The sequence below is a fragment of the Gigantopelta aegis genome, chromosome 10, assembly GCF_016097555.1.
Source record: "Gigantopelta aegis isolate Gae_Host chromosome 10, Gae_host_genome, whole genome shotgun sequence".
In the NCBI taxonomy this organism is placed as follows: domain Eukaryota; kingdom Metazoa; phylum Mollusca; class Gastropoda; order Neomphalida; family Peltospiridae; genus Gigantopelta; species Gigantopelta aegis.
Window position 1 is genome coordinate 84129999 of NC_054708.1, and position 123692 is coordinate 84253690.

Sequence of the window (123692 nt, forward strand, 5' to 3'; positions counted from 1 at the left end):
AACCCGCTGTCGCCACTTCATGGGCTACTCTTTCCGATAAGCAGCAAGGGACCTTTTATATGCACCATCCCACAGACAGGGTAGTACATACCACGGCCTTTTGATATACCAGTCGTGGTGCACTGGCTCGAACGAGAAATAGCCCAATTGGCCCACCAACGGGGATCGATCTCACACCGACGCGCATCGAGCGAACGCTGTACCACTTTATTTCCAATACAGAATGTGTCACATGACAATCTCCTCGAGATAATGATAGGGGTGTTTGCTTAATGACACCTCAGCACGTTTTAAACAGACCCTACATCTCATCAAGAAATCAAGACTATCATCAAGCGAAAGAAGAAGAATAAATGGAAAACACATGTAGTGACAAACCAAGACCCATGGGAGACACTTGAAATACGAGCCCAGACTACAATCTTCAGGCTTCGCACAGGCCACTGCCGCCTAAACGTCCATCTCCACAAGCTAAATATATGTCACACAAGCGATTGTCAATGTGGTACAGGCCTGCAAACACCAGAACATATCCTACAACAATGTCCAATACACAACTCTGAGAGAAGCCACTTCTGGCCGCATGGAACAGACCTACACCAGAAGCTCTAGGGATCCAGGGAGGACCTGCACACAACTGCCCAATTCATCACTCGGATCGGAATATCTGTATGAGACAATTTTCACAAATTTGAACGAAGAAGAAGAAGAAACTACAGCTATAGAGTGTCTAACGTGGTTATTTCGACATTTCGTCAAGAAAGAGGAAGAAGGAAATTCGCTGCCACCACATAGGCTACTCCTGCTGATAACGCAATAAGGGATTTGTTATAGGCATTCTCCCATGAACAAGAAGAAGTCTGTTTTGTTTAACGACACCACTAGAGCCCATTGATTAATTAATCATCGGCTATTGGATGTCAAACATTTCGAAATTCGAAACCCGCTACATTTTTCCTAATGTAGCAAGGGATCTTTTATATGCACTTCCCACAGACAAGAAAGCACATACCACGGCCTTTATCCAGTTGTGGTGCACTGGTTGGAACGAGAAAAACCCAATCAGCTAAATGGATCCATTGAGGTGGTTCGATCCTGCGACGCAAGCACCTCAACCGACTGAGCTAAATCCTGCCCCCTCTCTTCCATGAACAGGACAGTACGTAACACGACCTTTGATGTATCAACTGTGGGGCACGGGTTGGGATGGGAAACACTGGAGTCTATTCGGGGTAATGGACCGTGCAACTCATCGTTTCTCCGGTGGAAGGCAGGGGTTTCCCTAGAGCGATAAGCCGACACGGCCCGTGCTCCCTTAGCCAGCCAAGTAAGCGCCTTCGTGTCTGGTAAGCGCCTTAACTGCAGGACCGTGTCGGCTTAATTTGTAACATGTATACAAAACAATGGAGCTGTGATCCGTAACGTCATTTTCTATCTTCTGATGTGAACAAACAGTTACATAATCTATTCGACACCTCAAACATAATAATACCAAATATTCAATTAGCATAATAGCGATCTGGCGACCGGAAACGAGAAACGGTGTTATCCAGAATACAGCGTATGCCTTATGATGTTTGCTAATTTTAATAATCATGGTTATTAATTTTAACGCATGCATTCGACATGTATGACAGCAATGTGACGGCGATTCAATGTCTGGAAGATATGTAACTTGCTATTTTAATTTTGTAAAGTCTTTGAACCAAAGTAATAAAAACAAACCGACAATGCATGTCAATTTGAATACACATGCCAGTTCAGGGCCGAACGACATGTCGGCTATCCCAAGGGCTGAGTTCAGCCAGACCGAGCGGAAACAAAACGTTCGCTACACTGTTTTGTGCGCTTCACGTTAAACCAAATGGACACGACGGACACCAATCAAGTAGTTCGCGAACGTTAGGAAAAACGTTTGTTGGCTGAACTGAGGAAAGCTCTCGGCGTAATATACGTCACGCTTCAGTCAGCTGACACCCACGTGTCAAGAGATATCGTTGCGGACATGAACAATACGATTACACAGGAGTAAATCTTGATGTAAATGTGTAGAAAAACAATAGTTGTTTGCATCAATGAATACCTAACTGCAGTTTCGTTATTTCCTTTGTCTTTGTTAATTTTGTACCTGTGGTCGAGAGCACGTACTGAGATCGCGATCGCGGTAATTGTGCATGCAGTATTTATACAAATTGCAGTTAAACGTACACTGAATTAGTTTACAATAATCATATTTGTTAGATAATGCTAGATATATATTTGTTAAACTGTGAGATGACATTTAATAAGTTAGCTGGATTTTGTTTTTAAAGTAAAATTTTATTTTATTAACGTTTTGGGGTTTTTTTGGTAGTTTTTTTGATAAATGAAATATACTGTGAAGTCAGCATTCTTAGCTTAGGTATTTTACAAGCAGAAATCACAACAAGCATTTAACACGACGCTGAAATCAACAACAACATGACGCAAATTATGAAGTTGTTGGGGGTGGGGAATTGATGGGGTTTTTTTTAGAAAAAAGCCCCCCCCCCCCCCCCCCCCCCTCCCACACAAAAACAACCCCAACATGATTTGATGGATTGAAGACAAACACTTAACTGTTTTCAACTCACTACCCCACTTCTTTTGGCTTGATTTTTGTGTTATAATGATGCTAAATATGTAAGCGCCTTAAAAAAATCCTGGGGAAAGGCCTGGAAGGAATGTATTATTTAGCACTCAACACATTTTAATTAAGGTTATATTGCGTCAGATATATGGTTAAGATCCACACAGATGAAAGAAAAGAAAGAAATGTTTTATTTAACGACGCACTCAACACTCAACTTCATGGGCTACTCTTTCCGATTAGCAGCAAGGGATCTTTTATTTGCGCTTCCCACAGACAGGATAGCACAAACCATGGCCTTTGTTGAACCAGTTATGGATCACTGGTCGGTGCAAGTGGTTTACACCTACCCACTGAGCTTTGCGGAGTACTCACTCAGGGTTTGGAGTCGGTATCTGGTTTAAAAGTCCCATGCCTCGACTGGGATCCGAACCCAGTACCTACCAGCCTGTAGACCGATGGCCTAACCACTAAGCCACCGAGGCCGGTCTACACAGATGAGGGCAAACCCGCTGCCGCCAGGCAATAGGTTACTTAACTATTTTCTATTAGCAACAATGGATCTTTATATGCAGAATCCCACAGGCAGGATACTACATACCACGTCCTTTGTTACATCAGTTGTGAGGAAATTGTTGGAACGAGAAATAAGCCGACGGTGATCGATCCTAGACCGACTGCACATCAGGGAAACGCGTTACCACTGGGCTACGACCCGTCCCCTAACGTGACAAGAATCCGCGGTTTAATCCGTCCTTCATCAACTCGACTGTTTAGCCATTAATTGAAGTCTGAATTCGACTACAGATTGCCTCACCTTTCTAATATATATTCCGGATCTAGTTTAAACCTTCATACAGTTCGAATCAGTGTTGCGCTAAAGACACCATCCCGAGTACCGGCCTCGGTGGCGTCGTGGTTAGGCCATCGGTGTACAGGCTGGTAGGTACTGGGTTCGGATCCCAGTCGAGGTATAGGATTTTTAATCCAGATACTGACTCCAAACCTTGAGTGAGTGCTCCGCAAGGCTCAATGGGTAGGTGTAAACCACTTGCACCGACCGGTGATCGATAACTGGTTCAACAAAGGCCATGGTTTGTGCTATCCTGCCTGTCGGAAGCGCAAATAAAAGATCCCTTATTCCCTGTCGTAAAAGAGTAGCCTATGTGACGACAGTGGGTTTCCTCTAAAAGATATGTTTGACGTCCAATAGCCGATGATAAGATAAAAAATCAATGTGCTCTAGTAGCGTCGTTAAATAAAACAAACTTTACTTTTTTACCATCCTGAGTTTGCTGCCATTGTAAACTGTTTTTCAACAACAGAGCCTTTTAAACAATTACAATTACACGTTAAACTCATGTTCTTGTCTCGAGTACCAGTGTCTGTATATTCTATGTGTTTCTGTTCGTCCAAATGTTTGTAGCAGCTCAAACTTCCTTTTACTTCCTAATATATATTATATTATTTCGTACGTACGAAATTATTGGCAGGTAATATCTTGTCTCGGCATCCAGAAAGATCAAGGCGATAAGAAACACTTTGTATATACAAACCCTGTTCGGACGGACGACCCCCCCCCCCCCTCCCCCCCTGCTGAAGCAAATGGTCCGCTTTCAGATCAAGCTACACCCCTGCTGATATTGTAAACAGAAAATGCATTCCATTTGTAATGTTAGTTATTATAAAGGCTCTGTCGGTCGGAAACGCAAGACAGAATTAGGCTTTCTGCCAGAAAATAATTATAAGGTACGTAATGGAAACAAAACATATCGTAAGAACCCCTACTAACTGGTTATGTGTTTGAAATCTTCACAAATTATTTAACACTGCATTTCATGTATTTTGATAAAGAGTAAACAGCACTTCTCTTACTATAATCTTTTTAAAAAGTAGAAAAATGCATCCATTAATGTCCAAGATTTTAGGGTACCGTACGTAACTTTACCCTTCGTACCCACTCGCAGGAACCCCGAATCTGTTTAAACCATGTGGTGGCTCCATCCAGTTCACTCTTACCCTCATAATTATTATACATAGTCTGAACGTAATATATATATATATATATATATGTTTTGTTTAACGACACCACTAGAGCACACATATTTATTAATACTGGACTATTGGATGTCAAACATGTGGTCATTTTAACACAGCCATAGAGATGACATTTTTTCCATTAGTAGCAAGGAGTCTCTTATATACACTATCCAACATACATGATAGCACATACCACGGCCGTTGATATACCAGTTGTGGTGCACTGAATGGAACGAGAAATAACCCAAATGGACCTCCGACGGGGATAGATCCCAAACCAACCATGCATCAAGCAAGCGCTTTACCACTGGGCTACGTCTCTTCCGTCTGCTGTAGAAAGTCTTGACGTCTTCGTGAAAACCAGCAATGACATACCCTGCTGAACGTCTGTGTTAGCCTGACACTGCAGCACTTAATAGTGGCCAACTTGTCATAATTTACATTTGCAGACAATGAAAATTACTGAAGTGTAAATGGTCTTGTTTTACGGATTCCTAAACAAAGCTTTAAATCTCAGTAAAAAGTTCAAGTGCAAAGCTGATCATATACGTTCTGACATTTCTTTTATTTGTAAAACAAAATCATACATCAATGATACACCAATCAGTAATACATATAAACAGAGGTGTAGTTAAGACAATAATCTAATGAGTAATGAAATAAACAAACGTCGAGTGTTTCTGCCACATATGAATGGAAAGGAACATATGAATGTTCAGTGAACATCAGCACATTTAAAGAAAAAAGAAGAAATGTTTTATTTTACGACGCACTCAACACATTTTATTTACGGTTATATGGCGTCAGACATATGGTTACGGGCCACACAGATAAAGGAAACCCGTTGTCGCCACTTCATGGGCTACTCTTTTCGATTAGCAACAAGGGTTCTTTTATATGCACCATCCCACACAGATAGGGTAGTACATACGACGGCTTTTGATATGCCAGTCGAGGTGCACTGGCTGGAACGAGAAATAGCCCAATGGGCCGGCCACCGACGGGGATCGATCCCAGCAGCACAGTTAAATAACGCCCGTTTAGTAACATTATTTTAGAAAGATTCAGATTAGTCTATCGATTATAAACAGTTAAAATTTGTTTTGTTTAGCACAACTAGAGCATGTTGATTTATTAGTCATCGGATATTGGATGTCAAACATTTGGTAATTGTTAACATATAGTCTTAGAGAGGAAACCTGTTATATTTGTCCATTAGTAGCAAGGGATCTTTTATATGCACAATCCCACAGAAAGAACAGCATATACCACGGTCTTTGATATACCAGTCGTGGTGCATTGGCTGGAACAAGAAGTAGCCTAATGGGACCACCAACTGAGAACGATCTTATACCGACCACACATCAAGCGGGCTCTTTACCACTGGGCCACGTCCCTTCCCGATTATAGACAGAACCTGCTGCCACGAGACAAGTAACTCCTGCTTATACGGCCACGCAGGATCTTGTATATACATGTTCCACAGACAAGACAATGTATACAACAACATTTGATATATATGCCATGGGGCATTAAATGTGATAATGAGAAGAAAAAACCCCCAACTAACTGAATCCACAGTTAGTGTTCGATCCTGTGACCCTCAGGCAAGCAATCTACCACTGAGCTATATCCTGCCCCTCAGACTAAAGCTGTAAAGGATCTCTATATAGACCTCCTGTTCACTCTTATTACCAAAGTCTGCGTCACAAGGCTCCGTGTCTGGTAGTTCACAGATTAAAGGACCTCCAGATCTCCTGTTCACTCTTATTACCAAAGTCTGCGTCACAAGGCTCCGTGTCTGGTAGTTCACAGACTAAAGCTGTAAAGGATCTCTATGTAGACCTCCTGTTCACTCTTATTACCACAGTCTGCGTCACAAGGCTCCGTGTCTGGTAGTTCACAGATTAAAGGACCTCCATAATTCCTGTTCACTCTTATTACCAAAGTCTGCGTCACAAGGCTCCGTGTCTGGTAGTTCACAGACTAATGCTGTAAAGGATCTCTATATAGACCTCCTGTTCACTCTTATTACCAAAGTCTGCGTCACAAGGCTCCGTGTCTGGTAGTTCACAGATTAAAGGACCTCCAGATCTCCTGTTCCATTGTGTTACCAGAATCTTTGCCACAACGCTTGGTGTCTGGTAGACACTAAAACACGTTTAGACCTCCCGTTCACTCTTATTAACAGTCTGCGTCACAAAGCTGTGGTTGGTAGTTCACAGACTAGAGGTGTAAAGAACACCTAGACATCATCTTTACTCTTAGTACCAGAGTCAGCGTCACAAGGCTGTGTGCCTGGTAGTTCAGGGACTAAATGACATCTAGACATCATCTTCACTCTTAGTACCAGAGTCAGCATCACAAGGCTGTGTGCCTGATAGTTCAGGGACTAAATGACATCTAGGCATCATTTTCACTCTTAGTACCAGAGTCAGCACCACAAGGCTGTGTGCCTGGTAGTCCAGGGACTGTTCGCTCCTCACAAAAACGCCGGATCTCGCTATTCAAATGATCTCGTCTGCTCTGTGCCAGATTCGCTCGCGTTCGTTTGTGTACGTCCGTCACCTCAGGAGGCGATGGTGCTATAAGGGAATTGGATACTTTGAAGTAAGTTGTACTTGAATCCTTGTCGCAGATTGCCAGAGTAATGCTGAAAACAAATAGTTAAAATGTGAAGCACAGGGACTTACAATAACTCCTTTGTCACACCCCGTCCGCTTCCCTCCATCAACCTGACTACATTACACCAATGAGTTTTGGTCTGAGTTAGGTTTACGTAGTGTGATCTATATAGCCAGATTGACGGCGTAAAGGCAGGAAGGGGTGTTGCAAACCAGTTGTTCCATGTTCCTGTGGCTGAAACTGGAGAGGGAAGGTGGGTGACAGTTACCATTCAAAAAATACGAAACGTTTTATATTTCTAGGCTAACACCTCCCCCCAACACTGCATAACTTTGCCAGATGTTCGTTTAATGCCGCTCCCCACCACCCCTAATTATCTGAGGATAGGTAAACCTTCCATAAAGGTTGGTGTTGCAAAACAGTTTGTAGTTAATACATGTACCAAAACTTATCATTGTGTTAATATCAAAACTCCTATGTTAGAGTTAGGTCAAAACTCCTGTTTATGTTAATATCAAACCTCTTACGTCTAAGCTGTGGTCAAAACTCCGAGGTTGACGTCGACCTTCGTAAACATCTACCTTGATGTCTTGGATTGTGCAAAAAACACACAAAACCCCCCACCACCTGACATATTTTTCATAAAGACACACCAAGTTTTGATTTCCTCTGGACGCTGTAACTACCTGAACTAAATTTATTCTTATAAAAGTGTAAATACAAACGTGTATATACTGTTGTTTAGAGCTGTAGGACAATATTCCCGGTGCTCGTTATTTGTCACACCCAAACATTGCTAAAGGAAACGTGTATACTATTGTCTTAATTTTTAAATTTATTTTTTATTAATTAATATTGTTTTTTGTTTTGTTTTTTTTAGTTAGTTAGTTTTTCCTTTTGTTGATATGATCCAAAAAAATACAAACTATCAGCTGCAAAATTGTGTTTATCGTGCCGCCCCTACTATTTTTTTTATTATATTATTTTTTGTACTGTTTGTCAGTGCAAGCGTGTCTTCCCTTTCTGGTTTTACTACTATCACTATTATTATTTTAAATGGTAGTGGTAGTATTCCCAGCATCAGAATTATCAGTATTTTATGACTATTATTTTCCCCTCATTTCCTAATTATTGTTCTTGTCGTCGTCGTCGTCGTCGTCGTCGTCGTCGTCATCATCATCATCATCATCATCATCATCATCATCATCATCATCATCATCATCATCATCATCATCATCATCAATACTATTATCATTTGTACTATTATTTACCCCGTTTAATTTTCGACTAAAATTATTAGTAGTATAGTTAATAGTATTTATGGTTACTACTACTACTACTACTACTACTACTACTACTATTGTTCTTGCTGCTACTCACTGCTATTGCTATTATCACTGCAAAACTGAGTTTCATGCAGTATGAACATTGGATTTTTAAGTTATGAGATACGGATTGGACCAATACAAATGTTTATCATAAAAACATTGTTAGAGATTAGAAGCATAGCTGTGTGAAATAGAAACAGGTAGTAAGGTCCACGCCAAACGCTGTTAAAGCTTAAGCTGTAAAACTTGTTTTATAACTTTTAGCACAAGTTCAGTCGCCAGTGCATCAACCGTAACGGCTTGTCTATTAACTGCACACTGCGGCGTGTTAGGCTTCATGTTTTCAAACCTGCGTACGCCGTGCGCCTTTCTGCCTGTTTGGTTTCTTGTAATTTTACTTTTGAGCAAACTCCATTATGTACCTTTTTGTATTGCACTCATGTACATGTATGGTGCATGTTTGTTTGTTTATTATTTTTTTATTTTTTTATTTATTATTATTTTTTCCAGAAGACAGTATCAAATTTGTAGATATTTGACGGAATTTTAAAAACTGTTCACATGAATATACTTTTGAAATTATTTGGATTACAACACAGTTAATATTACTATATCTGTATACACGCAACATATTTACTTTTAATAATAAGATTCCGTGTGTGATAGGCTCCTGGTTGGTCACAGCTTTCTGCATATGAGTATTCATGTCCTTTACACTGTTATTCTCTGCATACATTTCTTGCTATCTTCCACTGTCATATTTGTCTTTATAAGCTCTGTCGCATCACTCTTCTATTCTTTGCCAAGTCGCATTTCAATATTTGTTTTTGAGCCGGTGAATTGTTACAAACTTATTATATTTACATTCGGGTAAAGCAAAGTAGTGGACAACAGTCCGTGTATACGGTGCCTGTATTTTGTACATACATGTATATTATTAAGTATGTATTACACATTTTGAAATGACTTCGATACAAATTATGACACTAAACTGTCAGGGACTGGGAGATCCAGCAAAAAGAAAAGATGTATTAAATTATCTAAAACAAAAGAAATATAATATATACTGTAATTTTAATATTTTCTCTGATAACGAAGCAGCAGAGTTGGAGGGGGAATTAACGTACGCTGAAGCTTTATTATTTCTTAAAAATATGAAGAATGAAAAAAGGTCCTGGTTCTGATGGATTTCCAGCAGAATTAAAAAAATTCTTTTGGTTGTTTTGGGGCACTTTGTAGTTAGATCCATCAATTATAGTTACAGTATTCAAGAAATGTCACATGTACCAAAACTAGGCATCATAACCTGCATACCAAAAGCAAACAAACCTAAGCAATTTTTAAAAAATTGGAGGCCACTCACCCTTTTAAATTGTACTTATAAAATAGCATCTGGTTGCATTGCAAATAGGATAAAAACCGTATTGGACAAAATTATTGAAAAAGATCAAACAGGATTTATAAAGGGGAGATACATAGGAGAAAATATAAGGTTGATATATGACATTATGCAATACACAGAAACATATAAAATACCAGGTCAGCTATTATTAGTAGATTTTGAAAAGACGTTTGATTCCTTATCCTGGAAATTTATTCAAAAAGCTCTAGACATTTTTAATTTTAGGTGTTCAATAAAAACTTGGATACAAACACTGTATAAAAATTCAGTTTCAGCTGTAATCCAAAATGGACATCTATCAGAAAGTTTTAAGTTATACAGAGGCTGCAGACAAGGCGATCCGTTATCGCCCTACATTTTTATAATATGTGCAGAAATACTGGCTATTTTAATACGCAATAACAAGAATATTAAGGGAATTTATATTGATGGAGAAGAATATCTTATTTCGCAGTATGCAGATGATACTACTTTTATTTTGGATGGATCTCCCGAGTCACTGAACGGCACACTTACTACTCTAGACTGCTTTGCAAAAATGTCAGGTTTGAAGCTAAATTATTCTAAATCAAAGACAATATGGATTGACAGAAAAATTTTCTCAAATGAAGTCTTTTATCATACTAGATGGAAATTACAATGGGGTTCAACTAAGTTTACTTTATTGGGAATTCGCTTCTCTTTAAATCTAAAAGATATAGTTAAAAGAAAATTTTGAACCAAAAGTATTAGAAATGGAAAGTACAATGAAAATCTGGAGTGCACGAAAATTGACGCTATTAGGCAGACTCACTGTTTTAAAAACATTAATAATACCCAAAATAATAAATTTACTAATCTCATTACCAACTCCTTCTGAACAATTAGTCCAAAAGTTAAACAACAGATTTTATAGTTTTATATGGGAAAATAAACCAGAAAAAATAAAACATGAAACTATAATTCAAGATTATCAAAACGGAAGATTAAGAATGATTAATATTTCAATTTATATAACAGCCTTAAAATCAACATGGATAAGAAGACTACTTACAAATGATTCAAAATGGATACATCTTTTTTCATCTATTACAAAGGTATCAATACATGATTTAATTATATATGGGAATCAATTTGTTAGCAAGAAAATGCAAAATACAAGTAATCCTTTTTGGAAGGATGTTCTTCAAAGCTGGAGAAAAATTCAATGTGAAGAAATCATTGAAAGTATAGACGACATAGTTGGTGTCAATATTTGGCACAACAGTACAATATTAAAAAATAAAAAACCTATTTTCTACAAAAAGTATGCCGAAAAGGGAATTATTTTTATAAATGATTTAATTGATGTACATGGTGGCTTTCTAACTGTTGACGAATTTATGGTGAAGTATAATATAATAACGAATTTTTTAGATTATACGTCTTTAATTAAAGCAGTAAAATGTTTCATTGAAAAATATGGAAAATTAAATTGTCAAACTCTGAATTTTTCCCCTAATTATAAACCAGTTTATCCACAAAAGTTAAAGCAGATTTTAAAAGAGAAACAAGGTTGCAAGGAACAATATAAACTGCTATGCAAAACATCACAAATACCAAAATCACAATTAAAATATCAGGAAAAAGGTTTTAACTATTCATTAAGGGAATGGAAAATATATTATAGCATACCCTTTAAATGTACTAGAGATACAACTTTGCGGTGATTTCAGTACAGAATATTGCATCGAATACTCGCAACTAACCATTTTTTAAATATACTATTCACTATATAGATACCAGTAAATGTACTTTCTGTAATCTGCTGCCAGAGACAATGGAACACTTATTCTATGATTGTTATTTTGTTAAAAAAAACTATGGAAATCTATTGCAAATTGGATAAAAAATACTATGGGTGAACATATTACTTTTGATAAACATATAGTTATCTTAGGTTTGCCTAATGAACAAAACAGCAGTGTAGTAAATTGGATGATTATTAATATAAAATATTATATTTATTCTATAAAAATGCAAAAACAAAAATTGAACTTACGATCATTACACCGGACAATTAAAAACAAATTAGAAATTCAAAGGTGTATTCTGCTTAAAAACTGAATACGAATATTTTGAAACATATTGGAAGAAATGGTATAATTTATTTATTGACAATTTTACATGAAAATTTTCAATTGTAGTTTAACATACTGGCTTAGAAACAAACATTAAAAGATAAAATTTGCAACCAGTTATTCTTTTCTTTCCCCATTCTTCTTTCTTGCTCCCAGAAATAATTAACACTAATTACCGACATGTATGAAAACTGATGTACATGGATATTTGTGTGTGTGTGTGTGTGTGTGGGGGGGGGGGGGGGGGGGGGGGGGGGGGGTGATGAGTAGGTGAGTGGATGTGAGAGTTTTTTTGAATGCAGTATATGTTTTAAACATGAACATTGTGTATATGTAAATAGTCTGTATATACAGTGTATATACAGTGTATATATATATATATATATATATATATATATATATATATATATATATATATATATGAAATATAATTAAAATATGTGTACGTCAGTGAGCTCAGGGCACCTCAACCCTGACACTGCCAAATATTTCTGGGGACAATAAAAAATAAAAAAAAGTTTTGTTTTCGTCTCACCCGTGCGTGGTATGTCCAGGCAGCGCAAGGTGTTCGCAAAAACTGTGTATCTGCTCGGGGCTGACTTCCTCGGTGACGTCGACCGGTACAAACAGCGTGTTGGGGTCGCGTCCACGAGCTCGCCCCGACACGAACATCAGCTGCAACCGTTCAGAGTGGTGCACGTCGACGTCCCACCAGCCTCTCGCTGCAACACAGTCAATGCTGTCTCAGTCTCAAAGGATGATAGTCCCATATCACACAGAAAAAACAACAATCCTTTTAGGTCCATCTTGGACAAAATGGACGGTAAAATCTACTTTTAGTAACGATCAAAAGGCAGTAGCAATTTCCCCTAGGTGTGAACTTTAACAGTAGGCCTATGGTTAAATTAATATAAATAAGGGATATGTATTAAGGATTATTTTGTTTCTGAAATTATTGGTTGGCAATCTAATTTTAAGATTAATATATTTCAAACAGTAAATGTAAACTGAATTTAACAGTTGACTTACTCATTGGTCCACAAAGTACTTGAAAGGCCGGCCATGGATCGACAACTGAGAAGGGAAGTAACCGATACTCGACTGTACTCAAGTTTCCAAATGGCTCAAGCAAATAATCAATGTACTGCACAATGAAGTCAGGTGATCGAAATTTTACTATTGACCATTCTCTCAACCTACCCATTGAGCTCGTTGTCTGGCGGTGGCAATAGAAATCATACATGTATACATCCCACCCCTACACATGAAAAGTACCTCGAACAAAGAAATGTTCACCAAACTGAAAATTACCTTCAATTAGATCAATGTAAACTTGAAATGCAAGTTTTATCTGTTCCTCATTTCCTGGAAATCTCTTCACAATCTCCTCAAACTACAAGTAGAAGAAAGGAATGTTTGTTTAACGACACCCCAGTACATTGCTTATTCAGCAGCTGTTAGTGGGGAAAGAAGAAACTCGCTAACTATTTCTCGTTCCAGCCAGTGCACCACGACTGGTATATCAAAGGCCAAGGTATGTACTACCCTGTCTGTGGGATGGTGCATATAAAATAACCCTTGCTGCTAATCGAAAAGAGTAGCCCATGAAGTGGCGACAAAGGTTTCCTCTCAATATATGTGTGCTCATTAACCATATCTCTGATGCTATATAACCGTAAATAAAATGTGTTGAGTGCGTCTTTAAATAAAACATTTCTTTCTCTTTAAATAAAGATAAACATATTGCTTGTGCCCCCCCCCCCCCCCCCCCGCCCTCAATAAAGACTACTGCCCTCCATTAGAGGTTGTGCCCCCCCCCCCCCCCCGCGCCTGTGAATAGCAACACAGGGTCTTTTTAATGCAGTTGCCTCCACATCTGCATAAAAAGGAGATATAGCCTAACCTATGGAATTTGATAGAAGTTTGTAAACAAAATAATAATAATAATAATAATAATAATTACTAATACCCCCGAACGTATGAACGTTTGCAAATTTACTCATGTAAGTAAATAGTGTCATGTGAATAGGCCTATATGTCACGCGAACGCATTTGCTTACTTGAGTAAAATTGCATGTGGTCCAGAGGTTATAAAAAAGTATATTTACTCGTGAGCAAGTGTTCTCCATATGCAACTTGATCATGCGAACGCTTAGTAAAAAAATATTCACGTAGGTATCACTGAGATTCTAAAGTTGTTTGTTGTTTTAAAATCATTTGACCAAGATATTTTTTTATATAAAAAACATTCTTTGCGAGTTGGTATATTGTCATGTTTTTATTATTTTTGGTATTTCCATTAAAAAGGAGAAGAAGAAGAAATGTATTTATTTATGAAATTATGGTGATACACACACGCACACAATATATACGCGCGTAGGCCTACCCACCACTTTTCTAAAGAACAGCCTCGATCTTTCAGCTAGTAGCATAATATAAAACGGAATCATTTGAGGTTGCTTGGTACCAAAGAAGAGAGTTCCATGTCAAAGTTCGAGGTGTACCGTGAAATATTTACGAGTAAAAACAGCTGTGTGTGTCATTGGTAGTAATATGTGACATCGATTATTTGTGCAAATACTATTATCCAATGACAGTAAATCAATACACTTTTATTTGTTATACAGCTGTTATGCAGTATATACCAGAGGCTGACACTAATGCGGGGTACCCCGAAAAAATGGAACTGCAATTTTCAGCAAAAATGGCGGTTGCTATTAAAAACATTTATAACATTTCTTAAATGGTATGTGCCCACCCCCCACCCACCCATTTTCTTGCAGGTAGATTAGATGTGAGGTGCCACACTTTTTTGTTTCTGTACTTCCTGGGTATGTTGATACGCTGCTTATATGAGTTTTATTACTAAACGTTAATATTATCGGCAATAAGAATTGATTTGGTCTATTAGAACCTTGACAGGCCTCGGTCCAATGAACGGAAATAACAGCGAGCCAGTTTAGCGACAGGCTGTCACAATCAGTCAATAATCGATGATGACACGTACCTTTGGATGCTGAAAATACGTTCTATATGCACTGGCCATTAACAAAGCCAATCAATGTTCAAACTGCACAAATAATAGCTAGCTCCATTTGCCACAGCTTATCCACGTGGGTACAGCAATGCAGTTGTTATAAAGAGTTCGACAATCTCCGACTATTAACGGAAAATGCCGAGCGACATTCTGAAAGATAATCATACTTACTAGACGGCAGTTTCTTACTATCTGTCATGACCACATTTTAATTTCAAATTTTAGTGTAAAATACAAACAAAATGTTATTATTACTATTACTATTACTATTATTATTATTATTATTATTATTATAGCTTTATTGGACATTTCTGAAATGCGTATTATGTTATTTCATTTGATGAATCTACCCTTTTATAAATATACCTTAAAACGATTGATTAAAAAATTACTCGTACGACCTGTTTAAAGTAACAGACCCTAGTTTTTAACCATTACAACGTATTTTTCTTTATTGATAATTGAAATCAGATATTAGAAATATTTTAGCTTCGAGATTATCGATTTCCGTACATCCGGGTGTTTCTGGTTATCCTTTTGTTTGTAATACCACGAAATACTTTTTTTCCACTATACTAAAATGCACGTACCTCTGAGAAGTAACGATTACGGAGACGAGCTATGTAGTCTATTTTTAGAGGGTATTGCCATGTTTCAGCGTCATAGAATTGTGTCACTCGTTTGTAACTATAGCCAGATATGGGACGGGACGTAGCCCGGTAAGTAGGCCTAAGCACTCGCCTGATGCGCGGTCGATCTGGGATCGATCCCCATGATGCATCGGTGGGCCCATTGGGCTATTTCTCGTTCGGGGGTGAACCACAACTGATGTAACAAAGGCCGTAGTGTGTACTATTCGGTCTGTGGGATGCTACATATAAAATATCCCTTGCTGCTAATTACTCGAAAAGAGTAGCCCATTGGGCTATTTCTCATTCCAGACAGTGCGAGCGCTTGCCTGAGGTGCCTGGGTCGAAGGCTCAAATCCCCTTGGTGGACCCATCCGTAGACTGTTTTTTCCCCGTCCCAACCAGTACCCCATCTCTGGTATATGAAATATCGTGGTATGTGCTATCCTGCCTGTGGGATGTTTCATATAAAATATCCCTTGCTACTAATACAAAAATGTAGCAGGTTTCCTCTCTAAGATTAGAATGTCAAAATTACCCAATGTTTGATATCCAGTTGCCGATGATTAATAAATTAATGTGCTCTAGTGGTGTCGTTAAACAAAGCAAACTTTAACTTTTAACTTTAAGCATATGTTCAACGTATAATTACAATGTGTTCAGTGTCGGTAAATAAAACATCTTTCTTTTCTTTATGCAGATATGTAACCGGTGTATAGATTAAAGAAACATTGTGACTATTTTCATAGGTTCAAAGTGGGATCTGTGACTTTAACGACACCACTAGAGCACATTGATTGATTAATAATCGACTATTGGAAGGAAAGAAGAAAGGAACATTGTGTTTAAAGACGTATTCAATACATTAATTACGGTTATCTGGCGCCTGACATATGCTTAAGGACTACCCAGGTAATAAGAGAAGAAACCCGTTGCCGCCACGCAGTTGGCTACTCTTTCCGATTAGCAACAAGAGATCTTTTATATGCAGCATTCCACAGACAGGTTGGCTATTGCATGTCAAACATTTGGTAATTATTACAAGTGGTCTTCAGAGGAAACTCACTAGAAAACATTTCTCCATTAGAAGCAAGAGATCCTTTATTTGCACTGTCCCACTGGCAGGATAGCACATACCACGATCGTTCATATACCAGAGATGGGGCACTGGTTGGGATGGGTCCACCAAGGGGATTTGAGCCTTCGACCCAGGCACCTCAGACGAGCGCTCAACCGACAAAGCTAAATTTAACTTTTGTTTTGTTAAACGACACCACTAGAGCACATTGATTTATTTATCAACGGCTAATGATGTCAAACATTTGGTAATTATGACATATAGTCTTAGAGAGGAAACCCGTTACATTGTTTCATTAATAGCAAGGGATCTTTTATATGCACCACACCACCGACAACATAGCACATATCACGGCTTTTAATATGTCAGCCGTGGTGCAGTAGCTGAGACTAGAAATAGCCCAATGGGCTCACCGACGGAGATCAATCCTAGACCGACTGCGCATTAGGCGAACACTTTACCACTGGGCTACGTCCCACCCCCTCCAAGCGTACTTTACCACTGAGCTATATTCCGCTTATATATATTCGCTTGATGACTACTTTGAAACGTATGAAACTATTTAGATAGTACTTCTACCGGTATAGAAATTCTAGCCAATAAAAGTTTAGGGTATATATTTGTCACATGACGTTTGTTTTGATGTTAAAAATAGATTCTGATAGTTGCTCTGGAGTTGTGCAAGCAGGTTCAATTATTCAATATCAGAAGCAGTGTAGCAAAGAGTTTAGTCACTTTTCGCCTCATGGCGGCGGCATTCGCATAGGAGTGATTTTGTTAATAATGGCATCTATTGCTAACCGTAACTGGTCGGTGTACAAAATGCCTAAGTTAGATTCGTATCGTAAAGTGGAGAGGTCAATTTCACTTCCTTGTGAATTTTGTGGAGTTACTCTACCCGTGAAGTCTGCCTCTTGTGAAACATCTGATGTTTACAAAGACACATCCATGCAGCAGAAACTAGATTGTGTAGATTTCATAATACCCAAGAAGGTAAAATTTCGCAGCAAAAAGAAAACTAAAATAAACCTGGGACTAACTTCGACACACATGGTTGAAACCAAAACTAACGTTGAATTGTGCGATCAAAAAAGTGAAATCCAGCCTGAAAGTAACAGTGAAAAGCCTTCAGATAAAACAAGTGAACAGACAGAAAAGGAAGAGACGAAGAAGAAGAAGAAGAATAAAAAGTGGAGAAATGTAGACCCAGCGGAGATGGGATTCAAAATGACATTGTTTCCTCGAGTTCCTACCTCGTCTACCTCCATGGACGAAGACGAAATCCACGCTATTTTAGAGCAAATTGACCTAGACTATCTTAAAATAGAAGAAAGAATATTTCCTTTCAGGCAGGTAGAAAAATACGAAGGTAACAACATTAGTGACAAATATCTACGTGTAGATCGACATAGAAAGATTCGAAAGGCACATAATCAAGTGAAGGACAAATATTGCAGGAACGTTAAAAACAACGACGGCAGACAAAAGCTGTACGTACACCACAGAGTGATCAAACTTGCCCGCTTGGCGGCCAAACGACAGTACCTGCATTATCCCTCTCCAAAAACCGTCAGTGTAGTAGACACACCTTCACTGATAAACGGGCGTAAGGCGACGGCGTCACGTGCTCGGGGCGCTCCAGCCCAGGATCTGTGCCACGCCCTGTGGAACGACAACGTGCCCACCGACATCCCCCTGGAGCTGGCCTCCCTCCTGATCACCCTTCAGCATCGCGACCTGACGCCGGAGGATTACGACACACTGCTGCGACTCGACGACGCCGTGGCGGTCAAGACGGTCCCCGTGTCCAAGCTGCAATCATTCAGAACCGATGTCGTCGACGACGGGTGCGCCGGTGACATCTGCTCCGTGTGTCTCGACCCCTACCTCCTGGGACAGACGCGGAAGTTCCTCCCTTGCGGCCACTGTTTCCACGCCAACTGCATAGACATGTGGCTGAGAAACTCGTCCATGAACTGCCCGCTCGACGGACTGGCGTTAGATGACTGACTAGACGATGGGGTCTTCGACGGACTGGCGTTAGATGACCGACTAGACGATGGGGTCTTCGTTGTGAACTTGTATCATGGCTCACAACCGTAATGCTTGCTAGGGTCTTCATCAATCTTGTTCTTTCGTGACTGGCAGGTAATGTTGGTTTGTGAGTTACCGATTACATGATTCGCGTGGCTCATACACGTAGTGTTTGCTGATGTCTATAAGTGTCTTTATCTACCTTACTCTTTCATGGCTTACAAGTGATGTACGTGTAAACATAGACACGTGGTGGTAACGTTGACTTCACTCTTCCATGACGTATGAAGATAATGTTTGACATTGTTATTTACCGATTGCCCATATCGATAACTACCGTGTTCTTTCATGGCTGACAAACGTAACACTAATAAATTTGTGTTTTACCGACTGCTGGTGTGTGCATCTACTTCGGTCTTTCACTCTCTTAAACTCGATCTCCATTTATGATTTACCAAATGTCGCTGGTTCGTTGATTAACATGGTGCATGTGTGTGTTTTTGTAAACAACTGGTAAAGTACTGCTGTTATATGGATTATCAATTTCACGTGTCTGTGTAAACGACATTGGTGTGTACATCTAGGACTATTAAATTATAAAATAATTGCTGCCTATAGACCATTGACCGAATATGTTTGGCATACGTCTCGTTTGTGTACTGAACATCAGTGTGGTGAACGCCCCGTGAAGATGGAGAGACTGAAATCTTCAGGTCAGGTCAGGTCAGGTCAGAGTGTTAAACGTGCACATGCAGAACAAGTTGTTGTAGCGCACGCCTGTCCTGGGCATACGTACAGGCCTCGGCCGGCCCCTTTGTCCAAGACTGGAAAGGGGTGGGTTGGAGGGGCGACCGCCTGCGCTGGCTGGTGCAAGGGAGTACCAGCAGTCCGACCGGGGCCGGTAACTGGCGGAGGGTTGAAATATTCATACACGTGCATCTCTTTAGCATCTGCTTCATAATGACCTGTCATTTTACAGAACTACCACACGCCATTGTTAATCAATTGTTAATTTTTTTGAGGTTGTAGGTTTACGCACGGTGAAGTCTTCAGTAACGGTTGACTAAGAACTCTTTGTCCAGGCCCGTCTCTCCCAACAGCTTTGTATAGTGACGCGAGTCACCCTGGATATCACTATCCAAAGTTCGGTGTATAAAACTGTTACCATGCTTTCAGTTGTTTCTGTTGTCTCCTTTAGCCAATAGATTTAGCTCAGTCAGTTGAGTGTTCGCTTGAGGTGCTTGCTTCGCAGGATCGAACCACCTCGGTGGACCCATTCAACTGATTGGGATTTGTTTTCGTTCCAAGCAGTTCACCACAACTGGGCAAAGGCCGTGGTATGTACTTTCCTGTCTTTAGCCAATGAAAGATTGTCAACACTCAATGTCACTCGGTGTGTTGTAGCATTCGATTACTAGAAGAAGGTTTTTACTATGCGCACAATGTAACTCAAACTCGTTATTGCATCTGTTGTCAAAACTAGCCCACTTGAAAAACGTCAAGTGGCGTGTTCAGGAAGTCGAGCGCAAGCTTGCGAACAATTTGACTGGTTTCATCGTCTTCTTTCACATCGCATTCATCTAACGTTAGGCGCATAAACCAGTCTAGTGAGGGAACGCGATCGCTCGCCCTCGTGAACATGATTCGGGTCTACAATTAAAAGCCTACACTTATCTTTAATACTAACATGCGCATACAAACGTCATGCGGTTAAAGTCCGGGATCGGGTCGTGTAACTTGCAAACACGGACCCAGAATCTGATAGACATGAAACCCATCAAGGTGTGTTTAGTGGAATTTTAAACTACAATTTTTTATTTTTTTATTTTTTTTTCGCTTATAGTAAATGAATCTACCATATCAAATATATTATTCTGTTAGTATATAGATCGACTGAATAGGTGACTTTATTATTAATTTTTTATTATTATTATTATTTAAAATAAATAAATAAATAACTCCCAACACCGATCTGCTATTTATGGTCAGGTCTGGTAGCAGAAATCAATGGCTTTATAAACAGGTAAAGTTCTAACATGGCTCAAACGTCAGTATAAGACAGACACATTGCAGGGTCAGGTCAAAATGGTAGTACTCTAGCTTTAAATTGATTACTATCCTATCATAAAGACGTCCAAACACGCTCTGACAATATACACGTATGCATGTAGCAGTGTAGGCCTATATAAACTATTTGATCCCTTGCCAATGGTTTTCACCTCATAATATACTGTTACTGGAATATTACAAAGTAAATGACCGACACGGCAGCAGAAAAAACCCCCACCAAAACCCCTGAGGTTTTGCCAACTGCTTTTCATGTGCCATTGTATACTTGGGTCGCATATTATAGTGATATATTAGCCACACTTCTTAGTGTTATTTTTTTCGCTTTGAACAAGAAATCAAATCAGATGATGAAACCTATCGATCGTGTTATACATGTATATATAATCGACGGTCGGTAACTTCATTTAATACATTGTTATACGGCTTATAGTCATGCAACGCTATGATTGATTGAAACATATTTTATTGCTATTTAAAGAACAAATGGATTAGGCACAAGTTACACAACTTACTAGGCCTTCTTCAAAATACATACATATTACGACAGTAATATATTTTTGCAATTTAAATATGAACTGAAATAAATATTAATGCTATGCTTAATGTCGGGGGAATTGTGTTAAGTGTATAGCACACAGGCGCGTATGCAGTGGGGTTAGGTACGATGGGGGTGGGGGAGGGGTTAGGGCTCTACCCCCGTCCAAGCACATTTGTTTCTTGTCTAAATGTATTCCTAAAAAGAATGACCTGATCCCCCCCCCCCCCCACTTAAAACGCCGGTAGCCATAGTTAACACACACATGCCCCCCCCCCCCCCCCCCCCCCACACACACACACACCTACACAATTCGCTGCAAACGTACCGGAGCATATTATTTTTTCAACACTTTGATGATCACCCAAGAAGCACGTAGAATAAAATTTAAGGATCAACTACCAAATAGTGTTCAAACTCGTCAGCCTTTTATTATAAATTTTAACTTTATCCGTCATATTTGTATTTTTACAGTTCTTTACACTCTTTTTATTTTTACGTTTTGCCTTAACCATAGTTTGACACCAAATAGCTGATGTATCTTTCGAGCTGGGGTGTCGTTAAACATCCACCCACCCACCCACCCACCCACCCACCCACCCATCCATCCACCCACCCACCCATCCATCCATCCATCCATCCATCCATCCATCCATCCATTCATTCCATCCATCCATCCATCCATCCATCCATCCATTCATTCATTCATTCATTCAAACTAGTCAAGTGAGCATACCCCCATTCCTGCCACTGGCCCCACTCCGTTTTAAATGCCAAAAAAGCTGACCATAACAATATCGAGACGATCAACGACTTAAAAGCTGACCATAACAATGTCGAGACGATCAACGACTTAAAAGCTGACCATAACAATGTCGAGACGATCGACAACTGAAAAGCTGACCATAAGAATGTCGAGACGATCAACGACTTAAAAACTGACCATAAGAATGTCAGACAATCAACGACTGAAAAGCTGACCATAACAATGTCGAGACGATCAACGACTTAAAAGCTGACCATAAGAATGTCGAGCCAATCAACGACTTAAAAGCTGACCATAAGAATGTCGAGACGATCAACGACTTAAAAGCTGACCATAAGAATGTCGAGACGATCAACGACTTAAAACCTGACCATAAGAATGTCAGACAATCAACGACTGAAAAGCTGATCGTAACAATGTCGAGACGATCAACGACTGAAAAGCTGACCATAAGAATGTCGAGACGATCAACGACTGAAAATCTGACCATAAGAATGTCGAGACAATTGACGACTTAATAGCTCAAGCCTGAAGGGAAGCAGGAATCCGAAACCAATTTGCCGCCTTGTTATCAGCGTTAATCTTCTATATGCACCATCCCAGACAGGATAGCACATACCACGAACGTATATGAATGCCATACTACACGGAAATGTGCAGGGAGCTGGCCAACTCGCCCCAGGGTTTAGTCAACTGAACACAATTGGTCAGTTCGCCCCAATGATCAGTTCCAGTGTTATAGTTGCTAATTTACTGTGCTATTTTTGTTTCACTCCAGCTGTACAAAATGTTTGTAAATCACCTCTATGTATCGCTGTATGGTTATCCGTGTGCAAATAAAAGTTCGGTTCTCTTCTGAGGGGGGCGAGGCGTAGCCCAGTGGTAAAGCGCTCGCTTGATGCGTGGTCGGTTTGGGATCGATCCCCGTCAGTGGGCCCATTGCGCTATTTCTCGCTCCAGCCAGTGCACCACAACTGGTACATCAAAGGCCGTGGTATGTGCTATCCTATGGGATGGTGCATATAAAAGATCCCTTGCTGCTAATCGAAAAGAGTAGCCCAAGAAGTGGCGACAGCGGGTTTCCTCCCCCAATATCTGTGTAGTCTTTAACCATATAACCGTAAATAAAATGTGTTGAGTGCGTCATTAAAAACATTTCCTTCCTTCCTGTTCTTCCATCAGTGTCTGTATATTCAATGTGTTTCTGGTCTTCTTAATATTTCTAATAAACACAAACTGGATTTTGTTTCAAATAATTTCGTACGTACGATAAAACATTTTAGGAAATAAAATGAAATTTAACCTAGTACAAATATTATAATGATCAGAAACACGTGCTTTAGTGATGTCTTTAAACAAACCAAATTTTAACTTTTATTCTATTCTGTCAGCATGTCGATTTTACTTTCTAAATAAAAGGCTCAATATAAATGATAAAAAATCCGATTCCCCTCTCCACTCCCACCCCTTTCCAGATTTCGTCCCTTCACACCTGCATCACGTAAGGACGTCAATGTCAAGATTTCGAATGACAAATATCAGGATAAATTTATATGCAACTTCAGTCATTTAATTATTTTTTGTTTTTGAAGTTATTTATTTTTTGTTTTTGTTTTGTTTACAGATTATACTGTACATCAAATCATGGCTCGAGATGTAGCCAGGTGGTAAAGTGCTCGCTTGATGCACGGCCGGTTTGGGATCTATTTCTTGTCCCAGCCAGTGCACCATGACTGGTCCATCAAAAACCGTGGTATGTACTATCCTGTCTATGGGATGGTGCATATAAAAGATCCCTTGCTGGTAATCGAAAAGAGTAGCCCATAAAGTAGCGATAGCGGGTTTCTTACCTCAATATCTGTGTGGTCCTTAACCATATGTCCGACGCTACATAACTGTAAATAAAACATCTTGAGTGCATCGTTAACATGGGCAATTGCCCCCCCCCCCCCCCGCACCCCAAATTCGGGCAAAACAGTGGAGAAAATTCGGGCAAATTTTATCTGGGTAAAATTTCCGGCAAATCAACCCCTCCAGCCCCCCATAATCAAAGATTCCCCATACGCCCATGGCCGTTAAATAAATCAATTCCTTCCTTACTATGGACAGCTGTTTTGGCAAGTTCATTTCTTTATCTGTACATTTAAATTCTACATGTGATAACTTGATACTGTTCTCAAATAGGTCACGTTTTGAGAACGCGTCATTCTATAAGAGTCTGACTAAAAGGCTCTCAAACTACCGCTAAACCATGGTCTCAAAACAACAAACAATTCACGGTAAATCATTATTGCTCTTTCTTGTTTTATTGTTTTAAATGTACAAATGATTGATTGACATACATTACTATAGGTATTAAATTGCATGCATAATTTACGTGGAAAATGTAGATATTTTCCAGCTGTGTCGTCTTGCCATTAGTCACTAATCAAAACTAAATACACGCACAAGCAGATTCTTAAGCATCCACTCTGTCAGTTCGTTTTAAGAACTAAATCTCCATGTCAAGTGATTAACAATGATTTCTAGATTATTATTTATGCAACAGACACATACCAAGTCTTTGACATACACATATATTACGGGAATTAATCATAAAGGAAAATATAATAATAATAATAATAATAATAGTGATAATAATAATAATTAAAAAAGAAAGAAAAAGAAACGAGTATGGATGAAGTACATGATATGCCCGTCAGATGTAGGTCAGGGTGACCTAGTTATGATATACAACATGCAGTCATCACCAATTGCAAGGTTTGATGATGCTGATGAATTTTTAAGGAATATATGGCCCAGAAAAGGATTTCCTTTAATGTGCAGGAAGGCATGAAATGTAGGTCATGGTGACCTAGTTTTGGAACAACACACCACAACCCCAAGTTGTACATGCATGGTTTGATCCTATAGGAATTAATAAAAAAGATATGCTTCGGAAACGTTTACAGACAAAGCCATCCCATAATACAACCTGTCAATGACGGGCATAGAAAAAATTATACATATTTGACAGCTGCATCAACCCAAGCCCCACCATCCATACACGTCCCATGTGACACACAACACAAGCATTCACACTACTAACAAAGCCCAGTCTCAAAATTAACATCTGACTTATGTTTTAAAATAGCTTCCTTTGACCAAACATTATCACAAAGTGAAAAAAACCCCTAACAAAAACAAAATACCCCCAGAGATCAAGAACACACAACTGACATGTTTCTTTTTCCTTGGAAAACATCAAATGAAGAATTCCTAGCTAATTTAATTGTGAATAAAATGTCAATGCAAAACTAACACATATTTAGTTTTTTAAACTTTATGCCGATGTTGGTTTGGGGTAGAGATAATAAAGATCAAGGTGATAATATGAGGTATATTGTGTTTTGTTATTTCTCTGATTAGTTTTGGCTTCAGGAAAATAATAGTTAGAAGTTAATATTGAGATTTTCTTAGTTTTCACACAGGGTTAGGTTAGGGAGTGTTTCACAGGTCTATATATATATATATATTTCCATTGAAAACACCTCACCCCGATTTTCAGTTGTTATTTCTATCATATGTGTCATGTTCCTATAAAATAAACAATAACCCTAACCCTTTTATACAATTTCTGTGTTATTTACAGTCTATCAGAATACATCCAAGTACAACATCACTTAAAATGTTGGCCCTCTTTTTATTTCGAACTACTAATCTGACAGTGCATTTTCAATGAAGTTCAGCATATATATTTACATAATCTTTCTGAATAGCCAAAAACGGACACCTAAACATTTTGTTCTCCAGATGCTACTAGCATTGCTAGGCAATTGTATCTAAACCGTCCAAAGTTATGTTAACAGGGAAGCATACCACCACAACCCCCTTTATACCTCCCTTCCCCCACAATTCACATATCTTTTCTATGGACTTATTTCAAATCTACAAAACACACATTCACTTGGTGGATTATTTTTATTTATGTAAATGTGCTTACATTTGTAAAGTGTTAATAAATAGATAAAGTTCTACTGTCTTCATTGTGTCTGCTGTGTTGGTTGTTCCACTGTGAACACCACTGACACTCTAGTATGTTTAGTACCTGTAACATGAATATTATAACTAAGTATCTAAACATGCACTTTAAAATTTGTCAGCCAGAATACTGGCATTTGAGAACGTTGTGCTATATTATGACATCACATATGTTTGAAAACTCACAGATCCCAAAACCAAAATGTCTGCAAACATTCTAATTGTCAAATCTGATATTTACAATTTTACATATTGGCAGAAGTACCGGTACCTACTATAAGATACATGTTTTGCTGTATTTATATGGAATGATTTTGATACTTCTGTGTAAAACAAAAAAACATAATAACACAATTCGAACATTCTGTGAAAAACAGAAAATATGAAATTATATATGAAATAAAAATGACATTGAGTATTCACAAATGAATACATCTTCAACAGCCTGTACACTATACACAACAATAATTTACATTTGAGTATCAAACAACATTTACACTTAACAAATAGTTTTAAGGTTTAATACTAGCCATGATGTGTAATATGTAGGTCTGTAGTAGTTTATACAACAGTTCATAAGCACTATGCTTTCAATATGGAAAAATACATCAACAAAAAACAAAACTCACTGATTTCAACAAATATGTACAGTTCGAAGGCAGTTTCTAATTTATTTCTTAGTTTATGGACTACAATTTTATTTTTTGTTATTTATTTATTTTGTTAGTTTTCACATTTGCTAAATCAATTAATTAATTTTTGTGCTTTTTCATAATAGTATTACTTGCATAAAATATAACTTTATTTGATATATATAGAAATAAATATCTTCTCTTTTTTCTTAGCCCACCTATGTTGTTCTAAATAACTCTGCCCTAAGAAATTAATCATATTAACAAAATATTCATATTCCTTTTGAATACAAAACTAACAGTAAATCAACAAATAAATTTGAAAAAGAAAAAACCCCAAAAATAACATACCCCCTTCCCCCCCCCCCCCCCCCCCCCCCCTGCAAAAAGAAAGAAGAAAAATAGAAAGGAACAGTAAACTAAGAAATAAATCTGAAGAGAGGCTAATAATTTATAATGCTCGGGAAAAAAAGAAAAAAAAAAGAAAGAAAAGAAATCACACATCATAATTTACATAATCAAACAGAATAACAGAGAAATGTTGACACTGGTTCACTCCCGTATGGCCAAAATGCCATTTGGTGGAACAATTAAATGGATGAGTGAGCTGCTATCACATGACTGTTAATTACCTCCATCTGGACCAGTTCATTAACATTAACAAAAACAAGATAACAAACATAAAACTATTATAACACATATTGAATAGTTTGAAAGTCTCAATGTCTGAAGCTGACACCTCAATTAATATGAGTTAATATAGTACCCAAATGTACCTCACATAATTTTATTACTAAGCAGACCCAAGACATTTTAAAGACCAGCAAAACAAAGTGGAGACATCTCAGTTAATATTAGTCATAGCAATTAAATACTTTACCTCATTTAGTATTAGTACTAAACAGACCCAAGACATTTTAAAGACCAGCAAAACAAAGTGGAGACATCTCAGTTAATATTAGTCATAGCAATTAAATACTTTACCTCATTTAGTATTAGTACTAAACAGACCCAAGGCATTTTAAAGACCAGCAAAACAAAGTGGAGACATCTCAGTTAATAATAGTCATAGCAATTAAATACTTTACCTCATTTAGTATTAGTACTAAACAGACCCAAACGAGCAGAAGCATGCTCATGTAATTTTAAACAAATCCATTTACTAAGTACCAAGTACAGACTGTATCCTAACAGTTCATTTATTATTATGTATTTTATTAAGACCAACTGGCACATCGACCAATCGGGAATTAGAAGTAATGGGATGATACGTGGACAGGAGCAGCCTTAAGAACCACTGCAGTCACTGAACTGACAGAACTATGACATGGGATCACTAGCAGCTCTCACATAATGAGGTGATGAAGGATTCAGCATTTCACAGAAATAGTTGACCTATCAAATTCACCCACAGTCATATGGGCAAAACATATTCTTAATCTATTTTTTAAACGAGTAATATACATACATGTATACTTGTCTAGAATGAAAAAACAATCCTGGAAATGTCCGACCTAAACATACCTAGTACATGTATTGAATGACTGAATCCATTTGCCTCTGTAAAACCACTCAAAAGCCCACCCTGGACTTTATTATCACTGGCATTGTAAAACTGTTTGGTGTGGTTTTTGTTCATCTCTGAGAAAATACAGACCTTTACACAATAACTGTTACTCCATATATTATTTTGTTAATAACTGGAATGATCATAACATTCTAAGAAATATTAACCTTCAATGAATTTGAAACAAAGGTCAAATAAATTCTTAGAAGCTTCAATGTTGAATGAAGAGGCATAAAATATGGAATAGGGTCAAATTCTGCAAAATACATGCATCACCCTTCATTTGATCATTGTGATGTAAAAAAAACTGTGATATCAGATTCTGCATCAGCCTTCACTTAATTAGTATGAGATGTTAAAACTGATATCAGATTCTGTATCAGCCTTCACTTAATTAGTATGAGATGTTAAAACTGTGATATCAGATTCTGTATCAGCCTTCACCTAATCAGTATGGGATGTTAAAACTGATATCAGATTCTGCATCAGCCTTCACCTAATCAGTATGGGATGTTAAAACTGTGATATCAGATTCTGTATCAGCCTTCACCTAATCAGTATGGGATGTTAAACTGTGATATCAGCCTTCACCTAATCAGTACAGGATGTTAAGACTGATATCAGATTCTGTATCAGCCTTTACTCTTACTCAACACACAGGAAGATGCCCAGGCTCTATGGGCTCCCGGCGGTATTCCGTTAACGACACGAAGTGATATAAACATAGATTCTGTCGCCCCATGTCTAATCCAACTGAACTGGATTTGTGACAACAATCTTATCTTCTAAGATATAAAAACTACGACTACACTACTATTATATACATGTACCACTATGACAAATACAGTGTACACAAATATACAACGATAAACAGATGAAAATGGCAAAATTCCTGCTGCAATTGATACCAGTCTTGTCATAAATATTACACGTCCTACCTCATGTACATACAATATACAGAAACATCAGACACCAACAGTATCTAAATCAATCTAACATCTAAGCAACTCAAAGTCTATCATCATTTAAGTCACTCCAGCTGTTGCTGTTATCATCTATCACAAGTTTGCTATGTCTGAACGTGAGTGAGCTACAACAGAGAGGCTAGAGAAGAAACATGACAAGCTAGCGGGCTTCTACGTACTATGGCAGGTCTTGACATTCTCCATAATAACCTGAACAGCGAGTTCCCACAAAGTGAAAGGCCAATTCAATTAATTGAAAAACTACTCCGCAGATCAAGACATGTCCTGGTAGTTATCAAACTGGCCAAGTGCCGACTTCTACTCACTTTAAACTTACATGACAGCATTTAAGCTGGACCCAAACAATGATTAATAATTTGACAAACTTGTCAGTAAATCACAATGCAGCACTATATTGTATTTCTTGATTAAACTTCATCTATTTCTTCCTGCATGAAATATTAATTTCTTCCCATCGAGATATACAAAATTATTTCTAAATTCATTATCATCTACATGTGACCGGCATTTAATAATACCAAAATGTAGAAATCTCAGCTTGAGATGCATGAGTGTTTGTATTCCTCAACACTGCATGTGTTCTCAACACAAACACACTGGTCATTCAGTAGGATGTGTCAAGTATTTACAAAACCCAGCATGTACCAGTCACACCATGACAACAATTTATACTTCTGTACAAACTTTATGACATACAAAAAGATGCTGGATGTACAGAATTGAATATTCTAAACAAGAAGCTGTCAGTTTTGGCCAGATATTGGAAGCAGATCGTGAAATGTTAAGGATCAATTCCAAAATTCTTGTATCAAGCATTCATTCAAGATAAGCCCAACATGATTCATTTACTATTGTTGTGTACCCACAAACTGCAGTTCTTAAACATGCCTGCTTCAATTGCTGAAAGATTCAGCTGTTTCTGCTTCAATTACTTGACATACTTTAAACAACCAGTATCCCGGACACAGTCACCAATGATTGCCAGAGACTGTGACCAGGACAGACATGCTTTAACCTTAATTGGATAGAGGCACGCAAATGTAATTACTGCAAATCACCAGAATAATATTTTATATTTACACCAACTGTTCAGTAGGGCTGAACACTTTGCCGTTCATGCCATGTGCATTTAAGTCATTGTTAATAACTTACGCATTTTAAGCCTCAGCCAAGATGTGTTAATGTAACCTGCCATTCATTCTATTCCATGATGATCACGATTAACTCTTTAAACATTCGGTGTTAAGCCAATTAATTAGCTTTCTTTGCAAAATTAATCTGCAAACTTTCAATTACCGGAAGCCTAATCATCATCTTAATTACCGTCCACATTAATCATTTTAATCTAAATTAATCTGCATAATATCTACTGCACCTGACACCAAAATACCAAGACCTGCTACAATTATCACTATACACTGGTTTTCGTCTTAAAGTTGCTTTTGTATTGAACATGTAACACTTATCTAAACACAGAGATGGACACCAGTCTATGGCAGGTATCTGTAAGTGTGCCAGTCTATTGCAAATGTCCGCATGTGTCACATGCTGTGATCATGAAATGAGCTATACAGATGCAGGGGCTACTGGGGACGAGCCGGTACTGAGGGTCGACCCGGAATCTTGGGAGCTGCTCGGAAACTACCGCCAGAGTTATTCCCTCCTGGTCGCCTGCAAATAATAATAATAAAAATAATGATATTTTTATATATAAGAAATGTATAAAAATGCATTCATGTACATAAATAAAAAGAGGTAGTTTATACAATTAAAACGTCTATAAAACATGACAAGATTTAAATGAATACAAATATAGGTAATAATACTTATATTATTCATGATAATAATAAACAAAGAAAAACAACAACAAATTTAATTTGAAGTGAAACTGAAGAGAGAGAGAGAGAGAGAGAGAGAGACAGACAGACAGACAGACAGACAGCCAGAGAGAGACAGAGAGAGAGAGAGTCAGACAGACAGACAGAGAGAGAGAGAGAGAGAGAGAGAGTAAACTTGATACTTTTCAAAAGCATTTACCATGACAAATGAATTTCTGATAACAGCCACATTCTTCTGGCTCCATACTCATAAACGTACTTAACTGAATGTATGATACTTATCTGTGTACTTTAAGTATGTATTTAGGTATCATACATTGACTTAAGTACATTTATGAATATGGAGCCTGGATTACAAGTGTAAATATTTGACCGAAAGTCACAAGAGTATTTTAACTGACAGGAAGATACTTCTGTAAATGGATATTATGATGTCATCACAAACTGCTATGGTCAGTGGACCACAGGCAGACCTATATGTATGGTATCCAAGAAATGATGTCACGAGAATCTATGACCATTTACCCTGGTAGCGATACTATCCGTTGTCACCTTGGTAAGAAAAATTGAGGCACAGTTGCTCGTGAATTATAGCACGTCACTACAAGGGATCAATTCTACATCGATAGCACATCAGGCAAGCATTTTCCCACTGGGCTACATCGCACACTGTATACAGGTCATTATAGCATATTACAGGTTTGAGCCTTTAAGTCCAGGGATTGTCAGGCAGTACATGTACGGTTACTTTAGTAACATGTCTACATCCAAAAGAGGCTCAGGCAAACATATACAACAAGTCATCAGAAATGATCTCATTCTTGTATGTGAAGTTTCATGAAAATTGGATGAGCATGAAGTCAGAAGAGCAGTGACATTGTACGCCATGTACCTACATATATACAGGCAAGACACTATATCCCGGAGATATGATCATTCTTTTAACTTCAGTTTTTTCATTTGGACTGTTCTACTCCTTGTTTTAAACACCGTTTTCATGTTTTTATGTTCAGTCTTTTCCTGATAATGCCAATAATATATGGATGAAACTTTAAGAACATAGTGTGATTTAGACAAAAATATTATTTTCTGTCAAGTTGAGGACTCCTGTTAACTGTTGTTATAAAACACCACAAAAAACAAAGAGAAAAAAAAAGAAAAAGATTTTTTTTTTGCATATGATCCAGATTTACAGATTGTGTAAAAATAGAAAATGATCAATAATGAAATGAAGTTCATGATAAAACTCAGTTTTGGGTGTAGGACAAGTCAGCTGTGTTAACAACTTAACGAAGTCTCCAAGTCAACTGAAAATGATAAAACATGTATACACTGTATTTTACTTTAACAAACTGATCATGTATTTGTTAAATTACTGCTGTGATATGACGTTTCAGGGTGGTTTTGTTTTTAAAATTCAGCAGATGTTTTTCTTCCAACAAAAGACAAGTTAAATATTGCTTACTGCTCAAAAGCTGTTAAGTCAAAGACCCTAGGTTTTAAACACTACAGCATATTTTTTACTAATTGAAAGCAGACATTACCGGTACTTACATTTCATTGCTTAGATTATCCATTTCCATATATCTAAATTGTTTCTGGTCATCCTGATGTTTGTAACACTACGAAATACATTTTTCATAATTCTAAAAACACACACACCTCTGAGAATTAACAGTAATGGAGGTGACCTTCAATCTATTTTTAGAGGGCATTTCCCCATTTCAACATCACCCACTCTTGTTTCACTCTGTTGTAACTTTATCCAGACGTGTTACAGGTTTAAAGGTTACCCTAATTTAATGTCCACTTTCACGTGGTCATAGGGAGTATTAGCTTTGTCCAGGGGCCTGCCTCCGCCCCCCCTCCTTTCCCTCCCTAGTGGGTCACACCAATGTCCCCGATACAAATGATGCCCCTCCATGCCCCAACCAATAATAAACTTCCTGTGGCTGGGACCCAACTTTCCTTACCAACCTCCATTCCCCCTTCCATAAGGTCTTAACTACATCAAATATTAAAGAATTTAATTAATTTAGATAGCCCGATTCAAAATGTGATAAAATTATCGAGTACTTTTATTATAGTTATATTTGGAATCCGCACAAAAATTATCTACCCCCCCCCCCCCCCATAATATTATAATAATATATTATCTAAATTATCCCTGCATGCTTGAAACCTTTGTGGTATATGAGCATGTTAAAATTATCTGCAACCGCAACCATTTTCATGTGTTGAAACTAGGGTCTGCAATTTTAACACTGAGGTGAAACAAACACATTCAAACTGCTCATGTCACCAGACTTACTGCGGAATGGACGGTGCCACTCTCTGCGGAACTCTCAGAACGGAAGGCGATGAAGGAGGCGGTGGTGGGGGTGGGAAGTCTTTTGGTGACATCACACTGGAGGCTCGCTGAAGAAGAGGGGAGCCCCTGGGAGGTACGGGAGCCTCCCTTTGCATTGGCACAGCGGGTGGTGCCGATTTCCTCCATGCTGACGAATCCCTTCTAGAGTTGACAACAACGTGCGAGTATCTCACCTCACCTCTCACACCTCGGTCAATTCACACGGTAACCACCACTCTACTGTTAGCTATCACTGATAGTCTACTACCTCACAAAGAGGTTCAGCCCAGTATAAGCTAAGTCTGTTCCCAGTAGTCAATCTCAAATTAAATCTAAAATATTTTTACAAATATTCTTGATGATGAGGTAAAGGATCAATAATTTTTAACTCTGACTGAATCCAAAGCTCACAATGAAAAAGATTTTGTGTTTAAGTATTTTCAAGTGACTACGTTATGCAAATTGAAATTAGCCAAATACAATCTTTTCAATAAACCTTTTTTTCATTTTTTTCTTCAACCAGTATAGCAAATTAACAACTGACTAAATTTATTGTTGATAGAGTCATTTCTTTCACCAGGAACAGACAACTCAGTATACATGGGTTGAACATCTGTGTGTGTGTGAGAGTAACCAGACTTACTGTGGAATCAATGGTGTGGCACTGACACTGGCTGTGGGGGCCACAGGGGCAGGGCGTGATGGCATTGACGGCACTGATGACCCCGGGCGTGATGGGATCAGGGGCTGCTGCATCTCTCCGGGGCGGTTAGGGACTGGAGGTGCTGACCGCATTCGAGCTGGTGAGGGAGGACGGCTGCAGAGGAATGGGGGAGTAAATAAAACAGTGCACGGGGGAGAGGGGGTGAGTGTTGAGGATACTTAGATATTATATATCTCTGTGTATGTGTACTGTCTGTGTGTGTGCATGTGTGTGTGTACGGTTTGTGTGTGTGTGTGTGTATGTGTGTGTGTGTGTGTATCTCACTGTGTGCATGTGTGTGTGTGTGTGTGTGTATCTCACTGTGTGTATGTGTGTGTCAGTATGTGAGTTTGTATTGTGATATTATTTAAATTACTTTTCTTTCTGTCAACACTGAGCCATAGCCATGAGCATATCAATATTAGTTATATTATTACATATAATTTTTGTTTAGTTTTATCATATTACCGTGAATAACATGAAATATATAATTACAAACTCAGTATGGTGAGGTAGTAAGACGTTTTGATAGAGATATGTTGAATCCCAAGTTACAAGTTATATTACTTACATGTATGAGTTTATTCTCTTGTGACTGTCACATGACAAGATTAATCCAATCTAAGTCTATTTTCATTCATTTCAACTTATTTTCGTGCTTATATGTTCAAGCACGCTATCCTGAGCACACATCTCTGCTATCTGGACTGTCTGTCCAGGACAGTGGGTTAGTAATTTTGTGGTTAGTAAGACAGAAGAGGGTGTAGTGGTCTTACACCTACCCATTGAGCCCTTAAGAACTCGCTTAAGGTTGGAGCCGGTACCGGGCTGCAAACCCTGTACCTACCAGCCTGTAGTCCGATGGCTTAACCACTGCGCCACCGAGGCCAGTTCTCTAAGTCCAAACTTACAGTTACCTATTTTATAATGATTAAAGATCACTACTGGATCATGTGGATAACCAGTTGTAAGAGGACAAGTATAGAGTATATTAAATTTGGCTTAATGGAAACTATTTTCCACGTTGTCACAAGCACTAGAAAGGTTTGTGATCTGATTGTGCTCCAACTTACCTAGAAGATCCTCTGTGTCCAAGTGAAAGCAAAGGGAAAGCATAAAACATGTGCAGTCAGGTGGTTACCATCAATGTTACAGAACTATCTTAGACAGGGATGTGATACACACTTAAGAACAAAAGATAAACTCTTTGATTATACCATAGTTTGATATTATACCATAGTTTGATAAAGTAATTTTGTTTAGCATTTCACATTCAATATTAAACAATTAGGGCTGAATTGACAAAGCCTGTTTTTGTCTTAGGCATGTTTAACATGTTCAACTACATACATTAACAATGCTAAAACACTGGCATTTAATAAAACAAAACAAGCTTCGTAATTTGGTTCTTATATTTGTAGACACACAAAAATAAAACAAAGAAAAAGCTAGAATTAGATGAAACAAATCTTAAAAATAACACCCATGATTGAAAACATTTGACAGAAATATAAATAAATGTAATAAAATGTTAGTGTATGAATTTACATATTCCACTCAACAATAAACTGTTATAATCTTGGTCATTTAGAAGAATTTTTATTTCAAATACTGTTTGTCAGCTACAGCTTGACAAATCACATTTCTAACAAAACTCGTGGCACAATTTTGCCATTTGAAGCATCCAATTAAAACTATATAGAGAAACTGTTTATAATATCTGAATTTGGATATACATGTACCGTCAACATTTAATGCAACTTAAAAATGTTTGCTCTAATTCAAAACATTGATTTAACATCAAACTTGTAACTGAACTAATTAGATCAATGATGAAAAGAAAGGGAAGAACTGTTGATTAATGTTACCTAAGCACACTACAAAATACAGCTATCTGGGCCTATATGTTCGAAGCTATGTTAGCACTACGTCATTGGCTACAATGATTTTATAGTGCTAAGATAGCTTTAAAAATATGACTATTGTCTGTAACATATAACTATTGTCTGTAACATATGACTATTGTCTGTAACATATCACTATTGTCTGTAACATATGACTATTGTCTGTAACATATAACTATTGTCTGTAACATATAACTATTGTCTGTAACATATAACTACTGTCTGTAACATATGACTATTGTCTGTAACATATAACTATTGTCTGTAACATATGACTATTGTCTGTAACATATAACTATTGCGACACTTGGTCTGCTGCCCAAAAGAGGCAATTTGTACAGCATAGCAGCAAGGGATCTTTCCACTTGAGATCAGCTATCATCAAACTAAACTAACACCTGTCACTTGTCTTTACAGACAGGACAGCACATACCATGACTTTTGACATACCAGTGACAGGTGTTCAATGGGAGATAACCTTGTGAATGATGTAGGGAATAACTGCATGTCTTACTTTCTGCAGATTTGTATTAATCATTTTTGATATCGAATGTCAGTTTTAATTGAAGTTACAAATCAGGTGGATATAAAATAGAACAGGAGCCTTACCCATTGTGTGTTGTGTTGTTAGGGTCTGGTTTGAGCCAGTCGTTGTCGACGGGCGGGGGTGTAGGGGTGTATGTGGTGGTGGTGGACACCTCAGAGATGATGGCCAGGGCATCCTTGGTGGCGTGGTACATGCGTAGGATCTCCTCGCGGCGCTGGGCCTGGTCCATCGACTCCTCCATCAGAGACGCCTACAACAAACACAGAGTTTAACAACACCACTAGAGCACATTGACTCCTCCATCAGAGACATCTACAACAAACAAGTGTTTAACAACACCACTAGAGCACAATGACTCCATCAGACGCCTACAACAGCGTTTAATAACACCAATAGAGCACAATGACTCCTCCATCAGATGCCTACAAGTGTTTAACAACACCACTAGAGCACAATGACTCCATCAGACGCCTACAACAGCGTTTAACAACACCACTAGAGCACAATGACTCCTCCATCAGATGCCTACAAGTGTTTAACAACACCACTAGAGCACACTGAAAATTTCATCGACTCTTTAATTAGAGACACCTGCGACAAACAACAGTGTTTAACGACACCACTAGAGCACATTAATTCATCATCGACTCTTCCATCAGAGACGTCTACAACAAACAACACAGTGTTGTGTTTATTGACATCACTAGAGCACCATGATTCATCATCGGCTACTGTATGTGATTCTGATATTTAATCTTCAAAGGAAACTAGCTACAGAGTAACACTTTTACAATAATAGCAAGTGATTTTTAATATGCACTTTCCCATAGACAGGACATTACATACCAGGGTCTTTGATGTACCAGCTGTGGAACACTGGGTGGGATTAAAGTCAAAGAAAGCCTATTGTTATTAGAAAGAAAGAAAGAAATATTTGATTTAACGACGCACTCAAACATTTTATTTACGGTTATATGGCGTCAGACATAGGGTTAAGGACCACACAGATTTTGAGAGGAAACCCGCTGTCGCCACTACATGGGCTACTCTTTCCAATTAGCAGCAAGGGATCTTTTATTTGCGCTTCCCACAGGCAGGATAGCACAAACCATGGCCTTTGTTGAACCAGTTATAGATCACTGGTCAGTGCAAGTGGTTTACACCTACCCATTGGGCCTTGCGGAGCACTCACTTAGGGTTTGGAGTCGGTATCTGGATTAAAAATCCCATGCCTCGACTGGGATCCGACCTCAGTACCTACCAGCCTGTAGACCGATGACCTAACCACGAAGCCACCAAGGCCGGTATATTGTTATTAGAAGTATTTTGTACTATGTTGTGTGTGTGTGTGTAGAGCTATACATATGCTATCAGCAATACATTGGTTCGCTCTTGCAGAATTTAAACATTATTGCCTTGTAGGTCATTAAGTAATGTCTACTCTACAATGTTATAGTTCTATCTATGACTAACACATATGTGTTATAAACAGAATACTGTGAGAGGAAACAGACCGTAGTCCTATTTCTTATAACAGCAAGTTCAGCACGTGTTATATAGAGAATACTACATCAGTGGCCGTTAAATACCAATTATCTTACGAGTTGTTTTAAAAACGTATCTAATGATCGAAAGCGAGTTTGATATGTTTTTAAACAACGAATTGTAAGATAAATATATTTTGGCGAATGCTAATTACCGAGCCATAAATTCCTTTGTCTCGAAAAAACCAAAGAATGGAGTGAGACCTGTTTGTTATAATTAATCTCGTACCCACATGGTTTTAGACTAATTGTTCAATTACCCTCTAGGCCGAATTGGTTTCCGCGTTTAAATGTTTGGAGCTCATTTTGGCAGTTGGATTTCACTTCAAAGAAACTGGGATAACTTTTCAGGGTTTGGTGTTTTAATTTACATCTGTTGTTTTTGAATGTGCTGAATTCATTTTTAAGATACAAGAATGCCCAAGACTGGCAAGAGTAATAAATCGATGAAATCGAGGGAGAGGGCGAAACGGCGCAGGCCAGATAGCGGTTTAGCAACGGTAATGGCCACGCAGAACAGTTTGGTAAACGATGTTGAAACGCTGAACGGTAAAACAGGTCGAGTGACAGTTATCGATATGAATGCATTAGCGCATGGTTTTGAGGCGGATAGGGAGGGGGGGTCCAGTTGACGTAGATCATGAGTAATCGTCATTCATTCAGGCAAGTCATGGCAACAACCGGGAAGAGTCGCAATGGGGCACGGATGGCATTGGCGCTTTTTTACCTGTGTCTTTGAAAGAAAAAATATGGCGCGATGAATTCATGAATTTGGCCGTTTTGCTAAAAAGCGGTGCTGATACAAATATGTCACAGGAGCAAGGTGGGCCCATGACATTCACCTTAAATGAGGATGGGGTCTTGCAAGCTACACGAATGCAATCACCACCAAAAAGCATAACTAATATTACTGAATGGACAAGTGCTTTTACAATTTATATGAGCATATATCTTGAAGCGTTTCCACACAGACATCAAGAGCTTATGGTCTGCTGCATTGAAATTTAAAAATTTAGGGTGGATTACATACGATGTTCAATTCCGTATGCGCCAAGCAAAGTATCCGAATAATTCTTGGGCGGAAATTAATGTCCAACTTTGGGTCGTGCACAATGTTAGCAGTGTCCCAAGCAATCAGGTGGGGAGAAATGAGTCCATCCAATTAAACAAAACAGACACAAGGGTGTGTTGGGATTACAATACTAAGAATTGCACTTGGGGTAAAAAATGCAAGTTTAGACATATATGTACCAAATGTCACGGCTTACATCCCTCTCAGGTTTGTTTTCGCCCCACCACTTCCGCTAACACAGAAAGAAAACCTAAATTGTGATAAATGCGAAACAAAAACTTTGAGCATGGGGAGTAGTCAGTTGTTGGAATTAGGAAAAACTCCAGTTAATGTTAATGTTAATGTTTCGTGTTCCATGTTAGCAGAATATCCCAATAAGCAAGTGGCAAATGAATTAATTACCGGCTTTTGCGGTGGGTTTTCTCTACAGTATACGGGCAAACATATTGAAATGGAGTCTAAGAATCTTAAGTCAGTTTATGAAAATCCAATTATAGTTCAGAGAAAGATAAACAAAGAATTAGAATTAGGGAGAATAGCTGGTCTTTCTTGAAACCACCATTTAGGAACCTACAAGTTAGCCCCATCGGGTTGGTACCTAAAAAGGAACCTGGTGAATACAGATTTATCCACCATTTGTCATACCCAGTAGGCAATTCTGTCAATGACAGCATTAGTGATGCGGCAGCTTCTGTGAAATATACAAGCTTTGACAAGGCAGTAGAAATTATCCAGGTGCTAGGGATGGGTGCAACTCTGGCCAAAGCCGATATAAAAAGTGCATTTCGCCTCTGTATTGTATGTCCAGGAGATTTTGATCTACTGGGATTTAAATTCCAAGAACATTTTTACTTTGATAAATGTTTACCCATGGGGTGCAGAATCAGTTGTTCAATTTTTGAAAAGTTTTCTAGTTTTATACAGTGGGAAGTGGAAAAACGGATCCCTAGGGCACAATTGTTATACTACATTGATGATTTCCTTTTTGCGGGTCAGGATGGGGAGGAATGTCAAAACACACTTGACGGATTTTTCAAGGTTTGCTCAGAGCTAGGGGTGCCTGTGGCAGATGAAAAAACAGTCCAACCATGCACAATGTTAATCTTTTGGGTTTAGAAATAGACACAGTGAAAATGCAAATAAGAATTCCATTGAAAAAAATCCAAGAAATCAAAGCAATTTTATATTTATTTAGCAAAAAGAAAAAAGCTACTTTAAAGGAGATCCAATCATTAATTGGGTCTTTAAACTTCATAAACAGAGCAATACTCGTAGGCTAGAGGATGCGACATGCAAAGTGCAGAAACCTCACCATACAATCAGGCTAAACTCTGAAATAAAAAGTGACTTATTGGTTTGGTCACTTTTTCTTGACAAGCATAATGGTATTTCACTTTTCTTAGATCAGTGGTGGTTGGACAATGTCCATCTAAAATTGTTTACAGATAGTTCTGGCAGCCATGGATTTGGTATATATTTTAATAGGGAATGGGCTTATGGGCAGTGGCCAGGTTCGTGGAGGAATCAAGGCCTTACCAAGAACATAACCCTACTGGAATTCTTCCCTATAGTGGTAGCAATTAGTTTATGGGGGAATAGATTCGAAAACAAGAAAATATTATTTAATTCTGACAATCAGGCAGTAGTAACTATTCTAAACACCAACACTTCATGATCACCAGAGGTGATGATGTTGGTGCGGCACATGGTTCTAATGTGTTTGAGGTCCAATATAATGGTACGGGGACAGTATATAGAAGGTATTTCTGATGCACTATCTCGATTTCATTTCCAGAAGTTCCGATTATTGGCACCAGAGGCGGCAGCGCTTCCAACTCCAGTACCGCAGGAAGTTTGGGCCATCTGTGGGTGGAAGCAGCGCACCTGTTAGACTGCTCATTGTCAAGTAACACACGGCGAGTTTACAATTCTGCTTTGCAGTCATTTGCTACATTTAGGGGGGAATCAGGGATGAAACACGTCTGGCCAGCACCATTAAGTCACGTCGTACAGTATACTGCATATTTGTCGTTACAGAATACGGCTCCATCGACAGTTGCAGTGCATATTTTGGCAATTAGCCGAGAACACAGGATGCAGGGTCCGACTGATCCATCGGATCATTTCATTGTGCGGAAAATGGTTTGAGAAAGACTGTTCACAGAGTCAATACTAGAGCACTTATCACATTGGCGATTTTGGTGAAGCTACCTCGTGCTTTACACAGACCTGTCAACCCTCCTGGATTTCGCGGGAGTCTCCCGGTATTTGATCAAATCTCCCTGCACCTGCGCGGGAAACAATTTCTCCTGTTAAATGACATTTTAGTAAGCATTAAAAAAAAAATCAATCCAGTTTTGCCAAAATAACACAAGGGAAATAACTCATTCTCATTCGGAAAATGTCGACTACTTTCGGTTTCCGAGGATGTAACAGACAGAATTATCCCGACTGTTTAACCTTTGCTGAAGTCAGACTTGTGGGATATTTATATTGTTAAAAAAGCATGTTGAGTTTATAAAATGACGTGCTATTATAATGTTTGTCATCATCATAATAGCTACGAAGTGTGTTGCCGCTAATTCAACAGGCTGTGTATTGCCATTCAGTGCTGCTATATATATAACTATCCAATTTAGTTCTAATAACGGCTCTGAATTGTAAAATGTCTTTCCACTAGATTACATAATGCAACTATGACAAATCTGAAGTGCCAGACTATGGTGCAGAGTTGACAGCGATACACACCATGCACGTTAAAATCACACGTCACAGCAAGACAACGAAAGACCAATTAGCTATATAAACACACTTCTGTTAGTTAATTGTGTATGTTTGCGCAGTAACATGTTGGTAACAAGGGTACACTTCAAGAGATTATTTTTGTACAATTAATAAATGTTGTGTTTGACATAAACTTACTCACGGAAATGGGTATAATTCCGGTAAATTTCACACGATGTCCGTAATGAGGTTTTACTTATGATTAATGAAAATACAATATTTATTGCATCATTATAATGATTTTAAATAAGTACCATGCCACTCTTCCTCATAATAGTAAAAACTGAATATTAATGTATAAGATTTATATAAATTTGTCTTAGGTACTTAGCTACACTAACCACAAATGATGATGTAATGTAACCTGTAAGTGTAATACCATAAATGTACTAATTAATTTTTTTATTTCTTGTTTGTTTTCTTAACATTTTTGTATAAAAGAATTATTTAAAATAATAATAATAATAATATATATTTTTAATTAATTAATTTTTTATTATTATTTTTTTTTTTATTATTTTTTTTTTTTTAAATGCCAAGATCTAAGGTTAACAAGTATATATGACATTATGTAGTGTTCATATAACTTATTGTAATATATATATATTTTTTTTAATCTTGAGATTTTGGGTTAAATTCTGTTAATTTAAAAAAGCTCCTGCTTTTTCACAAAATCTCCTGCTTTTTCAACACACACCTCCTGCTTTCTCTTGACTAAAGGTTGACAGGTCTGGCTTTACATGCAGTCTGTTCCTCAAATTATGAGACCTTAATGTTTGAAGCCATATTTTCTCTGGCATTTTTTGCATTTTTACAAGTTGGAGAAATTGTCTTCACAACACAGGCCGATAAAAACAGGCCTCTTTTTCTGTCTGATATTTCCATGCATCAAAACATGATGGAAATAACGATTAGACAATCCAAAACTGACCAGTTAGGTGTAGGCACTACTTTACGACCATTAGAAATTCAAAATTCTTTGATATGCCCGGTGCAGTTAATGCAAGCTTATTTGAAAATTAGATCTAGGGGCAGTATTTACTTATTCATTCATTTCAATGACAAAGTTGTTACACGATCACAGTTCTCAAGAATCTTAACCAAATGTTTAAGTTTTTTACAGGTGGATAGCAAATGTTTTCGAGCACATTCTTTCAGGATTGAGGCTGCAACTACAGCAGCTATGCAGGGAGTCAGCAGAGATGAGATTAAATTGTGGGGTCGGTGGAGCTCAAACGCATACCTTCGGTATATACGAATACCATGGTTGATTTGATTCTGTTATTACATGTGTGAGTTTTTTCAGATATCTGGTTGGTGGAATCATCCATAATCTACTGGGCATACTGAAGAGCTGTTGGTCGCCCAATTGGTTCTGATCTTGGATTGGTGAATTGTCGAGTGAAATGGTTTAGAGTACGGGGCCAGAGATGGTCTAACCTACTGCCTTACCTAAAGCAAAAGCTTAAAAGGTATTCCTTACCGGACATAATACTTATACATTTGGGCTCAAATGATCTGGTCCAATGTTCGGGCAAGGAGTTGACGGAAATGCTTCCCCGAATTGTGTGGCGAGAAGCGGAAGCAAATTCGGGTATAATCCATAAACTAAAACGAGTGAATCGTTATGGGTTAAAGTGGGTTTGCGAAAATGGGGGATTCGGGATAAAACATGAGATAGTGATTGAGGATCAGGGACTCTTCAGAGCAGATGGGGTTCATTTGTCAAACATAGGGAATGATATATTTTTAAATACCTTGCAAGATCCTTTACAAGCTTTTTTCAAGGGGGCCACCAATGTTTTGTATGGCTACTAAACTGCATGTAAGCTCGGTACATTGTTTTGTTAGTGAGTGGGGTGTCCTCGTATAGACGAGTCCTGTGGCGGATTGGTGGTGGCCGGACACATTTATCTCTATGTTGGTAACCCTCGTTGGAGATAGGTAAGCTATAATGGCCTAGGTAGGTGCACCCCACCTTTTGTTGGTAGACACTCGGAAGGGATGTGTATGTGGGCATTCTCGTTGGGGACCCTCGTGCTTGCCTTTATGCACATGAGGGGTGCACCAGGGGGCCCTCCCTTTGGGGAACCTAGGAAGGGTGCGGCTGTGCTGCCAGGGCAAAAAACCCGGATGGGTAGGCACATTAGTTGGTGCCTGGCCACCTTGTGTCTGCTATAGGGATCGTTTTTTGTGTATTTCATTATAAGATAATAAACAAATGCTTCGCCATTTTTATTCCATTAATTTGGCTTTGTTGTCTGTATTATTAGTACATGTCTGCAATTAAGTCTTTTAAGATTATATTATAATTTTAATTATTTGGGTTATGAAGAGACAAATGGTATCTACACAAATGTAGTATTCTATTTCTTACATATTCTCAAAAACTAGGTTTTAAGCACATTTTAACATCTTTTTTGACTAAAAGTTATTTACAACCCTTGCACTTGTAGCTAACTTATACATCACAGACAAATGATTGTCAGGTTAACTGTATATCACAGTGTAATTAATTTTGATTGTACTGCTTTTTCATTGGATGGTATGGATTGGTGACCTGGTCATCACCTAGGAGCAGTCAATCGTATGTCTTGAAATTATTAACAAACGTACATGTGTTAACAAGTATGTGTTATCAAAAATAACAAATGATGTTCTCATCAACAGGTGTGTAAGAAAAATACAGAATGATTGTGTAGAATATTGTTACAGGAAACGGACCATAGTCCTATCACAGTAAGTTAAGTATGTGTTATAAATACAGAATGATCGTGTAGAATACTGTGAGAGGAAACAGACGTAGTCCTATAACAGTAAATTAAGTATGTGTTATAAATACAGAATGATTGTGTAGAATATTGTTACAGGAAACAGACCGTAGTCCTATCACAGTAAGTTAAGTATGTGTTATAAATACAGAATGATCGTGTAGAATACTGTGAGAGGAAACAGACGTAGTCCTATAACAGTAAATTAAGTATGTGTTATAAATACAGAATGATTGTGTAGAATATTGTTACAGGAAACAGACCGTAGTCCTATAACAGTAAGTTAAGTATGTGTTATAAATACAGAATGATTGTGTAGAATACTGTGAGAGGAAACAGACCGTAGTCCTATAACAATAAGTTAAGTATGTGTTATAAATACAGAATGACTGTGTAGAATACTGTGAGGAAACAGACCGTAGTCCTATCACAGTAAGTTAAGTATGTGTTATAAATACAGAATGATCGTGTTTAATACTGTGAGAGGAAACAGACCGTAGTCCTATAACAGTAAGTTAAGTATGTGTTATAAATACAGAATGATTGTGTAGAATACTGTGAGAGGAAACAGACCATAGTCCTATAACAGTAAGTTAAGTATGTGTTATAAATACAGAATGATTGTGTAGAATACTGTGAGAGGAAACAGACCGTAGTCCTATAACAATAAGTTAAGTATGTGTTATAAATACAGAATGATCGTGTTTAATACTGTGAGAGGAAACAGACCGTAGTCCTATAATAGTAAGTTAAGTATGTGTTATAAATACAGAATGATTGTGTAGAATACTGTGAGAGGAAACAGACCGTAGTCCTATAACAATAAGTTAAGTATGTGTTATAATACAGAATGATCGTGTTTAATACTGTGAGAGGAAACAGACCGTAGTCCTATCACAGTAAGTTAAGTATGTGTTATAAATACAGAATGACTGTGTAGAATATTGTTACAGGAAACAGACCGTAGTCCTATAACAGTAAGTTAAGTATGTGTTATAAATACAGAATGATCGTGTAGAATACTGTGAGAGGAAACAGACCGCAGTCCTATAACAATAAGTTAAGTATGTGTTATAAATACAGAATGATTGTGTAGAATATTGTTACAGGAAACAGACCGTAGTCCTATCACAGTAAGTTAAGTATGTGTTATAAATACAGAATGATCGTGTAGAATACTGTGAGAGGAAACAGACCGTAGTCCTATAACAATAAGTTAAGTATGTGTTATAAATACAGAATGATTGTGTAGAATACTGTGAGAGGAAACAGACCGCAGTACTATAACAATAAGTTAAGTATGTGTTATAAATACAGAATGATCGTGTAGAATACTGTGAGAGGAAACAGACTGCAGTCCTATAACAATAAGTTAAGTATGTGTTATAAATACAGAATGATTGTGTAGAATATTGTTACAGGAAACAGACCGTAGTCCTATCACAGTAAGTTAAGTATGTGTTATAAATACAGAATGATCGTGTAGAATACTGTGAGAGGAAACAGACCGTAGTCCTATAACAGTAAGTTAAGTATGTGTTATAAATACAGAATGACTGTGTAGAATACTGTGAGGAAACAGACTGTAGTCCTATAACAGTAAGTTAAGTATGTGTTATAAATACAGAATGACTGTGTAGAATACTGTGAGGAAACAGACTGTAGTCCTATAACAGTGTTAAGTATGTGTTATAAATACAGAATGATCGTGTTTAATACTGTGAGAGGAAACAGACTGTAGTCCTATAACAGTGTTAAGTATGTGTTATAAATACAGAATGATCGTGTTTAATACTGTGAGAGGAAACAGACCGTAGTCCTATAACAGTGTTAAGTATGTGTTATAAATACAGAATGATCGTGTTTAATACTGTGAGAGGAAACAGACTGTAGTCCTATAACAGTAAGTTAAGTATGTGTTATAAATACAGAATGATTGTGTTTAATACTGTGAGAGGAAACAGACCGTAGTCCTATAACAGTGTTAAGTATGTGTTATAAATACAGAATGACTGTGTTTAATACTGTGAGAGGAAACAGACCGTAGTCCTATAACAGTGTTAAGTATGTGTTATAAATACAGAATGATCGTGTTTAATACTGTGAGAGGAAACAGACTGTAGTCCTATAACAGTAAGTTAAGTATGTGTTATAAATACAGAATGATCGTGTTTAATACTGTGAGAGGAAACAGACCGTAGTCCTATAACAGTAAGTTAAGTATGTGTTATAAATACAGAATGATTGTGTAGAATACTGTGAGAGGAAACAGACCGTAGTCCTATCACAGTAAGTTAAGTATGTGTTATAAATACAGAATGATCGTGTAGAATACTGTGAGAGGAAACAGACCGTAGTCCTATAACAGTAAGTTAAGTATGTGTTATAAATACAGAATGACTGTGTAGAATACTGTGAGGAAACAGACTGTAGTCCTATAACAGTAAGTTAAGTATGTGTTATAAATACAGAATGACTGTGTAGAATACTGTGAGGAAACAGACTGTAGTCCTATAACAGTAAGTTAAGTATGTGTTATAAATACAGAATGACTGTGTAGAATACTGTGAGGAAACAGACTGTAGTCCTATAACAGTGTTAAGTATGTGTTATAAATACAGAATGATCGTGTTTAATACTGTGAGAGGAAACAGACCGTAGTCCTATAACAGTGTTAAGTATGTGTTATAAATACAGAATGATCGTGTTTAATACTGTGAGAGGAAACAGACCGTAGTCCTATAACAGTGTTAAGTATGTGTTATAAATACAGAATGATCGTGTTTAATACTGTGAGAGGAAACAGACCGTAGTCCTATAACAGTGTTAAGTATGTGTTATAAATACAGAATGATCGTGTTTAATACTGTGAGAGGAAACAGACCGTAGTCCTATAACAGTGTTAAGTATGTGTTATAAATACAGAATGATCGTGTTTAATACTGTGAGAGGAAACAGACCGTAGTACTATAACAGTAAGTTAAGTATGTGTTATAAATACAGAATGATCGTGTTTAATACTGTGAGAGGAAACAGACTGTAGTCCTATAACAGTAAGTTAAGTATGTGTTATAAATACAGAATGATCGTGTTTAATACTGTGAGAGGAAACAGACCGTAGTCCTATAACAGTAAGTTAAGTATGTGTTATAAATACAGAATGATTGTGTAGAATACTGTGAGAGGAAACAGACCGTAGTCCTATAACAGTAAGTTAAGTATGTGTTATAAATACAGAATGACTGTGTTTAATACTGTGAGAGGAAACAGACTGTAGTCCTATCACAGTAAGTTAAGTATGTGCTATAAATACAGAATGATCGTGTTTAATACTGTGAAAGGAAACAGAGCCTACCTGATCTCCTGATGAGTACAAGTGAGCCAACAAGTCTGTGCTAATGAACTCTTTGAGCTGAAATAAACACACAAGACTGAGTCACCAGAGGTTTCACATAACATATCTATACTACAGGGTGTCACACTGAACCAACAAGGAAAAAAGAAGAAGAAAAAAATAATACCTGTCAAAAAGGTATTAAAAAAACCCCTTGAATATAAGAATATTAATTCTAAAAAATCTATCACTGCAAAATAGTGGAATGCATTACAGCAAAAATAGGTTGTAAAAGTATGGCCCGAGTTTCATTTAACTAGACAGAAAAGCCGTATTTAGTTCAGTTTATGTTTAGTTAGACTGCTGTGTGACTAGACAAAAAAGAAGTATTTAGTTCAGTTTATGTTTTTGTTAGACTGCTGTGAGACTAGACAGGAGAGCCGTATTTAGTTCAGTCTGTGTTTGAGTTAGACTGCTGTGAGACTAGACAGGAAAGCAGTATTTAGTTCAGTCTGTGTTTGAGTTAGACTGCTGTGAGACTAGACAGGAAAGCAGTATTTAGTTCAGTCTGTGTTTGAGTTAGACTGCTGTGACACTAGACAGGAAAGCAGTATTTAGTTCAGTCTGTGTTTGAGTTAGACTGCTGTGAGACTAGACAGGAAAGCAGTATTTAGTTCAGTCTGTGTTTGAGTTAGACTGCTGTGAGACTAGACAGGAAAGCAGTATTTAGTTCAGTCTGTGTTTGAGTTAGACTGCTGTGAGACTAGACAGGAGAGCAGTATTTAGTTCAGTTTATGTTTGAGTTAGACTGCTGTGACACTAGATAGGAAAGCAGTATTTAGTTCAGTTGTGTTTGAGTTGCTGTGTGAGAACCCACATTGTTGACGATCATGTGCATGATGGTCTTGGGCACGAGGTCGCGCTGCGTCTTGTTGATGATCTTCATGTACGAGTCGACGAGGTTACGGATCGTCTCCACCTGTCTCTCCAGCTGCGGGTCCATAGAGCCGAGGTCGTCACTGCGGGACTGCAAACAGACACAACACTTCACCAACATCTCATCTACTACAGAATCACCGCAGTTTACACTTTGTTTTTGTTTAAAGACATCACTAGAGCAGTTATTTATTAATCATTGGCTATTGGATGTCAAACATTTGGTAATTTTGACGGTCTTAGTAAGGAAACTGCTACATTTTTCCATTAGTAGCAAGGGATCTTTTATATGCACCATCCCACAAGACAGGACAGCATATACCATGGCCTTTGATATACCAGTCATGGTGCACTGGCTGGATCGAGAAATAGCCTAATGGCCCACCAACGGGGATTGATCCTAGACCAACTGCGCATCAAGCATGCACTTTACTACGAGACTGTAAACAAACAACACGTCATCACCATCCAAGTCTAGTACAGAACCACTGCTGTTTATTGCTCGCTTTACAACAAGAGTAACATACAGGTATGGACGTACTTCACAGCAGGCATTTTATAGTTCGTGTCACCACCAATGTTTAAGAGTACAGTGACGTCAGTAAGAAGAGAAATACTACATCACATACTAAAATACTTAACAAGGCTAATGTTGCAACTAAAGAATAATGTGATTTCAATGGTTCTCAAACTACTATCCAATGCGCAATGAGCCTTCAAACACATATGACAGAATTATCAGCACACACAGAAATTAGTTTTTAAAAATATCAACATTTGCTTGGGAAGATTTATTATTTTAATTCTATACCTGGCGACAGAACATGTTTTATTAAATAGGTTGCAAAAACTCTGTTTATTAACAGCATCCCTGGGATAAGGAATAAAGTATTACCGATGACTCCTCCTGTGATCTCTCGGGATAAACCCCGGCTCGCAGGAATGAAGCCTTCCAGCTGTCAACGTCCTCCTGACTCTCGGCCGACAGCTCCAGCTGCTTGTAGTCCTTGTAGACATTTCTACAACATACATCACACTCGTTATTGGTAATTCTTATAGACATTTCTACAACATACATCACACTCGTTATTGGTAATTCTTATAGACATTTCTACAACATACATCACACTCGTTATTGGTAATTCTTATAGACATTTCTACAACATACATCACACTCGTTATTGGTAATTCTTATAGACATTTCTACAACAAACATCACAGTCGTTATTGGTAATTCTTATAGACATTTCTACAACAAACATCACAGTCGTTATTGGTAATTCTTATAGACATTTCTACAACAAACATCACACTCGTTATTGGTAATTCTTATAGACATTTCTACAACAAACATCACACTCGTTATTGGTAATTCTTATAGACATTTCTACAACAAACATCACAGTCGTTATTGGTAATTCTTATAGACATTTCTACAACAAACATCACACTCGTTATTGGTAATTCTTATAGACATTTCTACAACAAACATCACACTCGTTATTGGTAATTCTTATAGACATTTCTACAACAAACATCACAGTCGTTATTGGTAATTCTTATAGACATTTCTACAACAAACATCACAGTCGTTATTGGTAATTCTTATAGACATTTATACAACAAACATCACGGTCGTTATTAGTAATTCTTACAAACATTTCTACAACAAACATCACACTCATTATTTGTAATTCTTATAGACATTTCCACAACAAACATCACAGTCGTTATTGGTCATTCTTATAGACTTTTCTACAACAAACATAACAGTCGTTATTTGTAATTCTTATAGACATTTCTTCAACAAACACCACTGTCATTATTTGTAATTCTTATAGACATTTCTACAACAAACATCAGTCGTTATTGGTCATTCTTATAGACTTTTCTACAACAAACACCACAGTCAATATTTGTAAAACTTTGGTCATTATTTGACAAATTTAATTATAATCTGAAGTCAAACATTACGCTTACTGTATATAAAGGCATTCATATTAATTCCTTATTTAACTTAATATCTTTTTTTAGCATTAAATATAATCTTATATGTTGACATCTGACTCTAGTATATATAACCTAAATATCAATGTGTATAGATTTACTGATCATTAAACATATATTGAAAATGAAACCGTAAGATATTGAAGTTACCCATTCAAAACAAACTACTACATGCATGCAATTTAAATATAAGTGTATGATGTAAAAAGCAACAGAAATATGTTATTGTACTTTACATGCACATGTACATATGTTAAAGTGTACCGAAGATCTAACAATAACAGAAGTGAAACCTCAAGTTAAATGAAGACACAAAGTTAAAAACATAACACATACAAAACATTCAGCAGTGAATAACAGACAACAAACTGTTACATGATGTTCATGCAACACTGGGCACACAAATTAACAGGAATAATATATTCATTCATCCATCCATCCATCCATCCATCCAGTTTATTTCAGTGTACATATCCACAATAAGATTCAAGCCCAATGTTCTGGGTACAAAACTAGAGCTATCTGGGTTGTCTGTGTAGGTGAGAGGTTATTGGTTAGTTGTTAGTTGTTCAGGGTTAGTGAGGGACAACTCCGTGTTAAAACTCAGTCTGGATGGCAGCCAGTACCAGGATGCAAACCCAGTTCCTACCAGTCTTAGAGCTCATAGATTAACAAACGCACAATCAAGACACATTAAACTGATGAAATGTAACAGAAACTTAAAACACCATGGAATACTTGTGTTAGCATTTAAAACAGATTTCTCCATGCAGACTTCACAACAACCACTTTATCTTTATAAGTTGGGTCAGATGGCAGTTGATTTACTAAAAGACTTAAAAATATATATATATCAGACACGTCCCAGACCCTGACCCCCCACCAAAAAAAGAGCAATCTTCATTTATCATGGTTAATGCTGTTTATACTATTTGCAAAACAGCTTATTGTATCTTATGGTATTGAGCTTAAGCAAAAATCACCCTGTGCACATGGACAGCACATAAATGATGTAAATGGAATGCATGACCTAAAATCGATCCCCATTAGTGGTCCTATTTGGTTTTTCCTAGTTCCAACCAGTGCCACACAAATGGTGTGACAAAGGTTGTGGTATGTATTATCCTGTCTGAGATGGTGCATGTAAAATATTTTTTGCTGCTAATCCTAATGAATTGGTGGCATCAGGTTTCCTCTTTCATAATTTGTTTGGTTCTCAGCCATATGTCCGATGCTAGAGAGCCATAATTACATATGTTTTGAGTCACTGTTAAATAAAAAACCTTCTGTCCAACACCCGACCACTGGCCATGTCAAAGACTGGACATGGAATAGACGAGCCTGAAACTTTTTTTGGATATAAGCACGTTAATAAAGTATCCATAAAGTATCCTAATTCTAATTCTAAATAAAATATCCTTCCTTCCATCCATCCATCCAACTCTGCTTTTAGCAAGTCAACAGCCGAGTGAGCCTACCTTTAATCAAGCTAACATACATTTATGATAGTATTTATGTTATGTAAGAGTGGGCTCAATCACATTAAGCTTGTTAGTCAAACAGATTAACAAAGTGTTTTGAAAATCTTTAATTTACTCATTAGTCACAGAGACTAACCGTCAAAATCTCAATTAAATTAGTTTGTTAGTCATAGTGAATAACAAAGATTTTTAGAAACCAATTCTGCCTCACACAGTGAAAACAAAAGAAATTAAATTTATATTTAAACTAATTATATTTTACTAAAAGAAACTTTTTTTTTTTTTTTTTTTGCAATGAGTGAAACGAAATATAATTGTAATAAACAGACTAGATGTTAACGACACCCCAGCATGAAAAATGGGTATAATTGTAATATGCCACAGATGTCTATAATATCATACTACATGTACACATCAATACTTAATAGAAAAGAAATAAAATGACAATAATTATTTATAATCAAATTTATTTAATGTATCAGTGCAAGTCTAAACCGAATAAAAGATGGCGACAAACAAAGATAAAAATAAAGCAAAAGCCTGTTTGGCAGGGCAAGCTCTACATGCCAGTATAGGAAATCATAACGGAGAAATAATCGTACTACCAAGCGTAAGGTTCGATAAATAAACTCTGACCCAGTTTTAAAATACATCCTCCTTGTGATATATTGGTAATACTAGTGTACTGATTAAATATCGAGGATTGTTTTGTCGTTTAGAGAGAGAGAGAGAGTCTTTTATTTCACCACATAAACATTCACAAAGTATCTGCTTAAAATGGTAGACTAACACTTGAAGTAAAAAACTTGTTTCAGAAACAATGAATGGAGACGAGTCTGAAAGCCGCAGTGGTGACTGTATTTTTATTTAATCATTTAAAACAAAGCCGAGACCAAGCATCTTTCTCTTGACTTATTCTTACAAAGTCCCGAGACTAACAGATTAATATAATCAACAGCCAACAAAGCAAATAATGAAATACCGTAATACGAGCTTTGGAGGTTGATTACTCAGCAGACAGGCATTTCTAGTTTGAAATTATGTATCGTCATTGATTCCAAATTACACATGAAATTAAATCTAGACAGACTGAACTGTAATTTGTTATTAAAACAGCATCCAAAATTAACTTGACTACCCATGTCATGACCTACAAATATGACTTAGTGCTGCAGTTTCTGATGTATGAATATTAGATCTGTAACGATCTATTAGAATTTGAAATACCAGATTTAAATATCTGTAATAATCTTATAGTACATGAAATACCACATTCTTCGTTTTGTAATAACCTTTCTCTACGGGCTAGCCTGCTACTCAAATGCTATTAAAATTCTGACCATCTGTTGTAAGTTACAAAATCTCACAAAGAAGGAAAGGTCTGTAGCTAGGTGCCTTCCCAAACCTGCCCTTGTTCTTTAAGACTAAAAGATCACAGCACATTTTTTTAAAGCACTGACTTTAAATCATAAAATATTTGCGATACTAACATTTTACAAAATTCAAATAAGTGACATATTAATGACATCGAATTTTAGCGAGATCATATAAGAAACTGAAAAACGAATAAGCTTAAGTTGTAAGATCAGCTGAAATAATGTTTTTGATGATTCTTGATGTTAAGCAGCATACAGACAACTTCAATTTAGTAGAAAATTGCATGCTAACTAACTATTGTTGTTTGATATCCCTTTGTTTAATCAGTAGTATGTAACCATTGTTGTGTCTTTAGTTAATCACAGACAAAACAATTACACAAAAAAAGTTTTTTGGAACAGTGCGTTGTACGTGTATATCTCTTTAAATTTAGCATCATGAAATATTAGCGTCTTGTATGACCCCGCTAAATTCACTAACATTTTATGCTTGCTAACATTTTGTGAATTACAGCATCTCGATCAGAAGCCTAATTCACAAAGGTCTCTTAGGCTCTGCTAGACAACAAAGCATCCTCTTTGCAAGTCTTTTAGCATTGCACTACGAGATCGCAAAGTTATGAGAGTTTAGTGAATTAGGCCCCTGATGATTTAACTGTAAAAATACCTCACATGATTTAAAAAAGCTGATGATTTGCTTCCCCCATCCCCAAATCTTCCCTAGGTACAGACCTAAAGCAAGCCACTAATACAAAGAGAAGACCCTGGCATTTCAAGGTCAAATGGCGCCGACCTACCTTGTCTCAGGGTTAAAAAGGACAAACATATATTTGTGTGAGAAAAATCCCCCTTCCTGATCACGTAATCGTAACCCGTCTAACGGTAGCATGTAGCGCTTCTCTCTCTCCTAGTAAAAACAACAAACGATACAACTCGACTGTTAGTGAATACGATGAGATCATAAACTTAGTTGTTGTTAGTAATAAGCTGGATGCGTAGCCCTGGAAACAACTGGCATCTACATGAAAGTACAACAAAAACAAATATTAATTTTTAAAGAGAATCAGTCATTGGTGTCAGCACACTCTGTAATGTATTTAACACAGTCAGTATTAAAAAAATCTTGAAATATTTTCTTGGTGGTAAAACTACTTTCTACTTGTAGTATTATTAGTACAAATGTATGATACACACAGAAGTTTGGCTTGCAGACTTTTGACTGGTCAGTAAATTTTGAAAATCATTAATCCCATGGCTAGTGAATTTTTTGAAAATTCTAGAAGCTCTAATGGTATACTAATATGTAAGACACACGACATACCACTAAAAATAATGTAAAGTAGATATAACACTTTTATATCAAATTACTGTATAAAATTTAAATAGACAAAAACCAAATACAGAGGCTAATAACTTGTGCACTTAAAACTGATGAGTGATTCTCTTTAAGTAAAACAAACAACTGTCTACTGGAAACTTAAACAGGTCAGGCTGGTTTCATTTTAAAAAATTATAATAATATATACACAGGCAAATTCTCCAATAAAGCAATTCAACTTGTGACACAATGTGTTAATCATTATCATAGTAGCACCAATTAAAATCTCCACACAAAGTTTGAAAATCTAAAGTGCGCATCTTTCCAAATGAGTGATAACATTTATTCCAGATTGGAACCGGTATATGACAGCCAAACCAGCACCAAACTGTCTCTCTTTGTAAGGTGCTGGACATCTCAGAGTCTGACTAAATCTGAGGTGGACATTTAAAAAACATGACACGGTCAAACCAGACTTAAGAGAACACGTCCCTTACGTGGCTGTTTACCTATGGTTTAATGTACTATAATTACCTTGGGTATTTAGATCTTTAAAGATAATGTTAGAATCCTACAATAAACTTTTACTTCCGTCTCCTGGGTTCATATTAATTATTTCTGCCCCACCACCACCTGACAGCAAGTGTCAAAACCTGCATAAAGTTTCCAGCTGATAGCTATTTCACCGGAGAGATGAAGGAAAATATTGGTGAAGCGAAAAACTAAACGGGGATCTTCTACCTGAGATCTGTATTGAAGAGAGCAAAGGCCAGTTTCTTTGAAATAAAACCCGCCTCCAAATCGCGAATCTTCAAATTATCCAGCGGAAGCATGTACCTCTTTTCCTTTTCCTAAACGAAACAACACTCATACAGACACGCTAGTCTAGCCGCGGGGGAGGCCTGCTAGTGTGTCGTTAGAGAAGCGTGCAGGGAGGAGACGGGAGTCCGGGGTTTGTCAACAACATCCCAACGAGAAGCAGCAGTAACACTGACCAGGCCACGACCACCAAACACACTGGAGGCAAAATGTCTCATGCAGGCCAACACAAAATATTAAGTGTTGTTTTACAACCAAACAATAAAAAGCAGACAGACAAATAAAGCAAAAATAGAAATATAATTAGCAAATCACATGACTGACACAGTTATGTGAAGCTTAAATATTAAAAAATATATAATTAGCATCATTAACATTATAAAAAAAAATTAAATACTGTAATACTAGGTATATTTTACTTTTGAATTTCAATACATGTTCGTAGTAATGATGTAAATTAATTTTGTCGTTACTGTCCTGATCTGCCTGGTGTTTCAACACTTTGTGTTAGCAGTACATGAAACAGTAGCACATGACAACCTTGTGTTAGTACAACTCGAGTCCAGACAATCTTCAACTTGAGTCCTTGGTCCATGCTTATGAAACTTTATAGAGTCTAGACTCAAATCTTCAATGATGTTGCAAGCATGCAGTTATATTGTGTTATCATGATGTTAAAATCTCAAGACGTTATTAAAGTCTTGAGTCTAGACTCAAAACGTTTCCAGGGAACATTTTGCTTTCTAAATCTTTATTAGTGATATTTTTAGTCAACTGATTAGCAACTACTGTTTAATGTTTAAAAATTGTGTAGCAATCTCTGAAACTTGTATAGTAAATGGTGACGTGATACTCAATAAAATGTTCCCTGGTTTCATAAGCATGGGGCTAGATCATGTATCCATAAAAACCATGAGTTGTTTCAGTTCTCCAGAGATAATAAAGACCGTAACAAATCCAAAATTCTTGGGACACCGGTCTAACTCTAGTGGGACACCGGTCTAACTCTGAGTGACGCCTCAACAGTTCCACAGAATCCTGTCTAGACTCCTTTAGACAGGACTAATGCTCAAGATCAACATTCTACTCACATAATGGTAATATCCAGTGTAGCCAGCTAAACACCACCACCCATGCACCAGCTGCACTACACAATGTGATCCAACATGCCTCGACCCATGCACAACGTGAGATGTTAGATCAGTGAGCAAGCCTTCAGTCCGTGCACCACACACAGCTAACCCATGCATCGCACAAGTGGACTCTGAACATGAAACGTCACAATGAAGACAAGAAACACACACTAGACATTTACCTGTCTCCACATGGACCGCGTTACACAACACCACCCCACGTCAAAACTATCATATCATGTTTTCAGTGCTCAGTGATAATCATAGTATTACAAATTTATTTTAAAATTCTACATGATTTACATCACCAAATGAATATTTTCTCTATTTGACACAATTTTCATTATTCTTCTTGTAAATTAAAAATTATTTTTAAAATCTAATAAATAAACTGAGTTAACTTGAATAGTTTATTTAATAAATTCTACTATATATATTAATAAAAGAAACTCAAAACCCATTTAATACAAAGTAAACACTATAAAAGTGAAATGAGCTGAGTTCTGAAAACGTGATACTTTAACCGTGTAGTATTGTGAACTGCGGTCTAACCAAGAGCCTGCCTGGTCAGGCCCTGTGCATCTGTGACACTAGTTTCACTTTCAGTTTCAAGTACCTAGACTCTGTATTAAAGATAGCAAATGTGGGGTGGCGGGAGAAGATGCTACTTTCGAGATCGCGCAGTTTCAAGTTGTCCAGCGACAGCATGTATTTCTTGTCCTTCTCCTGAAAATGAGGGGAGGTAACCCTGTCAGTGCAGAAGTAATATGGTCAAGCAGGAAAACAAGATACATGTAACAGGAAACCAGTATGGCAAGACAACATCATTATCACAACTGTAGCAGAAATATATTTTATGAAAATTTACATAGAGGGCTGTTCACAATCATCATTTAAAAGAGCACAGAAATTATGCTTAGGGTGGGTTAATACCAACATATGCTTTTTAACTGAAAAACAAAAAGAACTGTTTTATTTACCGACTCAACACATTTTAATTTATGGTTACGGATCACACAGATAATGAGAGGAAACCTGCTTCTACCACTCCATGGGCTACTCTTTTCAATTATCAACAAGAAAGCTTTTATATGAACCTTCCAACAGACAAGATGGTACACACAATGAACATTGTTACACCAGTTGTGGTGCACTGGCTGGAAAAAGATGTAGCCAAATGGGCTGACCGACGGGGAATCGATTCTAGATCACTGATGTGCATCAGAAAACTATTTTCAGGCTAAATCCCAACTGTGCTTGTTTTAACTCACCCTCACCCCCACTCCCCCCAAAAAAGAAGAAGTTGATATAAATATTAATTTTTAATTATGTTTTGTAAGTCGGTAAAAATGATAACTGTGAACAACCACTAAAATGAGAACTGATTAATACATTTTTCATTCATATCCTCATCTTGCATTTCCTACTTAATGAAATAAATAGTCCAAGGCTCACGTAAATGTTGATGCCGGACCTTTCTGTGTTAGTACGTGTTCCCCACACCAGTCCTACCCAATCTATGCACTATAGCAAAGGCATGGAGAATGAAAATACTGAAAGGAAGAGCATGCAGCATTCATGACTGGTAACGTCCATGATACCAGGGAATTACCTTTACTAAGAGAAGAGGAAACAAGGTGAAATAAAATCTAAGTAAGCATATAAATTATGTAAATAATACACCGAGAATCTTGACTACAAACAAAACAAAATGAATTCTACATAAAAACAATTTATAACATAAATGGAACAAAACAACAGAAAAGTAGAAATGGAAAGATGGTGGAATAATGATGGTAGTGTGAGTAAAAGTAAGAGAGGGGAAAACAGAAGGAAGGAAGAAAGGATAAAGTAAAAAGCGAGAAAGATAAGAAAAAACTGGGTTTATTTATCAACACTTCAACAATGGTGTTTCACTGACTGCTGTCATGTTTCAGACCAAGGGAAGGTCAGTCTCGTATTCCGGGTGGGACTACACACAATTCCAGTCATAAAATGACTACCCAGCACTTGGACCAATTTAACTACTTTACCATTAACAGCTTACTAATGCTTCCATTACAATGTTACAAAATCACCTCTTAGCTAAAATTTGTTTAATGACACCACTAGAGCACATTGATTTTTAATCATCAGCTATTGGATGTCAAACATCTGGTATTTTGACATACAAATATAGTCTCAGATGGAGATCGATCCAGACCGACCGTGCATCAAGCGAGGGCTTTACCACTGGGCTAGGTCCTGCCCAAATACTCATCACTAAATGTGCTCTACACACACCCTGGAGTATAGTATTGTGGTCTGAAGTGTGACAGACAAAATACTCGTCACTAAATGTGCTCTACACACACCCTGGAGTATAGTATTGTGGTCTGAAGTATGACAGACAAAATACTCGTCACTAAATGTGCTCTACACACACCCTGGAGTATAGTATTGTGGTCTGAAGTATGACAGACAAAATACTCATCACTAAATGTGCTCTACACACACCCTGGAGTATAGTATTGTGGTCTGAAGTATGACAGACAAAATACTCATCACTAAATGTGCTCTACACACACCCTGGAGTATAGTATTATGACACATGGTCTGAAGTGTGACAGACAAAATACTCGTCACTAAATGTGCTCTACACACACCCTGGAGTATAGTATTGTGGTCTGAAGTATGACAGACAAAATACTCATCACTAAATGTGCTCTACACACACCCTAGAGTATAGTATTGTGGTCTGAAGTATCACAGACAAAATACTCATCACTAAATGTGCTCTACACACACCCTGGAGTATAGTATTATGGTCTGAAGTATGACAGACAAAATACTCATCACTAAATGTGCTCTACACACACCCTGGAGTATAGTATTATGGTCTGAAGTATGACAGACAAAATACTCATCACTAAATGTGCTCTACACACACCCTAGAGTATAGTATTGTGGTCTGAAGTATGGCAGACAAAATACTCATCACTAAATGTGCTCTACACACACCCTGGAGTATAGTATTGTGGTCTGAAGTATGGCAGACAAAATACTCATCACTAAATGTGCTCTACACACACCCTGGAGTATAGTATTGTGGTCTGAAGTATGACAGACAAAATACTCATCACTAAATGTGCTCTACACACACCCTGGAGTATAGTATTGTGGTCTGAAGTATGACAGACAAAATACTCATCACTAAATGTGCTCTACACACACCCTGGAGTATAGTATTATGACACATGGTCTGAAGTATGACAGACAAAATACTCATCACTAAATGTGCTCTACACACACCCTGGAGTATAGTATTGTGGTCTGAAGTATGACAGACAAAATACTCATCAATGAATGTGCTCTACACACACCCTGGAGTATAGTATTATGACACATGGTCTGAAGTGTGACAGACAAAATACTCGTCACTAAATGTGCTCTACACACACCCTGGAGTATAGTATTGTGGTCTGAAGTGTGACAGACAAAATACTCATCACTAAATGTGCTCTACACACACCCTAGAGTATAGTATTGTGGTCTGAAGTATCACAGACAAAATACTCGTCACTAAATGTGCTCTACACACACCCTGGAGTATAGTATTATGGTCTGAAGTATGACAGACAAAATACTCATCACTAAATGTGCTCTACACACACCCTGGAGTATAGTATTATGGTCTGAAGTATGACAGACAAAATACTCATCACTAAATGTGCTCTACACACACCCTGGAGTATAGTATTATGGTCTGAAGTATGACAGACAAAATACTCGTCACTAAATGTGCTCTACACACACCCTAGAGTATAGTATTGTGGTCTGAAGTATGACAGACAAAATACTCATCACTAAATGTGCTCTACACACACCCTGGAGTATAGTATTGTGGTCTGAAGTGTGACAGACAAAATACTCATCACTAAATGTGCTCTACACACACCCTGGAGTATAGTATTGTGGTCTGAAGTATGACAGACAAAATACTCATCACTAAATGTGCTCTACACACACCCTGGAGTATAGTATTGTGGTCTGAAGTATGACAGACAAAATACTCATCACTAAATGTGCTCTACACACACCCTGGAGTATAGTATTGTGGTCTGAAGTATGACAGACAAAATACTCATCACTAAATGTGCTCTACACACACCCTGGAGTATAGTATTGTGGTCTGAAGTATGACAGACAAAATACTCATCACTAAATGTGCTCTACACACACCCTGGAGTATAGTATTGTGGTCTGAAGTGTGACAGACAAAATACTCATCACTAAATGTGCTCTACACACACCCTGGAGTATAGTATTGTGGTCTGAAGTGTGACAGACAAAATACTCATCACTAAATGTGCTCTACACACACCCTAGAGTATAGTATTATGACACATGGTCTGAAGTGTGACAGACAAAACATTCTGATTACCAGCAAGAAGTTTTATTTACTCCACAGTAACACACATACCATCATGGCCTTTGTATACCAATAATTATTGGGTCACTGGTTGGTAACAGAACAAAACAAATGTGGGGAAACGATTCTACAACCTATCAAAAACTCTGTGGGTGAAGAGTCTTCTATCACTGAAGAAAGAATACTAAAAGAAAGGAAGAAACAAGGCAAGACAGAAAAACGAGAAGGAAAACATAATTGTTCAAATCAATTTTCACTAAAACAAAACATCTGATAATAATTATCTGTAAGAAAAATCATAATTTAGAATGGGAAATTTAAAAGGAACTGTATTTTCTTCGGAATCTGTACATAGTAAGAAACGCGATACAATTATGCTCAGTAATAACAATTTTAAACCATAACCCATAGCAAAGTCAGCTCAATTTAGCAATGTGGTGGATACTAGACTATTCAAACAAATATGAAAAAGATATGTCCTAATACTAAAAATGTTAGTGTTAAAATAAAATAGAAAAACAAAAATTGAAAGGGACATAAATTCAAATATCTATCAAATTAATTCCAGACTAGAATTTAAGTTAAAATAGTCTGTCTTAAAATCAATTTAATCTTCAAATCTGTCTCTATAAATCGTTATTTGCAAATTTTCAAACATAAATATGCAATAAAAAAATTTTTCCAAAAACAAACATGGATTCATTTATAAACTACCTTTTTACACCTACTGTCATATTTTTTCAGTGTAATCGACAAATCTTTCTATACGACAAATTTTATAATAATTTTTTTTCATAACTCTTCTGACTTTGTCTAATCCCTCCAATACAATTTTGAACCATTAAAATAATTTTAAAATTTAAACATGTTTTTGGAAAACTGAAGATAAGCACTACAGAGCTATTTGTACTAATTATGTACAAGTGTGACAGACTTACCTGTTCGTCTTTGTACCAGGAGAGTGTTTCTGCGGAGAGAATGAACCAGAAGTCTTTGGATCCTCCCTTCATGAAGCTGACGTTGTGCAGGGTGAGCCAGCCCTTCCGGATCACCTGGTTTCCGATCTTACGCTTCGTCGTGTTCTCAGACTTCTGCTGAGCACTGGCACAAACAAACAATATCAAATACAATACACAACATTCATAGTCTTACTGTTTGTAGAAATTAAAGTAACAGAACCTAGTTTTTAAATACTAAGACACATTTTTCACAATTCAAGCCATTTTTGAAAATTTAAATTAAAAGTAGTCACATTTTGTGATTTACAATATTAATTTCTGTACACCTGACATGGTTCTGGTCATCCATGTTTTTGCAATACCCCAAAATGCATGTTTGTCTGAGAAGTAATGGTTATTAAGATAAGCTCTAGTTATATTCAGACGGTATTTCTCCATTTAAACATCAAAGACTTTAGTTTCATTCTATTATAATTCCAATCTCTAAAAATCCCTTTATTATAAACCCTTGGATTGGTTAAATTCGTATTACGTGATGATAAAAACTGGCATTCATAGCACCATGAATCTCAGTTTAGCACTATTTTTGGCTATATAGCCGGAACTACTTTTATGAATTATGTCAACAAAGGAATCCCCGAGGAATTTCCTTGAGATTCTATTTTTAGACATCAAACAGTAATCGTCTGCCGTCAAACTTGTAAACATCTAAAAATCTTCACATATAAATTATACCATACAAAATAGGTCGCTTCAGACATTTTTTATTAAAGGTTAAAAGTTATTGAAATTACTTACATTACATGTTTATAGTGAATTCAAAATCCCACAGCTAAAAATCTATTTTGTCGATCCAAAAAAAGTGTATAATTCCAATGCGGATGGAATTTGGTCTTTTACAAAAGTGATTTCAAAAACAAAATTCAGTCAGTTCATGCCAACCATTAGCAGTAACGCGCATTCAACGGCATTGTAGTATGACGTACACAACACATAGCCACTGCGATCCAATCTTTAAACGAATCGGGGTTTTGAAACTAGGTATATCATGTACATGTCGGGACACAGGAACGAAGCTTCAATTCGAAGCTACAACAGAGAATGTTCCACTTTCCAAAAACGAAACATCAGCATGGCACTGTCAAATGTCACGAATACTTGTGTCGCACCACTTGAAGTCACACATGCCAAAACCATCCTGTGTTGCCACTTCCACAATTACAAGGCCAGTAAACACAGAAACTCGCGACACACCTTTTTCATCCATTTCTGGAAACATTGAAACCACTTTCTCCATGTCAAATCTATCAACACATGGAATTTTCACGCACTCAAACATTTTATAATTGTAATTTCAACGTCGTAATTGGTAAATCTGGACTAATCAAAAAATGGCGCCCATCCACAGTTCTTAGTTAAATATTCATACACCAACCGCTTCACATAAATTATACCATACAAAACAGATCGCTTCAGACATTTTTATTACAGGTTAAAAGTTATTAAAATTACTTACGTTATATGTTTCTAGTGAATTCAAAATGTTTCTAGTTGGTATTGATATTTAATGCAAAAAATTAATATGAATTGTATTCATGATTGTAACATTGTCATTCTCTCATTCGGCTATTGACGGAAAAAGCCGAAACCACCATAGGGATTCCGCTAATGTTGAGTATGAATTTCGTGTTAATAAAATAGTAAATAGTTGGAAAATAGAGTTCACTTTTTATTTTAAAGAGGTTTACATTAATGACATGGTTATGTGTTTGGAATTATAAGAATTGAACGTGAAATTTTTTGAGTTTCATGCTAGTATGAAATGCAAAACCGCTTTACACACTTTAGTATGAATGGCTTCGCGCTAACGCGCTACGCCATTCATACAGTGTGTAAAGTGGTTTTGCGTTTCATACTAGCATGAAACTCAAAAAATTTCACGTTCAATTCTTAAATAACTGTATCCCAATGTGTTGCAGGTTTGCAGATTGACCAATACATTTTCACGGGCTAAAACTAGGGTCTGCGCACCTTTAACAAATAAAGTAAAAACGCACTGAATATGATCTAATCTACAACATGCTAAACACAACATCTTTACACAGTATGGATCACAATAAGGATGAAAGAAGCCAATTCATGTTATTCAAACTACACTGTGCTGTTGGTCATTTAAGAACTGGGATCACATGTGGCAGATTTACTGATCCATGACATTCACAAATTTAGTACAAGATCGCTTCCATTTATACTATTTGTGGTTGTGATAAATTCCCCCATACAAAACAACAGATCTCATTTAACTTGATATTTTCAAAATATGGGTATATGGGTAACAGACCAGGTAAGCAATTGTAATTGGCCCCTTCCCATTTTGTCTCACCCTAAATATTGTTTTTCAACTGAAATTTCATCTTGAGGTTCAAACAAAATATCATACACTCCCCTGATGTTTCTTAGGGTTACAGAAGCCTTACTTAGCAAAGCCTATAAAATCTTCATGATTGGTGTTCATATATGCCAGCTGAATGTCTATCAGTAACAAGATTTGATCCTTTGCCTTTTGCTCCCTCTCTCGAATGCGCATGGTAACGATTCTCTCAGTCTCTTCCCGTAACCTTGGATACGCATTCATCTACAAGAGAATGAATGGAACATTTATTAGAATCAGATTACCCAATGAGTACAGAATACAGCATTCCAAAACGAGGTCTAGTTTTTTGTCAAATTCAACCAGAATCCATTAGCAAAGCCAAAAACGTAAATCATTGCGAATCCACAGAAAATTGTCTTTTGTTTCCTTTTTTTACAATGTACAATGCAATTAATTATTAAGTAAATAATTTAGAATTTGATATTAATAAGTAATATAATATTATCAAGAACTGGAAGTTATATTTTCTAACAGATGTTGTCTAAATATCGGATGTCAGATCAGATGCTTGGGTTGTTTTTTTATTTCATTTTTTGTTGTTGTGTTTTTTCGGGGCTATCAATGATGTTATAGGATTTATTTGATCTTCCTTTAAAGGAATATTACAGGACTGGGATTCCCAAATTTTTATAAATGATCAGCTATAGTGAAGAAAGTAAAAACAAAATTTCATATCTTTAATACTACTAGTACTACATTTAATTCAGAGTTGGTGAAAAACTGCTGGACTTACCTTTTCCGTGGATTTCTTGACAACATTGGAAAGTTCGTTAACAACCAGATCTGTGCAGCGGATTGACGGTGGTTTCAATCTGTCAATCTGTTTTTTAACAATTGTCTCGAACGCCATATCGGGGGTAAACAGACCCGTTCTGTAAGATACACAACAAACACTGTAGGATTCAGAATATAATTACAGGAATAAAGTTGAACCTGACATAAAGGGAACTAAGAATTACAAGCACACATCCCGCAGATTGCCCCTACATACAGGGTATTTATTACATTTCATAGGAGAAACAGAGGTAGGTTAATTAAAAGCAGGTGGTATAACACAGCAAACAAATGAAGTAATTCATCTGTCATGAAGTTATGGCATTTCATTGTAGCTAACATTCATGTCACAAAGACCAAACAAATTCAACATGTCTGTTTATTATTTAAAAAAAAGTATTATTTTTTTAATTTATTTATTTACTTCTTTTTTTTTTGGGGGGGGGGGGGGGTCTCCATAAAATTAAAAACCCTACTAGCAACAAATCAACCAATAATATATATTATGTAACTGTTATCTCCAACATCTATAAATATTTATGCACTTTTCAAAACTACAGATGAATATACTAAGAAGAAAAGAAAAATTACTCCAGGTTTAATGTTTCAAAAACATATTGGCAGCAATGGTTAGCCAAACTCAAGCATTTTCGGTGGTGAAAAAAAACGTGACAAACACAATATGATACAAGATAAGAAAAGTGACTGAACATGAGGTGTGATAAATTTGTTATGAAACGTATTTGCCAATGCCAGCTTGAAATCTGTATTTGACGACTAACAGATTAAACATTCGCTTGCTCACCTGATACCGTGAATGTTTTTGATGACTATACCAATCTCTCTTCGTAGTTCTCTCTCATCAAATTCTTGCTGTGAATAAAAACAATAACAGTCTATTGACAACAACTGTGATGTTTTAATGTACTGCAATCTCACCTAGTTTTAATAAATTTGTGTCAGTCGTTTTATTAGATTAGTACATGATTATACACTAAATGATTGAGAATGGCATCCAACAATCTGAGCATCGAAGGTGATTATCATGTTTTCACAACAGAGAGATTAGCAATTGCAGTTAAAAGGGAATCAAAAGAATAGCATGTCATGGCAGGAAAATTAATGTGGATCATTTGTTCTGTGACTGAATGAGCCAAAACAGAAACATATTCAAGAAGGCACAAATATATTCTAGACTGCCCCTATGCATATCAGTGTAAGACTGAAACTATTACTTTTAAAAAGCTGTGCTAATAGACCCCATTTTCATTCAATGCACAGTGATCACATACATGGGAGCACAGGCATTATTTATAGTTTGGGGGGTGGGGGGTGAGGGGGTGGGGTGGGGATATGGGGCTAAAATTCTGTAAAAATCACTTTGATGAATGAAGCTTCACTATTCAGTTCGGTCCTATTTTTAAAATAAAAAATGGTTCAAAATTTTACATTGCCAAGATGCTTTGATTTGATTTTTGGAACATTAATTAATGACAATACATCAAGAGTTGTTACTAAATAACTTGGTAACACCATTGCACTTATATACTACACTGCAATATTACTAAATAACTTGGTAACACCATTGTACTTATATACTACACTGCAATATTACTAAATAACTTGGTAACACCATTGTACTTATATACTACACTGCAATATTACTAAATAACTTGGTAACACCATTGTACTTATATACTACACTGCAATATTACTAAATAACTTGGTAACACCATTGTACTTATATACTACACTGCAATATTACTTTCAGCATTAAAAATGCCAGATCAGTGAAAATATATTACTAAAAATATCACAGAGCTGAAAACACTAACCTTGACTAGATCGAACGGAAAGCGCTCGTGAAACACACGGTTGATTTTAGCTCCACCCGACAAGTCTTCAGTGTTCACTTGGTTACCAGAACCCTCAATATCTCGGTCAAAGTTTGTTCCAAACTGCTGAATCAGTCTAAGACACAATTAAATATATATATATATGATCCAAACAATATTGTAAAATATAAAATAGCACAAAATTAAAAGATCATTGTCTACCCTCTTTGCATGTGAATTTAAAAAAAAAGAAGGTAAAGTATTAAAAATGCTCAATATGGTAATATATTAAATGGCTCCTTGTAATCATCAAAATTCTAGTGAGCAGATATTACGACAACCAGGAGAATGCCAGATGTACACAACATTTGGTAATCTTTGACTTGTAGTCTAAGAGGAAACCTGCTACATTTTTCCATTATTGGCAAGTGATCTTTTATATGCACTTTCCCAGACAGGACAGCACATACCATGGCCTTCTGATAAACCACTCATTGTGAACTGGTTGGGATGGGGAAAAAACAGTAAGACAATGTGTCCACTGAGGTGATTAGATCATACGACGCAAGCACCTCAGGTGAGCCCTCTACAAACCGAGCTAGATCCCACCTTGTACCATAAAAACATGCCAGATGTACACAAATGAATATTTTATGCCACAAATTGTATGTTTTGACCAGAGGTGCTGTACACTGTTTTTAGTGATCAAGTATCTTTAAAAGTGCTGTACATTGTCACTGTTTTTAATGGGTCAAGTATCTTTAAGAGTGCTGTACACTGTTTTTAGTGTGTCATGTATCTTTAAGAGTGCTATACACTGTCACTGTTTTTAGTGAGTCATGTATCTTTAAGAATGCTGTACACTGTTTTTAGTGGATCATGTATCTTTAAGAGTGCTGTACACTGTTTTTAGTGAGTCATGTATCTTTAAGAGTGCTGTACACTGTTTTTAGTGGGCCATGTATCTTTAAGAGTGCTGTACACTGTTTTTAGTGAGTCATGTATCTTTAAGAGTGTTGTACCGTTTTAGTGGGCCGTGTATCTTTAAGGGTGCTGTACACTGTTTTTAGTGAGCCGTGTATCTTTAAGAGTGCTGTACACTGTTTTTAGTGGGCCATGTATCTTTAAGAGTGCTGTACACTGTTTTCAGTGGGTCGTGTATCTTTAAGAGTGCTGTACACTGTTTTTAGTGGGCCGTGTATCTTTAAGAGTGCTGTACACTGTTTTTAGTGAGCCGTGTATCTTTAAGAGTGCTGTACACTGTTTTTAGTGAGTCATGTATCTTTAAGAGTGTTGTACAGTTTTTAGTAAGCCGTGTATCTTTAAGAGTGCTGTACACTGTTTTCAGTGGGTCGTGTATCTTTAAGAGTGCTGTACACTGTTTTCAGTGGGTCGTGTATATTTAAGAGTGCTGTACAGTTTTTAGTGGGTCCTGTATCTTTAAGAGTGCTGTATACTGTTTTTAGTGGGTCATGTATCTTTAAGAGTGCTGTACACTGTTTTTAGTGGGTCACGTATCTTCAAGAGCGCTGCACACTGTTTTCACTGTATCTTGCGGTGGGTCTTGTAACTTTAAGAGTACACCTAGATCTAAAGACAAAGTGTTCTCACTGCATCATGGCCTTGGTTTTGCGTGCGGGGTCGTCTGGCCGGAAGTTTTTGTACTCCTCCACCTCTTTCTCCATGCTCAGCAGCTGGGTCTGGAGGCGATTGCGTAGCGCCGGCAGGGACTCGCGGATGTGGTTCGTCAACTGCTGATTCAGCACTTTCTGTAAGTATGGCGTGCCCATCCGGTCTGCCACATGTCTGAATTATACATGTAAACAAAAAACATTTCTGTGAATAACTCTTAAAGATCTGAATATAACAAGGGCTATAACTCAAACAATTACAGGTAATATTTATAAAACATTTGCATTCAAGAAGTATATTTTATTAATTGCTAAATGTATATATAATATAGACTTACTGTTATACACAGTAAAATAACCAAAGACTGATGATAAAATTCCTGATTCCCAACCAGACCTGTCAACCCTCTTGGATTCATCGGGAGTATCCCGGTATTTGATTAAACCTCCAGCTAACCTGCACAGGAGAAAAAATCTCCTGTTAAATGACATTTTTTGTAAGCATAAAAAAAAATTCATGGAGTTTATAAAATGATGTGTTATAATGTTTGTTGTCATCGTAATGGCTATGAAGCATGTTGCTGCTGATTCAACAGGCTGTATATTGACATTCAGTGTTGCCATATATAAAACTATATCCAATTTAGTCCCAATAACGCCTCTGACTTGTAAAACGTCTTCCCACTAGATTACAAAATGCAACTATGATGAGTTTGAAGTGCCAGACTCTGGCCCAGAGTTGACAGCAATACACACATTAAAATCACATGTTATGGCCAGACACTGAAAAGACCAATTAGCTATATAAACAATACTTGTATCAGTTAGGTTTGTATGTTTGTGCAGTAAAATGTTGGTAACAAGAGTACACTTCAAGAGATTATTTTTGTACAATTAATAAATGTTGTGTTTAACATAAAGTTACTCACGGAAATGGGTGTAATTCCGATATATTTCACACGATGTCAGTATGAGGTTTTATTTATGATTAGTGGAAATACAATGTTTGCATCGTTATAATGATTTTAAGTAAGTACCACGCCACTGTTCCTCATTATAGTAAAAATTGAATATTAATTTATAACCTTTATATAAATTTGTCTTAGGTACTTGTAGTCTGTCCCACAGAGATGTTTTGTTTTTGTAATGCCAAGATCTAAGGTTAACAAGTATATATGTAATAATTAAAAAAAAAAAAAAAATTGCGATGTTTGTTAAATTGTGTGCATTTGAAAAATCTCCTGCTTTTTGACAAAATCTGCTTTTTCAACACACCTCCTGCTTTCTCTTGACTAAAGGTTGACAGGTCTGTTCCCAACACAAACATGGTGTATAGAAATGTCTGGGAAGTTGGTTCATAGTGTACTGATTTCACTAAACTGAGTACCATCAGTTAGCACTGACCTGTATGAAGGGTGAGAGAGAAAGAACTTGCGTTCTGCAGCCAGCGCACTCCGGATATCCTTCCTACCCTCGATATCTCTCTGACTTCTGTTCACAACGCCAATATAGCCTGAAATATTTCATAGAAAATATACATGACAGAGGTTTCAATAGATCCTCTAAATATAAAGGGGATGGATCGTAGCCCAGCGGAAAAGCAGTTGACTAATGCGAGGTCAGTCTGGGATCAATCCCATCAGTGAGCCTATTGGACTACATGTATTTCTCGTTCCAGCCAGTGCACCACGACTGGTATATCAAAGACCGTGGTATATGCTATACTGTCTATGGGATGGTGCATATAAAAGATCCCTTGCTACTAACTGAAAATGTAGAGGGTTTCTGCTCTAAGACTATATGTCAAAATTACCAAATGTTTGATATCCAATAGGCGATGTGCTCTAGTGGTGTCATTGAACAAAAAAATCTTTAAATGAATATAAAATACAGTGGATAATTTAACAGTAGAAATAGATCGTTAAGTCAGCTGGGCACTTTCAAACTCATGTACATGTTGTGTTCAAAATAGACATGCCATATTACTTTGTTTATTTAAACACAAACATGTTTATTTATAAAATATAATAAGTTGGTAATTTTAGATTAAAAATTGGGATTAAAACATAACATAACCTTTTGAGAATGGTGTCTTTAGAGAATACTGAAACAGTTATAAGGAATGACTGTTTATCTGTTCCAAGTGAATGAATGTTGTTAACTTTAGCCATTTGGCAATGGCTTTATGACAATCATTCATTTATGCAAGATGGTTACTTTTGTTATTTCCCATTGTTACTTCAAAAATCTGTCTGGTAGCTAAAGTAATTCCATTCCTATGCACATTTACATGATGTAATACAAGTGACGTCATGGTATAACGGTGCCTTTTTACAGCCACATTTTTACAACACAAAATAATATGACTGTCATCGTGTTAAAAATAATAATTTTACATATTGTTAAAGCTGCTCCATATGAAAATATACTGATGCATGTTTAGGAAACAAATGAGTAAAAATTTCCCTGTAAATCTTTGTTGATTATATTACGTACATGTAGGTTTAATCTGACTCATGAATGGCAAAATTAAATTAATTAAAGTAAAGACGGGCCATAGCAACAACCAACCAGTGGATGTAGAAGCAATCTGCATACTGTGCAATTCATTTAAAAAAATAAAAAATAAAAATAAGAACAATATCCAAGATATTTGAGCCCATATCAATATTATGTTGGAGTTTAGATGAAACCTTGAATAATTTAATATAGTTATGGTCTTTGAAAAACCCAGTGCATAAAAAAGAAGAATAACCAAGTGGCTATGCCTATTACTGACATGCAGCAAGGTACGTTTTATACACATTTTATCGCATGAAGGATTCACTTAAATACAATTTCAACATTTATTATTCAATTGAATTCATACAGATCAGTTGGACAGAAAGAATTATGATATTTTTGCTAACTTGTCAGTTTAGTTTCTACTTGCGATATTTCACTGATCTGGAACAATGCTAACATCTGGGAATCTGTGTTAGAGGTTTAACAATCTGTCATGGAGACAACCAAAGTCACTGCAATTCTCACAATGTTGTTGGTTGGGTTTTATCTTATTTTACAGAATCTTTTACATCCAGACAAATTTACAAATTGTTTACCTAGCTTCATATCAAATTAATCATGTTACTTTTTAAAATTAAAAATCAATGAATTTGAAAAAGGAAAATGTTACGTTTTTTTTCAATTATTCATAAATGCATTACTACAAACCAAACAATTTAATGTACAAAAAAAACCCCAAAATTAGTCATAAAAAATATGATGCAAATTCAACAAAGATTTAATACAGGAAATGTTTATATATATATATATATATATATATATATATATATATATATATATATATATAAAAATCAAGAAGAAATTAACAAATCATAAAAGTTAACAAAACTTAGGCCAATCTTAAAAAAATATTGTTTGCTCAACTCAACCAACTCGAAAAACATTTCCAAATTCATTTATTTTTAGCTTTATTTTTTAAAATAAAATTAAGAGAAACCTTTTCCAAATGAACTGACCAACCAACCCATTACGTTTTTAAACTGCCAAGTCAGTTTGCAACAAACGTAATTATTTTTAAGGATGGCCATAGGAATTAAAAAAACAAGTATTGCAGGAACCATGAAACAATATTAATTTATAAATATTATTGTGTTTTTAGTATAATAATTTTGATACTATATCAACAGAATTAACACTATTTCTTTCAGATATTTTTTGTTTTGTTTTGAGACTGCTAACAAGAAAATGGAATAACAACTTTAAACATACATATACTTACAACTCACTCTGCAGATGTAACAACTGCACTTAACTTAGAAAAGAAAAATGTCTTGGTGTAGTTTCAAATAGAGGATTTTTTAATTTTTTAAACAGAATTTAATGTTAATGTGGTTGAACCTAAATTGATGTGAAGACGTTCTGAGATGAAAGACAAAGAAAGAAATGTTTTATTTAATGATGCATTCAACACATTTTATTTACAGTTATATGGCGTCAGACATATGTTCAAGGACCACACAGATATTGAGAGAAAAAACCTGCTGTCGCCATTCATGGGCTACTCTTTTCGATTAACAGCAAGGGATCTTTTATATGCACCATCCCACAGACAAGTAGTACATACCACAGCCTTTGATATACCAGTCGTGGTGCACTGGCTGGAATGAGAAATAGCCCAAATGGGCCCACCAACAGGGACTGATCCCACCAGATGAAAGACAGACACAATCAAACTCCTGATGATTTAAACTAGGGATATGTTATTAGCTAGGGATATATTCTATATATTATAAATGTTATATATCTTGTTACATGCATTCCTGATTCTTTAACATTGATAATATTTTAATCATTTACATTAAAGTTATTAAATTTTATATGGAAAGGGAATCTCATAAACTTAAATTAGAACACTAAAATTGATTCAGTAAACTAACAATTCGACAATCTAGCCTCCTTATTATATAACATCATTTACTAATGCAAACTACAAACACATCTATAGTTTTAATAAACTCACAATCTCACTTCACCATATTATATCATTTTATTACCCTCCTGGTGAATATATAGCGGTGTCGTACAAACTGTATTTTGATTTGTCAACAGGGAACAGAGTCAATTTCGATTGGTTGGACAGCGACCTTATTAGCATAACGGGACTATTTTTTTCATTCATAATTAATGTCAAGGTCAGTAACATCCCACAACTTTTACTACAAATGTCATTCATTAAAAGTTTATGTAAACTGGACCGCGCAAGAACAGAACAGAACAGAACAATAATTAAACATAATATTATTTATTTTATTTATTATGTGGATTTTTGGTCTACAAATTGTTATTGTCAGTTGTGATTTGTGAATTCATCATTATTAAGGTCGACGACAGTCACTTTTTGGACCCTTGTTTTGGCTTCGTACACAATAAATGAAACATATCCAACGTTAATTTTTTTCATATGATATATTTGACAAAAGGTACTTTTTTATTTTTTAAAACTTAAACTTAATATTTTTTTGTAGAATTATGAAAAATTAAAATATACCGACCTGTAAACAGCGCTGTTTGCTTGTTGTTGAAATTTAACAGGGGTCAAGGTTAGTAGACCAGTTTTTATTTTAATGTGGCGAAGCATTGTAATAATATAGCTAATTTTGAATTTGAATGACGTCAGAATTCCAATGACGTCACTTTGCACCTCCTTACAATAAGCATAAATTGGGTACATGACGTTTCCGTTTTAAGAATGCTGGAAAAAATCCAATGCAAAATTTCTATTGATTTTGTCTGTTTTTTGTTTTGCTTTAACATTACTGAAGCACCTGAATGTGTTTGAAGAAAATTCTGTGATTAAAAAATTGTACATTTTACGAAATATGGATTTCAAGTGAAATTACGGTTAGATATGCTATATTTATTGTGTACAAAGCCACAAGGGCGCGAAAAGTGACTGTCGTTGACCGTAAAGTTATAACTTTAGTTTTCCTGTGAACTCAGCTGCTTTGCAAGCTACACGTTTTTAACTGCAAAAACACTTATTCTCTTATTGGTTGGATTTTTGGTCAACAAATTGTTATTGTCAGTTGTGATTTGTGAATTCATCATTATTAGTATAACCAGTGGCGTAACGGGAACAGTTGTCTCTTAGGGGTGTTTTGTTAAAATATGGAATTTTGCATTAATTTTACCCATTTTTCACCCAATATGAAAATAAACATATATTTATGCATGTACCTTACAGCTTTCTTCAAATTAAAAAAAGAAACCTGATGGAAATTTCTGGGTAAGTACATCTACACCACTCCCCTGAAAATGTCACTGAGAAGTAGCGGAAGTACAACGAACTATTTCTCAATGCGGCAGTATGTAGTCGTGCACCGGCTAGTTATGCAAATCAACATCCGGTCTTGAAATACAAAATTCATTGATTTATTTATTTATTTTTCATAATTTACGTGATTTAAAGGAGGGTAATAAATAAAATACCACACTCGTTTTCGCTAGATATAATTTTTACGAAACTGAGGTCAGATACGTTTGGGAAGTTCACTCGTTTCGTAAAAATGAAATCTAGCGAAAACTCGTATAGTATTCTATATATATTATATCATATCAACTGATACAAATGTCACACCATTTAATACTAAACAATTTCGAAATGACCAATCATAGTACTTTGTAATGACTAACAGTGGGTTTGGCTTTAGGTCACATGGTGTTGAGCTGGCAGGTAAAATAAGTCAAAGAATGATGTATCTCATGAGGAAAGATATAGTAGAAATCCTGACGTGTAGAACTACATGTATATCTGAGCTCACCTCGTCGCAGTGGCAGAAGTCTGTTTTCCAGAATGTCGCGAGCATCAGTTCCATCGTCCATCAAATCAAGCTTTGTAATAACTCCAATCGTCCGCGTCCCTGAAACAAATAGCAGATACATCATCTTATGAATTTTTTTTATCACATAACACTTCGCTACCAGTATTTTAGTAAGTAGAATCACATAATCCTTCACTACCAGTATTTTAATAAGTAGAATCACATAATCCTTCACTACCAGTATTTTAGTAAGTAGTATCACATAATCCTTCACTACCAGTATTTTAGTAAGTAATATCACATAATCCTTCACTACCAGTATTTTAGTAAGTAGTATCACATAATCCTTCACTACCAGTATTTTAGTAAGTAGTATCACATAACCCTTCACTACTAGTATTTTAGCAAGTAGTATCACATAACACTTCACTACCAGTATTTTAGTAAGTAGTATCACATACATGTAACCCTTCACAACCAGTATTTTAATTAGTATCGTCATATAATCCTTTACTACCAGTATTTTAGTAAGTAGTTTGCATAACAAAACTTGCCTCATTAACCATAGATTTATCGGCTCAATAGACCATTTACGTACCAGTTGATGTCATGAGATAACACAATAACGGGAGCTGGGTGGCTGAACCATTAGAGGTTCTAACATAGATTGTGTAATTTGAGATGTTTCATCAGCTCCCATGTATGGAAAAAGGCTAATTACAGAATATTATCATTTCTCACTTTAAATATTTAACAAATTCCTGCAATATGTATGCTAGCAAAATAGTCTAAACACCCTTGCTCCTTGCTCAAGTCTTATCAACCTTCTGAATACTGGATTAACTTTGGACAAAAATACATTGAGGAGGTACAAGAGTTTAGCTTTTAGTCATATATTTTTCTTTTAAAAAATTTATAAGTAAATAAAATAATGTTCATATGTGATAGGATAAGTATTATTTTTGTGTGTTTTTATAATTTGAAAGACATTTTGTAGTTCATGGTGTTTAAAATTATGCAAAAAACCCCACAATAAAGACTTAAAGACATTTGTGACCAGAATTCCAGTATTTACAGCCATTATTCCCAATTACTGTGCCTTATGGACCACAATGCTTTTTGAAATGATCTATGATTCATATTCTAATATTTCCTCATTTTCGTTGTCGATAAAATGGTTAAATTAATTACCAAGTTAGCTGTCACAGTCAGCTATCAATTCCACAAAATAATCGCAACATTCCGCCATTGTTGTCAAGTGAAAATACTCACTGAAAAACAAATTTTCAACAAAAAATTCCCAGGTACAAAAAGTAAAGGAGCCAATTTTAGTCTTGATCAAAACTACAGTGAAACTCCTCTAAACCGGACACCCTCAGAACCAAGTAAAACGTCCGCTTTTAAGAGGTATCTGGTTTATAGAGGTTCTCTTCTGTACAGATATTTAACCTTTAGACTACTGGATTAATTTTTAACAAAAACCACGTTGAGTGGGTACAAGTTTATAATTTTTACTCACATATATTCACTTAAATGTTTTATAAAAACATGAAATAAAGGTTTTTTGTAATTTTTATTATTTTAGATCGGCTAATGGTGATTAAAATTAGGCAAAAAAACTAAAAAGTTGCGTTTACTTACGGGTATTTATGTCCATTATTCCCGATAACAGTGGTTTTCTGACCAGAATTTTTTTTTAAAACCCGAACTAAGATTCATATTGCAATATTTGGTAATTTTCGTTGTTGGTAAAACTATCAAATTTATTATCAAATTAGCTGTCACAATCAGCTATCGATCCCTGAAAATTACAGCGACGTGCCGCCATTGTTGTCAAGCGAAAATACTTGCCGAAAACCACATTTTGAACTCAAAATTTCAAGGTATTTTCAATTGAAAAAATCAAAACAAAAGCCACCATTTTGAAAAAAAATCTTTTTTCTTTAATTATATTTCGGTTTCCGGTGAGTGTCGTGTGCAAAACGGCGGGGAAATATAAATTGTGGAATGCACTGTATACAGTGTACAGTATATCGACCGACATCTCGATATCTCGCCTGCAGTAGTCAGAAGGTTAAAAGGGGACCACACAAAATGTCTGGTTTTGAGGGAATTCCGCTTTACAGAGGGTCTAGTTTTGAGAGGTTTCACTGTATTTCCTATTATTTCATTATTTGCGGTCATTCACGTGCAAAATGGCAGGAAATATGAATTAGTGAATGCACTAAAAGTGGTATACAGTGTCAGCTTGCGTGACATCGTGCGAGATATCTAACATGCAGTATCCAAACATTAAAACAAATTCTAATTTCAACATTGTCTGTACACACACCTTGTGGGTCGACCTCCTTGGCTATCTTGAGTGCGTCCGAGTTGGCGAGATCGGTGTTGGCGGGCGACACGGCCAGGATGAGACAGCTCTCCTTGGAGATGAACTCCAGCAGCATCGTGCGGATCTGGATCTCGATGTCGGCCGGCTGGTCGCCCACGGGAACCTTCGTCATGCCCGGCAAGTCAATCAGAGTGAGGTTCAGAACTGTAAATAACACACCGTCATCACAACTAACAAACTTTACAGGTTAATCACAGTGAGGTTCAGTACTGTAAATAACACACCGTCATCACAACTAACAAACTTTACAAGCCAATGTTGTTGGGGTTTTTTAATTCTGAAGTGCCTAAAATAATTGTATTTTATTCATATGTATTAGCTATTCATTTGCTGAAGAAAAAAAAAGAAGATATTTTTAGACCGTTTTTTATAGGATGACTTATCAATGGGTCAGTAAGTAAAACCTTTCACGGCTTAAAACTAATACATGATTTCGTTACTTTTTAGCACATACATAAAGTATCATTTGGTTTGCACAGAAAGAAATGTTTTATTTAATGATGCACTCAACACATTTCATTTACGGTTATATGGCGTCAGACATATGGTTAAGGACCATACAGATTTTGAGAGGAAACCCACTGTCGCCACTACATGGGCTACGCTTTCAGATTAGCAGCAAGGGATCTTTTATTTGCGCTTCCCACAGGCAGGATAGCACAAACCATGGCCTTTGTTGAACCAGTTATGGATCACTGGTCGGTGCAAGTGGTTTACACTTACCCATTGAGCCTTGCAGAGCACTCACTCAGGGTTTGGAGTCGGTATCTGGATTAAAAATCCCTTGCTTCGACTGGGATCCGAACCCAGTACCTACCAGCCTGTAGACCGATAGCCTAACCACGATGCCACCAAGGCCGGTTTGGTTTACACAGTGTCAAGTACATCATTTTGTTACTTACCATTTCAAGTATATCTTTTTACAACTTAGAATCTGACCAGTGTACCACTTTGCGATGGTATGGACAGTAGTTTTGTCACTTGCAGCGCTTCACAAATGTGATAGTATGGATAGTAGTTTTGTAACTTGGAGTGCACCAGTTTGAGACTCACCGTGTGGGGAGTACACCCGGAGGTTGATGGGAATTGATGAAATGCCTTTGTTTCCACCCGTAACACGATCCGTTTCCGCTTCAATCTCTTTACGTACATCCAGGAAATCTGTGAACTTCTTCCCTTTGACATGCAGAAATTCAGCATATTCTGAAGAGCAATAAAGACATTATTACATATTTGGGGGAGCAATAAACACCACATTATTTCTTTTTCCCCCTGAGGAGCAATAATCATATTATTACATGTACATATTAACCAATATTTATATTAAAAAAGATAAACTAGATGTTAATTTAGCAGTCACATGGTTATTTTTTAAGTGTATAGATTCATGAAAAATACTGGAGCTTGTGAATTATTTTTCATGAATCTTCACCTCCTTGCACATTCTCCATTCCATAATACATATTCTAAGAAACAATAAACACGTTATTATATATACCGAGTATACTGAGGAGCAATAAACACAAACTTATTACATATTTTGAGAAGCAATAGACATGAAAACATGTTATTACATATTTTGAGAAGCAATAAACATAAAAACATGATGTTAAATTACATATTCCAGGGTTGAAAATTAATATGAAAACCATGATCGCCAGCAGGGCCAGTTGAAGACAAATCTTACTGGCCCTTCTCAAATTTAACTAGCCCTCCAATTATCAAAGAAAGAAAGAAATGTTTTATTTAACAACACACACAACACATTTTATTTACGGTTATATGGCGTCAGACATATGGTTAAGGACCACACAGATATTGAGAGAGGAAACACGCTGTCGCCACTTCATGGGCTATTCTTTTCGATTGGCAGTAAGGGATCTGTTATATGCACCATCCCACAGACAGGGTAGTACATACCACAGCCTTTGATATGCCAGTCATGGTGCACTGGCTGGAATGAGAAATAGTCCAATTATCAAATTATAATATAAATGCACAGCCAAAATCAAAACTAAAATATTCTTTATTGAATAATAATCATGTGCTCACCGTATATAGTCTGTTTCCTTCAAAAGGAAACCGGTGAACTGGCATGTAACTTCATAATGAATACAGTTAAAATTCATATAAAAACCTGTTATCAAGTTTTAAACCCATACCAACTCAAATAAAAATTTTGGAAAGAAAAAAGAAATCCAGTAAATAATATTAATAAAAGGAATTCTTTACAAATTACCATTAAATAATGATGATTAAATCTCATTTTTAATACAGGGTGAAAACAAAATGCTAGAACAGCCGAGGTATACAGCTGGACTTGCACTGTCTCTGAAGTAAAAACAAATAATGCAATACAAAGAAAATAAAGGTAGAACTGTGCGTGCTTTAGTATATAAACCTAGTCTCAGGGTGGCATTCCTCTTTGTGGCGATGCAAGAAGGGGTACAATCTCCAGTATTGGATTTCCTCAGGAATGGACGAAGCACGCACATGTGTGTGTTTAATTTGGATATTGTAAATGCTACATTAGTATAGGCAGGCTACTAATAAAATAAATATCAAAAGAAAAAAAAATCTTTTAAAAAACCCAACATTTTACCAAAATATACGATGTACAGTCAAACTTTGTTAACTCGAAGTTGAAGGGGACGACGAAATAGTTCGAGTTTCAGGGAGTTCAAGTGTTCGAAATTCGTACAGCAGACCTCAAAGTGAAACTGCATTGCAGTATTATCATTTCGTTAATATCGGATGTTAGCACATTTCTTCTGTGTATATGATAAAACTAAGTAAATATTAACAGAAACGAGATAAATCCGATCAATATGACGTACATCTCTATGTACTTTTAATTTATTAATTGACAGTAAAGTAAAAAAAACACACGAAAACTGAAAGCACGTACTTACATATAACCGGAAGTAAGCGATAAATTAAAGTTGATATATTTTTCAAATGTCAAAACAAGGCGGAACGTAACGTTGTAATAAATTAAAATACTGAATGTCGATTAGCACTAAGTACGTTTGTTTACCAAATAAAAAATACACAATAGCAAAATTATTGTAAATCACAAAAATCATTTTATAAACCCTCACTAACATAGCGAGACATAACATAACAAATCAAAAGGCTGTATGCCAAATAGCACTAGGTTATGAACTTTTTTTTTACATATAAAACATTCACAACAGTACAAAATAATTTAGCTCTCAAATCACAAAGTACAAAGCAGAACTATCCGAAATTTTTTGTAATTAGAGATTGTTTGGCACACTTGCTTAAAAAATCGTCTTTCATTACTGTGTCTGTAATCTTGCACAGATTGATCTCTGATGTATCAGTTTCTAACATAACTAAATGACTAGTAATGAATAATTTTGAATTCACACTTAAATAGCAAATAACAAATTTGACATGATGCACTCGTTTAAGAGAAAAAACAAACTGCGTTAATTGTTATTACAACAGTTCTTTGAAGATTACAAGACTATCCGTACTTTGTGTAATGAGGCCCACTGCTGTGTACAAACACCGACAACCCAATGCAGGCATGTAGGATCATTTCGTTTCGCATATTCAGCGATCTATTATTCTGTAATTACCGCGTGTATCATCGATAGCCGAGACCAGTTGGGGCACTCACGCTTGGCTTGGGTGACAATTCATTTTTCTTTAAAGTATTACCGGTACAGTTAAAAGGCTCAGTCACTCCACAAACTTCGAGTTTTGGAAGTGCAATATCCCTTATTTTTTTATGGTGGGACCACAAAATTACTTTGAGAAATAGAGTTTTTCGAATGTTCGAAGTTTGAGTGTTCGAAGTCTGTTATTACTAGTTTGTATAGCAGTTCGGTCAGGACCGCCGTTTCACTTCGAGAGATCGACGTTTACGAAAGATCGAAGTTTGAGTTATCGAAGGGCGACCGTATTTAGTTATTATATTACATAGCATAACGGTGTACTTATTGTTTATTACAGTAACATTTGAACAGTTATGTCATTATTTAAGTCTTGGTGTCAAGACTATAGATCTGATATATTCTTATATAATGCAAATCGCTTAAATTTAAAACAATATCGACAATAACAATCAGTTAACCAACCTTTGGAATAAGCTCTGGGCTGTAGTAATGGAAAAGGTCATTGCCATTTGTATATATGCGTTAGTGTGAGTTAAAACTACAAGATATATTTTGATTTTGTCCCAGAATAATGTAAGCTAATTAAATATGATTCTTTTAACCATAACAATTGTCAAATAGTAGCTCTACTAGATAATTATGGGTATCCAGTCCATTCTAATAAGCCGACCACTTCTAGATTTAAAAAATACACGCAATGTCTTCAATATATTTTGAGCTCTATTTTTAGAAAATCTGGCCCAAAGCCACAGAAGCTGAATCTGGCACTGTCAAAATATAGAGCATGTTCTGTGTCTTCTGCTGCTGTAGTTTGCGCCAACCCAGATGCGATGTGTTTTGTCACATCCAGACCCTAATATCGATGGTCACCTAACGGACTACCTTTGTAAAATTTTCAATCACCCATAGCCAATAAAGATTGCCACAGGCGACTGCTAATTTTCAACCCTGATATTCCAAGGAGCACTAAGCACAATGTTGTTATATGAAAATCATGAACAGACTTTTGTAATGCCAAATAATCAGCATACTCTAGTTAACATTAAGCATATGGTTATTTCTACTTACATATAGAGTTGTCACAGACTTGTGTGTCAGTGAGTGATAAAACTACACGTATATGCTACCTGTACCTGTGTTGCAGTTGATCAGCTGTAGGACGAGCGGTCGTCGGGTTACGATACCAGACCCTCGGGGCAGAAAGTCTCTGAAAAAAACATATGTGTGTTACATTTCAGAAAAACGTCAAAGTAATATTTCAGAAATACAAAACTGTCAGTTGGTAGGATTCGAACCTATTGCACCGAATCGATTCACATGGCATTTGACATCCCATGTCCTTAACCGGTTGGCCATAGGGACATCCACAAAAATGGAAGCCCAATTAACAGTAGTTAAGAATGTGTTCTGTCAAACACTTGCTTTGAAACTAATGTAACAGTTTGGTTTTGATATACACCAATTCTTAAATTGCATATTCTGGAAAAAGAAAAAGAAGCAGTTCAGAGAAAGTCATTATAGAACAGTTTAGTTTAGATACATATATATACAGTGGATGTATGCTAGAAACATACAGATGCAGGTCACTAACTAACATCTGAGCCAAATGCACAGCATCACAGATTACAACGTTCGGTTTTGTCTAAACCAGCAACAGAATTAAACTACATACTAGTATGTATATACACTGAGTGTATGATATCACCTCTGCTGATGCTAGCTACGTGTTTTTTGTTTCGTTTTGTAGTGTTTGGTTTTTTGTGTGCAATTGGTGAGTTTTCTAACTGATTTATTGCTACACCACCATAATTATACATATGATTATTTTGCTAAATGACATCATTTTGGAAAGCGACATCATCTTCCTTGGCCTTAGGTTCCAGTCTTGTTTACTTATGTTGGAAGTAATTCTGTCTGATTTTTGTTCATTGATGTGCTGTGTAATAAATAGAATATTACACTTGTTCCCAAAAGAAACCATTTATATTACAGCTCCTGTGTTTTTGATAGTACATGTACATCACAAGCGAAATGTTTGAAAACACATTTTTTGTAATATAAATGGTCTCTTGCAGAACTCATTTAGTATTTTCTATTATTACACCGAGGTGAATGAGATACCCATGTGATATTTATAGTCTTTTCACATTGTGCAATATGCTTTTTGAGAGGTCATGACCTCTGATCAGGCGATCAACTGAGCCACACAGTACAACTCTGCATAGATCTTCATGCAACAAGTGTGTGCATGGTTCTTTCAATTCATATTTTTAAATCGGAAAAATACTTTCTGTCAATTATTATAATTAATGCTAGCAGCATAATTTAACAAAATATATATTTTAATAATTTTGTTTAGCCTTGAATATGTTTATAATATTGATTGTGTAAACTTCATTGATAGATGTGTGGCCTAGGAATGCAAAGTTTCATTGATAAATAGCTAAAAGAAATGACCACAACATGACATCATTTTGCTAAATGATGTTATTCGGTAAGCAACATAATTTTTTCAGTCTTTAATCTGTGCATTTTCATGTCTTGTTTAGTAATTTTTGAAGTCATTCTATGTAACTTTTATTCATTGATGTCCAGTGTAATAAATAAAATACTACGCTTGTTCCCGAAAGCAACCATTTATATTACAACTCATGTTTTCGATCGTCCATGTACATCACAAGAAAAATGATTGAAAACACACTCTTAAAATAAATGGTCTCTCACAGGAACTTGTTTAGTATTCTCTATATATGCTACTGAAATTTGCAGAAACAACAACTGGGCCAGCTGCACTGCCTGCTAGACAACTGTTATAATCTGGACCGCAGAAGAAAAAATATGCTAATTTCGTACACTGCAAGAATGTCACATCCTATTGATCAATACTAGCATTAACCGTTTAACCTACATAAATATGCATGTACACCGATATAAACGTAAACAGATTTCCACCTTATATCTCTACCGCCATCTATAGTGGCTCTACACTTTGTTGTTAAATAAATATTTCTTTGATAATGAGGCAACAAGCCTCTATAATTGGCAGTGGCATTTCCATGAGGGTATAACTGCAGATGGTAGACAGTGTACATCCTGGGGCAAGTGGAGAATCAATATTAGTCAGTCATGTAGAATATCTATAGCTAAACACTCCCGGCAGGTAAAACCAAATCCATAACCATTGCTCAGTGATTTACTATAACAGTATCACTCTTTTCAAATCAGCAATGTTGGGATATTTTATTGTAAAGATTACACTATACAGAAAAACACTATCATGTAAATTAAATGCACACTAAAACTAAAAATATACAACTGTATACATAAAATGTTTGTTATGTTTAACAAGACCACTACAGAGAACATTAATATTAATCATAGGCTGCTGGATGCCGACCATTTGATAACTCTGACATACAGGTACACGTATAGTTCTTAAAGGAAACCTGCAACATTTGATAACTGACATACAGGTACACGTATAGTTCTTAAAGGAAACCTGCAACATTTGATAACTGACATACAGGTACACGTATAGTTCTTAAAGGAAACCTGCAACATTTGATAACTCTGACATACAGGTACACGTATAGTTCTTAAAGGAAACCTGCAACATTTGATAACTGACATACAGGTACACGTATAGTTCTTAAAGGAAACCTGCAACATTTTCCCATTAGCAGCAAGAGAACGTTCATATGCAGTCCCCCAAAAAAGTTTGTTTTGTTTAACAACACCACTAGAGAACATTGATTAATTAATCATCGGCTATTGAATGTCAAACATTTGATAATTCTGAGGAAACCTGCTACATTTTTCCTGATGCAGCAAAGGATCTTTTATATGCAGTTTCCCACAGACAGGAAAGCACATACCATGGCTTTTTTCCAGTTGTGGTGCACTGGTTGGAATGAGAAAAACCCCAATCAACTGAATGGATCAACCGAGGTGGTTCGATCCTGTGACAGAAGCACCTCAAGCGAGCACTCAACTGACTGAGCTAATGCACTGGACACGTACCATATACAACAGCTTCTAATTTACCAGAAAATTTGTCTACGGGGAGGGAAGGGGGGGGAGGGGGTCAACCCTACAACCTATGTACTGAGGCAATACAACCGTGTAGAAATACAATGTACCCAAGTCTGTACATGCAGGTGAAAGAACAATTTCTACCATCATCATTAAATTAATCATTAATGAATCAGAACTGAGCCTGTTATATCAACCAGGTGTTCAACTAAATCACCAAATGAAGATTAATGTGAAGAATATATAAATAATAAATTTAAAAAGAGAAGAAAGAAGCCAATTTGGCAATTAATATATGCCATCATCTATATTTGCTTTATAACAGTGTAAAAGTGTGTAAATATAAAAGTGTGACCCCCCTCCCCACTTTTTGGCACCTTCCTATGCCACTGCAATTTTGTTGCAGTTGATTTAATGAAGCCCAACTGCATATTTGATAACACATTTTCAAACCTTCACTTGATCAATTGTTTAACAATAATTTGTCCTCACACTTAAAAAAATATTTTATTTTTATTATTTTTTATTTTTGTTTATGGTTTTCTATTTGTTATTTTTTGCTGGGTTTTTTTTTTTTTTCTAATCCTAAACACATGTAAATGAATGTGTTAATCCTATTTAAAAGTCTGTCAGATTAAAATACATCAAATACATTCATGATGTGTTTTAATACACCTCCTAATTTAAAATTCAGAGTTATACAAAGCATCAGCTGAGACAATATATGTCACATAGTACAGTTCATGTATATGTTACAGTCAATCTGTGAAATCAGTCATTACGCGTAATGCCTAAAAAAATCAGTCACTTCGCGAAGTTCCTGTGACCACCAGGCAATACGCGAAATGACTGAAAATCCCAGGCATTACACGGAATGACTGAAAATCATGACCAGACATTACACAGAATGACTAAAGTGATTCACGTCTTATTACTGACACTTGTATAAATGTAGGCTTTTGGTATTAAAAGTTGATAAAATCACATTTTAAGAACAAACAAGGATAACTTTATTGATTGTATGATTTAAAATACTACTTAACATGAATTATTTATTATTATACAATAACTAAATTAAAGCATTGTATATTTGTTTACTAACAAATTAATGTTTATGTGGTTTAATAATAGTTAAACAAACAACAAAGAATCTGCTGTATTATTGATGTCTTTTCATCCCTGATTAGTTGTAATGGTACTACTTGCAGTGGCCTCTTCTAATCCTTGCAGTGGCCTCTTCTAATCCCTTAGTACAAATATGTGATTACAACACCATATGACTTTCATCTTTATAAAACTAAACATGTTTGTGGGGTTTACTCTAAAGTTCTTCTGTTGTAACCAGTGCATGATGTCAGAGTCCTATGAAGATAAATTTAAAACTGAGCTTTACAAAAAGTATGAAGTTTGTAGAAAAGTGTTAATTCCAAAAGATGCATATTTCACAATGCTAGAAGATCTCAAAACAGCAGCAGCTGATACTGGAACAAAGAGCAGACATGGATACTATCTGCTATCAAAGTAAGTGTATTTCAATACATTCAACGTGTTTATTCATTCATAAATTCTAATACTACAATATTTCTATTACTACAATATTTTTCAAATTAATTAAATTTCCTATCCTAATTAATATCCAGTCTCACAATGCTTCCCCATAAATGTTTAGTTTCATTGCACTCAAAGAATATAATTATGTGACATGGTGTGTGGATGAGTGTTAAAATTGAGTATTTAATGTTCAATTTTTTTTTTCCAGAGTTCGGTAATGATCTTAAAATAAGAGTTATAATCGGTATTAGGATGAAAGTACACTTAAGGTGGAAATGGAGTACAGACTTTTTCTGGTGATTGCTATGAGTTTATAAAGGCATAAAACAATATATTGATATTGAAAGCAATAAGATATACGTAAATGTTAATTTTAATAATAAAATCATACACTATTAGCCAGACATGTTACAGATAGCATTACTGGCACAAGCACGGTAAAATATGTCTTGGGCATTATGCCTTTAATGTTACTCTTCCACTGTTTTCTGTCTTTGAGTTTGAGTGCCATATATTAACCCTGCATTAAGAAAATACCCATTTAAAAATATTCATCAACTACACAGAAAACATTTATCGTCAAAATGTTTTTAGACTATTGGATTTATGCAAATTAAGGAACATTTAAAAATTCCTATGGTCCAATTATATTTACAAAATGTTAATTTCCCTTTCTCTCTGGCCATGAACTGAAGATTTTAAAGTTTAGCCTTGAAAATTCAACATTTAGTGAATGTTCCTGGGTTGTTTTTTTTCAGGTTTGAGATACTGCAGTGTGGCGATGTTGAAAAACTCATCAAAAAGCGCGTTAACCCAAGGGAGAATCCTGTTTATTATGTTAGCATAGAAGAAACATATGATGTGGTTAGGCGTGCACATATAGCCACAGGACATAGTGGTCGAGATCGCATGACCAAAGAAATCAACAAAAAGTATGCAAACATCACTCGCGATGTTCTCAATCTTTTCAAGTCTTATTGTCATGAATGTCAGAAGAAACGTAAGCGCCCAAGGATTAAGGGTGTTGTAGTGCGCCCCATTCTCACAAATCAGTTCGCTTCTCGTGCACAAATTGATCTTATTGATATGCAGTCCATGGCCCAAAAATCATTTAAGTGGATTTTTGTCTATCAAGACCACCTAACCAAGTTTGTCATTCTTCAAGCCCTAACTTCAAAGCGTGCTGCTGAGATCGCTCATCACCTGCTTGATATATTCCTTGTCATTAGTGCCCCATCTATTCTCCAGAGCGACAGTGGAAGTGAATTCACAGCAGAGGTTATCAGTGAACTGAAAATTGTGTGGCCCAGGCTGGTTATGGTCCATGGTAAACCTCGACACCCTCAAAGTCAGGGGTCTGTGGAAAGGACAAATGGTGATATCAAGGATATGCTTGTTGCATGGATGGGAGATAATGACACAAATGGTTGGTCAGTAGGCATAAAATTTGTTCAATTCCAAAAGAATTCGAGTTATCATTCAGGAATACAGAGATCGCCATATGCTGCCATGTTTGGATGTGAAGCCAAAGTTGGCTTAACATCGTCGTCTTTGCCAACAGAAGTAGTTGTACGGATGCAAAGTGAGGATGATCTTATATCTGCCATATCCAATGTACCAATCGTCCTAGAACATACTGCTGCTGATATACAAGAATCAGTACCAAGCACCAGTCAGGAACCAACACCGAGCAGCAGTCATGAAGTCATGCCAAACACTAGTCAGGAACCAGATGAGTGGGATAGTAGACTTGACCCTGAAATGCCATTGCTCTCAGCCACAACTGATTTAGTTTTAGATTCAGCACCAGAGTATGGTGGTCCACCTTTGATCAGTCCTGCTCCAGTTACTGTCTCAGCTGATTTACTCAAGGCTCGTATAGACAGTATCTTAAATGAGAGAAATGGTGCGAGTTCCTCCCAGATGACAGGCTGAGCGTATGGTCAAGAGAAGTAAACTGGAGCTAACAAGTGGACAGGTGGGAGACAACGTAGCTGTACCTATCCCTCTTGTGGATAGGGGACGCGGTGACCCACAAAATATTCTCGGAATAATCATAGACCGTGATGAGAACGATATGTACACAATTTGTGTGAAAGCAGGGATTCTAAAAGGGAAGTTTACACGCAATCAGTTTGATTTGTGCCCCCAGCGTTTACTTACTGATGCTGATGTAATGCCTGAGGTTTTCAGTCATTTCGCGTATTGCCTGGTGGTCACAGGAACTTCGCGAAGTGACTGATTTGTTTAGGCATTACGCGTAATGACTGATTTCACAGATTGACTGTAACATATATATAACCATGTATGTTACAGTGGAGGCAGACGTCAACACAACTATTTTATCAGACTGTGTGCTGACTATCCATGAACACACTCCTGTACCTATAGTAATGTGCACAGAGCTCTCCTGATCAATATCCAATTGACGGATCTGCACATGGGCCTCTGACCAGCGAACACCGATATTCAATCTCAACGGCAATGCCTGCCAAGATGTCTCCCAACGACTGGAAAATCAATGCTGCCTCCACGAGAATCAAGAGCCGGTCGGCTCCGTCTGTCAGCTGGTAGAAGCAGCAGCAAGCAGGAATTATTCTCAGGCACAATTCTAGATTCATGTATTAGCAGACACATAGTAAATTCTGAACACGTCTCATCAAGAGTCCAAACATCTTTGTGGTATGGGGCTTGCATGTGCAGCAATAAGACACAAGATTTATCCTTCTTAATGGAAAGTACTCTTACTTATACAATGTACATTTTAATTTTTAAATATATATATATATATATAAGATGATTGTAAATATACATGCCTCCAATGAATTTGATACAGCCAATGTACACACTAAAAAAACCCCCCATAAACCAACCCATTTACATTTTAGTCCATAGCAGTGTTCAATATTAAACATTTTGAGCAGGATCCCAGTTGGATACTAACAATTCAAAATCTGGTATCCCACCTGAAAATTTAGTATCCCACTTAAATGAAATTCATAAATAACATTGGCAAAATTGGCAAAACGATTTGCTGCATCTATTTTTGCGTAATACTGACATAAATTAATATTTAGCAGTAATTCAGTGTTTCTAACATTACTAATGATAAACCTACCTGTATCAAATTTTCTGCAGATGTGGAATAAATATCTCAAATAAAATTTGAAGGGAGGAACCATCCAACAGCCACTTAGCGGTTCCCAGCATTAGACTGGGTACGAGTTGGGGGAGATATTGTAACGGCATAGCATTAGACTGCGTAAGAGCTCAAAAATACTGTTACTTAACTTCACCAATAAATGATGACTTTCAACGTTTCAGCAACAAAAAAAAATGCAGGATTAAAAAAACAAACAAGAACCTTATATGGTATCCCGGTGGGATACTGGGTTCTTGAAGTCTGGTATCCAAAATTAAATTCTGGTATCCCCGGGATACCGGCATACCGTTAATCTCGAACACTGCATAGCAACAGCAATGACATGAAAGATCTAAACTGGTACATCTGAAATGACACTTTAAAAGTGAAAAACAAGGCTATATACTCCAATAAAGCCTATTTTCAATAATTTAAGATAAAATTCAATCTGTTTCGTGAAACTTACTTTTTGTCACAAGAACAGAAGACACTTGAATAAGAAGATGAACAATTACATCCCTGTATATAGGGCACAAAGGGTTCCCAGCCACTGTTTAAAAGGTTTCGTTTAATAATGAATATTTTCTTTTTCTTTCCAAATTACGTTCTTGAAAAAAAGTTTGTTTTGTCTAAAAACACAATTAGAGCACATTGATTAATTAATCATCAGCAACTGGATGTCAAACATTTGGTCATTCTGACTTATAGTGATCATAGGAAACCTGCTACATTTTTCCTAATACAGTAAGGAATCTTTTATACAAGGCTAGCTCTAGCACTAAAACTGGCAAATTTTATTTTAATTTTGGTGAAATAATTTCAAGTATTAAAGTTTGTTTTGTTTGACACCACTAGAGTACATTGATTTATTAATCATTGTTTTTTGGATGTCAAACATTTGGTTATGAGAGTGCTTATAAAAGATCCCTTACTGCTAATAGAAAAATTGCACCAAATTATCTATTGAACTTACAAAAGCCCAGTTATTTTGTAACAAAATATCAATTAAACATTTTTCTCACATACAGGATAGCATATATGATGGCCTTTGGTATAACCGCTGGGGGATAACCGTTGGGTTGGACACTGGTTGAGACATGAAACAAATGAACTGATCCACCAAGAAAGTTCAATCCTAAGACCTAAGCACCTTAGGCGAGATTAATATCAGTCATATAAAAATCTTCAAAGACCGTCAGTAGTAGGGGAGTAGGTGGTTTCAAGTGCCTCAATACCATAACTACTAAACACTCTCCGAAGTGGTCAGACTAAGCCCACAGCTAAAAGCTGATGTGGAATGACAGGTATGTGGCACAGATAGACACAAGCACTTGTACAAGTGATTGGAGAGACAAGGACTGGGAGGTGGACATCAAAAGAAGCTGAAAGATAGGAGGTGCCAGATCAGCAGGGATTTTTTTTTTTTAAATCTACCACAAAAATACACGTAGTTCTAAACAAAAATCTTCATTCCTAAATCTGCAATGTAGAAAAAAAGAGTAATAATAATAGCATAGACAGTTGCTTCATCCTCTAAAATTATTATTATAATTAGTTAGGCACTGAATTTGCTTTTTAAGATTCCAAGGGATTGTAATGATATATGCATTTATTGATATTTTGGGATTCCATCTCATAATTTTATGCTACAGTTCCAAGATTTATGAGTACACTTGTATATAAATATAATGATAAGAAATGTAATTCCATCTGTTACTTCAGTGATTACTAATAACAAAGGTTTGCCTAACCAGTGAAAAATGGGAACAGCTAGAAACTCCCACATGAAATAGTAACACATACATGACACGCCTTAAGAATGTTGGTAATAACTGGCTTGTGATTTCAGCATGCTGATTTGTCACATTAAAACAAACACATAAACTAGGAAGTTTTCCTTTACATATTCTATTATTAATATTCTGTATTTGATGTTCTTTTGATGCAATTTGGGTGGAGTTTTTTCTTTGTTGTGTGTTTTCAGTGTACCCTGTCACAGAGTACAGATACAGTGTACAGGTATGCAGGTTAATTACAAGCACTGTTTTCTTTGATGATTGGCCTGAGACAGGTAACAGGCACCAGCACGTCAATGTAGTGATTGGGTAAATTAATTGTCTATGCATGTACACACACACACACACACACACACAATGTGACAAATGTTTCTTCAAGTCACTAGCCGAAGTGTCTGTGCATGTACACACACACACACACACACACACAATGTGACAAATGTTTCTTCAAGTCACTAGCCGAAGTGTCTGTACATGTACACACACACACAATGTGACAAATGTTTCTTCAAGTCACTAGCCGAAGTGTCTGTGCATGTACACACACACACACACACACACACACACACTCACACACACACACAATGTGACAAATGTTTCTTCAAGTCACTAGCTGAAGTGTCTGTGCATGTACACACACACACACACAATGTGACAAATGTTTCTAAGTCACTAGCCGAAGTGTCTGCATGTACACACACACACACACACACACACACACACAATGTGACAAATGTTTCTTCAAGTCACTAGCCGAAGTGTCTGTGCATGTACACACACACACACACACACAATGTGACAAATGTTTCTTCAAGTCACTAGCCGAAGTGTCTGTGCATGTACACACACACACACAATGTGACAAATGTTTCTTCAAGTCACTAGCCGAAGTGTCTGTGCTGTGTACACACACACACACAATGTGACAAATGTTTCTTCAAGTCACTAGCCGAAGTGTCTGTGCATGTACACACACACACACAATGTGACAAATGTTTCTTCAAGTCACTAGCCGAAGTGTCTGTGCATGTACACACACACACACACACAATGTGACAAATGTTTCTTCAAGTCACTAGCCGAAGTGTCTGTGCATGTACACACACACACACACACACACACACACACACACACAATGTGACAAATGTTTCTTCAAGTCACTAGCCGAAGTGTCTGTGCATGTACACACACACACAATGTGACAAATGTTTCTTCAAGTCACTAGCCGAAGTGTCTGTGCATGTACACACACACACACAATGTGACAAATGTTTCTTCAAGTCACTAGCCGAAGTGTCTGTGCATGTACACACACACACACACACTCACACACACAATGTGACAAATGTTTCTTCAAGTCACTAGCCGAAGTGTCTGTGCATGTACACACACACACACACAATGTGACAAATGTTTCTTCAAGTCACTAGCCGAAGTGTCTGTGCATGTACACACACACACACACAATGTGACAAATGTTTGTTCAAGTCACTAGCCGAAGTGTCTGTGCATGTACACACACACACAATGTGACAAATGTTTCTTCAAGTCACTAGCCGAAGTGTCTGTGCATGTACACACACACACACACACACACAATGTGACAAATGTTTCTTCAAGTCACTAGCCGAAGTGTATGTGCATGCACACACACACACACACACAATGTGACAAATGTTTCTTCAAGTCACTAGCCGAAGTGTCTGTGCATGTACACACACACACACTCTCACACACACACACATACAATGTGACAAATGTTTCTTCAAGTCACTAGCCGAAGTGTCTGTGCATATACACACACACACACACACACAATGTGACAAATGTTTCTTCAAGTCACTAGCCGAAGTGTATGTGCATGTACACATACACACACACAATGTGACAAATGTTTCTTCAAGTCACTAGCCGAAGTGTCTGTACATGTACACACACACACAATGTGACAAATGTTTCTTCAAGTCACTAGCCGAAGTGTCTGTGCATGTACACACACACACACACACACACACACACACACACACACACTCACACACACACACAATGTGACAAATGTTTCTTCAAGTCACTAGCTGAAGTGTCTGTGCATGTACACACACACACACACAATGTGACAAATGTTTCTAAGTCACTAGCCGAAGTGTCTGCATGTACACACACACACACACACACACACACACACACAATGTGACAAATGTTTCTTCAAGTCACTAGCCGAAGTGTCTGTGCATGTACACACACACACACACACACAATGTGACAAATGTTTCTTCAAGTCACTAGCCGAAGTGTCTGTGCATGTACACACACACACACACAATGTGACAAATGTTTCTTCAAGTCACTAGCCGAAGTGTCTGTGCATGTACACACACACACACAATGTGACAAATGTTTCTTCAAGTCACTAGCCGAAGTGTCTGTGCATGTACACACACACACACACACAATGTGACAAATGTTTCTTCAAGTCACTAGCCGAAGTGTCTGTGCATGTACACACACACACACAATGTGACAAATGTTTCTTCAAGTCACTAGCCGAAGTGTCTGTGCATGTACACACACACACACAATGTGACAAATGTTTCTTCAAGTCACTAGCCGAAGTGTCTGTGCATGTACACACACACACACACAATGTGACAAATGTTTCTTCAAGTCACTAGCCGAAGTGTCTGTGCATGTACACACACACACACAATGTGACAAATGTTTCTTCAAGTCACTAGCCGAAGTGTCTGTGCATGTACACACACACACACAGTGACAAATGTTTCTTCAAGTCACTAGCCGAAGTGTCTGTGCATGTACACACACACACACACACTCACACACACAATGTGACAAATGTTTCTTCAAGTCACTAGCCGAAGTGTCTGTGCATGTACACACACACACAATGTGACAAATGTTTCTTCAAGTCACTAGCCGAAGTGTCTGTGCATGTACACACACACACACACACACACAATGTGACAAATGTTTCTTCAAGTCACTAGCCGAAGTGTCTGTGCATGTACACACACACACACACAATGTGACAAATGTTTCTTCAAGTCACTAGCCGAAGTGTCTGTGCATGTACACACACACACACACAATGTGACAAATGTTTCTTCAAGTCACTAGCCGAAGTGTCTGTGCATGTACACACACACACACACAATGTGACAAATGTTTCTTCAAGTCACTAGCCGAAGTGTCTGTGCATGTACACACACACACACACAATGTGACAAATGTTTCTTCAAGTCACTAGCCGAAGTGTCTGTGCATGTACACACACACACACACAATGTGACAAATGTTTCTTCAAGTCACTAGCCGAAGTGTCTGTGCATGTACACACACACACACACAATGTGACAAATGTTTCTTCAAGTCACTAGCCGAAGTGTCTGTGCATGTACACACACACACACACAATGTGACAAATGTTTCTTCAAGTCACTAGCCGAAGTGTCTGTGCATGTACACACACACACACACACACACAATGTGACAAATGTTTCTTCAAGTCACTAGCCGAAGTGTATGTGCATGCACACACACACACACACACACAATGTGACAAATGTTTCTTCAAGTCACTAGCCGAAGTGTCTGTGCATGTACACACACACACACAATGTGACAAATGTTTTTTCAAGTCACTAGCCGAAGTGTCTGTGCATGTACACACACACACACTCTCACACACACACACACATACAATGTGACAAATGTTTCTTCAAGTCACTAGCCGAAGTGTCTGTGCATATACACACACACACACACACACACAATGTGACAAATGTTTCTTCAAGTCACTAGCCGAAGTGTATGTGCATGTACACATACACACACACAATGTGACAAATGTTTCTTCAAGTCACTAGCCGAAGTGTCTGTGCATGTACACACACACACACACAATGTGACAAATGTTTCTTCAAGCCGAAGTTTCTTCAAGTCACTAGCCGAAGTGTCTGTGCATGTACACACACACACACAATGTGACAAATGTTTCTTCAAGCCGAAGTTTCTTCAAGTCACTAGCCGAAGTGTCTGTGCATGTACACACACACACACAATGTGACAAATGTTTCTTCAAGTCACTAGCCGAAGTGTCTGTGCATGTACACACACACACACACACAATGTGACAAATGTTTCTTCAAGTCACTAGCCGAAGTGTCTGTGCATGTACACACACACACACAATGTGACAAATGTTTCTTCAAGTCACTAGCCGAAGTGTCTGTGCATGTACACACACACACACAATGTGACAAATGTTTCTTCAAGTCACTAGCCGAAGTGTCTGTGCATGTACACACACACACACAATGTGACAAATGTTTCTTCAAGTCACTAGCCGAAGTGTCTGTGCATGTACACACACACACACACACAATGTGACAAATGTTTCTTCAAGTCACTAGCCGAAGTGTCTGTGCATGTACACACACACACACAATGTGACAAATGTTTCTTCAAGTCACTAGCCGAAGTGTCTGTGCATGTACACACACACACACACACTCACACACACAATGTGACAAATGTTTCTTCAAGTCACTAGCCGAAGTGTCTGTGCATGTACACACACACACAATGTGACAAATGTTTCTTCAAGTCACTAGCCGAAGTGTCTGTGCATGTACACACACACACACACACACACACACACACAATGTGACAAATGTTTCTTCAAGTCACTAGCCGAAGTGTCTGTGCATGTACACACACACACACACACACAATGTGACAAATGTTTCTTCAAGTCACTAGCCGAAGTGTCTGTGCATGTACACACACACACTCTCACACACACACACATACAATGTGACAAATGTTTCTTCAAGTCACTAGCCGAAGTGTCTGTGCATGTACACACACACACACACACACAATGTGACAAATGTTTCTTCAAGTCACTAGCCGAAGTGTATGTGCATGTACACACACACACACACACAATGTGACAAATGTTTCTTCAAGTCACTAGCCGAAGTGTCTGTGCATGTACACACACACACACACACACACACACAATGTGACAAATGTTTCTTCAAGTCACTAGCCGAAGTGTCTGTGCATGTACACACACACACAATGTGACAAATGTTTCTTCAAGTCACTAGCCGAAGTGTCTGTGCATGTACACACACACACTCTCACACACACACACATACAATGTGACAAATGTTTCTTCAAGTCACTAGCCGAAGTGTCTGTGCATGTACACACACTCACACACACACAATGTGACAAATGTTTGTTCAAGTCACTAGCCGAAGTGTATGTGCATGTACACACACACACACACACAATGTGACAAATGTTTCTTCAAGTCACTAGCCGAAGTGTATGTGCATGTACACACACACACACACACAATGTGACAAATGTTTCTTCAAGTCACTAGCCGAAGTGTGTGTGCATGTACACACACATACACACACACACACACACAATGTGACAAATGTTTCTTCAAGTCACTAGCTGAAGTGTCTGTGCATGTACACACACACACACACACACACAATGTGACAAATGTTTCTTCAAGTCACTAGCCGAAGTGTCTGTGCATGTACACACACACACACAATGTGACAAATGTTTCTTCAAGTCACTAGCCGAAGTGTCTGTGCATGTACACACACACACACACACAATGTGACAAATGTTTCTTCAAGTCACTAGCCGAAGTGTCTGTGCATGTACACACACACACACACACACAATGTGACAAATGTTTCTTCAAGTCACTAGCCGAAGTGTCTGTGCATGTACACACACACACACAATGTGACAAATGTTTCTTCAAGTCACTAGCCGAAATGTCTGTGCATGTACACACACACACACACACACACAATGTGACAAATGTTTCTTCAAGTCACTAGCCGAAGTGTGTGCATGTACACACAGACACACACACACACACACAATGTGACAAATGTTTCTTCAAGTCACTAGCCGAAGTGTCTGTGCATGTACACACACACACACAATGTGACAAATGTTTCTTCAAGTCACTAGCCGAAGTGTCTGTGCATGTACACACACAATGTGACAAATGTTTCTTCAAGTCACTAGCCGAAGTGTGTGCATGTACACACACACACACACACACACACACAATGTGACAAATGTTTCTTCAAGTCACTAGCCGAAGTGTCTGTGCATGTACACACACAATGTGACAAATGTTTCTTCAAGTCACTAGCCGAAGTGTGTGCATGTACACACACACACACACACACACACATGTGACAAATGTTTCTTCAAGTCACTAGCCGAAGTGTCTGTTCTACATGTATGCTGGGCTAGCTCTGGCACTCCCCAAATTTGCAAATTGCTAATTTTATAAAAACTGGCTTATTTTATTTTAATCTGGCAAAATAATTTTATGAAATAAGTGATACTTTTCTTTACAAAATAACTGGGCATCTATAAAATTAGGAAGTTTAATAGTTTGTTTTGTTTAAAGACACCACTAGAGGACACTGATGAATAAATCATCGGCTATTAGATGTGAAACAATTTGGTAATTTTGACATTTAGACTTCTATAAACAGGAAACTTGCTACATTTTCCCATTAGTGGGAAAGTTTAATTTATAATTTGGTTAACTTTTCTGCTGACCCAGAACTAGTCCTGAGTATGCAATGCAGTAATACAGTTGATAATGTTGATTACTTGTAGCCCAGACTTCAGTCCCGGCCAGTGGCATTGTCAGACCCTGAATGTACATACATGTACATGTATAGGGTCCAATCAGGCTTCCTACATTGTGTGTGCAATACATTTACGGATTTTCTGTCTTCATTATCCACATATCTGTAATTCAGACCTTCTGTTGAAGATGACTTTGATCTCTGCTCCAGTTAATTGGTCTTCTAACTAAACATACTATAAAATGTCTAATATCAGCTCCAGTACTTTCACAGACTCTTGGACGTTTCCTACATTATCATTTCATTCACCTGCTCCTGTGGTAAAAATCAATACATTGGCAAACATGTACCACAGTAACCCATTTTTTGTTCACATATTAGGTTGTAATAGTTTACGCAAAATGCTTTAATTTTGTCTCGCCAACCCATCAGTGAATTAAAGAAGTGTACACATCACAGAGCCTGGATCTCACAAGACACTGGTACCAGTAAGCTTATCAATATTCTACATAATCAACCTGCCAAGGTCATAGCTATGGGTAAATAAATAAAAAAAGAGCTGGTTCTTCAATCTGAGGCCTCTGCATTTTAATGGCTTATGCAAAAACAAATACGGTAATTAACCACAGTTGAGGTGATAAATGGTGTGCCCAAGATAAGAATGCCCAAAATATGCAAGCCCAAATTAAAACTTGTACAAAGAAGCTGACCTCAAAACATGTCACCTGAAAACCAATGAAAGGTTAAACAGCAGTTAAGTAGAATTAAACTAGCATGAAATACATTCCTGAATATCTACAACTCTCTATCAGCTGATAACAACATTACTGTGTACATGCCAACAAAGACCTCAAAGTGCACAAAATGGACAAAAATCCATTTGTGCCCAAATTAGTGACATCTAAAGCCCTGCATTTTGTTTCTGTGCAAACTGTCATGAACATGTAAATGGTGTCCTAAATTTAATGTACAAACAACACAAAAACAGGTTATGCCAAAAACTAAACTTGTGTGAGGGACTCGCAAATAAAACTTTTGTTCTCACAATTTTCAGAAGCCTGCATTATCTGGTCAGCTGGTTATAACACTGGGGAGAGCCCACTGGAGTAGCTACAATATTTTTTCTGAGGAGCCACATGCATGTGAGGGAAATTCTACTATGGAGCTTAAATTTACGAAACACTTATCTTTTGCTTTTTTTTAAATAAAGTGTTTCATAAGGTGCACAATAGAAATGTGTTACAATTTCATAATAATATGTATTTGCGAAAATTTCACCTTAAATTTGCCTGCTTGGAAAATGTGACTAGTCTGATTTTGTGGTGGACATGATACCAATTATATAATTAATGCTTTTATTTCCATGAAATTAAAGGCAAAGTGGATTTGCCCTAACGTTTAAACATGATGAAGTTTAGTGCCATAGGGCAAGTATATTTGGCAGTTACGTTCCATAATTACTCGTTGGATGTTATTCTGACTGCTAAACAAGTCTAACAGTTACACATGGGGGAAGTGTAGGAACGATGTAGGAAGTAAAATATGGCTTGCTTTTATTTATCTAAAAAATAAGGTCAAATAAAATATGGGCTGCCAGGGAAAACATATGACTTCCAGGAAATACGATAGCACATTCAGGGGTGGAGAAATACTAGCATGCCAGAGCAGAACTAACTAAAATTTACTTGCCCACCAGTATTTCTACTAGTTCGCCAGCCTACAGAACAATATATTATTGTTTAACAAATATTTCTCAAAAACATTATTAAGGACACTTGGTTGGCCAAGTGATCAATATCACATGGCAAATGAAATATTTTGGTAAAGGCAAAGTTTGTCACATTTCTTTCATATATAGATTTACAAAATTCAAGTTACATCCTGCAAGTATTTAACAGAACGATCTGACAACACACCGACAACATACTTTCAACGTAAACAAGCCATTTCTAGGAAGTATTGACCTTTGACCGGTTGTTTCCGGAATGATGTTCTTGTGCATTTCGGAACTCTGAAGTCAATGTCGTACATGTATTGTGTATTTTGTCATAATTCAGCTTGTTTGAATGGTTTATGTCATAGTTGATGCGGAGTCATGGGTTCGATAAAAAATATTTTTTTATAAAGATTACGGTCAGTCAGTAATAGCCTGTCGGACATGTAGTTGCATTTTTTAAACTCATATGTCAGATTTTTTACTCGCATTTACTGAACAGGAGAGTACTTTCTGCACACCTGCACATTTAAGGCAATGTCCTATTTCAAATTAAAAACGTACTCTCAAATTATTTTTTGGCAGAATGTCTGACTAGAAAAAGGTTCCAAAATGTCAGCATAAATGTTCTTGAAAATCCTAGAGTCCCATGATTGAAGGCTTTGGGTCCAGGGTCTACTATTGTGAGTTCCAAGCAAAATAAATTTTCTTCTGAAACCTACATGATGCAGCGCTCGAAATTGCATTCCATTTTTTTTAGACCTCACAGGTGAACTATTTATCACCTGCTAAAACTACCAAAAAATTGCAGGTCAGTTTTCAAGCTCTAAACAAATCTACGTAGATTTCTCATCCGCTAAAGTGCTATCTAGCTTGTGACTCCGGTATATTTTAATTACAGAATACTCTAAAATACATCTTGGAGGTTCTAGTTTTGCACACACTTCCACTGTGCTGTCTCAGTTCTGCCAGCCTGGCAGGCCATTTTTCTTAGGAGGCCACACTGGTTTTGTCCTGCTACTTTTAAACAATAACATCAGGCCATATCTCACTTGTATTTCAAGCCCTGCTAATGTTTAATTAATGAACATTCTCAGTGTAAGCTCTTGATTGGCCATCTGACAAATCTTATTACAAAAATCCCTCAAACTGACATATAATGACAACAGAACAAACAGGATTTAAAAACTAATACAGATAATCAAATAATTATTATGTCAATGAAAGCAAACAGTGACTTTCATAATCATATGACAGGACTGTTGAATTATAAAAACATTTACTAGCCAGCTGGGTTAATAACTATAAAAATCCACTGGCCCACATCTGTATAATGAATGTATACTATGGCAAAAAGGATATAACTGGCAATCTTTTACTGATCAATTATTAATTTAAAAAATCAATACAATCATGTAATTGTTCATTTATCTGTAAGTATAATTTATTACTTACCTACATATACATATACATACACATACACATGTACACATATATATATATATACATACATACATAGTCAAACCTGTCTTAAGCAGTCACACAAGGGAGTAGATAAAAGTGGCCTCTTAAGACAGGTGGCCACTGATTACAGGTTGCGACATAAGTCTTTAAAACATTTGTTGTTGTTTCTTGTTTTAGTGTCTGTACTGCTAATTAATGGATGTGTGCTTTACAGTTTACTATATAAATAAACTTTTGACATGTCGCCTCCTTCAGGAAAAAGGCCAGTGCACCACGACTGGTATATCAAAGGCCATGGTATGTACTACCCTGTCTGTGGGATGGTGCATATAAAAGATCCCTTGCTGCTAATCGAAAAGAGTAGCCCATGAAGTGGCGACAGCGGGTTTCCTCTCTCAATATCTGTGTGGTCCTTAACCATATGTCCGACGCCATATAACCGCAAATACAATGTGTTGAGTGCGTCGTTAAATAAAACATTTCTTTCCTTCAGTAAAAACTGCAGCTGGAATGTATTGAATTAACCAAAACAAGTTTGTTTTCTCTTTCCATTTAATTATTTAATTTCTACTTTATGCTGTGTATTGTCATAGTACCGTAAATGAACCTACAAATGTCAAGCATAGCCTGCCCAGGGGCAATTAGATGCTATCCATAGTCATACTTTCTTAATTTGATACACAGTAGAGATGTCAGGACTGAATGGGTACTAGTATTCCTGAAGGTGTTAAGATCGGTTATTTGCTGCACCTTATCACTGTTGTTAAATATCCCTTTTATATATAATAGTAAATATTTACTGTGGCCGCTTAATACAGGTATTTTAGTGATTTGGGTTCCGATTTGTGTGGCCGATGGCCACGTAGTACAGGTGACCGCTTATTACAGGTGCATTTACGTTATAAATCGTTTGGGAGGGAAAAAGTGGCCGCTTAACGCAGGTGACCACTGAATACAGATGGCCGCTAGGACAGGTTTGACTATATATATATATATTACATACCCTAAACTGGAATTTTGTTTCTAAATAATAGTTCAAAAATTGTAACACTGCTAGCTAATGACAGGGATTTTTAAATTTACACAACTACGTCAGCTGTGTTACTACACGGACCGAAGAACCACCAATTATTACACATAGGAATATAGTTTTCTTTAAACAATAAACAGAAATAAGAAAGAAAGAGTGAAAAGTTACCTATAATTTTAATGATATTGTTTGAAATGCCTTTTAAAGACAATGTAATAGCTAAAATTCATGAACAATATATTTAATTTGCTCGTAATACGTCACAAAACTTTCAGCGTGCCAGTTTTATCAACGAAGAAAAATGTCAAGAATTGTGTCGTCATCGGTGCGTTTTCTTTTATTGATGTTCATGGAATTATTTGTTGCTGAAAAGTTTAAGTTTATTATAAATGTGCGTAAGGAGAGGGTGCATGCGACGTCATTGTTGCTAAAGTCGACGACAGTCGTACACAATAAATATAGCATAGAAATCCATATTTCGTAAAATGTACACTTTTTTAATCACAAGATTTTGTTCAAACACATTCAGGTGCATTAGTAATGTTAAAACATTTTTTTTTTTAAATTCAATAGCAATTTTACAATGGAATTTTTCCAAAAAGGAAACGTCATGTACCCAGTTTATGGTTATTGTAAGGAGATGCAAAGTGACGTCATTGGAATACTGACGTCATTTAAATTCGAAATTAGCTGTATTATTACAATGCTTCGCCACATTAAAATAAAAACTAGTCTACTAATCTTGACCCCTGTCAAATTCCTAAAACAAGCAGACAACGCTGTTTACAGGTCAGTATTGTTTTATTTTTCATAATTCTGGACAAAATATTAATTTGAAGTTTTAAAAGATGAAAGAAATAAAAAGTACCTTTTGTAAAATATATTATATCACAAAATTATGGTTGGAGATGTTTTATTTATTGTGTACGAACCCTAAACAAGGGTCCAAAAAGTGACTGTCGTCGACCTTAACTATCGTGGATTAAAAGCTCGTTGGTTAGTAAAGTAAAGTTTGTTTTATTTAACGACGCCGCTAGAGCACATTGATTTTTTATCTTATCATCGGCTATTGGACGTCAAACATATGGTCATTCTGACACTGTTTTTAGAGGAAACCCGCTGTCGCCACATAGGCTACTCTTTTTATGACAGGCAGCAAGGGATCTTTTATTTGCGCTTCCCACAGGCAGGATAGCACAAACCATGGCCTTTGTTGAACCAGCTATGGATCACTGGTCGGTGCAATCGTTGGTTAGTGTTCCCGTCTCGAGTTTTGGTATCGCGCTCATTAAATTGTAAATATTTGTCACCGTTTTCGTCTGTTTTCAGTTCAAATTTGAATACCATTGAATACGGTATAGTTCCGACAGTTGAGTTGAATAGGGAAAAGTGTATTTCATTTTTGTATTCAGGACTGTATTTATATAGTAAGATTTAATGGGTATGTAATAAATATATATATATATATATATATATATATATATATATATATATATCTGTGTGTGTGTGTATGCTAAAAATGAAATAAAGCTTAATGTTGTGTGTTGTACATAAAACAATAAGCATACTTTGTGAATTAAGAAACAATACATGTAGGTGAATATATTTTATTTTAAAAATTGTTACATTCTAGTGAATGAATGAATGTTTAATGACACCCCAGCACAAAATTACACATTCATGATCAGCTACTGGGTGTCAGCTTTTGTAACATTAAAAAAACGTGAATTTTGTAAAATAAACAAATAAAAATAATTATTACACCCAGTGTTCTTGTTGGGTGAAAATTAAAGGAGGGCGGCCGCGCAGCACCGCACCCTTCAAAACAAAAGTGCTGGAAAATAAAGAGGGGTGCAGAAAAATAAAGGAGGGCAGAGCACGTGAAAGGAAGGCGGCAAAATGCAATAGCAGGGCGGGCTGCCTCGCTTAAATGGAGTAGCGAGAACACTGGCACCAATAGTCACACTTGTAAATCATATTTTTTCAGATACAAATGTTCTGCATTGGTGTAAAGCTGATATTATTGGACGATTTGACATTTATAAACCTTAATGACCGTGTCAGAACTAAATATGACATCATCATGATTTAATAAACAACAAAATGACGTTATGTATACTCAACAACGAAAGTTTAGCAAATATCCTTTATGACATCTAAATTTGTCATGGCTGAATAAACTTAAAAGAAATCCAGATCCTCCTTTTGTGTTAAAGGAAGGGACACTTAAGGCATTTGACCTGGTATGCATATTCAATGATATATAATGCACATTATTGCTTAATATCAACAAGTATAATCGTACAGTTAATTAATAAAACGGTTAAATGTGACGGCCATTATATATAATGGGCGCGGCCATTTTATACCATCCAAGTGAATACGCCCTCTGTCGAGCTGGTCACATCAGGAATTAGTCTTCGAACTGAAGAAACAAAACATACCTGATTTTTGCAGATGCATCGCAATATTCTGTAATAATAGCCATCCCAGTAGCCCAGCAACAATTATATATTATTTTTAATACAAAATAAACCACCACTGTCAGTGTTGAAATAACTGTATTATGTTTTGTACATAAATTAACCCACATACTGAAATAAAAATCGGAGTGTTTTCTTAGTTAATTGCTCTTTTCTTTCCGTGGCCTGTACCTGTGGTTCCTGATAGGCAGGTGTATACTTAGACAGTCCCCAGACACTGTGTATAGACACACTAAAAAGACATGCCTCTTTTATTAAGATCACAGGTTACTGTGTGATAACCGCGCGGACACTCCTCTAATCGTAATAACATTATCAGCCATCCTGCTTTATTACTGTAAGTAATTCTGTAAAACCCTTGATTAAGTAGATTTTCCCATCTAAACTCACAAAACTGACCAATTACGTCGTCCCAAAGAAAAGAAAATTATCATCATGAGTGGTCATTTTTGCTTGAACGTAGCATACCAATAGGCCTAATAATATGCATTTTTTTCTTTGGATTTAAAAAAAAAAAAAAAATACTAAAACTCCATTTCGTTCTATTGATGCAAACTGAAATATATTTAGTTAAATAGTTTATTACACCATTAGGTCATTTATGTTGTTTTAAAAGTCAGGTTGATGAAAGCGAAGCACCTAGTCATAAATTAGAGTGTTTGTTTACACTGTGCACAGAGGAGATGGACGGAGCTGACGTCACTTCGCCCCAAGCTATACCACCGCACATCACAAAAACTAAACAAAATGGCTGCCCCCAGTTAGCAGGAATAATCATGGGGTTTTTTATTAACTCTAAAATTACCCGTTTTGCATCTTTCCAACACACAAGGCTGTTTGAGTTTACTCTCCCTTTAAGGCAAAGGTTGATGAGTTTATGTTGTTTGTAAATGGTAAACATTTCAGATGTGAATACTAATTAATAAAAATAGGTTAATTTATAAATGTCATACCATTTCTTTTAAAATTAGCTAAACTTTCGTTGTTGAGTAGTTTAATGAGTCTGCTAATGGCTGTCTGTTTTCAACTTGTTAAATCTGTAATAAAATGTTATTTTAATGCAATTCATTATAAAAAATTTAACAGAATAATTATAGAACTTGAAAAGTTTATATACATGTGAATGTGATTAAAATTCAAAATTATAGCAATAGGAGAAGCCACGGTGACGTCACATGTTTTGATCACGTGGTACCGCGTGAGCGCTGGTAGGCAAGAAACCAGTTGACAATACTGGCATTAGTAGTAATGAACAATCGAATGTTTTTCCGTCAATTAAATCAGTGTAGACTAGTTTTGATGAATGGTATTTTGTCATGGTAATTTCATACGTTGTTGTTAGATGCACAAGTCACTGTAGTAAGGATTATGAAATTAGTTTCATCAAATACAGTGGAAGCGAAACGTTGAACAGTTAAAGCTGACAACAATCAACTTTGCCCATCCCACAACGGAGATCGTCATTTTATACAAGGTTTGTTGTATGTTATTCATTCGTAATACTAATACACGTCAGTATTTATTGAAATGAAAATTGAAAAGATAATAAAATAAAAAATAATAATAATAAAAGCCCCCACCAAACTGACATGGAAACAAAGTTACCCTGTGAACAGTAGGCCTACCCAGTCAATCGACAAACAACGTTTTATGTAACTTTTTGTTTGTATTGACAGATCCATTATAGTGGGTAAAACAAAAATCTGAATATATTTTATATTGTATTATGCCATAAAATATGTAGGTGGCTGGAGTATTTATATTTTTAATTAAATAACAGGGAGCTGTGTGTGTGTACGTGTGTGTGTGTGTGTGTGTGCAATCAAGCATATATATATTGTTTCATATGAAATGGTTGTGAAATATTTCCATTTATTAATTATATTATATGTTAATTATAATGTTTTACTTTTTTTATTGAAGAAGTGATCCACAGGTGTATTTGTAATGTGTAAGTTGATTTTTTAATAATAAAATAAAAGGTATAAACATTTCAGGGTGGGATATCAGGTGTATGAAATCATTTGTTTGGGATTAAAAATAAATAAATACTAATAATAAAACTGGATATTGATCCACAAGTTGGTGATAGCCATTATATTTTATTAAAAACATAAATTATGTTACATGCATTTATTATATAAGTTATCTGAATTTGTTTGCAGGAAATAAAGAAAGAAAAGGGGAGCTGATTGTATTTATAAGTATTATTGTCATCAGTGACAGATGTCAATATGTCTTCACAAATACATTTATGTGTATTCAAATATTTCAATAATATTCAATATACACAATATAAAACTTTCATACTTATATATCATAGAAATTTACCAATTTTCTTATTTTTTTCCTAGGTATCAGTGATCCCTGTTTATGGACAAAAAGAGAACCGGCAACTCTTGGATGAAAAATGGGCCTTTCACGATGAATTAAGGGTGTTTAAGTTTTAGGGTGAATTAAAGGATGCTAAGGAGAACACTGGTATCAGATTCAGCGATTCTTTTCTACAGTATCTCATGTTTCTGTGCATAAGAGGGATACCAGAACTTTTTTCACTGACTTTCCAAACTACCATGTGCAATATTATTGGGGCTATTCAGTATGTGATGATGACATTGATAACACACTGACTTTCCAAACTACCATATGCAATATTATTGGGGCTATTCAGTATGTGATGATGACATTGATAACACACTGACTTTCCAAACTACCATATGCAATATGATTGGGGCTATTCAGTATGTGATGATGACATTGATAACACTTGGATTTAATCTTTTTTTACCAGGATCTCGATTTTCTAATAAAAACAGACTTTACAAAATCAATAAAATTATATCGAGAAACAGTAGACAACACATATTTATTATTTTCTTTTTCTATTATCATTATAAACCAATGATCAAATGATATTTGCATTGTGTTAATGTGTGTCTTACATTAAAACATTGTATTGTTACCATTTACAGTAATTTGTTGTTTTAACTGGTTTATTAATCAGGTTGAAAGTGATAGCCTTTGAAACTGTGCCTCTTGTCAAAGGTAACTGACACTGTTTTAGATTTGAAAGGAAGGAATCTTTTATTTAACAATGCACTCAAGTCATTTTAATTACGGATATATAGAGTCGGACATGTTTAGGGATCACACAGATAATATTAGGGAGGAAACCTGCTGCTGTCACATAATGGATTACTCTTTCCGATTAACAATAAGGGATCTTTTATATGCATCAGCCCACAGACAGGATAATAAATAGTGTAGCATTTGTTACACCAGTTGTAGAGCACTGGCTGGAATGAGAAATAGCCCTATAGGACCACCAACAGGAATCAATCCTAGATCGACTGCATATTAAACTATGTCCTGGCCTGCATGGGATTAGGTGATTAAAATATTAATGGCAATTTTTATGTATATATATATAAAAAAATAATGCTACAAAATGTTCTGAAGATGGAACCACAAAGGTGAGGGACCAAGTAACTTTGAGATGTATCCGGTTTAAAAGGCTAAGTTCTGTACTAATATTTAAAAAGGGATGCTGTAGCTAGAGGGAGCAATGTATGTGTGGTCATGGAACATGTATGGAAACTAAATTTAGGTTCCTCCATTTTAATACAATGTGTTAATATGTATCCGATATCAGCAAGTTTAAGGAATAAAAAAGGACTTGATAAAATTAATAGTTTTAAAGTTTTTGTAAAGTTTTCTAATAAGATACTTGCTTAAATTTATTGTTGATGAAAAGCCTTACAAATGAACCAGTAGACAAGTCTGATGTGTTATATATATATATAACTACTGTCTATATATTGTCTACTGGTTGTTCATTTGTAACAAATGTTCATATATATATATATATATATATATATATATATATGTGTATCTATATGTACATATATATGTATATGTATATATACATATATGCATATATATATATATATATACATATATGCATATATATATATATATATATATATATATATATATATATATATATATGGTTCCTTTAACAAAGTGTAGGCCAATTATTTCTTTTAAACAGTTTTAAATAAAAATATAGGCCTACTCGTTTTATTTATTATTTTTATTTGTGTGTGCGCGCGCTCGTTTGTAATGCTTTACTTGAAATATGGACCAGACGCTTTAAAAATACATGGACTAAAAATATTTATTCAGGTGAAAAGAAAAAAGAAAAAAAAGGAAGTTTGCTATAGTTTTGAACTCGGTCAATCGTCAAATTGTATGGGTGGAAAGAGTACATGTAGCTATGTAGAATAGCGTTCCCGTGCTACAAGCGGTAATTTAAGCACGTGTTGGCCATTCTTTGCTATTCACGCTACGCTAGTTCGCTTTGTTACTAATGGCCATTATGATAGACTTCTGCCTACCAGATGCGCGCGCATGCTGATACGTGACGTCACTTCCCTAAACACATGGCTTCTCCTATACTCAGAACAATGTGTAAAGTGGTTTGTAAATATTGTTTCTATTCATATGCATGTACATATATATATATATATATATATATATATATAAATAAATAAAGTCTTTTCGAGAATCAGATTGCCGCTCTCCAAATACAAGAAAAAATTCTGACGGACAAGTGAAAAAATGCAAGTACTAGTCCGACTGGCGATCTGTCTTTTTTTGACGGACGGTAAAAAAATTAAAAAATTATATGTGTTTTTTTCGTATCGAATCTGTGACTCAGCATCAACCATGTCAGAATTTCAAACCATTCAGAATTATGACTAAATGCACAACAATATATGTATTACATCGCCAATAGCCTCTGTTACAGTGTTAGAAACTAGAGAGGAAAATTAGGCAGAGTTACTTCCCTAACAACACTCCAGTTCTGGCATGTTCAGCTAACAGCAAGCACTTCTGATTATAAGGTAGAAGACCACAGAACTTGTGAATCTTCGGAAAAATATCCACCCGGTCCCCCTCCCTTAACCCTAACCCTCACCCCAAACCTAACTAAAAATAATAAAGGGGAGGGGGGGCGGGGACCGGGCGGATATTATACCAATGTGTTTTGTGATTTGACTTGAAGACAGTATTATACTGAGTATATTTTAATATTGTTAAACAATAATAAAACTTAACTTTGAATGAGCATGAATTATATTATATTTATTTTATCTGAACAGTTTAAATGATAACATTGTTAAGAAACTGCATGAGTACTCCATTTAACAGGTTAAATCCACCCAAACATGAAACCAGTAATTTGTGGTGACGCCCCTTTCACATACACACACACACTTACAAAACAACTTTCATTTGTCAAAACTGCTGGAGATAAGTCTGTTAGTTAAATAAAACGTCGGTTAATTAAGGTACTTATGCAACAGCTAGACATACAGGTAATAGTTGCAAATGAACATACAAAATGTTAGACGTTAGTGCAGACGCAAATTTAATAAACTCACCTTCCGACAAAATTTTCTAACACACTACTCTTCCCTGCACTTTGACTTCCCACTACAGCGATTTGCGGTAGATCCAAAGAAAGTGGAACACCTAATGAAGCAAAACAGTCTTGAAGTCTGTTTACTATAGGAATCAGAGATTCCATGCCTACATTCCCCGCCATAGTTTAGTTTGTAAATGGAAACACAACAATCTACAAATTCATTTATTTGTCATGGCGGAAGCGTAATTTATTACAATGATATAAGCGGCTTGTTACAGTTTCACCTAGTTATGATATTGTTTTTTGATTATTTTTAATGTAAATAGAATCTTCAAATAATTGTATATTTCTGTATTTTCATATGGATTAATATGTTTGATAAATGTATTATTTACAATACTGTAAGCGACCACTTTCTTTCTTTCAAAAACTTATACTACATGTTAAACAACTCTTATTATTTCTATTCCGGTGACACCTTTTGAAAACTACATCCAACCTAAATAGACTGAAAATACTATTGTGCCGGTTTCTTCATTCAAGACAAGAGGAGAGTTGGGGAGGGAAAAGAAGTGGCTAGCATACTCAAATCATCAAGCGCAAGGAAGATCCAAACACCAGAACAGTACTCGTGGGATTTTGGTTAACCGCAATTGAGAATAATTATCTTTTTTCTTTTCCCCAGCCCCACCCCAAGAAAACAATCGAAGCATGCATTATAATATGTATTATGTAACGCACTGGTCGGGCCTGAGGGGCGGGACGTAGCCCAGTGGTAAAGTGCTCGCTTTGGTCGGTCCTAACTTTTATTGGTCGGTGTACGAGTACGTTTCAGTATTCGTATGTTCTACACTCGTGCACGGGATTTTTGCCCTTGCAGTGTGTAAACATACTTGGCTAATATAAGTTGTAGAAGCATCACGAGGGGTATATGGCTTTTTATGTACCCTCTGTGTGTTCTTTTACCCCGAGCAACCGTGACCTTGGTGTACGGAGACCGTATTCAAAAGAAAGGAAGATGGAGGAAGAGGAGACGTGTGCCAGCGGCGGCGCAGGGGGGGGGGGGGGGGTCAAAACCGGTGGCTAAACCGCCGGCGGCGACTCCTTCTGTTCGACCGCCGAACACCGCTCACCCGAGCAAGAAGACAAGAGCAGAAGAGGTTCCGGCCCCGGATGTTCAAGCTTCTCTGCCAACGGAAGAGCCGGAGACGGAGTTCGACACGGAAATCTGCGTCACACCGTACAACCGGCCACCTGCACCAACTCCTTCGAAAGCGCTTCCGGAGTTGTCGCCGATTATACTGGCGACACCCGTTGAGGCGCAGGCCCGGAAGGTGGCCGTTGTCAAGAGGAAGGCGACCACTCCCCCGAGTGCCATACCAGCCAAGCCGAGCCGCCCCTCTCAACCGCCGGAGACACACAAACAACCAGTGGAGCAGTGGTCACTGCAGGCCAGCCGTCTCCCCCAGCGTTACCAACAACTGGTTAAGAACAACATCCGGGATGAACGCCAACTCATCAGCAGACCCAAGGCCCTAGCTTACAATCCATTGCCAGACAATCCAGACGAAGGGGAGTTCGCTGTACATCGACTCAAGATGCGGGAGGGACACAACGCAGTTTGCGTCACCATCTGCCGGAGCGGAATATTCAGCCAAGGACTGCTACTCTTGGAGATGGACAACCCGACACTACATCGCGTTCTGAAAACCGCCGCGGGGACTCACTACCGTACCATCACCAAGGCGTTAGCAGACTCCGACTACCGGCAGTTCCTCCCGCAGCTTGAGATCACCGGGTACATCGGATCTCCATAGACGCCAACCTTTGCTAAGACAGGTATCAACCTCCTTTATTGGGCTAGTTAGACTTTAAACGTTTTAGAAGCAGTTCAAAATTCTTATGTTTATTTTTTTATAAATAGTCTAACGCATTTTATTTTGGCGCCCGATCAATTGCTCAAAATCACTTTAAAAACCTTTTGGCCGAGCAGTCTTAACTATTTTGGGTTAAATTTTAGAGTCCGGACATGTATTTGGATGCAGTTACTCTTTGTAGACTTAGGTAAAATACAGGCTTCACCGAGGAATCGAAATTCAGCCAATCAGAGCACGGCTCCCACTCGGTGTACTTCAAGTTTGCGAAGTGTCTGCTATTTGGTCCGCGCTCGCGTTGACCTTACTAAATGGCTTTTTTCCAAATTCCGCCCACCTCAAACAAGTGCAGACGATCCCTTCTGCCACCCACCCCAACCCATTCTTGTCCTGGACAGAGGGACCATGACAGGCGTGCGCTACAACAGCTTGCTTTGAATGTGCACGTAAAACCCTCTGACCTAACCTGACCTCTGTTTGGTCGTCTTTTCATTGGGAACTTTAAAGGTTTATATCGGTAACATATCGGTCTATATTCAGGTTGGGGGTTGGTTGTATTGTTACTGTGACTTTTAAATTTGAACACTGAGATAAATAAGTTGACAATTAACCATGCTAATAGTAATTAACAACAAAATGTCCACTTCTAGTTAGAGTTCGGTATTACCATAATTTTGGTATATATATATATATATATATATATTGGGATATTTAACCAAATATTGCTATATTTATTGCAATATATTGCACAGTATTCAAGCTAAATTAAATGCATCTGTGTAGGTTTCAAGTGCTCACTTGAGGTGCGTGCGTCGCATGATCGAACCACCTTGGTGGATCCATTCAACTGATTGAGTTTTTTCTCGTTCCAACCAGTGCACCACAACTGGTGTTGTTTCCTGTCTGTGGGGAAAGTGCATATAAAAGATCCCTTGCTGCATTGGAAATCTGTAGCAGGTTTCCTCTGATGACTGCGTGTCAGAATTACCAAATGTTTGACATCCAATAGCCGATGATGTGCTGTAGTGGTGTCGTTAAACCAGACATACAAATAAAAACTACACACGTTGTGGATATATATGTAGATAGTAGCACTTCTTGTTTAATTCGGTAAAATTCGTGTGTTTCCGTTAATATGGTTAGCCAACTTTGGTGACTCAGTACAATATTGTTCATTTGCACGGACCGATGCGTGAGTGTCTAAATATACTTACCAGTAACTTACCTGTGAGTTAATATCAACGTTATCACCAAATATGGCAATAATTGATTAACCATGCTGATACATAGCTACTATTTTAGACTATAGTATATGACAGGTATAACATACATTTAAATTAGTATTAAACAAAACAATACGAAACATGGATTATGTAAATTTTGATGCAACTTTGTGAATTTATTTATTTGTTTTCAGGCTCGGATCCGGGTTGGGAGCTGGAGTGGGGGCGTGGTCCTTTGGAAAACATTATGAGTCACAAGCTTTCTGTGACCCCTAAATCTTTTTTTTATTACATTAGTCTAGGCTCACCAAGTTTAAAAGGCACTTAAAGGGACTGTCCTGAGTTTCCTGCATTGTAAGATATTTCCGACTAATAAAATCTGTTCGATTCCATCCAGAACTTTTATTGCAATTTCTTCGAGATACTGACTTTTATTCTCATTTTTAATTTTATCTATCTGTGATATTTGTATTTCATCCATAGTTCTTTACACTGTGTTTTTATTTGACTCTTGAATTTTTATATTGATGTTGATCATCCATGGGCGGATCCAGGAAATATTTTTAGGGGGGGGGGACCAAAAAAGAAGGGCACATTGACTCGTCAAAAGGGCACCTTACTACAAGTTTTGATATTTACAATTAATATAAATTCCTACAGTTCTACGTCATAATATACTAGCAATAATGAAGTAAATTGGCGTCACTCGCGTTAGAACCTCAATGGGGCCCCATTGAGACTCAATAACATAGACACATATCTGCAAGCTTGCGCATGTACACGAAAATCTTGATTTCATTTATCTACAATATAATTATTGTTTACTTAAAAAAAAAAAAATTCTACAAACAAAAAGGGCACTTGGACATTTTGAGGGCACTTGAACAATTTTTGGGGGGGACGCGTCCCCCTGGTCCCCCCCCCCCCCCCCCCCCCCCCCTTGGATCCGCCCATGTCATCACTTCATGTTTTGACTTCACCATAGTTTGACACCCAATAGCCGATGTATTTTTCGTGCTGGGGTATCAATAAACATTCTTTCATTCATTCTTTTAACGTCTAAAAATACGCATTAAATATATTTTCTTGTTTAGAATATCAGTGTCTGTATATTCAATGTGTTTCAGGACTGTCTCTTTAAATCGGGAATCCCATTCAGTTATATGGTAGGCCTAAAGGGCTCGCTAGCCCGAGTCACCTAGTTAGCCCTCCTTTTGGTTTTTGCCGGTTTTTCAAATAAAGGTTTTAGTTCTTGTTTGTTTGTTTGTAGCTGCTATTTTAATATGGTTTATTTTAAAATATATGTGAAGAGTCGGACGTAGCCCAGTAGTAAAGCGCACGCTTGATGCGCGGATGGTCTAGGATCGATCCCCTTCGGTGGGCACATTGGTTATTTCTCGTTCCAGCCAGTGCATCACGATTGATATATCTGAGGCCTAGGTATGTGCTATCCTGTCTATCAATAATGGAAGGGCTAGAGGTTATTCCAGTTAAGGGATTGCATGATGCGCGGTAAGTGTAGGTTCGATCCCTGCCGATGGTTCCATTGGGCTATTTCTCGTTCCAACCAGTGCATCACAACTGGTATGTCAAAGGTCGTACTATGTGCAATACTGTCTATGGAATGGTGCATAAAAGAAGCCTTGCTAGTTACTACTAATGGCAAAAATGTAGCCGATTTTCTCTCTAAGACTGTAAAACTTACCAAATGTTTGACATCCAATAGCCGATGATTAATAAATCAGTGTGCTCTGTGGGTATCATTAAGCAAAACAAACTTTATAAGGAGTATAGCAAAATACTGTCGAAGAACATTAATGTTGATGGTCTATATATAAACTCCGAGATTGTAGTTTTTAAGTACATTCACTTAAAGCGGCAATCTCAGTTGCAAAATAGTCATTGTTTATGTGAAGTGTAATGTTAGGTTCAGACTACCAATTGCCAGCAGAAAGTTGGCCAACATTCTGCTGTCACGACTTCTACGACTGTCCAGTTGCTAGTTTGAGCGCTCTTACAACTCGATTCTCGTTGTATAACCCATTAGTTGTTACACTGAGCGCGCCTGTCTAAGTCGGGAGTTGGGGAAATTACAACGTAACGGTCGAGTTGACTAACTTTCTACTGGCAGTTGGTAGTAAGAGCCTAGCATTACAATTACATGCTCCTTCATACCCCTGAAAATATATATATATATAAAGACGAAAAAAAGCAAATAAAATTAATAGTAAAAAAGTACATCCAAATAATTTCATTTTACTACTTTAAAAAAAAATAATCATTTATTGAACCACCCAGTAATGATGTCTGACAGGTTAATATCTGATGCTCATCAGATGTAAGTGTGTGTTTGTTTGTTTGAGACTGTTGAAAGTGCGCATCCCCTCCAAAATTCGAAGTTCCCCGAAAACCTCCAGTATTTAGCATATGAACATCATCATATTTAAAAAAAAATAGTTTAGGCCTACTGGGGAACATGCTTACAATGGTAATTGATACTTCTGTAAGATTGCCATATAGATAATACGTGTGACGGAACATGCTTACAATGGTAATTGATACTTCTGTAAGATTGCCATATAGATAATACGTGTAACGGAACATGCTTACAATGGTAATTGATACTTCTGTAAGATTGCCATATAGATAATACGTGTAACGGAACATGCTTACAATGGTAATTGATACTTCTGTAAGATTGCCATATAGATAATACGTGTGACGGAACATGCTTACAATGGTAATTGATACTTCTGTAAGATTGCCATATAGATAATACGTGTAACGGAACATGCTTACAATGGTAATTGATACTTCTGTAAGATTGCCATATAGATAATACGTGTGACGGAACATGCTTACAATGGTAATTGATACTTCTGTAAGATTGCCATATAGATGATACGTGTGACGGAACATGCTTACAATGGTAATTGATACTTCTGTAAGATTGCCATATAGATGATACGTGTGACGGAACATGCTTACAATGGTAATTGATACTTCTGTAAGATTGCCATATAGATCATACGTGTGACGGAACATGCTTACAATGGTAATTGATACTTCTGTAAGATTGCCATATAGATAATACGTGTGACGGAACATTGTTGTGTATCGACACCCAATAGGAGATGTATTGTTCATGCTGGTGTGTCGTTCAACATTCCGTTCAAATAAATAGTGTTGTGCACTATAGGGTGTGTACTACCAAATGAAATCCCATAGGCGATAATAGTAACATATGTTGCTAAAACTCCTACCTGCAGCGTATCAATCGACAGAAACACCACGGACATAAATACTACCACCCATCACCCTTTAAAGTGAATCGGAAAAAATTGCGAGTGAAGCTGCTCATTTCGGAGATAACGGGTAGAATTTATGACTACCCCAGTTCCGCATAAATATCGAGTACTTTTTTTTTTACAGGTACCCCATACATGTTTCAAGCACAAGGCTACTTGCCACAGTGGTACTAGATGAAATAAAATTGCATACCTTTTGTGCCCAGATGAAACTTTGTTTTTTACAACCAACACACTCACATTTATCACCAATCACAGGACTTGTGGTGTTAACTTCTCTATCACAAGTTCGGTGCACCTCTAGTCCGAAAGAATGTAGGAAGTGTGGTTCATTCTACGTCCGAATATGTCATGTCATGTCATAGGGTTTTACGTGCACATTCAGAACAAGCTGTTGTAGCGCACGCCTGTCGTGGGCACAAGAGCCGGCCTTGGCCGGCTCCTCCGTCCATGACAGAAAAGGTGGGAGGAGGAGAGAGGAGGGACCGCCTGCACTGGCAGGTGCAAGGGAACACCAGCAGCCCGATCAAATCGGTAGCAGGCGGGTGGGGGTGGTGGTGGTGCTATGGAATTTGAATGGAGGAGTTAAATGCCAAAGAGAAAAGGGTGCGCAATTTTGATTGAGGGAATTTGGCGCAATTTTGAACGGTCGGTCGAAAGATAAATGGTCGAGCTAATATAGGTTTTGATATTAGTGAATCGAGAGTAGCTCGTTAAATATTGTTACATACCCTATATATAGCTGGTATTCAAAACTTGTGGCACCATGTTTCAACCGTTTCTCAACCGAAATAGTGCAACAAATAGACACGCAAACCAAACATGTATAACCTACCGTACTCACTAAATCCCGATTGAAGTACTTGTATCATTATTAACAAAATAAATCTTCCAACGACAACATAAAACATTTTCCCACCATATTAATTTTGCTAAATAGAGGGAAGCAACTCTCTCTGCACATTAAGAAACGTATTGACTTAATGTGCGCCCTGCACTAGGCGCACTTCGAACTTTGACCCAGCCGTAAGTTATTTGGTTTAGTACTACCTGTAAGTCAATGGTCAATTTTAAGCGTTGCGCACCCCCCCCCCCCCCCCCCCACGAAAAATTCTGCATCTGCCCCTGCCAGTTGTGACAATATAAAACAAATTGCTTCCGCCAGCAACACAGCCTCGTTGTGACCCCTGTTTGATTTCACGCTGGATCCGCTACTGGTTTGTTTGTTTGCTTTACCAGCCTCGGTGGTGTCGTGGTTAAACCATTGGACATAAGGCTGGTAAGTGCTGGATTCAGTACTTCCACTGTTTGTTTTACCAGCGTCGGTGGTGTCGTCGTTAAACCATTGGACTACAGGCTGGTAAGTGCTGGGTTCAGTATTTCCACTGTTTGTTTTACCAGCCTCGGTGGTGTCGTCGTTAAACCATTGGACATAAGGCTGGTAAGTGCTGGGTTCAGTACTTCCACTCTGTGTTTTACCAGCCTCGGTGGTGTCGTGGTTAAACCACTGGACATAAGGCTGGTAGGTACTGGGTTCAGTACTTCCACTGTTTGTTTTACCACCCTCCGTGGTGTCGTCGTTAAACCATTGGACATAAGGCTGGTAGGTGCTGGGTTCAGTACTTCCACTGTTTGTTTTACCAGCCTCCGTGGTGTCGTCGTTAAACCATTGGACTACAGGCTGGTAGGTGCTGGGTTCAGTACTTCCACTGTTTGTTTTACCAGCCTCGGTGGTGTCGTGGTTAAACCATTGGACATAAGGCTGGTAGGTGCTCGGTTCAGTACTTCCACTGTTTGTTTTACCAGCCTCCGAGGTGTCGTCGTTAAACCACTGGACTACAGGCAGGTAGGTGCTGGGTTCAGTACTTCCACTGTTTGTTTTACCAGCCTCGGTGGTGTCGTGGTTAAACCATTGGACATAAGGCTGGTAAGTGCTGGGTTCAGTACTTCCACTGTTTGTTTTACCAGCCTCCGAGGTGTCGTCGTTAAACCACTGGACTACAGGCAGGTAGGTGCTGGGTTCAGTACTTCCACTGTTTGTTTTACCAGCCTCCGAGGTGTCGTCGTTAAACCACTGGACTACAGGCAGGTAAGTGCTGGGTTCAGTACTTCCACTGTTTGTTTTACCAGCCTCGGTGGTGTCGTGGTTAAACCACTGGACATAAGGCTGGTAGGTACTGGGTTCAGTACTTCCATTGTTTGTTTTACCAGCCTCGGTGGTGTCGTGGTTAAGCCACTGGATATAAGGCTGGTAAGTGCTGGGTTCAGTACTTCCACTGTTTGTTTTACCAGCCTCCGAGGTGTCGTCGTTAAGCCACTGGACTACAGGCAGGTAAGTGCTGGGTTCAGTACTTCCACTGTTTGTTTTACCAGCCTCCGTGGTGTCGTGGTTAAGCCACTGGATATAAGGCTGGTAAGTGCTGGGTTCAGTACTTCCACTGTTTGTTTTACCAGCCTCCGAGGTGTCGTCGTTAAACCACTGGACTACAGGCAGGTAGGTGCTGGGTTCAGTACTTCCACTGTTTGTGTTTTACCAGCCTCCGTGGTGTCGTCGTTAAACTATTGGACATAAGGCTGGTAAGTACTGGGTTCAGTACTTCCATTGTTTGTTTTACCAGCCTCGGTGATGTCGTGGTTAAACCATTGGACATAAGACTGGTAGCTGCTGGGTTCAGTACTTCCACTGTTTGTTTTACCAGCCTCGGTGGTGTCGTGGTTAAACCACTGGACATAAGGCTGGTAGGTACTGGGTTCAGTACTTCCACTGTTTGTGTTACCAGCCTCGGTGGTGTCGTCGTTAAACCATTGGATATAAGGCTGGTAAGTGCTGGGTTCAGTACTTCCACTGTTTGTTTTACCAGCCTCGGTGGTGTCGTGGTTAAGCCATTGGACTACAGGCTGGTAAGTGCTGGGTTCAGTACTTCCACTGTTTGTTTTACCAGCCTCGGTGGTGTCGTGGTTAAACCACTGGACATAAGGCTGGTAGGTACTGGGTTCAGTACTTCCACTGTTTGTGTTACCAGCCTCGGTGGTGTCGTCGTTAAACCATTGGATATAAGGCTGGTAAGTGCTGGGTTCAGTACTTCCACTGTTTGTTTTACCAGCCTCGGTGGTGTCGTGGTTAAGCCACTGGACATAAGGCTGGTAGGTGCTGGGTTCAGTACTTCCATTGTTTGTTTTACCAGCCTCCGTGGTGTCGTGGTTAAGCCATTGGACATGAGGCTGGTAGGTACTGGGTTTAGTACTTCCACTGTTTGTTTTACCAGCCTCGGTGGTGTCGTGGTTAAACCATTGGATATAAGGCTGGTAGGTGCTCGGTTCAGTACTTCCACTGTTTGTTTTACCAGCCTCCGAGGTGTCGTCGTTAAACCACTGGACTACAGGCAGGTAAGTGCTGGGTTCAGTACTTCCACTGTTTGTTTTGCCAGCCTCGGTGGTGTCGTCGTTAAACCACTGGACTACAGGCAGGTAAGTGCTGGGTTCAGTACTTCCACTGTTTGTTTTACCAGCCTCCGTGGTGTCGTCGTTAAACTATTGGACTACAGGCTGGTAAGTGCTGGGTTCAGTACTTCCACTGTTTGTTTTACCAGCCTCGGTGGTGTCGTGGTTAAACCATTGGACATAAGGCTGGTAGGTGCTCGGTTCAGTACTTCCACTGTTTGTTTTACCAGCCTCCGAGGTGTCGTCGTTAAGCCACTGGACTACAGGCAGGTAAGTGCTGGGTTCAGTACTTCCACTGTTTGTTTTACCAGCCTCCGAGGTGTCGTCGTTAAACCACTGGACTACAGGCAGGTAAGTGCTGGGTTCAGTACTTCCACTGTTTGTTTTACCAGCCTCCGAGGTGTCGTCGTTAAACCACTGGACTACAGGCAGGTAAGTGCTGGGTTCAGTACTTCCACTGTTTGTGTTTTACCAGCCTCCGTGGTGTCGTCGTTAAACTATTGGACATAAGGCTGGTAAGTACTGGGTTCAGTACTTCCATTGTTTGTTTTACCAGCCTCGGTGATGTCGTGGTTAAACCATTGGACATAAGACTGGTAGCTGCTGGGTTCAGTACTTCCACTGTTTGTTTTACCAGCCTCGGTGGTGTCGTGGTTAAACCACTGGACATAAGGCTGGTAGGTACTGGGTTCAGTACTTCCACTGTTTGTGTTACCAGCCTCGGTGGTGTCGTCGTTAAACCATTGGATATAAAGCTGGTAAGTGCTGGGTTCAGTACTTCCACTGTTTGTTTTACCAGCCTCGGTGGTGTCGTGGTTAAACCATTGGACTACAGGCTGGTAGGTGCTGGGTTCAGTACTTCCACTGTTTGTTTTACCAGCCTCGGTGGTGTCGTGGTTAAACCACTGGACATAAGGCTGGTAGGTACTGGGTTCAGTACTTCCACTGTTTGTGTTACCAGCCTCGGTGGTGTCGTCGTTAAACCATTGGATATAAGGCTGGTAAGTGCTGGGTTCAGTACTTCCACTGTTTGTTTTACCAGCCTCGGTGGTGTCGTGGTTAAGCCACTGGATATAAGGCTGGTAAGTGCTGGGTTCAGTACTTCCACTGTTTGTTTTACCAGCCTCCGAGGTGTCGTCGTTAAACCACTGGACTACAGGCAGGTAGGTGCTGGGTTCAGTACTTCCACTGTTTGTTTTACCAGCCTCGGTGGTGTCGTGGTTAAACCATTGGACATAAGGCTGGTAAGTGCTGGGTTCAGTACTTCCACTGTTTGTTTTACCAGCCTCTGTGGTGTCGTGGTTAAACCATTGGACTACAGGCTGGTAAGTGCTGGGTTCAGTACTTCCACTGTTTGTTTTACCAGCCTCGGTGGTGTCGTCGTTAAACCATTGGACTACAGGCTGGTAAGTGCTGGGTTCAGTACTTCCACTGTTTGTTTTACCAGCCTCTGTGGTGTCGTGGTTAAACCACTGGACTACAGGCTGGTAAGTGCTGGGTTCAGTACTTCCACTGTTTGTGTTTTACCAGCGTCCGTGGTGTCGTGGTTAAGCCATTGGACATAAGGCTGGTAAGTGCTGGGTTCAGTACTTCCACTGTTTGTTGTACCAGCCTCCGTGGTGTCGTCGTTAAACTATTGGTCTACAGGCTGGTAAGTGCTGGGTTCAGTCCTTCCACTGTTTGTTTTACCAGCCTCGGTGATGTCGTGGTTAAACCATTGGACATAAGACTGGTAGGTGCTGGGTTCAGTACTTCCACTGTTTGTTTTACCAGCCTCGGTGGTGTCGTGGTTAAACCACTGAACATAAGGCTGGTAGGTACTGGGTTCAGTACTTCCACTGTTTGTGTTTTACCAGCCTCCGTGGTGTCGTGGTTAAGCCATTGGACATTAGGCTGGTAAGTGCTGGGTTCAGTACTTCCACTGTTTGTTTTACCAGCCTCCGTGGTGTCGTGGTTAAACCACTGAACATAAGGCTGGTAGGTACTGGGTTCAGTACTTCCACTGTTTGTGTTTTACCAGCCTCCGTGGTGTCGTGGTTAAGCCATTGGACATAAGGCTGGTAAGTGCTGGGTTCAGTACTTCCATTGTTTGTTTTACCAGCCTCGGTGGTGTCGTGGTTAAACCACTGGACATAAGGTTGGTAGGTGCTGGGTTCAGTACTTCCACTGTTTGTGTTACCAGCCTCGGTGGTGTCGTCGTTAAACCATTAGACATAAGGCTGGTAAGTGCTGGGTTCAGTACTTCCACTGTTTGTGTTACCAGCCTGGGTGGTGTCGTGGTTAAACCACTGGACATAAGGCTGGTAGGTGCTGGGTTTAGTACTTCCACTGTTTGTGTTTTACCAGCCTCCGTGGTGTCGTGGTTAAACCAATGGATATAAGATTGGTAGGTGCTGGGTTCAGTACTTCCACTCTGTGTTTTACCATCCTCGGTGGTGTCGTGGTTGAACCATTGGACATAAGGCTGGTAAGTGCTGGGTTCAGTACTTCCACTGTTTGTGTTTTACCAGGATCGGTGGTGTCGTCGTTAAACCATTGGATATAAGGCTGGTGGGTGCTGGGTTCAGTACTTCCACTCTGTGTTTTACCAGCCTCCGTGGTGTCGTTGTTAAACCATTGGACATAAGGCTGGTAAGTGCTGGGTTCAGTACTTCCATTGTTTGTGTTACCAGCCTCGGTGGTGTCGTGGTTAAGCCATTGGACATAAGGCTGGTAGGTGCTGGGTTCAGTACTTCCACTGTTTGTTTTAC

General features: G+C 37.3%; 4 protein-coding genes across 10 annotated transcripts; 2 read left to right on the forward strand and 2 right to left on the reverse strand.

Moving 5' to 3' along the window:
* Positions 1 to 5539: 5539 nt before the first annotated feature.
* Positions 5540 to 15253, reverse strand: LOC121384439 (tRNA-splicing endonuclease subunit Sen15-like). 2 transcript variants are annotated; one of them, XM_041514835.1, is made up of 4 exons: positions 15110 to 15253; positions 13414 to 13495; positions 12638 to 12824; positions 5540 to 7301 (listed from the first exon to the last, which is right to left on the reverse strand). In XM_041514835.1, the coding sequence occupies exons 1-4, from the start codon at positions 15146 to 15148 to the stop codon at positions 7052 to 7054; spliced, it is 558 nt and encodes a 185-aa protein (XP_041370769.1). In that variant the 5' UTR covers positions 15149 to 15253; the 3' UTR covers positions 5540 to 7051. The 2 variants fall into 2 exon arrangements, with proteins under 2 accessions (XP_041370769.1, XP_041370768.1); XM_041514834.1 differs by lacking the exon at positions 15110 to 15253 and adding an exon at positions 14493 to 14562.
* A 2415-nt stretch (positions 15254 to 17668) lies between these two features.
* On the forward strand, positions 17669 to 18856 carry LOC121383870. The gene has a single exon (XM_041513968.1). It carries the CDS (start codon positions 17669 to 17671, stop codon positions 18854 to 18856), a length of 1188 nt encoding a protein of 395 aa, XP_041369902.1.
* Positions 18857 to 30883: 12027 nt separating this feature from the next.
* LOC121384128 (dynamin-1-like) lies at positions 30884 to 111317 on the reverse strand. 6 transcript variants are annotated; one of them, XM_041514370.1, is made up of 21 exons: positions 111113 to 111317; positions 82916 to 82989; positions 79189 to 79338; positions 78076 to 78279; positions 75744 to 75842; positions 73202 to 73234; positions 70822 to 70930; positions 69398 to 69592; positions 67787 to 67922; positions 66757 to 66824; positions 65911 to 66049; positions 65221 to 65378; positions 62723 to 62885; positions 54901 to 55010; positions 50135 to 50258; positions 49181 to 49330; positions 48325 to 48381; positions 36861 to 37048; positions 35421 to 35432; positions 34288 to 34461; positions 30884 to 31127 (listed from the first exon to the last, which is right to left on the reverse strand). In XM_041514370.1, exons 1-21 carry the CDS (start codon positions 111274 to 111276, stop codon positions 31040 to 31042), a joined length of 2595 nt encoding a protein of 864 aa, XP_041370304.1. In that variant the 5' UTR covers positions 111277 to 111317; the 3' UTR covers positions 30884 to 31039. The 6 variants fall into 6 exon arrangements, with proteins under 6 accessions (XP_041370304.1, XP_041370302.1, XP_041370303.1 ...); XM_041514368.1 differs by lacking the exon at positions 54901 to 55010 and adding an exon at positions 56163 to 56272; XM_041514369.1 differs by lacking the exon at positions 54901 to 55010 and adding an exon at positions 57990 to 58099.
* A 10-nt stretch (positions 111318 to 111327) lies between these two features.
* Positions 111328 to 114605, forward strand: LOC121383871. The gene is made up of 3 exons (XM_041513969.1): positions 111328 to 111338; positions 112235 to 112935; positions 114388 to 114605. Exons 1-2 carry the CDS (start codon positions 111328 to 111330, stop codon positions 112911 to 112913), a joined length of 690 nt encoding a protein of 229 aa, XP_041369903.1. The 3' UTR covers positions 112914 to 112935; positions 114388 to 114605.
* Positions 114606 to 123692: the final 9087 nt, after the last annotated feature.

Excerpts from the sequence above, each read along its gene's own strand:
- LOC121384128 (XM_041514370.1), bottom strand. The coding sequence starts at position 111,276 with ATGGCGGGGAATGTAGGCATGGAATCTCTGATTCCTATAGTAAACAGA. Across the intron at positions 75,843-78,075 it reads CAAGGAGGTCGACCCACAAG|GGACGCGGACGATTGGAGTT; the intron begins GTGTGTGTACAG and ends TATTTGTTTCAG. Across the intron at positions 31,128-34,287 it reads GCCACACCATTGATTCCACA|GCGACCAGGAGGGAATAACT; the intron begins GTAAGTCTGGTT and ends TATTATTTGCAG.
- LOC121384439 (XM_041514834.1), bottom strand. The coding sequence starts at position 14,552 with ATGATTCCGTTTTATATTATGCTACTAGCTGAAAGATCGAGGCTGTTC. Across the intron at positions 12,825-13,413 it reads TTACATTGATCTAATTGAAG|CGAGAGGCTGGTGGGACGTC; the intron begins GTAATTTTCAGT and ends ACTGTGTTGCAG. Across the intron at positions 7,302-12,637 it reads CCTGGACATACCACGCACGG|CATTACTCTGGCAATCTGCG; the intron begins GTGAGACGAAAA and ends ATTTGTTTTCAG.
- LOC121383870 (XM_041513968.1), top strand. The coding sequence starts at position 17,669 with ATGCCTAAGTTAGATTCGTATCGTAAAGTGGAGAGGTCAATTTCACTT.